This window comes from Bufo bufo, chromosome 8 (genome assembly GCF_905171765.1).
Source record: "Bufo bufo chromosome 8, aBufBuf1.1, whole genome shotgun sequence".
NCBI lineage: Eukaryota > Metazoa > Chordata > Amphibia > Anura > Bufonidae > Bufo > Bufo bufo.
The window spans coordinates 15,248,442-15,377,048 of NC_053396.1; the positions used below are offsets into that span (position 1 = coordinate 15,248,442).

General features: G+C 45.0%; 2 protein-coding genes across 5 annotated transcripts; one reads left to right on the forward strand and one right to left on the reverse strand.

Annotated features, from left to right (window-relative positions):
• Positions 1-5,037: 5,037 nt before the first annotated feature.
• Positions 5,038-7,486, forward strand: LOC120977609. The gene is made up of 2 exons (XM_040405615.1): positions 5,038-5,180; positions 6,070-7,486. Exons 1-2 carry the CDS (start codon positions 5,038-5,040, stop codon positions 7,262-7,264), a joined length of 1,338 nt encoding a protein of 445 aa, XP_040261549.1. The 3' UTR covers positions 7,265-7,486.
• A 12,006-nt stretch (positions 7,487-19,492) lies between these two features.
• LOC121009389 (beta-1,4-galactosyltransferase galt-1-like) lies at positions 19,493-114,885 on the reverse strand. 4 transcript variants are annotated; one of them, XM_040442479.1, is made up of 3 exons: positions 114,780-114,885; positions 28,866-28,979; positions 19,493-21,712 (listed from the first exon to the last, which is right to left on the reverse strand). In XM_040442479.1, the coding sequence occupies exons 2-3, from the start codon at positions 28,875-28,877 to the stop codon at positions 20,273-20,275; spliced, it is 1,452 nt and encodes a 483-aa protein (XP_040298413.1). In that variant the 5' UTR covers positions 28,878-28,979; positions 114,780-114,885; the 3' UTR covers positions 19,493-20,272. The 4 variants fall into 4 exon arrangements, with proteins under 4 accessions (XP_040298413.1, XP_040298412.1, XP_040298414.1 ...); XM_040442478.1 differs by having other exon boundaries at positions 114,698-114,852; XM_040442480.1 differs by lacking the exon at positions 114,780-114,885 and adding an exon at positions 31,056-31,104.
• Positions 114,886-128,607: the final 13,722 nt, after the last annotated feature.

The following is a 128,607-nucleotide window of genomic DNA, read 5'->3' on the forward strand; positions in this document are numbered from 1 at the left end:
CCCCGAAGTGAAGGAGAATGCACCTCTCATGCACAGAGTGCTCTCCATTCACTGCGCTCTGCTATTTTGTGAAGCACCATAGCTGTGAAAGAAGAGTGTCCATCGCATGCCCGGCCTCCTCTCCATTCACTGCTATGGGATTACTGGAAAAAGCAGAGCCAGCTGTTGGCTATTTTCAGAACTCCTATAGCGACACACAGAGAGTGGCCGCGCTTGCGCTGTGCTGTCCTTCACTTTTTGGAGGGGGGGGTCAGTACTGGAAATAGGAGCAGGTTCTAGAGGTGGGACTCGCACCTAACTGACATTGATGGCATATCCTAGCAATATGCCATCAGTGTCTGAGATGGGAATAAACTTTTAACAGCTTGATAGTTCCGTGGATTTGTAGTTGGCTCATGGATACATATCAGAGATTTGTGGTCAATGTGTCACGGCCTATGGTGTGCACTGTGACATTTTCCCTTCACTTGTGGCTGCCCGTGGCAATGTGTGGTGTTGTACATGTGGTGGCAGTGTCTCGGCCTTCTGGCTGATTCCCAGGACATGGTTGCCACGCATGCTGTTGCCGGCGGTAACAGGTGGAGTGTGATGTTTATGGGTGTTTTTCCCTTTAAGTGGTTTCCGTTCCTTGCCTGGTGTAGGAAGGGTTAACTCCCTTCTTTGGGTGTGAACACTGGGTGTGTCTGTGTGGGTGTGGCTACTTGGGCTATTTAGCCTCTGCTCGATGCCTGTAGCTGAGGGGTACTTCAGCCATGCCTTGCTGGAGTCATCCTCCTGCTCTTATATACCATCTGTCCAGTGAGGGCCACCCTTGTGGTCATAAACTATATGTCTGATGTTAGAAGATGTCTTTATGGTCTATCTGTTTATTGCAGCTATGGATGTCCTGGTTACCTGTGTGATATGTGTTGTGTGCTGTGTCCCTTAGTGTTGTGTGGACATCAGTAGTCATGCACGGGTTCCAGTCAGCATGTCTGTGGCAGGTAGGTTTGGAACTGCTTTAGTTCACCTGCCATATCCATATGTTGTATTTGTTCCCCTTTCCTTGCAGCTTGGCCAGTGAGACTCCTGTTCGTCCGCATCTAGGAGGAACAGGTCGTCTTACCCTGCTCCTAGTCCAGGGCTACCCTGAGGGCTAGTAGGGACCCTAGGTTCTGGAGTATGAGCCCTCCTACCATCAGGGTTGGCTCATACAGCTAGGAGTCAGGGTCAGAATTAGGGATGTGATAGGAGGTGACCAGCTTCCTGATTCCTGTCCTGGCCTAGCAGCGACCATTATCTTCTGTCATCGCATGGCTGAGGGTTTCCCCCATCCTCAGTCGTGACACAATGGTGCTCATTCTGGAGAGCTGATAGTTGCATGTGGTGTACCACAAGGGTCTGTTCTTTTTAATATGTGACATAGGAGAAGGTTTGGTACCAGGTAAGGTTTCTCTGTTTGCACACAAAAGTGTGTTGACATTACAGGAGGTACGCATACGTGCATGTCCCACCTTCAGGGGCGGACTGGGAACTAAAAGTGGCCCTGGAAAGAAACGCCATAGGCAATCTCAACAGGAAAGTGTATTAACACAATTAGAGAATCTCCGTTCGGAAATGAGAAACCTATTAAACGCCAGCACTGCGAAATTATTTCTCTCCACGAGATATAAATTTTATGCTCATGGAAATAAAGCCACCAAAGTGCTCCTATCCCAGATTAAGAAAAGGAAAATATCCTCATATATACCCAATATTAAGACACCTAACTCTGACATAGTACGCAAAACCAACTTAATTGCTCAGCAATTTTGTGACTTCTATAGCCAACTCTACAATCTAAGGGGTACACTTTCTCCTTCTAGGGAAGAAAATTTAAAGTTAGCAACCAAACGTTGGCTGGATAATCTAAACTTACCCGTATTAACTAGAGAACAGTCAGCATCTTTAGATGTCCCCTTTACATTAACAGAACTGCAACTTGCACTGAAAGGATCCCCTCTTCATAAAAGCCCAGGTCCAGATGGTTTCCCAGTTTCATATTACACCACCTTTAAAGAGATCTTACTCCCATTTTTCTTGAAAACATGTAATGAGGCGAGGGAGGGAGGAGCCTTCAATAGAGACATGCTGCAGGCACGAATATCCATTATCCCAAAACCAAAAAAAGACTACTCACTCTGTGCAAACTATAGGCCGATATCTCTGCTAAATAATGACCTTAAGCTATATGCAAAAATGTTAGCAAATCGATTAAAAAAATTCTTGCCAGACCTAATCTCCCCAGAACAAGTAGGGTTTGTACCGGGCAGAGAAGGTAAAAATAACATTATTAGAGTGATACAACTTATGCAACTGGCAAAACGCACATTTACACCTTTGATTTTGCTCAGTATGGATGCCGAAAAGGCTTTTGACAGAGTGGATTGGAGATTTATGTCCCAAACATTAGCCAGGTTCGGTGTCCCTCAGTCATTTATTGATGGGGTAATGGCAATGTACAGACACCCAACAGCAAAAGTCCTAGTGAATGGCACTCTCTCCCCTGCCTTTAAAATAACGAATGGTACCCGACAGGGGTGTCCCTTGTCCCCTCTATTGTTCATATTGACAATAGAAACCTTGCTACAAGCTTTCCGACAGAACAAAGAGATAAATGGGATGACTGTAGGGAAGACAATACACTCAACAGCTGCATTCGCAGACGATGTCCTACTTATAGTCACAAACCCAAAAGAGGCGTTCCCAGCGATTATGTCTATTCTAGGTCAATTTCATGAACTCTCTAACTTCTCAGTTAACTTCTCAAAATCAACAGTTTTAAATGTATCTTTGCCGGCGCATGAACAGACTGCTTTGCAAAATGAGACATCCTTCCAATGGACATCTAAAGCAATAACCTTTCTAGGAATAGAACTTACTCCTGCGTTTAATCAGCTGTATAATGAAAATTTCCTGCCTATTCCTCAACAATTAGAAGATTTGATAAGTAGCTGGGATATCCCCTTTGTCTCTTGGTTTGGCCGCAAATCCCTCATAAAAACAATACTCCTCCCTAAAGTGCTTTATTACTTGCAAGCATTACCGATTCCTATCCCCCTGGCCTTTTTTAAAAAAGTTCAGAAAATATTCCTTAGATTTTTATGGGGAGGAAAGAAAGCGAGAATGCCCTCATCATACGTAATTCGACATCCCACACGAGGAGGTATGGGAATACCAGATATTTATACTTATCATAAGGCAATTCTTTGTACTAGAAGTCTGTATTGGCTACATCCTACCCCAGATCGACTGGACATTAAAGTGGAAGAAGCAATGTCGAATCTTCCCTTAAGGTCCCTACTTTTCCTAGATTTGGCAAACGTAAATAAAATGCTTATAACACACAGCTCAATAACTAAACACACAATTACTCGATGGTGTGTGATGAATATGATTCAGAAACTGATACCTAACTATGCTCTACTTATGCAAGTAAGGGACGTCCTATGTCAGTCAAATATATGTTTCTGGAACACGGTCAAAGAAGGGGACAAGGGTAATGCGACGCCAATACTGTGCCAAGATGGTGATTTGCCAACATTATCAGAATTATAGTTACACCCTGCTTTGAAACAATGTACTACGTTCCAAATTACACATTGTTATCATATATTTAAAAAACTGACTAGAGCTCCAATATGGGGCACAGATCATACAAAATTCGAAAAAATGGTCTTGCAAAAACTAGAACCTAAAAAGAAGATATCCCATTTATATTCCTTGCTCATTTCCACAAATGATACAAATAGATGTGCGTTTATTGATAAATGGGAGGAGGAACTAGCCATAAAATTTGATCAATGGGAGATGCCGAAGGTGTTAATGGCTTCAGGGAAAGTCTCTAGATGTGTAAAATTGCAGGAGAATAGTTATAAAGTCCTCACACGCTGGTATTATACACCACAAAGGTTACACACCATGTTCCCAGAGGTCAGTCCCATTTGCTGGAGGTGTGAGATTAATATTGGGTCTCAAAGTCATGTCTGGTGGTCATGTCCTAAAATTCAAAACTATTGGCAGGAGGTATGTAAGGTCCTATCCCAGGTATGCAGAATAACAGTCCGAGCGTCACCTAAGTTATACCTTTTTGGCCTAACGGGAGAGTTAACCAGTACTGAATCAAGAGAGGTTCACACTTTGTGTAAGATACTATTGGCAGCAGCACGCCTTCTGGTGGCAGTATACTGGAGAAAAATAGACCCCCCATCATTGCAGTATTGGTTTATGAAATGTCACCAGATCTATAGATTGGAGCAAATAGCACATTGGGATACCAGAAAACCTCAACGTTTCTCGGTTATTTGGGGCCCATGGAAGAAGTTTAGAAGATTTACTGATTAAACTAGGATTTCATTTGGGAATTGTAGGACTATTGCATGGTATGTGGAATCATGAGTCTTTCTAGATACACATTATCCTATACCCCCCTCCCCTCTGACTCCCCCCCCCCCTCCTTCCTTTTCCACGTTTGGAAATGTTTCTCCAAATTTATGTTTTACCAAGAAAGGTGATATACCGATTATATCAATATCTGTACAACTTTTGTAACAGCTGTAACTCAAGCATGCCGATTTATATATGATGGTCAAAGTTAACCTTTTCACGCCTATCGGCGAGTATTCATTTTTAGATTTATAAAACAATAAAAATATTTTGAAGTAAAAGTGGCCCTGGAAAAAAATTGTAAAAGTGGCCCCATATTGCAGGTATGTTCAAATTGACAGAAGATGGGGCAGCATAATTAGCCAGGGACAACAGAAGTAGGCAGAGTAATATACCGCCCCAGCTGAACCAAATACCACAGTGCAGCACAACATACTGCCACCTGCACCACAGTATTCAACTGTATTGCTGTCCTGTGGATGTCGATACAGTTGAATTTAGGAGAGCACCTGCGGCTTCTGGACAGGTACGTAAGAGAGAATCGTATCATTATGTACCTGGCTGGCGGCCATGTGAAGGGCTTGGGTGGCCCTCCTAGGCATCGGCCCAATGGGAAATTTCCCTGTAGGGTCTATGGCCAATCCGCCCATGCCCACCTTTGAAACCTATATCCACAATGTGGTCCCTGAAAGAGAAGGAAAGCACAAGAGCAGCCCCCGTCCATTCACCTCTATGAGAGTTCTGAAAATAGGCAAGCACTGGCCCGACTATTTCTGGTAGACCAATAATGGTGAATGGAGGTGGCCGTGCATGCTAGGTGCTCCTTCCATTCATCGCTATGGAACTTCTGAAAATAACCAAGCGAGCTCAGTCAGCTATTTTCGGAACTCGCATATGAGTGAATGGAGAGCACGCTGGGCATGCTCACCTTCACTTCAAGGGCCTCATTTTGGGAAAAGGAGAGAGGTGGGACCTGCACCTGCTTGACATTGATGGCCTATCCTAGCGATAAGCCATCAATTTCTGAGACAGACCAACCCTGGAGAGACTATAGAAGAAAACAAGAAAGACTATAATAATTTAATTTATATAACCTTAAGGAAAGAAGGGAAAGGGCGACATAAAACAATGTCAGACAATATTATTTTACTAAAAGACCAGTATTTTCTTGGCACAAACTTCTAGCAGATTTGTTTGTAAAAACTGTATGGAATGGAAGTAATATAAGGACAGATTGAATGGACCACTTGGTTTTTGACTGCAGTCATGTTTCTATGATTCTATGTGTCAACAATTCTTTTTCTAACCCGACCAGGCCGAGGCCAAGCTACACTGTGATTAGGTGAACAACTTCTCCAGTTTTCTTTCCAATAGTTTTTCACACTCACCGCTCTCCCATATTAAAAGTGTACACTTTTGTTTGCAGATATCCACCGTTCTTATTATTTTTGGGCATTCGTCCACAGTCACTATGAAGCTGTGTTTTGCGATCTTGATGCTGAACATCATTTTCCTAATTTCTTATTTTCGCGCTTTAACTAATGAAAGAGCCAGACGAAAAAGCCCGGACATTTCCAGGTATACAATCATCCATGTAGAAAACAATAAAACAATGTAATTTCCAATTACTCCTTAAGATAACAATAAAACCTTTGTCATTTCCAGGGACACGATCACCCCTCTAGATAACAATAAAACCTTTGTCATTTCCAGGGACACGATCACCCCTCTAGAGAACAATAAAACCTTCATCATAGCAGCTTATTATGATGGCAGAGAGTCCAGCCAAGTGCGTGTGTTGACCATTATCAAGAAAGAAGATGTGAAGGAGCTATATTGTTGGTTTTACTGTATGAATGACCCTGGATATGTTTCCGTAAAAGCAGCCATAGAGATCTACTACCATTGGTTTGGGTTTTCTTATGGTCCAGCAGATGTGGTCTGCCCTGAACCTCTGAACTGCTCTTCTCAACATATCTCCATCCATTGGTCCAACATAAGAAACACAAATAATGTTCCTGTGTTTGAGATAAAGAACCGCAATCCCCAGCCTTTCTCTGCAAACTTCACAGTGTGTATCTCTACCATGTTCGGAAACCAGGACAATATATTGCAGTTTATCCAGGCCATAGAGATGTATCGTCTTCTAGGAGCCCAGAAGGTGGTCATCTACAAGAATGGCTGCAGTAAGGCCATGGGACGAGTGCTTGATTTCTATGTCTCAGAAGGATTTCTAGAGATTGTACCTTGGCCAATAGACACATTTTTAAGAACATCTGCTGACTGGCATCAAAGTATGAACCCTAAAAGCCAAATTGGTTATTACGGGCAGCTCTCAGCACTGAATGATTGTATGTACAGAAACATGTACAAAAGTCGATATGTCACCCTCAATGATGTGGACGAAATCATTCTGCCGAGACATAGCACAACATGGGATGAAATGATGGAAGCCCTAGAGAAAGCCTATCCAGATACGGCTGTATACCTGGTAAAAAACTACATATATCCAAAGAAAATCACTGCTCCTAATTTTCAGACGGCTTTCCCCAAAAATGTACCAGGAATCAACATTCTTCAGCTGATATACTATGAGCCAGGAATTCCAAATGGCTTCAACAACCGTAAGATGATAGTCAACCCACGAGAAGTCATTCAGATGTCAGTTCACGTTGTATTAAGAGCTTATAAGAAAAGTGTTTATGTTCCCGATAATATCGTAAGCCTTCACCACGGCCGGTCACCAATGCAGCCAGATCTCCCACAGACATCTCTCATAAGAGACACGACCATATGGAAATACAGTTCTTCTCTTATTACAAATGTTAACAAGGTTTTGAGACAACTGAACTATCACTGAAATCCAGGTTCTCCATACTGTATGTAGATACTCACCTGTCAGGAGATAAATATAGACAAAAATCAAGAATTCATACGATCGTTGTAAAGAGTTAAAGGAACACTAAGCACTTTCTGTGAGTTCCTGAAACAAGCAGTCGAATAGAAATCTTTGTGTAGAACAAAAGGGTTAATCTCCCGATGATCTCCTCCATCTTCAGCTGGAGACGGACCAAGCCGAATAGGATTGGCTTCGGCTATTTTCACACTTGATCCGGCGGGCAGTTCCACCGATCTGCATGAGACTGAAAGCATTTGTGAGATGCATCCGTATGCGGATCCGTCCCAAAAATGCATTGCAAGAACGGATCCGTCTCTGCGCTTGTCATGCGGACATTTTTACTGGTCTGCGCATGCGCAGGACGGATCCGGCATTCCGGTATTTTGAATGCTGGATCCGGCACTAATACATTCCTATGGGGGAAAATGCCAGATCAAGTCTTCAGTTTTTTTTCGCCGGAGATAAAACCGTAGTATGCTACGGTTTTATCTTTTGCCTGATCAGTCAAAACGACTGAACTGAAGACATCCTGAACGGATTACTCTCCATTCAGAATGCATGGGGATATGCCTGATCAGTTCTTTTCCGGTATAGAGCCCCTGTGACGGAACTCTATGCCGGAAAAGAAAAACGCTAGTGTGAAAGTACTATAAGGGCTCTTTCACACCTGCGTTCTTTTCTTCCGGCATAGAGTTCCGTCGTCGGGGCTCTATGCCGGAAGAATCCTGATCAGGATTATCCCAATGCATTCTGAATGGAGTGAAATCCGTTCAGGATGCATCAGGATGTCTTCAGTTCCGGAACGGAACGTTTTTGGCCGGAGAAAATACCGCAGCATGCTGCGCTTTTTGCTCCGGCCAAAAATCCGGAACACTTGCTGCAAGGCCGGATCCGGAATTAATGCCCATTGAAAGGCATTGATCCGGATCCGGCCTTAAGCTAAACGTCGTTTCGGCGCATTGCCGGAGCCGACATTTAGCTTTTTCTGAATGGTTACCATGGCTGCCGGGACGCTAAAGTCCTAGCAGTCATGGTAAAGTGTAGTGGGGAGCGGGGGAGCAGCATACTTACCGTCCGTGCGGCTCCCCGGGCGCTCCAGAGTGACGTCAGGGCGCCCCAAGCTCATGAATCATGTGATCACATTGGACACGTCATCCATGCGCATGGGGCGCTCTGACGTCATTCTGGAGCGCCCCGGGAGCCGCACGGACTGTAAGTATACCGCTCCCCGCTCCTACTATGGCAACCAGGACTTTAATAGCGTCCTGGGTGCCATAGTAACACTGAAAGCATTTTGAAGACGGTTCCGTCTTCAAAGGCTTTCAGTACACTTGCGTTTTTCCGGATCCGGAGTGTAATTCCGGCAAGTGGAGTGCACGCCGGATCCGGACAACGCTAGTGTGAAAGAGGCCTTAGTGATCTTCTTGTCCTACTGCAGATGGAGCCTCCCTGCTGTGCCCTTGCTCCAGCCAGCTTCTCACAGTCCTGTGAGGAGGAGGAGGAGGAACATGGCTGACCTCCCAGGACATGGAGAGAAATTTTCTTTATTTATTTCTTGGTTTTAACTATAATGTGAAACAATATAGAACCAAGGGAAGGTAAGAGATGAAGGGATATTTTTTGTGTGTGCATTTTCTGTGTTTTTTGTTCTTTTAAACGAGGAGGCGCTGTTAGCAATCCTCAGTCCTCTAGTAAGAACTGCTGATTTGGGCTCTTTGTAGGGAAAATATCCAAAATTAAGCAGCACTACCGTTAGGTCCAAATTGGACAGTTCATGAAGTGATGGTGCCAGCAGTGTTAGGCCTTTATAATGAAGGATTATGGAGGAATACTGCAGCACACAATGTTTTCAATGCAATTCCTAATTTCTTCACCAAGAATGCGACAATTTGATTGCAATGAGTCTTTTTGAAGCCACTCTGCTTGACAAATACTCATTGTGTAACACCCCAGAGTTGTGTTACGAAACTCTTTTACCCCGCTACAATCTGTTAAAAGCATTTACCTTGTCATCTCATGTAATTTTACATTATGTCTTCACAAATGTGCATGAAACCTTGTTAAATCTAATATTGCTGTAATTTCCATGTTCACCAGCAAGTGGCAGCAATGCGTTGGTAAGGACTTAGCTATAGTTTAGTACATCTAAGCTGGAATAGTTCATTCCAGTTTAGCTCCCCCCTCTGCGAGCAGAGTGGGCTGTGCCCATATCCTGCAGCATGGTGAGAGAAGGAAGTTAGAGTGAGTGTAGCCCGCCTCCTGCTAGGGGTAGGGTGTGCATGTTAGGAGCTCCCCGAGATAGAGAAGAAAACCGGGATCTTGTCTCGGCTGAGACATTGATCATCATCCCCAGCCTGAGCCCTGCCACCTCGGCTGGATGAAGCAAGCAGACAAACTCCAGAATTCCAGGAAGAAAGCATACCCTGTGAAGAGAACTGTGAGTAAAGTCCAGAGACCCAGGAGAAGCCATATTCCTCTTCAGCTAGTCAGTCCCCAGACAGCAGAAGATAGAGAGTGCAGAAGCCAAATTCCTGCCACAGTATAGAGCTAACAAGCAGACGTCCTTTTCTGCAAGCTCCAGGTACATGAGAGAGCAGAAGATAAATTCCTGCCAACCATTGCCAATACCTGCTGGGACCTAAGACTAATGCTGTATCTTGCTTGGATGAAAGCTCCAATCAGCAAAGACAAGTTTGAACTTTACCAAGGGTCTGGATCTCAATTACTGCTGCAAAATCCCTCTATTATTCCTACTAGCACTACACTCAATTTATTGCAAGTGAGCCAGGATCCAGGAGTCACCGTTGACACCATTATCACCACCATACAGAGACATTACACCACTCTGGCATTCCTAACCTGGGGCGTGAGTTACAACACCTTGGAGGGCCCTGTGACAGTACCCTGCGCACGCTGCAATTGGCGTCACAAACAAAACTATAGACTATCGCCTACACCTGACCCAGCCATTGCAGAATTTGGCATCAGAGTGCAAACCCCGGTCCAGCTCATTGCATTTTCAGTCCAAACGTCACATTCTTGGTGAAGAAATTAGGAATTGCATTGAAGACCTCGAGTGATGCAGTATTCTCCCGAATCCTGTCTGTAGAGATGCCAACTTGAAAGTGAAGCCTAGTGTGTCCTGAGAGTATTTCCACTGTTGATGTGTGAAGGTACACCTCCAGCGTCACCCTCCTCATCAGTCTGCTAGATGTTGTTCACTGATATAACCAACACACTGCACCCTCAGTTTTTTTCTAAATATGAGCTTTGGAAAGGGTATTCTAGTGCAAAATAAGATGTCGGCTGACCATCAAATAATAAAATAAAAAGTAAGCAAGCTTATACTCACCTCTCCAATCCCCCACTTCAACAGTGTCCAGGTCCCTGATGTGCTTTACTTTTTGCTGACATCTCGACACGGGAATACCACCAATCCCTGCAGAGGGGGGTCAACGCTACAACCACTGATTGGCTGAGCAGGCATTTTCTGCTGTGATGAGACAGGAGCAAGACGTGGCATATAAAGGGGACTTGGGCGCCGTCCGAACATCAGCAGGGATCGGCAACGTTAGCATAAGTTAGTTTATTTCTTTTTTAACCATTTGAAGGCTCATATCTTTTTTTGTTTTTGTTTACTAAAACAAAAATGAGTCCGGTATGGAAATTGATGATTTTTGAGTTGCACCTGCAAAAACCTGTAGTGGTGTTCTCATTAAAGTTAAATATATATATGAGCAATCTTCCGATACCAAATATACCATGAATTGGCAATCCATATTTAAAATTCAGAAACTTCCTTTAAACTGGTTCAGGTGCCGCTGATTTGAGAATATCCTGAAAAATATTTAATATTTATAGATTCTAGATTTTGTAATCTTCACCTTCTCAGCACAGGCAACAAACAGATGAAGAACATATATGAAAGGAAAGGCATTGCACACATACATGGGAAGTCAGCAAGGTGAGCAAGGGGAGTACAGAGCCGCCTCCAGCGGCGGGTGACGGCTTTGTAATACAGCCGACCGGCAAATACTGGCATCGGAGATAACTCTGATCCTGGTTATTTAACCCTTAACAACCCCAACATCTGAGAGGTTATTCAGATGGAGGGGGCTCTCCCTGAACTACAGTTGGACCCCCATAGGGAAATCACAGGATTCGGATCTGTTGCTCTGGCGGCCTGGTGCCTTTTTAAGGCTCCCTAATGGAGAATCCCCATAATAGACAGTACTGAAAATCCCCATACACTGCAATAGTAAACAATTACAGTCTATGTTATAAGTGATCGAATGATGTTCAAGCCCCCTTGGAGGACTAATAAAAAAATCAATAATAAAAAAAAAAGAAACAAGTTTTAAAATACAGTTGCAAGAAAAAGTATGTGAACCCTTTGGAATGATATGGATTTCTGCACAAATTGGTCATAAAATGTGATCTGATCTTCATCTAAGTTACAACAATAGACAATCACATGAAAGTAAGTTGCGGTTCCAGCTCATCTTATGCATGAATACTCGGCGTGCACGGAAGGACCAGGGAATCCAAGACGTAATGATGAAAAACAAATCCGGCACAATGGATACTTTGCAGTAAAATCTTCCGTTTATTTCAGCAACATAACTCCGCGGTATGCCAATTGACACGTTTCGGACAGAGTCCTTAGTCGTAACTTATGACTAAGGACTCTGTCCGAAATGCGTCAACTGGCATTCAGCTTGTGTCTGCACTGTCTGGACGTGGAGTTATGTTGCTGAAATAAACTGAAGATTTTACTGCAAAGCATCCATTGTGCCGGATTTGTTTTTCATCAATAGACAATCACAGTCTGCTTAAACTAATAACACACAAAGAATTAAATGTTACCATGTTTTTATTGAACACACCATGTAAACATTCACAGTGCAGGTGGAAAAAGTATGTGAACCCCTAGACTAATGACATCTCCAAGAGCTAATTGGAGTGAGGTGTCAGCCAACTGGAGTCCAATCAATGAGATGAGATTGGAGGTGTTGGTTACAGCACCCTGCCCTAAAAAAAACACACACCAGTTCTGGGTTTGTTTTTCACAAGAAGCATTGCCTGATGTGAATGATGCCTCGCACAAAAGAGCTCTCAGAAGACCTACAATTAAGAATTGTTGACTTGCATAAAGCTGGAAAGGGTTATAAAAGTATCTCCAAAAGCCTTGCTGTTCATCAGTCCACGGTAAGACAAATTGTCTATAAATGGAGAAAGTTCAGCACTGCTGCTACTCTCCCTAGGAGCGGCCGTCCTGTAAAGATGACTGCAAGAGCACAGCGCAGACTGCTCAATGAGGTGAAGAAGAATCCTAGAGTGTCAGCTAAAGACTTACAAAAGTCTCTGGCATATACTAACATCCCTGTTAGCGAATCTACGATACGTAAAACACTAAACAAGAATGGATTTCATGGGAGGATACCACAGAGGAAGCCACTGCTGTCCAAAATAACATTGCTGCACGTTTACAGTTTGCACAAGAGCACCTGGATGTTCCACAGCAGTACTGGCAAAATATTCTGTGGACAGATGAAACCAAAGTTAAGTTGTTTGGAAGAAACACACAACACTATGTGTGGAGAAAAAGAGGCACAGCACACCAACATCAAAACCTCATCCCAACTGTGAAGTATGGTGGTGGGGGCATCATGGTTTGGGGCTGCTTTGCTGCGTCAGGGCCTGGACAGATTGCTATCATCAAAGGAAAAATGAATTCCCAAGTTTATCAAGACATTTTGCAGGAGAACTTAAGGCCATCTGTCCACCAGCTGAAGCTCAACAGAAGATGGGTGTTGCAACAGGACAACGACCCAAAGCATAGAAGTAAATCAACAACAGAATGGCTTAAACAGAAGAAAATACGCCTTCTGGAGTGGCCCAGTCAGAGCCCTGACCTCAACCCGATTGAGATGCTGTGGCATGACCTCAAGAAAGCGATTCAAACCAGACATCCCAAGAATAGTGCTGAACTGAAACAGTTCTGTAAAGAGGAATGGTCAAGAATTACTCCTGACCGTTGTGCACGTCTGATCTGCAACTACAGGAAACGTTTGGTTGAAGTTATTTCTGCCAAAAGAGGTTCAACCAGTTATTAAATCCAAGGGTTCACATACTTTTTCCATCTGCACTGTGAATGTTTACATGGTGTGTTCAATAAAAACATGGTAACATTTAATTCTTTGTGAGTTATTAGTTTAAGCAGACGGTGATTGTCTATTGTTGTGACTTAGATGAAGATCAGATCACATTTTATGACCAATTTGTGCAGAAATCCATATCATTCCAAAGGGTTCACATACTTTTTCTTGCAACTGTATATATAATATAAATGTATAAACGTGTATATATATATATATATATATATATACAAAAAAGCAAAAATAGTCAGCAGCACTCTATAAGATGCCGGGTGCAAATCCACAAGCGCTCCTGGACAAGGAACAGTGTAATAGAGATGATGAAAAATGGGCAGCACTCCGGTCTTGTGAAAATTCAATGATGTTTATTCACACCCCAACGCAATGCAGCATTTCAGCCCTCTCAATGGAGCCTTTGTCAAGCTTGACAAAGGCTTCATTGAGAGGGCTGAAATGCTGCATTGCGTTGGGGTGTGAATAAACATCATTGAATTTTCACAAGACCGGAGTGCTGCCCATTTTTCATCATCTCTCTCTCTCTCTCTCTCTCTATATATATATATATATATATATATATATATATATATATATTTGTATACAGTTTGTGTGTGTATATATATATATATATATATATATATATATATACATATATACACAGTACAGACCAAAAGTTTGGACACACCTTCTCATTCAAAGAGTTTTCTTTATTTTCATGACTATGAAGGCATCCAAACTATGAATTAACACATGTGGAATTACATACATAACAAACAAGTGTGAAACAACTGAAAATATGTAATATTCTAGGTTCTTCAAAGTAGCCACCTTGTTCTTTGATTACTGCTTTGCACACTCTTGGCATTCTCTTGATGAGCTTCAAGAGGTAGTCCCCTGAAATGGTCTTCCAAAAGTCTTGAAGGAGTTCCCAGAGATGCTTAGCACTTGTTGGCGCTTTTGCCTTCACTCTGCGGTCCAGCTCACCCCAAACCATCTCGATTGGGTTCAGGTCCGGTGACTGTAGAGGCCAGGTCATCTGGCGCAGCACCCCATCACTCTCCTTTATGGTCAAATAGCCCTTACTGTCAAAGTTTTCCCAATTTTTCGGCTGACTGACTGACCTTCATTTCTTAAAGTAATGATGGCCACTCGTTTTTCTTTACTTAGCTGCTTTTTTCTTGCCATAATACAAATTCTAACAGTCTATTCAGTAGGACTATCAGCTGTGTATCCACCTGACTTCTCCTCAACGCAATTGATGGTCCCAACCCCATTTATAAGGCAAGAAATTCCACTTATTAAACCTGACAGGGCACACCTGTGAAGTGAAAACCATTTCAGGGGACTACCTCTTGAAGCTCATCAAGAGAATGCCAAGAGTGTGCAAAGCAGTAATCAAAGCAAAAGGTGGCTACTTTGAAGAACCTAGAATATGACATATTTTCAGTTGTTTCACACTTGTTTGTTATGTATATAATTCCACATGTGTTAATTCATAGTTTTGATGCCTTCATAGTCATGAAAATAAAGAAAACTCTTTGAATGAGAAGGTGTGTCCAAACTTTTGGTCTGTACTGTATATTTATGTTATTTTTATTTATTTTACTTACCAATTAGATTGCACCTTCCATTTTTAACAGGAGCTCTGAAAATGGTGGGATAAGATACTTTAAACCAGTTTACCTAACGCCTTAGGCTACTTTCACACTTGTGGCAGAGTGATCCGGCAATCTGCATGCAAACGGACAGCATTTGTAGACAGATCCGGATTCGTCTCACAAATGCATTGCAAGAACAGATCAATCTCTCCGTTTGTCATATGGACAAACGGATCCGTTTAAATATTTTTTTTCACATTTTTAATGGTCTGCGGAAGGACGGATCCGGCATTCCAGTATTTTGAATGCCGGATCCAGCACTAATACACTTCAATGAAAATGAATGCTGCGGTATTTCCTCCATCCAAAACGCCGTTCAGTGACTGAACTGAAGACGTCCTGAACGGATTTCTCTCCATTCAGAATGCATGGGGATGAAACTGATCAGTTCTTTTCCGGTATAGAGCCCCTGTGACGGAACTCAGTGCCGGAATAGAAAAGCGCTAGTGTGAAAGTACCCTTAATCCTTTAAACCAGTTTTGATCTATCCTGCACCACATTAGATGCAACCCTGCGCTGGAGGTGCATTAGGTGACCAGGGTGACGTACAAAGTGGGGGTCAACACACAAAGTGGACAGAGCACCCAGAAAAGGATCAGGGCTCTGTACATAGGAGAAATGTCCTCACCCATAATAGGTCACTTGTAAGGTTTTTAAAAGCAGAGTTTTTTAGGGTCTGTTCAGACTTTCCTTTATAATGTAAACTACGAGGGCAGTGACGGATCCATCACACAAGAGACACCCACTTGAAACAAGAATGCGACCCTTATTGGGGCCTTTTGGGCGTCCGTCGTTCAGACCGGGGAGGGGGGGTGTTGCATGCTGCACAATTCTTCCTGACGGTAGGTAATATGCGCCCAACTTAGGCAGCTTTAAACAAAAAAATGGATGCTGTATTTTAGGCATCCGTTAGGCTCAGTTATACACATTTTAGCCATTTCCGTCTGCGATTTGTTATTAAAGTCCTACAGTAAGTTTTTTAACGGATAACGGATCTCAGACAGAAATGGCTAAAACGGATGCAAAATGTGCACAACTGAGGATAACGGATGCTTAAAATACAGGATCCGATTTATTTTTTTATTTTTTCTGTTCTTCTGACACATCAGAAGAATGCAAGACTAAATAGGAATATGAACCTGGGCTTAAAAATAGAAGCAAAAATGTTACATTAAATGTCCACCAGAGGGGGCTATTAACAAGCAAATCTTCACCAGACGAGACCAGTAGTGCAACATAGAGTGAGTGGATCTGTGTGATGTGCCTCAGGCAAAGCATGGACCGCTGGAGAGCGGGGACTAGACAAGGACTATGGATCGGGGTATGCATGGTAATATAGACGTACTGCATATTGGCTCCTTTGCTGGCTGGATTCATATTTCCATTACATTATATGCTGCTCATTTCCAGAGGTTACGACCACCGCCGCAGCGCAGATACGAGGTGGCCGGAAAGGAAGCTGCTGCGCATGCGTGCCTAGGAGCGATTTTTCCTATCGTGTGCAAGCACGACCACTGCTGATGGATTGCAGGGTGGTCATAACCCCTGGAAATGAGCAGCATATAATGTGATGGAAAAGTGAATGAAGTCAACAAAGGAAGCAATATGGACAATCACAATACATTAGTAAGTGCCTTGTATTAACCTTCTCTACATGATAAATGCCATTTGCTGAAGCGAGACGACCCCTTTAATAGTTTCTTAAAGTCCCCAAGACTCAAAATGTACACAAAGGGTCAAGTACCAACTATACCACACAAACTCATCTTAAAAACTAGTTGTTGGTTCCCCTGGAACAGCTAAAGCAGCCCTTTATTTGGATGTACTGGGCAAACAGGGCCATAGATCTCAGCTTCCTGTACCTCTTCTGTCTAGTGCTGTGCTATAGGAGAAACATTAATGGTACTATAGCAGCAATGAATGATTTTCAAGTCCACGCTAGACCATATATGTGCAGGAAGTTGTCACGCAGATGCTTCCACCGTTTGAGGTTCTTTTGCTGTACAGTCCCTGAAAAAATGGGAACATGAACATTCAATATCATCAGTTTTATTATTCAATACTTTAAAACTGTGTCCAACCTGAGAGAAAAATGCATACACCTTCGTAAAATACATTGTGCAAGGGTGGACTGAAGGGTCGTGGCCACATAAAGATAGTGGACCATGAAGTGGACCTCAGGGTGGCATCACTGACAGCTTTTGATGGTCAGCTCCTTAATCAACTATGGGTCTCTCAGCAGTTTCGATCCTTCAAAACTGCTGACAGTGCTGTACAGATAATTGTTACGGACGTTCCCGCGACAGGTGGCAGCAGATCGGTGAGACTGGCAACACGTGGTTTGATCGGACATGTTTTCCCGTTTGGATCATATGACGTCTGTGTTGTTTCTGGTGCTTGCCGCACCTTCTTCCCCCAGGTGTGTGGATCTAGGCTGAGTTCCTGGTGCTGCCGTAGACACTTGAAGTTAAGTGTTTTCTTTCCCCTTTTGTATTTTGTTTGGGTTATTTTGTGTGTTGCATTTCCCTGTCATTTGTATTAAGGCCTGAGGGAGACTTCTGTTCGCCTTCCTTTTGGAGGAACAGGTTGTCTCAGTCCTGCCATTAGTACCAGGTTCTAGTAAAAAGCAGGGCGGCACTACCTTCTTTGAATTCGCGGTGCACGTGTCCGTGGAATGGCGTCCAAACGTTAGTACCAGGGTCCTATAGGGTGAGTTAGGACACTAGGTATTTCGGTGTATGAACTCACCTACCTCTGGGGTCTGTTCATACTGGTAGTTAGTCAGGACTTTGATTAGGGTTTTACTAGGAGGTGTCCATCTCCTTTCCCTAGTTTCCAGGCCTTATTCCCTCACCCCTTTCCCTCCTATGTTTGGTGTGGTGTTTCCCTCCTACACCCGAACGTAACAGTAATGGAGTAAGAAGCGTAAGAATACCTGGTTGCATGGCCAAAAAATCCAACCTTTATTCCCCCTACATTGTGATCACAAGGGCCAAGGAGGTGGACGCTTCATGCTCCTTGCTCTCAGCTCTCTGCACTAAACCCTTCCCCGACCCCTCTCCACAAAGGGACCACCTCGATGGCACCTTAGATCACAACACCCAGGTGATTCAAAGTTGGATTTTAGTCAAGCACCCTACATGACCTTCACCCCACGTATGCCGACACTGCTTCTCATCACCATCATCATCCTAAAACTGTCAGCACTTTTGGGCACTCAGAACTGCTGACAGATGCCCTTTAAGTGACCAAGCACTCAGGGACTTCCCCCTTGCCATTATGTATCTAGCTTAAAAAAAAATTCTGTATTATTTCCCACTTAGGTCAGTCTTGTAAAAATTCCAAATTTATATCAAGTGTACGGCTACATGGCGACAGCCAGTCAAAGAAAAGTCACGCGACACAAAAGGATATGACTACATGGCGACATTTATCTTGTGGCACATAATATAATTTATTTCAATGCTCCGACTGCAGCAGTTACAAATAAAATTAGACTTGGATGGATTTTTTTTATGACTGTCGCGTTGAAGCTGCAGCGTGTCCCATTGCAATATCATTGAAATACATAGTATTAACATGTTGCATGACCTTCTTGTGTTGTCACCATGTAGCCATACCCTAAATGAGTTAGGGGTCATGCACATGGCCACAGTTTCTCTACGCATCAGATCCGCATTTTTTGTGGATCGGATGCAGAACCGTTCATCTCAATGGAGCCACAAGAGATGCAGACAGCAAACCATGTGCTGTCCGCATCCATGTGTCCGTTCCGCGGCCCCGCAAAAAAAAAATAGAACATGTCCTATTAATAGGATAGGAAATTTTTACAGGAGTTTAAAAAAAAAAGACCGCATGCACTCGTCGGGGATCCGTGTTTTGCGGATCCGCAATTTGCCGTGTGCATGAGCCCTTAAAGGGGTTGTCTCATCTCAGACAATGGGGTCATGTCCTAGCGATATTATGCCCCCATTGTGTGAGATCAGACAACCCCCTTAAAGATATATATTAAAGATTCTACTCCTGTGTCAAGGCTGAGGTTGCAATGTGAGAAGACCTTCTCTGCCTGTGTGCCAATGACAACACTTCCTGTCTCTGTTCTCTGGCAGAGAAACACTGGGCCTCATAACAACCCGTGACGATGCAGAATGAAATTCTCTAGAAACCTAGATCTGGTTGGTTGTTTCGAAGCCTCGATGTCTGTACGATAGATCACAGAGCACACAGACAGGCAGTGTTGTCGTGGGGACCCAGGCAGAAAAACGTCATTCAACTTTTTTGCTTCCTCAGACATTCACGTAAATGTAGATACAGCTGAAAATTCCCCGGAGAAGTTCCCTTGAAATGATCTATTACGGCAGAGGCTGCGACGGGAATAAAATGATCCTTCTTTTATTAACTCTTTCCCTCCTGTCACACTTCTGGACTCTTTGGTACAAAATAATTTTTGGTTTGTTTCATATCACTTAAAAAAAAAAAAAGAAGAGATGTGAACATAAAGTCCCCGGTTCAGGATCAATAAATTCTCTTACAATATGGCTGGAAGTTATCTCGTGAATATTGTCTGTCTTGGCTTAGGCAGCACTTAGGAAATGCATTAAGATTGTTTTATTCCCTTGTGAAACAGTAATTATTAAATAATCAATATCCACAGTTCATCCTTGCTGTGCAGACAGCGTAGAATACAGTCCTATCGTTTCAGTGCAAAGGAGAAGAAAAGCCGCAATTCCTCCATTGTCCTGGCTTTCTAAGGGTACAGTATGGTCGGCCCGTTATAGTCACTGGCCAACCATGTGGCTTGTGAAGAAAGTTGAGCGGAGCCAACAGGAGGCAAATTGGCACTACGCCTACACAGCGACACTGACACTTCATTCTAGCGAGCAGAGGGGGTCTAGCCAATCAATTATTGGTGGCATGTACCAAAGAGATGTCCCCAACGTCTATCCCTAGACAACCCGTTTTCTCATTCTGAATGTGATGTCCATCATACCTCAGATTTCTTATTCTTTCTATCTCTTGAGCTAATGGTTACCCCCTGGAAGTAATATGCTTCCATGAAAAGTTGAGAAAACTCATTTCTGGATTAGAAAGATGGTCGTAACTAAAGTCCATTCAGCCACTTCCCTGACAAACTGTCAGCTGCTAAGTGATTGCACCTAAGGATCTGGCCTGACTGAAGGCTCCTTTTTTATGTAGTCAACCTCATTCAATACCCTGTTAACTTTTTCTATCAAACTGGCTTCATATTTTGCTAAAATGTTGTCTTCAATCAGGAAACTCTGGTCGAGCTCTTTTTGCTTGGGTTCTCGGTAATGGCAAAGTTTGGCAATGTCACTGGGAACTTTGTACTCACTACCTGTATACTCAAGTGGAACATGGACCGATACTTGCACAATGCTCCTGGGATTTACGATCATCTTCGTAGGATTGATCTCGTCAGGCCGGTTGGGTTCCCGGTATATATGGTGGAGGATGTTAACTCCTGGGACAGAGATCCAGTCTTCTGGTGTCTTCTGGTTAGTCTTATCTTGAGAAGTGGTCGGAAAGAGATGGTTTTCGAAGATAAACACGTTGAAGGTAGGGTCGATACTGAGAAGATAGTCCAACATTTCTGGCCAGTCTTTGTGGACTATTGGGATGATCAGCTCATCGATGTCATTAAGAGCTATATACTTACTCCTGTACATGTTGCGATAAATGCAGTCGTTCAAAGCTGCGGTCTGACCAAAGTAATGGAGATCTCCGGGATGATCTGGGTAGTGCCAACCCTTGGAGACATTTATGAAAGAGGTAATAGGCCAAGGAATAAGTTCTACAAAGTTCAAGTCTATGTAATAAGACAGAATTTTCTGCATATGTAGACTAGATTCAGTGTGGTAAATAATCACTTTTTGGGCACCCAACATGCGGTACATCTCCATTGACTGAATAAACTGAAGTTCATTGCTGTAGGCACCAAACATGGCTGAGATGCAAATAATAAAGTTATACTGGAAATCAGGCTCTAATACATTAAACTGTTCATCAATGTTTTGTATTTTAAGGAATACAGGTTCAGGGTTGTCCTTTGGGTACAGAGATACGTATTCAGGGGCTACGTTGCCCTGAACGTTGCATAGAAGATCTGTTGTACCATAAGGAAAATCAAAATGGTCAGTGTGGACTTGATGCTCTGCCAAAATGCAGATATTTGTGTAAATTTGACAAAAGTCACACAGCAAAGAATCGGGTTCATTTCGATAGGTTATGCCCAAAATCCGGACAATCCTGCTAGAACGAAAGTCCAAGTAGGCCGATACAAGGAAGGTTTTACTGTTTTTGACTTTGACAATGGTATCTTTCATTAAGTTGGGCTTACATACTGGATATTTTGACGTTGTTGATTTGAGGAGGGTGAAGGTGAAGGAACCATTAGGCAAACCAACTTTTACAAACACGATAATGTATATCAAGTAGACCAGGGAGAAAGTAGCAAAAATGACAGAAAAGACTTTACAGAGTTTCTTGAACGATGCACATAGCTTCATTCCGGATAGGCGATCAAGATCCAATGTTTTATCTTCTGTTCTTAATTTCTGCCATTGAAGAGTTACAGTCTATAAAAAAAATAAAAAAATGGGTAAGTTTCAAAATTCATATGTTATGATCTATCATTAAACCCCTAGTATCAATATTAGAACCGTTCTCTGCCCTACAGATCCCTTTTTGGTAGAAGGATCCTCAGATAAGTCATTTACAGAATGTACCAGTCCTGGGATCACCAATGATTGGTAAAGGACCCTAGCACCAAGTGTTCAAATTCCCTGCAGTGCCACCACTGGGGAAATGAGGCATTACACCATCCCTATTGACATCAATGGGTTCTCCATATCATGCACAGATGAGTTGGGTCCTCCAAAACAAGAGTTTCTCTTTGTACTCTCCATTCTGGATAATAAATGAAGGTGCTGAACAGGGGACTCCATTCTGGATATCTATTCTTCATTTTTAAATATATTATTTGAAAATGGGTGTTTTAGACCACACAACCACTGTCACTTGCACCTATGGGAAACAGGGTTATGGGTGACTCTTTTGTCTACTTAAATTGTAGTACCACCTTAAAGGGTTGGTCTCAGGACGACAACCCATGTTCATATGAGCGTCACAGAGGAAATGCCCCAATCTGAACTAGAGTGAATCAGTTCTAAAATGCAGGAATTTGATTAAAAAAATCCAAAAAGTTCAGATTCAACAGAATTTGAATTTTTGTGTGATTTGTTTAAAAAACAATAGGAAAGGGAGGAGAAGAATTTAAGTATACACAAAAGACAGAGAGAGGAGAGAAAGCGCGCGAGAGAGAGAGAGATGGATTTCCAGGCAATCAGGGCACTTGCTTTTCGGGTTAAATTTATTTGGACCCGAGTACAATTGGATCACCAATTTCGGCAATTTGGAGCTGAATTGAATTTTAAGAAATTCACTCATCACTGCTCAGAATCCATCGTTTGGCACCTGAAGATACAGCTGATTACTACACCACTTCATTTTACAAAGGGGTTGTCAATATTACGCAACCCCTTTAAAGAAATAGAATATTTTGGCATGCAAGATAGAGGGAGCCTCCATGATCAGATGCTATTTCTGTGGTTGGACACTATTATGTAAGAACACAACATAAAGCATTTCATTAAGGGACCCTCCTTGACAGCTCAACATGCCTCAAAGGGTTTGTCCAGCACCTAATTACTAATGATCTATCCTCAGTACAGCTCATCAATATCTAATTGCAAGAGTCCAACTCACGACGACCCCGCCGATCAGCTGTTGATATCACGTGCCTCGGTCACAAGGCCATTCTGCAGATCAGTCCCATGCAAGTGGATGGAACTGAGCTGCAATACCAAACACATCCACTATACATTGTATGGCGCTGTGCTTGGTACAGCTTTCAAATAGCTGTTCGACAGGTGGCTGCCAGGAGTCAAGTCCTCAGATATTGATGACACCCTGTGGATAGTACATGAGAAAACCCCTTTATTAGCATTTAGGAGACAGATCATTTTAATTGCATTGCATTCATTAAACATCAATCTAGTTGCCTAACAGTGGGCTGAATGAGGATGGACGTACAAGTTGATGATCAAGTCAAGTCCACTGCCTATTTATTTTATTTTTTAACAAAAAAGGGGTTTTGCAATCATGACTTTATGCGATGACATGTGATGTTGTCATTGTGACCCTGCTTCATTACACATTGCTGCTAAACTTCCCAAAAGTCTGAGGAACTTCGTTCCGTTCAACCCTGTGTCAAGGTTATGGTCTGATTTTCAGCTAACAGCAAGCTCAGACTATAACAGAACATTTTTATTACATGTGCTCCATATAGAGAAGCCTCTAGACACTATAAAACTGTAGGCAGACAACTGCCCACCCAAACAACTGGAGCCACTAGATGGACCAAGGATCTGACACAGAGAATGAAGCCTCTAAGGAGATTCATGGCAAATCCTATGGATATTATAGGCTACGGCCACCATTTGTATCATTGCATTTGACCTATTTTGGGCTAAAAATCATGTTTAAAATTAGTCTTTATTGTTCATAGCTTTTGTCAGTAGATCCCTCCATAATTGGTCAGATCTGGAGCAACAGGACAATCCACCTCAATGTTCAGTTCTCCTGAAAGTGACTAGAAGTGTCCTCCTACTGGGACCTTCAACAACCATCTGTAAATCTAAGTGTTCAGTTTCACTGCAGCGCCCCCGCAGGGGAAATTAAGCACTACACAATGCTTATTCAACTCAATAGGCTGCTTATGTAAAGCAGGACAGGACAGGTCCTCCAGAGAGACAGAGAGAGAGAGACGCTCTTTATAACTGCTTTATACTCTGTCCTAGAGATTAGGATCCTAAACACTGGAACGCCCACAATTATCTAATAGGGTATATCAAACAGCGTTTATAAAGTGAAGAACCCCTAGGTTCTGATAACAGAGCCTTAAAGGGGTTGTCTCATCTCAAACAATGGGGGCATATCACCGACCACCGATCCGCTTCACTTCTATGGGCCCGACAGAAATAGCCGAGCCAGCGATTGGCTATTTTCGGCAGCCCCATAGAAAATGAACGGAGGGCGGCTGCGCATGCGCAGTGTGCCCTCCACCACTTTCGGGGCTCTGTTCTCAAAATAAATGGCGTTCTATAGTCAGTTGGCTAAATGTAAATAATAATCCTCTTGGAATTACGCCATTGCTCTGCCAAGGGGTCTTATGTAAATTAGGAGTTTTTTATCCATAAACACAGGGGCGTAACTACCATAGCGGCTGCTATGGGGCCCAGGGCAAGAGGGGGCCCAGTCTTAGTCGGGATTATCTCCTCTTCTACTGGGGGTGAAAACTTGGTCAGGACTCTACCCAACAACTTTTAGCAAATGAGGCATTGGAATAAATGGCCCAGGGGTCATTGAAAAGGGTTTAGGCAGAAACCCTTCTGTCCAACGTGGGGGGCCTGGTTTGATCCTTGCTGCGGGGCCCTTACTTCTCTATGTACGCCACTGCATAAACCCAATGGGTTTATCAGGTATTACTGAGGCTCGTTTCTCGAGTGACCAGATCTTTTAATAAAAATCAAAATAAAGTCATAAAATGACTCACTGGTCAGCGGCCCATCTCCCCATATAAACAATAGATCTGCAGCAGACAACATGCAAACTGAATGGGGATGAATTCATAAAGAAGATACACGACGCGTTTCGGTCCGTGCTAGCCTTTTTCAACTGATCCATTCATTTCCACATGGTATTCATTTATATCGAGACAGGGGATTGGAATCACTTCTTTTTCAAAAGGGGTTGTCCCATCTGGCTTATCAATAGGATATGCCAAAAAAGTATCAGTTAAGTGCATGCCCGTCAATTTTCAGAAGGTTTACAGCAGTGAATGGAGAGGAAGCCGCACATGTGCGGTCAAACCCTCAAGGACTTCCAAATTTAGCCTTAGCAATTTTTAGAAGTCCCAGATCAGTGGATGGAGGGGTGGCCCGTGCATGTGCAGTGTCCTCCACCACTGCTATGGGACTTCTGAACAAGCACGCCATTCATTTTGGAGACCTGTTCTTCAGAGGTGGGACCTGCACCTACCAGACACTTATAGCATATCCTATCAGTAAGGCATAAATGTCCCAGATGAGAATATCCCTTTAAGCTATAAAAGCACTCTAAGTTTCATTGGTGGCACAATGCTACATCACTACATTGAAACCATTATTCGTTTAAAGTCTAGGAGAACCTCACGTGGACGATGGGCTATGCCAACGACCCTAAGGACATGTCTGTCACAGACCATCCTGCCTCTTAGCTTGTAGGAAATCCTTAATAACTTGCGAAACCAAATGGGATTCATTTACTACACGGCCTTTGGCCATAAAGAAATGTGCAGGGTGAATTTTGTTTTGTTTCCGTTGCGGGGGGACTTTCATTAAGCCAAGGGCCCACCCGCTATTGTTAACCAGATTTCCTGTTTCATTGGAAGATACGGCTGACAAGTCTTCAGAGAAAAATGAGCTAGAATGAATCTACGCTCAGTGGTGATCAACAATCACAGGCAACCAGCTCATACCGCTCCTCAAAAGTGATACCATTGTATAAACTAGCTAAAATTCTAACTCCGTTTTTGCTTCCTGCAGCAACATTTTTTGGCAGTAAAGTTCTTGAAACGTGGGAGCAACCTGGCCCCACGGGTAGGTCCTGGTATTTCAGTAATGGTTTTCAGACAACTGTTTCCACATGACACAATAGAAGAGAGCGGTCTTGTGTCTGAAGGAATGTATCCCGAGGGCGTAAATGCTTTGATAAAACTTAAAGAGTCAAAGCCCGTCAGACGTTTTTTTTTTTTTCTTCTTACGTTATTATTTTAAGCTCGAAACTCTCAATTTATGGAGTTCAGCTCTCTTCTTGTTATGATTGGGCTCAGTGCTCCCAACGCTAAAATAAATAGTAGTGATATAGAACATGAGCCATCCACCTCACCGGGCAAAGAAAGCAAATCTAGCTGAACCGTTTCAGAACGTCTGGATCTATAAAATAACACAAAGTATAAAATATAGGAAAATGTCCGTGTTGTGTTTCTCTCCCTCCTTTCACACATCCGTTTCTGTGATGACGTCCGTGACAATATAGTTAATGGAAGATGTCCTTAAAGGGGTATTCCCATCAGAGACAATGGGGGCATATCGCTAGGATATGCCCCCCATTGTCTGTGATGGCAAAACCCCTTTAAGGGCTCATGCACATAAACATCGTTCGGGTTCGCCTCCGAACTACATTTTTTGTGGCTCGGTTGCGGACCCGTTCACTTCAACGGGGCCGCAAAAGATGCGGACAGAACTCCGTGTCCTGTCTACATCCGTTGCTCCCTTTTCGTGGCCCAGCAAAAAAAGATAGAACGAGTCCTATTCTTGTCCGTTTTGCGGACAAGAATAGGCATTTCTATTACGGACGGCCCGTTGCATTCTAAAAAATTGCAATTTGCAGATCACAAAACACGGCGCGGTCGTGTGCATGAGCCCTTAACGGGGGTTTTCCATGAGTTTTATACCGATGATCTGATCCGGGGATCCCTACCGATCAGCTGTTTTTAGAAAACATTAGCACTTGCGCCGCGGTTTTCTCCGTGTGATGTCACGTCCATCAGTCACAGCTCGGTTGCATTCAAGTGATTGGGGCTGAGCTGCAATACCAAGCACAACCACTATTCAATGTACGGTGCGGTAAGCAGAGAGAAGGCCATGGCGCTACTCAAGCACCTGATCGGTGGAGGTCCCAGGTGTTGGACCTCCACCGATCACCTATGAGGAGGATAGGCCATCGGTAAAAAAAACACTTGGAAAACCCCTTTAAATGACCAGTGCGTATAGTGGTTTTTCCATTGACCCCCAGTCAGCGGAAAATGACTGATGTGTAAATAAACACATTAAAATTAATTAGAACGGAGAACACGGATAGCACACGTCAATATAATCATCAAATGTAAAAATCCTGCATTCTTGTAATATTTTGCTTTCGTTTTCATTTGTTTGCATGATGGAAACCGTCAGCAAACTGCCGCTGATAGATCTGACTCGTGCCTATTAACTGTCTCTTTAATAAGCTGTGCTGAAAGATACAGTTAAAAATCACAAAAAAAGCCGAGTTAAAATAAATAAAGGACATAAAGTAAAAGTCCGCTGTATCAGCAGCAGATTGATGACAGTTTCCTGGCAGCAACAGACTTTTTCTACAGAAACGAGATAATATAACTAAAAAAAAGTACCAGAAAATAGCAAACACTTTCAGGAGGGCATATAACAAAGATGCCATATTTATGTACGGTGCCCAGAAGAGGCCATAAACCCCATCATGAAAAGGGAATGTGCACTTTTGCAAGAATTTTTCTCAAAATTAAAAAAAATGCAACTACTTTTGTAAATAGTTTCAAATAATAACACAGTTGTGTATACATCTTCCCGTGCAGACTCCTGTGTCTCCGTGGCAACAGACTACAAATAAACCCTGTGGGTAGTCAGATTCTGCAACCATATTCTACTCCCATAGCCTCTATTCTCGCTCACCTACAGAAAAAAGGGTGGGCGGATGGAAGAGGGTAACGTATGACTTTGGGGTAACGTCAGACTGTTTGTAGGCGGACACCATGGAAATACATAGGTCTGCATAGGAGCTGTGTACACAAAACGGGAGAATTTAGCGCTAGATATAGATGAAAGGGGTTTTCCAGAATTTAAATATTGATGACCTATCCACAGGATATCTTTTGATAGGTGGGGGTGTCCGACTCCTGACTCCTCCACCAATCAGCTGTTGGAAGGGGGCCTCTTCCTCGACTTGTGACGTTAGATCTATGTCCTTTGTGCAGCTCAGTTCCATTCAAGTGAATGGGATTGAGCCGCAATACCAAGCACAACCACTACCTAATGTATGGCGCTATGTAGGGCTCATGCACACGAACGTATTTTTTGTCCAAGTCCGTTCCGTTTTTTGTTTTTTTTGCGGAACCATACATTTCAATGGGGCTGCAAAAAAAAAAAAAACTGAAATGTCTCCGTGCGCATTCCGCGTCCGTTTGTCCGTTCTGCAAAAAAAAATAGAACATGTCCTATTCTTGTGTGTTTTTTTTGCGAACAGGCAATGTTACATTAGATCCGCAAAAAAAAAAAACAGATGCAACATGGACGCCACATGGATGTAATCAGTTTATTTTTTTTGCAGAACGCATTTTCTTTCCGGTTTGCGGAAACGGAAGTTACGCCGTGTGCATTCCGTTTCCATATGTCCGTTCAAAAAAAATAGAACTTGTCCTGTTATTGTCCGCATTATGAACAAGGATAGGACTGTTCTATTAGGGGCCGGATGTTCCGTTCCGCAAAATACGGAATGCACACGGATGTCATCCGTTTTTATTGCGGATCCGTGTTTTGCGGACTGCAAAAATACATACGTTTGTGTGCATGAGCCTTTAGTCTGAGCGTTGAGACACCTCCCAACATCTTGATCATTGACGGTGCTGGGAGTCGAACCCCCACCGATCAGACTTGGAACACAAATCTCAAGGATATGTAAATCCTGTAAAACCCCTTTAAGCTCGAACTATATTGTATTGCAAGTCGTGTAAATGAATGAAGAATGACAATGGCACGCATAACAACATGTACAACATCCAGGCTGCACCAGCAAACCTACAGGAGATCAGAAAGGCAATGGCTTGGACCAGATTACCTGAAAAGGCATGTCACCCACTATCACAGAAGATTTGCTTTGTCCACAGTTGGAGCCCGCTTCCTCCAATTGAATGGACTGTATTGTTTTTCAGGAATGGTTTGCAGTCACTTCCTGAACACGGAAATAAATGGATTTAGTGCAAATCAACACTGATAGGATATTACTATTGCAGTATGAAGTCAGAGTAGACTATTACTAATTGTCCAAAAAATTCTATGCGAGTGAAAAATAAGCTTATGTTAGAGCATACCATCCCTACCGCATGTGATACACATAATGTAATCACTGGGCAATATGCTATTTATCCACTACGTTGACCAAGTATGGGATGAATGTATTGCCCTGTACAATGCAAAACTTATGTATCATTTAGGACAGTGAAAAATAAGCTTATGTTAGAGCAAGAATACCAATAATTTGTACCTAGGACACTGGCTGACCTGTTACATGTGCAGCTGAAGGCATCTGTGTTGGTACCATGTTCATATGTGTCCGCATTGCTTAGAAAAATAATGTTTTGATATATGCAAATGAGCCTCTAGGAGCAACGGGGGCGTTACCATTACACCTAGAGGCTCTGCTCTCTCTGCAACTGCTGTGTCCTCTGCACTATGATTGACAGGAAAGGGCAGTGTAAACGTGATCACGCCGGGTCCTGTCAAAGTGGAGGAGGCGCGTCAGTTACAGAGAGAGCCTCTAGGTGTAATGGTAACGCCCCCGTTGCTCCTAGAGGCTCATTTGCATATAATAAAACACAATTTTTCTCAGCAATGTGGGCACATATGAACATGGGGCCGACACAGACGTCTTCAGCTGCCAAGCGCACATGTAACAGGTCAGTCAGTGTCATAGGGACAAAACTGCTGACAGATGGACTGCCAAAGCATACCAGCTCTAGCAGATATGATACCTACTGATATTATATTGCAATATATTCATTACATGTAAAGCAATGCGGAATATGTTGGCGCTATATAACTAAAGATTATTATTATTATGATTATTATTATAAAAAATTGCAATTTGTTCAAAAATGGGTAAAGAAATTATTGTTTTTGTAAAATCTATTCTATCACTCAGGTCAGTAAAATATAAGCTTATGTCAGAGCATAATATTTCCAACAGATACGGCATGTATATCCAATAATATTTCTGGGTAATATCCTGCATTTGCCTAAACTGGGATTAATTTGCTGCTAAAGTCCAAAAACAGTATTTACTTAGGTCAGAGAAGGATAAGCTCACGTTAGAGCATAGCGGCTCTACCAGACACGGCACGTGTGATCCTGCTGTGCAATGTGTTCACCACAAACCACAAATAGATTGATTATATGCACATTACAAACAAGATACACTAATGTCAATCGATCATAAGCCTATGTTAGAGCATGCTAGGTCTACATTATGGAGACAGAATAATGCTTATGTCAATCAATCAAAAGCCTACATTAGAGCATACTAGGTCTACGTTATGGAGAGAGAGATTTACGTTTCTGTCAATCAATAAAAAGCCTATATTAGAGCATACTAGGTCTACATTATGGAGACAGAATAATGCTTATGTCAATCAATCATAAGCCTATGTTAGAGCATCCTAGGTCTACATTATGGAGAGAGAATTATGCTTATGTCAATCAATCATAAGCCTATGTTAGAGCATACTAGGTCTACATTATGGAGAGAGAGATTTATGCTTATGTCAATCAATCATAAGCCTATGTTAGAGCATGCTAGGTTTACGTTATGGAGAGAGAGATTTATGTTTCTGTCAATCAATCAAAAGCCTATGTTAGAGCATACTAGGTCTACATTATGGAGAGAGAATTATGCTTATGTCAATCAATCAAAAGCCTATATTAGAGCATACTAGATCTACATTATGGAGAGAGAATTATGCTTATGTCAATCAATCATAAGCCTATGTTAACTAGGTCTACATTATGGAGAGAGAGATTTATGCTTATGTCAATCAATCATAAGCCTATGTTAGAGCATGCTAGGTCTACATTATGGAGAGAGAGATTTATGCTTATGTCAATCAATCATAAGCCTATGTTAGAGCATGCTAGGTTTACGTTATGGAGAGAGAGAGAGAGATTTATGCTTATGTCAATAGATCATAAGCCTATGTTAGAGCATGCTAGGTTTACGTTATGGAGAGACCGTCTAGTGATGGAGGACACTAACCTACACTGAGAATCCGAGGCTGCAGAGACAGTTCTACTTAAAGCTATGGCCTTGGGTAGACTCTGGATCTGCCCCGTTCTGGGTTTGCAGGACATGTGCACTCTAATGCGACAGAAGTCAGATGTTTACTTCACAACTCCAATTACGATGCCTCTGCGGTGTTCATTGCATCCTCCAATTTTAGCCACAAAACTCAGGAAACAGGCCCTGCAGACACACAACGTTCACACTTCAAGAAGTGCAGAAAAAAATTCAGTTGCAATTTGACTTTCCAGCGCCCCTGTGTGTGTGAACAGGAAGGAAGTCAGCAAAGATGGCGGTAATTGCATCGCGAGTATTTTATCACTTTTTTGTGTCATTAACCTTGGGTGACTAGCATGTGCTATACTAAACCCAAAAGCCCCAGGCGTGTGTAAACACGTGCTCTACCACTAGGAGGCGCTATTATACCAAAGTGATCTAAAATTTTCTGTCCAGTTGAATACAGTCGATTGCTCTCAGTTATCAGCCACGTAAGGCTGGAAAATGGATGAGTGTGGGCAGAATACTGTCTGCATTACAGCCTCTGTGACTAATATTAGCCGCTGGACTTTAGGTTGACCACTTTTCTTACAGAGCTTCTCTCAGGGTTGCAGACAATTCTCTCTCAGACAATTATGGTATGATCCATTGAGTATGTGCCTTCTCCATCCATGTGCTACTAAAAAAAAGTTGCACAAGGATGTGGTCTACCACAAACCATCTCCAAATGGAGATAGGACCCCACAAACCATCTCCAACGCTCAGGAGACCCTGCAAAGCTCAGGGGAAAATGGCCTCCCTTTGTTTTTGGAGAGCATGTCTTGCTCTTGCCTTCTTCATGCTAAGGCTACCCACCCAAGCCTCCACCGTGAGCTGAAGCCGAGAAGGGAGAATTGGGTTTGCCGGTGGGTGAAAAATCTGGTGGCCACACAGATCCCACACCCATATAAATATAGAGGATTGCCAGCAGGATCCAACGTTTTCAGCAGGATCAGGTGCTAGCCTATTGTGTATGGGGAGCTCCCCAGCAGGGGACACAAAGATCGGGTGTGTAAGGGGTTTTCCGAGATTTTCATACTGATAACTTATCCTCTGATCGGTGGGGGTCCGACAACTGGGACCCTTGCCGATCAGCTGTTTGAGAAGGCTCCGACGCTTGCAGTAGCTTAGCTTAGCCTAGACCAGTGTTGGCTAACCTCCGGAACTCCAGCTGAGGAGAAACTACGGCTCCCAGCATGCTCCATTCATTTCTATGAAAGTGTGCATCCTGGGAGTTGTAGTTTCACCACAGCTGGAGTGCCGGAGGTTAGCCATCATTGGAGCATGTTGAATGAGGTTGAGCTGTGATACCAAGCATACCGACTGCACAATGTACTACAAGAAAATTTAGACTAGCACATTCAAGGTGCATATCCATAAAGCAAGCATACAGAGAACTAATAAAATTTCACATGCAAACAATAGAACTGAGAAATGGGGGATCATTCTAGTATTATACCTACTATAAATGAAAAAATAGAAGCTCTTTGCGCTCATTTTTGATCAAACGTGTGTCGGGCCCATCTACCTACGTCAAGGTGGGTCCCTAACACTAACAGAACTGCCTCTCTTGGACTTACCTAAGTCAATGTATACAATGTACGGCGCTTTGCTTAGTGAGCAGAGAGAAGGCCGCGCACGCTACTGCGAACGCCGGTGCCTTCTCAAACAGCTGATCGGCGGGGGTCCCGGGTGTCAGACCCACACCGACCAGGTACTCATCAGTATAAAAGACCCCTTTAATTCAGTGCACATGTTCTCCAGCAGCAGCTTAATCCTTTCTCTCGACTGACAACCGTACCCCTCAGCCGAACCGGTGTATGGGCAGCCATCAATGTGTAATCCCAGAAAACTCTGCAAAATTACAAATAAGATTCTCTGAACCTCTACGTTTTTGCAAAACTGCATAAATAGCAATTCCCCAAGACAGCACTGAGAATATTACTTTCCTATATGTACTTGCACACGTTACATTGTATTATTATGACAATACCTTTGTAGCATGGGAAGAGCAGCAGGAAGGGTTAAGGACTTTCCTTTTCTGAACCCAATACCGTTTACCATTAACATATTAAAGGGGTGAAGCCCCCGGCTGCCCCCCCCCCCCTCCCACATTACACGCTGAGCTGTGACTCTGCTTTACATTTACTTTCTTCATAGAGTGATGGCTTTCTGCCGAACCGAATTTCCACCCCTGTTTCCTCCCCATTTCCTTCTATTAGATCACAGAGGAGGCTTCACATCGGGCCCATTGTTATACCGCCAAATATCGGACATCTGGGCCGCGGATGTGATAATAATCTCGCTCTCTGATTGGATAGATGCTCCTGATGTTAAAGGGGCTCTCTAGATTTCAAAAAATAGCACTGATTAAAGAAAACCCTGACATTTTGAGGTCTCAGTGATTGAGGCCACCCCTCCTCCACGCTCCGAAGACTGGGGGGGGGGGAGCACAATGGGGGGTTTACATTTGGGAAATGAATGGCTTTCTCTGAGATAATTAGCCGGACCCCCTGATGAGCTTATGAATAGGACCCCATCCCATTAGAAAGGCTTAAAGGGCTTGTCCAGGATCAACTCAAGATTTTAGTTAGATCCCTACACAAGAACCATCCAGTTAAGCGCTCTGGCTGCAGTTGGCGATCTTCCGATCCTGGGCTGTGGACGGAATCACATGCGCCAGTTCAGCCAATGACCAGCCTCAACGATAAAGTGTCTCCAAACTGCATTTTTTATTGCGGGGTGACGTGCCGCTTGCTAGGGTGGCTAACTCGCTACCAAAGGGATCCTGGACAACCCCTGTAAGGCCTCCTGAACACGACCGTATCCGTTTTTTGGGCCTGCTAAATATTGATGCGGTCCGCGTTCATCCTGCAATTTTTTCGCAGGGCCTGCTGTAAAAAGGCCTATTCTTTTCGGCAAAACGGACAAGAATAGGACGGATTCTATAATTTGCAGCGATGTCATCCCGCGTGCTGTCCCTTTAAAAAAAAAAATTGAGTACCCATAGAAATGAATGGGTCCGTGTATGATCTGCAAAAAAATACGGTCATGTGCCTAAGGGCTCATGCATACGAACGCATGCAGCCCGTGCCCGTATTGTGGCCCGCAAACAGCGGGCACAGGCCATTTGAGTGGGTCTGCAATCCGCAAGATACAGAGAAGTGCGGCGCGGCGGCACGGAGCACTTCCGTGGGAATTCGTTCAGTGCCTCCGCACCGCAAAAAAAAATATAGAACATGTTTTTTTGCGTTGCGGGCAGAATCTTGCGGATCGCTCACCCGTTCAAGTGAATGGGTCTGCATCCGCAAACAACGGGCACACAGCCGCTGCCCGTGCATTGTGGACCGCAACATGGGCACATCTGAATGGCTGGCATGCAATACCTCATTTCTCCTGCAGTGGGCGTATGGAGAAAGGAGAGATCCCACCAGACTGAAGAAAGCTCCAGCTGTCCATACACCCACTGCAGGAGAAATGAGGTATTGCATGCCAGCCATTCAGAAGAATGGCCTACCATGTAAAGCATGGACAAGCCATGTCCTCCAGGGCACGGGAGGAGGTCCCACTTTCCACCCCTTTAAGCCGAGCGTTGAGCGCTCTACATGCTCACACTTTGAAAAATGTGTATTTCATTTCTGAAAAGCAGAACTAGAGGACCGGAAAGATACCATCTGATAAGAGAAGAAGGCGCTCAGAGCTCTCCGCAGGCTTCATCTGTCGGCCCATAGACCCATCGTCTTTGGATATTAAATACCCATTGGGTATAATAGGCCACGTCAAACCATGTCAGCCCATAGCAGCATGCTGGAATATATCTCGAGTAAAAGGGGGCACGCAAAAGGTTTAAAGACTGAAGACTGGAATGATAAAAATGTGTAACTTCACCGTGCAGAAATGTGCAAATAACCGTCGTTATAAATTTACCTTCTTGCAAAACTGCGAGCGCCGGGTGCAACCAGAAATCCGGGTGTCAGCAGGAAAACAGACACACATCTTGTGGTCATAACGTTAATAAATATAATTTGGCATTAATAGATTAAAGGGCTTCTCCTCACGGGATGCAAAGTGGTTACCAAAGTGGGGATCCGACCACTGGAACCATCCGTGTGGAGGGGAACGCAAGGGACCATCGCCCAGTTGGTTCATATACAATCATGTGGGGGGTTGAGTCAACACAACCCGTATGTAGGTGCATATCACTATGGCGAAATACATATACAAACGGAAAATGCAAATGTGATCGCACACTACATCCAGCACTCTGCCCTGCCTCCATGCTGGATGAGACATTGGTGTACATTTTGGCCAAAGCGTAATAAGCCACTCACCGCGTCAAGGTCGCCTCTATGGAGTGGTCCCTAACACTAGTTCCTACCTGTTTATGGGCCATGACAGCCACACAAAGTCCAGGGAATGCAGGTCAGCATGCAAGCCAAGCACCCATGGCCCATAAACAGGTAGGAACTAGTGTTAGGGACCACTCAATAGAGGCGACCTTGACGTGGTGAGTGGCTTATTACGCTTTGGCCAAAATGTACACCAATGTCTCATCCAGCATGGAGGCAGGGCAGAGTGCTGGATGTAGTGTGCGATCATATACAATCATGCCTGCACACATGGTCAGCCGTCGATGTATTCTGAATGGGGAGAGGAGCTTTTTATTTATTTATTTATTTTATTTATGTAAATAAATAGTATTTGTGTATCTATTACTTTTTGTTTTTTGCCATCCTTTTAATGTATATAAAAAACGTATACGTGAAACGGATGCCTCAGTCCGATGCCATACAGTGGCACCCGTTCCTTTGTAAAAAATAAAAAAAAGGATACTTTTTTTATTTTATGAAACTGCGCAGGATACAAAACTGTGGTGTGCTGCGTTTTCGTAGCCTTCTTTTTGTAATGTATATGTCGAATGGAGGCATAAAACGTGATGTGGGCACACCCTCCCAAAAAGGAAAAAATAATAATAATAATAATTGGGGAAAAATCCTTCCCCGTACCTCGGGCCCAGGAGAGTGAGGGGAATAAAACAAAAAGGAAAGGAAAAGAGGGAGAGAAAAAATAAATAAAAAATAAATAGGAAAAAAAATAAAATAAATAAGATGCGCTTTTAAGATCACCATCTTTCTGTATTTAAGTTGCCTTCCGGTCGTAGCTAGAGGGGTTAATGCTTCTGCCCACAGGTTGCTACTAGTCTCAATTACCTACACAGTATAGGTTTGATTTTTAAAGGGGGGTTCCACCTAAAACAGTGCTCTGAATCAAACATGTCACGAAAAACAGCATGGAACAGATTCAGCCTCCCCACATATGTGCAGACTGGTGAGGCTGTACCCGTTCCATGTCAGAACATAATTTGAGGCGGACTTCCCCTTTAAATTTCCCAGATAGCAGATTCTGATGGAATGACCTACGGGTATCGTGGGTATGACTGGGTGCAGTGGGGGTGAGCGAGACGACAGGTTGCACCTAGCAGAGCAACAGGAACGGGCCCTGGGGTTGGGCTGAGCGTGTATGTGTTGTCGGTGGGGGAGAGAGGAGAAAGATGCTTCCAGACACTTCTGGTGGTGACTTACCATGGTCCTTTATTACCACCAAGTCCCAAGACTGAGAGCCAGGCCTGCTGGGCTTTATGGAGGTCTACATCAGCAGTGAGCGTCCTGCATACGGTTTTACGATTCAGTTCATTATATAGTGCTGTATGCAGTAAGCTCCCCCTAGTGGTGGCTGCCGGTGGCCAGAACTGGATAATCTAACGAAATGTCTATGGAAGCTCTATAAGAAAGCAAGAAGCTCTGAACACTATAAAGGATATATATATTTATATTAGTATATATATATATAAATTAATATTTTATAATTTGATAGATATATATATATATATATATATATATATATTGTAGGGGTTTTACTTATCAGCAGGGACACCTGCCCGCATCCTCCACCAATTGTAGGGGTTTAGCTCTTCTCCGGGGGTGATTCACACAAATATCGTCGCCAGACACCAAGTTTCTGGTCCAAACATCACTTTATTTGGCTCCTCAGCAATCCAAACATAAATGGTACAAAATAAACACCTGCCCGGCTGGGCTCTAACTAAACATATAATATCCTGACTCACCTAAAGTCACAGTTCACACCCTGTGAACACATGCGGCTTTGTCAGCCAATGTCCCACAGCCTCCTGGCTGTACAGAGCACAGTACGCCCACTGTCTCCAGTTCAGTATTTTTTGTGGGGGATTGGGGCTCAGTAGTCTGCCTGACTATGGCCCTGCGACCCTCCCAGGCGTCGCTGCGTCCCCCAACTCCAGGCTATCTCCCAGCCTTGTGGTCCCTCAGCCTTGCCCAGCTGAGACCACACAGACAGAGCCTCCAGGCCTCTGTCCACAGGTAACACACTACCCCCTTTCTGACACTCTGGGAGGTGCCTTATGCCAGGCTGATTACCTCCAGCTTCTCTCACCTGTGGTGGAACAGGGGTGTGGACCACACTATCCACTCCTTCCTTGCCTCTAACCTGAGTGAGACCTGTCACTGTCTCACATATCCCCCCCTTTGTTCAAGCCTGTGAGGGTGAACACCTGCATAACCACGGGAGGCTGGTGAGAGGGTATCGACCTGGCCTGGACGTGGGGAACAGCCACCCACCCTGCTCTTTGGCTGCTCCCAATAAGAACCGGCCCAGATTGGCTTTACAGCCACACTAAGTAACCCAGTGTCAGCGAGCACTAGCTGCCGCTGACACAGAAAATTACCGGTTCTTATTTCACCGAGGCCAGGAACCTCGGTGACACGTACCTTCCCTTTGTTCTGCCAGACCCATGCCAGCAGAGCTTGGTTTATCACCAAAACCAACATCTTGCCTAACCGAAACTGCCTAAAGGCCTCATGTGCCCATCTCATGACCAGATACTCTTTTCCTATTCTTTCCCGAGTGATATTGATGCGCTGTCGTATATTTTGATCTCTCTCTCTTTTTAGATTCTCTGGCTCCTGTACATGCGCCTCACGTCCTTTCTTGGACTGCTGCAGCTCTTGCCTGAACTGTTCCCAGTCATGGTCATATCCCAACACTTTCTCCTTTGCTTTGCAGGGCTCCTTCAGCAGAGCATGCTTGCCCCTACTCGCTTTTACGTGCATCTGGGTCACTTCTTCCTTCTTTCCAACAGTAGTTACTCCAGCTACTATGGCAGTTTTAGAGACCTCTGCTTCTTTAGCGGCTTTTTCCACTTCGGCCGCGGCTCCCTTTGGCTTAACTTTGGTCTCTGTAGAACCTGGGGACTTCATGTCAACCAACATATCGGCCTTAACTTTTTCACTCTTTGTCTTCTTGAAGTCTCCAGTCTCTTTGACCGCCTTCTCATCCTTCTCGGACATGGCACCATACACTTGCCCTGTTAACCCCTCCCCCTCTTTCTCATTGAGGCAGGAGGCACCAGGGTCTTCAGCAGACTCCTCGTCTTCTGTCATTTTCTCCAGAGGCTCACCCAGGACCCTGTTCTCATTTTGTGGAGAAGTCAGGAGATATAGCCCATTGTAATAACCTGGATCCGAAAACTGATCGTTCACCTCCTCGTACTTCTTCCCCAGCAGGCTGCTGGCTATTTGGAAGGCCTTGTATGCAGAGGGGACGTCTTCCAGGCCTAGGCTACACGCTACCACGGGTCTGTGGTCTTCGGCATCCACATCAGCCCCATCATCTGGTTTAGCAGAAGCATCTTCCATCTTCTCTGCCACAGCCAGCACCACAGTGCCACCCTCTCCAGTCCCATTTTTAACAGGCTCTGGCTTCTTGACATCTTCCAGAGAACTCTCCTCTTCAGGTTTCTCACCTTCCACCTGCTGTTTGAGAGCACACTTAGATTTCTCCAACTCATCTTTTAAGCGCATGAGATTTTCAGTCTCTGCTCTGAGTTGCTTGTTCAGCCTCTCCAATTCAGCATGCTCCTCAAGCGCTTTTTCCAGGGCTTTAGCCAAGGAGAGGGCCCTGGTCTCCTTTTCCCAAGCATCAGTCTCTGTTTGGTCACATTTTTCACCATATCGAGCCGAGATGTATTTCTCTTCAGCTAGGAGCCAGTCACATTTCTCCTGTTTCTTCGCTGGATTAGACATAACTTGCTTCTGGTGGTCCAGGTCCACCATCAGATCATCCAATCCTCGCTGAAGTTTGTTCTTGGTTTTCTCCACCTTTTTGTATGTCACACCCTGTTTCTCCAGGCGCTGAACCACCAACTCCATGTTTTTCAGCAGTTTCTTTTCAGCTTTTTGCACAAGCTTGTGGGAAGTGCCCCGCTTTTTGGCCTCCGGTTCCAGCTGCTCCTTGCTCGGCTCTGCTGCAGCAGAAGTAGGAGTATCACCATTCTCTTTCTGGCTCTCCTTCTTTGCCCTTTCTGAAGCCTTCTTCAGTTGCTCTGTGAAGACAGCTAGTCCCGTCTCTAACGTTTCTAGGGAGCGTGAGGAGAGAGAGAGAGAGATCATCCTCCTGTTTGCAGCTGTACTGTCGTGTCAGGTCACCTACAACTGTCTGGATATGGGCTTCAGACCCTAGGCTGACGTCACCCGACTTAATTCTCATCTCGTCAGATATAACTGTCTGGTCGCTACTAGTGACCACCTTTGTTTCACAGGACCTTGACATGGTAGATTCACTCTCTGGGTTGCTATCGGTCACAGCACATTGTTGTGCATTTTCATAAGTGTACAATGTATCTGATGATACCATATTCAATATGGATGATCATTGCCTTTAACAACATGTGATCAGCATGAACCTGAAAAAAACCAAGATGGGTTCATAGCAAGTTCAATGTGTTAAAAGTGAATATATAGAGAAGACTATACTTTTATTATTGTTTAGAGACATGGATTTATCTACACAGGTCTCTCTAAACTTGTCTGTCTGAGGAACAATGGGTGTTTCATGGCTAAACCATGATCTGATAAGAGACGTCCATAAAACACATCTGGTGTGGAACAGATATCTATTCATATATTCATATATAGATATATTCCTGTGTGCATTTATTTAGCGTTTGAACTTATTAATGATTCATATATACTATGCAATATTGATGTATTATAACCAAATATTATTAATGTATCTTTATATGTCTATATCTCACTGAGAGGGTATATTCTAGGGGATATAAAATGTGTTTAAGTGGAAATTTCTTAAATAGGGTTTATTTTAGAGGAGCTGATGTTATTTCAAACATCATTACTCAATAGCTGAAGACAGTTAAGGTACACAAACCAGAAAAACCATCATTACTCCTATCTGCCCCATAAATTCAGGGATTAGGAAAACTTCTGATACCGCCAGTCAGTCTGAGCAAAGTGTCAGAAAGAGCCCCTCCTAATTGATTTAAGGTGTGAAAGGGCAAAGTTTAAGTAGTAATAAAACAATCTGTATATATGTTAATTCTTAAAATATTTAAAATTGTTATGTGATACAACAGTGCCATCAAGTGGTAGATGGCCAGAAGTTTCTGAAGAATGTCAGTTAAGTGACATCATCCCCATGTTTAACATACGTCACACCCACCTTATCTAATTGGTAATCCCTATTCCAAGAGGGGATGGGCATAGATAAGGATTGGGATATCTGATCCAGTTTTGGGAGAGCAAGAGGCTTCTTCTTCAAACACTTCACAAACTTCACAAAAGGAAAAACTTCACAAGGACTTCTTCACAACGGAACTCTTTACAAAGATTTATTCATCAGCATCACTTCACACGTCAGGAACATACCATAGGACGGGACATATCTGAACCTTGGAAAGCTGAGTCCATTCTAAAAGCTCTTTATCCCAAAGCCAGGGGTAATGTATAATTTATTTCATTTGCAGTAATTATAAATCGCTCTAATTGGCATATAGTTGAGACCCCATTATTAGTGGGTCAATAGTGTTAAAACAATAATTTTATGGGAAATTTTAATGAACGTGCATATCATTAGAATTCTTGTAATATTGCTATCAGAGTGGAATCTCTGGTCGGATTTTATTATCCGTAGTTAGGCCAACGGGCGTATTTATAAGATGTCTCTTACTGCCATATTCTTTGATTGAGCATAAGGAATTTTCCACAGATTCATTTCTATTGTTTTGTTGTTATTGTTACATTATAATATTTTAATAATCGGTAATAATTTGATAATAATTTGAATAACATTGTATTGTACTTGGTGTACTAAATTAAGTAAGCCCGGCATAAACGGCGGAGCATCATTTTGTGGTCAATTTTGATATTATCCTTGTATTCATTTGTATGCCATTTTTACTGCATGTATTTATTTGTAATAAATTATATTTTATATAATTAATTGCACCCTGTTTCATTATCTGCACAAATTAACTTTAGATCTCATCAATAAAAGAACTGGCGTTTATATGTCCGCCAATAAAAATTTAAATTTTTAATTTTTCATATTTCATAAAAATATGAAATCATAATTTTTATGATTTCATATCTTATATGAAATAAATACCCGACATATTTGGAGGTCCCACCGAGATTGATTGAGATATTTCTATAACCAATTTGTGCAATTAGTGAAAATATTACTTAATCCTTATTGGCAAGTCAAATTGTTGTTGTTATTGATTATTGATCAAAATCATGAGTGTAACAGGCAGCGACCCAGGTAATGGCCAGGTTTTAGCAGATAGTCCATCTGACCCAGATAAGATAATCTCTAAGGTTATCAAATATGTTTATTCCCGTTTGAAGTTAGATAAAAATATAGATGAATGGACTAATGAGCTGCAGGCAAGAGCCTATGAAGAACGTGGAGATATATGGAAGTTAGGTGGCATGGTTGATAGATACCTGACATATATGGATTTGGCAACTGATAATACCAAGAGAGACCAACACCTCTTATGTGCATTGCCGCCTGTTTTGTATGCATTGTTGGCAGTCAGTACTCTTTCAAAAGTTAGGTATGAGTCTATAATGGGTACAAAAATATATGTGTCCAAGATAGAATCAGAACTACAATCCGCAGAAGCGAAGATCAAAGACTTAGAGTACAACCTTAGTCACAGCCATGATGCATACCAAAAGGCAAAAAGTGATTTAGAGGATTTATATCTCCAGTATTCCAAAATTAAACAGACAGATGGATCAGCTCATAATATAGTCAATGCTGAAAGGGATCCATCTAACGCTGTGGGATATCCTGATCCTCCATGTCTTACTCCCCACTATCCAGACATGCCACCACATGTTCCCCTGAGAAGAGATGTTAGGGTTAAATCACCTGTGCCGTATAAGTCTCATGAATGTTGTGAAAGGGCATGTGAGTCTGACAGTGATGTGGGGAAGCATGTGACTTATTCCTTGCCACAGGATCACAGGCGACCAACATATGCTGAGGTGGTTTCTAGGAATAAAAATTCTCAATATTCAGATAAGGATCAGAGCTCCTCCAGCATAATTAAGTTTTTGAATACTACAGTATCCAAATTTTCCAAGAAAGGTTCTTCTCAGATAGCCAATCACTTGGAAATGTATGAATCCACTTTGGATTCTTTAAAATTATACTCTGATGCTGACAGGATCAGATTCCTTCCATGGGCATTTGATGATAAGTATCGTCATTACTTTACCTCATTTGGGGAGAGAGGCATTCAAGATTGGCCAAGTGTTTTGCATGAGGTTAAATTGGAATTCGGACCATACCGAACCACCACTGCTGCAAAACGGGACATATATAGCCTTACATGTAGACCCAATCAGAGTCCCCGCGAATTCCTCTCTGTCCTCAAAAATGCCTATGGGTTAGCATATAGATCCCCAAAATGGGAATCTGAAGAATTCAAACAATTATTCTATGATGCTATGCCAACCCAGATCAAATTTAACTTAGCCAGAGATCTGGATATTGATGCCCCCTTGGATTGGTTGGTGACTGCTGCCACCACGCTGTATAATATCAGTGAGTGCCATGCAACAGAGGAGAGAAGGTTTAAAAAATCCCCAGAGCAAAAGGTAGCTGAAACTAAGGTAAACCCTAGTTTGGGATTTGAAAGCCAGCCACGAAGGTTCCCTCAGTCTACAGGACCTGCTCAACAAGCCCAGCAACAACAGGTAGGCCCGCCCAAACAGACCAAACCCCAAAATACTAATGGATCAGAGGGGAATAATTCAGGTAATGGGAGGTCTAACTACCGTCCCTATTACAATAGAGGCCCCCAGGGGTACGGGCCCTATAACTATAGGAATTACCAGGGTTACAGGCGCTGGGATAATAGACCCAGACAACAGAGGGAAGATAGGCAGGAATCCTCAAATTCACCCAGGAGTAGGTCACCTACCGATAACCAGGGTGCTCAGCAAAACCAAAATGTGCCCAGACCAAACAGGTTTGATCAGCTGGCAGAACAAGTGGCCCAGTTGAGTGACATTGTGAGAAAATTGGTATCTCCAGGAAAACAGCCTGAGCCTTTTTTAGGGGCAACTCCAGGTCCCAGCTCAACATCATAAAGCAAATTGGGCCGGGTCAGAACCCAGGCCACTGTAAGGATCTTAAGTTGATTGTGGTAGAATCTGATATGATTCATAATTCAATATTTCCTTGCAGTACCTCTGACCCTGAAATTAGGGCCAGGGGGGAAATGTCTAATATGTCATTTGTCTTGCAGTCTAATGATGTCAATTCATATGACCAGATGTCTGTTCCAGTGTGTAATCCCATCGTTCCAGCATCTAGCCGTGAGCCAGCTGTGACTTGTGGTGTCACACAGCTTGTCCCAAAGGCGGGGGCTGATGCTGCTCCTTCAGCTTGTCCTGGGAGACTCAGGAATGCAGAGGTCACGGAGCTGCAAAGAGGTCAACCTCTCAGACAGCAGATGGGTAAACATCCTAACTTTCTCTGTGATTTGTTCCAGGTGGATGGCCGATACTTTGTGGAGATATATCTCCAAAATGAACTTATCGGACCAATCAAAGGATTAATAGACACTGGATCACAAGCCACCATTTTATCTATCAGTTATTTCCAAAAGACTTTGAATTTAACATCAAAGAAGCCACGATTAAGGTCATTTGATGGCTCTTTGATAAGTGTAGGTGGAGATGCCTTACAGGTAAAAGGAACATCCTGGTTGACATTTAAGATTGGCAAGAAAACAATTAGACATCCCACATTGATTGTGGATCTTCCATATGATCGGATGATCATAGGAATCGATTTATTAAAAAGATTGAGTCCCATAGTTGATTTCATTAATGAAGCAGTATGGACTCAGGTGAAGGCACCCATTGCCTATGAATACTCTTGCAACACACAAGCACAACACAGTTGTCATGTGATTGAAGAGAAACCTAGCTCTATTGAAGTGCATTTCAGGAACAATCAAATACCGGAGGTCACAATCCTGAAGAATGGTAAGCCCGAGGAAGATGTCAATGGTGCCGCTCACATCATTACCATCCAGAGGGATATAATCAAAAAGGTAACTCTGGATGATGATATATTAACCATTTCTCTTGAAAAGGGTAATCACGAAGTCGCAGACCTGACAAGGCACATTCAATCGATGGTACGGATTAAAAAGGTCAATGACAATTTATTGATTCCCGTACAGGTAAACAATATAGCCCGGGTGAAATTTGCCAAGTTGGATTTGAAATCCGAAGCAAGTTACATAAGCCTAGGACTCTTGAAACAGATCACCAATCCTAAAATGATTAAAAGTTTCTCTCCACAGGACCAATGGGTTCATGATCTGGATGGAGATTCCCAAAGTCATAATGTGGTTGCAAGATGCGTTTTGTCTATCTCCATAGGAAATAAAACTACGGAGCACGTTTTCATCGTGATAAATGAACCACGGTATCAAATGTATATAGGTAATGACCTTCTGCACCGATTTGCCGTACAGATTGACCTGGTGAATAACACCTTATGGTCCAGATTGCCGGGAAACCCAGAGGGATTCCAGGATATAGAACAAGCCTTACGATGGGGACAACAGATGCCCTATGCCGTAAGTATCATGGTTGCTGAGAAAGTTGAAATTCCTGAAGGATGCAAACCATTTCTTCTACCCATTAAAGTAAAGAAGGGACAGAAGCTGAAGAACACAGACGCGTTGATCTATTTATCCAACAGAATACAGCAACTTGGCCTAAAGGTAAAGCCTACTCCCCTGATCAATATCCATCAGGATCCGTTACATATGGTAATTCATAACATGGTTTCCCATAGCATATCCCTACAAAAGGACACTGTAATTGGTTTGGCTATGGATTCGGAATACTACACATTTGGATTCCAAAATGATGTTATTGGAATAATTCCTGATGAATACCTGACAGAGGAACAAACAGTGGAACAACATTTTTCCTCAACCCCTGAGGGGTTATTTAACATCCACTCTGTTTATCCCTTCAGCTCTGAAGAAGGTACATGCCACATCGAAGAATCATCATTGGTTTTCAACCATGAGGTCGATGAAAAAGAGTATGAATCGTACCAGCAAGGAAAGGATAAGGTATGCTACACCCAGAACGATTTAACTAGTGAGCTTGAAGAAGCTTACGAGTTAAGTCAGCCTGAGATTTTCCCAGAATTTCAGGAGCGGGTGGAAGAACAAATCTCCATGGCTGACGCATGCTCCGATGAGTCAAAGCGTCAACGGCTAAAGGAGCTCTTCGCAGAGTTCCAGGAGATGTTCGCAAAGGATTCTTATGACTGTGGGGAAACAGACCTACACGTTACAAGAATCCAGACAGATCCCGATGCACCCCCTGTTTTTGTCAAACAATACCGACTTCCGCTGGCGGCTTACGAGTCACTATCGGAAATCGTCAAAAACTTGGAGGAGAAAGGTATCATCCGTCCAGTACACAGTTCATTCAATCATCCGATACTTGGAGTCCTCAAACCTAATGGTCAATTTCGTCTCTGCTCGGACCTAAGACAGTTGAACAAACGTGTTTATATGTCCGGATGGCCCGTGCCATATATTGACCAGTGTTTGGCACAAATACAAGGATCCAAAATCTTCACTGCCCTTGACTGTGCACAAGGATATTGGACGATTAAGATAGATGAAAGGGATCAGTACAAACTGGCCTTTACATTTGGCAAACGACAGTATGCGTGGACCCGACTGCCCTTCGGGTACATAAATGCAGGCCATGAGTTTGCAGTGTTCATGCATAAGGCAATGCCTGATGCCACTGAACGAGGTACCTTATCCTATGTGGATGACATCCTGATAAAAAGTACAACTTTTGAGGAACATATTCAGGAGTTGAGGCATGTACTAACCCAGCTGAGGAAAGCAGGTGTAAAACTTTCTTTGCAAAAGGCTCAATGGTGCCGGAACAAGGTTAATTTCCTAGGTCATGAAGTCACTGCGGATGGAATTAACCCACAGGAAAAGAAGGTGGAAGCAGTGACCAATACAAAATCTCCTACAAATCTCAAAGAGTTGAGATCATTCCTGGGCATGATGAACTACTCACGTAAGTTCATAGATAATTATGCCGAAATTACAAAACCTCTTTTACAGTTGCTAAAGAAAGGAGTAAAATGGGAATGGAGTGAGCGTCATGAGCAAGCTGTAACCGAGCTCAAGGCCAAACTTATTCAGGCTCCATGCCTTGCTTATCCAGAAGGGGGAAAACCTTTCTTTGTGGAAACAGGTTTCACTGATAAAAGCATAAGTGCAGTTCTTTTCCAAAAACAGGAAAACCGAAACAAGATCATCGCCTATGCCAGCAAGTCCTTGTCACCGGTTGAGGTAAAATTCAATGATTGTGAGAAAGCATTGTTGTCAACTGTATGGGCTTTGCAATATTTTAGGAGTTTTATCCAAGGTGAAAGGATCATTGTGGAGACCGCACATCAGCCACTGCAATACTTGCAGAGTGATCGTATAAGAGATGGAAACTTGTCAAACAGCAGGATAACCGCCTGGACAATGTCCTTAATGGGATGGCCATTGGAAATCAGGTACAAACAAAATAATAAGAACCCAGTTGCTCAAGGATTAGCAGAACTCCATGACTGTACCCATACGGAACGTAAAGGTGAGTCAACGGAAAATGATTTCCTGGATGAACAATCATCATCACCATATAAATCTTATGAAGAGGAGTATTGCAAATTGTTACCATGTGTGTACGTAGACGGCTGCTCCTTCCATATCGATGAAGGATCCGAACGTACATTGGTTGCAGGTATTGGAGTCGTATGGAATAATACATTCCTGGATGTATCCGTTGGATACAAGATTGGTTCCAAAAGCAGCCAAGTTGCAGAACTTACTGCTGTGTACAAAGCCGTACAAATGGCTATCGAATATGATGTTAAGGAATTTGTAATCATCACAGATTCTGACTATATTCGTAACAGCTTTGTGGAGTACTTTCCCGGATGGAAAAGGTCAGACTGGATTAGAAGTAATAACAAGCCAGTAAAGCATGGTAAGATGTTTTGTAAAATTGATGAGATGGTTACCGCCCACAGTCTTACTATTTATTGGAAGAAGGTAAGAGGTCATTCAAAATATCCAGGCATGGATAAAGAGGGGAATGACCTAGCGGATTCCCTTGCCAAGCAAGCAACCATTGATGGAGAAGTCTTTGACGTTGATGACCTCATGGGAACTATCCAAGTGTATGCTATGACAAGGAGTCAGGCCCAAAAGGGAGCTGAAGCCAATGTGGCGCAGTGGAGCCAAAATTCCCCTAGTGAGGATCTCATTGCAAGCCAAAAGGGGGATCCAATTATTGGTCTCTTTTATAAGCACATTGAGGATCCACATAACTATCCCATAACCACGGAAGACTGTGTGGGTAAGGAGGAGTTACGAATTTTGATGAAAGGTAAGTCCCAATTCTCATTACAGGATGAACTGCTGATAAGAACCTCTAAGAATGGTATCACGCAATGGATAGTACCTGCAGCATACCGAGGTCTGATGTTACAACATGCACATGATGCCCCAACAGCTGGTCATCGAGGTGAGAAAATAACGTACGAGTTACTACGGGACTACGCTTACTGGCCACATATGCTGCAAGATGTGCGAACATATTGTCAGGGATGTCTAATCTGCCCTCAATTCCAGCCACAAGGACCCACTCATCGGGCACCGCTGATGAAAAGGGGGATGTCCATGCCATGGTCAGACATCCAAATTGACTTCATTGGACCAGTAACAACCTCATCAAGAGGCAACAAGTATATGTTAACCGTAACTTGTCTGTTCACCAAATGGGTGGAATGTTTGCCGTGCAAAACATGCAGTTCAAGCGCATGTGCATCTCTGCTTATTAACCATGTATTTTCTAGATTTGGTCTTCCCCAGCGCATCGAATCCGATCGTGGAAGTCACTTCACCAGTGAGGTGATGACAAAGATGTGGGAAATCCTGGGGGTAAAGAGGAAGCTACATATAGCTTATCGACCAGCCTCTAGTGGTGGAGTAGAACGTTACAACCAGTCCATTGTGAACATCCTGAAAAAGTTTGTCAATGAATCTGGTAAGGACTGGGATGTCAAGTTGCCTTTGGTGCTTATGGCCATCAGAGCCACCCCAAGCGCAGCAACTAAACTTTCTCCCTTCGAGATGATCACGGGAAGGAAGATGGTGTTACCCCAGCATTTACTTTACAGGACAACAGACCATAACTTGATCAATGCTACAACGTCGCATCAGTATGTGGAAAATTTACGCAAGCACCTTCAACATGCTTTTGCGTTCGCCCAGAAAAATATAGAGAAAGCCGCAGTGAGTGCTAAGACATACTATGATCTGAAGACTACACAGAAGGAGTATCAAATTTCCGATCGGGTATATCTCTATAACTTCGCTCGGGATCAAGTGAAGGAGAGAAAATTCCTACCTTCCTGGAAAGGTCCCTATGTCATCACTGACAAATTATCTCCAGTGGTCTACAAGATCAAAATCCCTAAGGGGGATGAATTTATTGAAAAATGGGTGCACATTAATCAGCTACGTGTTTGTCATCCCAGTGCACGACTTCGAGAGATTGAAGGAGTTGGATGAAAAGAGGTGAAAAGACTTTATGGTTCCAGCTAAAGACGGAAATAAGGATTGGTATCGTATGAACGGAAAAACGTTATCTGTTATTCTACATCTTTAACGCATACTAACCCATCCTGATGTATGTTTCCTCTGTAACAAAATGTCTCCTAACTCACCTCTGAAACCAGAACTTACTCTGTTCAAGAAAAGAACTTATGCCAATCAGAGGTATATGGTATTAGTAACTCTTTTCTTGCAGGATAAAGTAAAAAAAAATGTATATACTCATATGTGTCATATAATATTTTATAGGCGTAAGATGTCATCAAAGATGATTGCCATTATCTACGTCGTCCTGATCTTGGGGAAGGAGTTCCATGCTGAGCCGATTGCTGTGCCAGGTCCTTCATCGGGGATCATGCTACAAGATACAGCGGGGTTCATCTTGACGAACAAGAGGATATTATCCCAGAAGGTCTACATCAGCCTGGATCCACGCGTTTTCGTCGAAAGGCAATTCAACGTGTCCGAAATCCAGTCCCCGGAAATCCAAGCCTGGTACCAAATGCACATCGGATATTCCCAAGAACGGATTACGCAAATCCTGGAGCAAGCAAGGAAGACTTTGACCAGAGAACAGTTTTCTACAAACCAAAGTGATTCATGTTTTTGCAGTCGTAGCCGCCATAATCTTTGGCGTAGTGGGCACTGTTATTACTACCGGTATGACAGTTGCCGATTCCATCTCCATCAAGATATTGGAACTTGAAATTGGTTCATTGAAAAGGAACCTATTAAACATTCACGTGGAGATGGAGAATCAAAACAAACCTTTATCGAACTTATATCCTGTTTTGCAGGATCTATGGGATGGTTGAGTTTGTTGACCATCCAAGTCATGCGTTAGATAAGGTTCTCCAGAAGAACTTTGGTCAAGCTCTGGTTAGAACATTATAAGCCAAGTCTACGCATCGAAGAAGATATATGAAAAGCCCTTTTAAGCATTCCAAATACATTCACATTTTATGGAATATTTTGGAATGAAGGGGGATTTGTTGTGCATTTTCATAAGTGTACAATGTATCTGATGATACCATATTCAATATGGATGATCATTGCCTTTAACAACATGTGATCAGCATGAACCTGAAAAAAACCAAGATGGGTTCATAGCAAGTTCAATGTGTTAAAAGTGAATATATAGAGAAGACTATACTTTTATTATTGTTTAGAGACATGGATTTATCTACACAGGTCTCTCTAAACTTGTCTGTCTGAGGAACAATGGGTGTTTCATGGCTAAACCATGATCTGATAAGAGACGTCCATAAAACACATCTGGTGTGGAACAGATATCTATTCATATATTCATATATAGATATATTCCTGTGTGCATTTATTTAGCGTTTGAACTTATTAATGATTCATATATACTATGCAATATTGATGTATTATAACCAAATATTATTAATGTATCTTTATATGTCTATATCTCACTGAGAGGGTATATTCTAGGGGATATAAAATGTGTTTAAGTGGAAATTTCTTAAATAGGGTTTATTTTAGAGGAGCTGATGTTATTTCAAACATCATTACTCAATAGCTGAAGACAGTTAAGGTACACAAACCAGAAAAACCATCATTACTCCTATCTGCCCCATAAATTCAGGGATTAGGAAAACTTCTGATACCGCCAGTCAGTCTGAGCAAAGTGTCAGAAAGAGCCCCTCCTAATTGATTTAAGGTGTGAAAGGGCAAAGTTTAAGTAGTAATAAAACAATCTGTATATATGTTAATTCTTAAAATATTTAAAATTGTTATGTGATACAACAGTGCCATCAAGTGGTAGATGGCCAGAAGTTTCTGAAGAATGTCAGTTAAGTGACATCATCCCCATGTTTAACATACGTCACACCCACCTTATCTAATTGGTAATCCCTATTCCAAGAGGGGATGGGCATAGATAAGGATTGGGATATCTGATCCAGTTTTGGGAGAGCAAGAGGCTTCTTCTTCAAACACTTCACAAACTTCACAAAAGGAAAAACTTCACAAGGACTTCTTCACAACGGAACTCTTTACAAAGATTTATTCATCAGCATCACTTCACACGTCAGGAACATACCATAGGACGGGACATATCTGAACCTTGGAAAGCTGAGTCCATTCTAAAAGCTCTTTATCCCAAAGCCAGGGGTAATGTATAATTTATTTCATTTGCAGTAATTATAAATCGCTCCAATTGGCATATAGTTGAGACCCCATTATTAGTGGGTCAATAGTGTTAAAACAATAATTTTATGGGAAATTTTAATGAACGTGCACATCATTAGAATTCTTGTAATATTGCTATCAGAGTGGAATCTCTGGTCGGATTTTATTATCCGTAGTTAGGCCAACGGGCGTATTTATAAGATGTCTCTTACTGCCATATTCTTTGATTGAGCATAAGGAATTTTCCACAGATTCATTTCTATTGTTTTGTTGTTATTGTTACATTATAATATTTTAATAATCGGTAATAATTTGATAATAATTTGAATAACATTGTATTGTACTTGGTGTACTAAATTAAGTAAGCCCGGCATAAACGGCGGAGCATCATTTTGTGGTCAATTTTGATATTATCCTTGTATTCATTTGTATGCCATTTTTACTGCATGTATTTATTTGTAATAAATTATATTTTATATAATTAATTGCACCCTGTTTCATTATCTGCACAAATTAACTTTAGATCTCATCAATAAAAGAACTGGCGTTTATATGTCCGCCAATAAAAATTTAAATTTTTAATTTTTCATATTTCATAAAAATATGAAATCATAATTTTTATGATTTCATATCTTATATGAAATAAATACCCGACAACATACGTCACCTATACCGCTCGTGTCATTATAAATTCTGACCTCTAGGGGCACCGATGAGCTAATCCCCACCTGGGACACTTCCTTAGTAACCAACCATTCTGGTAAAGCAGTGACATTCTCTCCCGCAGACTCATCAAGGTTGTGGTTGCTCCCAGCAACAGCTTTACTGCATCTCCGCACTCTCTCTCTAGGACTCCGGACACAGTCGCAGGGAAGATATGCACTCCTGAGAACCGCGCCGCTCTCCACCTCTTTGTCTTCCCGACGGTTGCCGTTGGCAACGGCATATCTTTGCCTTTTATCAGGAACTCCGCTCCACAACTGCCCAAACAACGGAAAGTCCTTGCCCAGTACAAATTCAACTTCCAGTGTCTCACATTTTAACAGCTCCCATTGCACAGAGCCATAGTCCGTCACAAAGGTCAGTGACACCGTAGTTTTTGTCTCTGGCCCCCTTGTTACAAAGTCCAGAATATTAGGCAGGACCCGAGACACTTGCTGGCGGGAGTCCAGACTGACCCCCAGCGGGATTCCGCCGATCACTAACTCGCAGGATTTCTCCCACGGGCTATACCATTTTGCAGCCATTTCCACTGCTCAGTCTCTTGTACTGGGCTTCTGGCCCTTTAAATCCTGCACGGTTTGCACCACAGAAAAAAAAAAGTCCAGTTTAACACCAGCAGTCTCTGCTCTGCAAACTAGCAGGCTTCCAGCATTTTTACTTATCAGCAGGGACACCTGCCCGCATCCTCCACCAATTGTAGGGGTTTAGCTCTTCTCCGGGGGTGATTCACACAAATATCGTCGCCAGACACCAAGTTTCTGGTCCAAACATCACTTTATTTGGCTCCTCAGCAATCCAAACATAAATGGTACAAAATAAACACCTGCCCGGCTGGGCTCTGACTAAACATATAATATCCTGACTCACCTAAAGTCACAGTTCACACCCTGTGAACTCATGCGGCTTTGTCAGCCAATGTCCCACAGCCTCCTGGCTGTACAGAGCACAGTACGCCCACTGTCTCCAGGTCAGTATTTCTTGTGGGGGATTGGGGCTCAGTAGTCTGCCTGACTATGGCCCTGCGACCCTCCCAGGCGTCGCTGCGTCCCCCAACTCCAGGCTATCTCCCAGCCTTGTGGTCCCTCAGCCTTGCCCAGCTGAGACCACACAGACAGAGCCTCCAGGCCTCTGTCCACAGGTAACACACTACCCCCTTTCTGACACTCTGGGAGGTGCCTTATGCCAGGCTGATCACCTCCAGCTTCTCTCACCTGTGGTGGAACAGGGGTGTGGACCACACTATCCACTCCTTCCATGCCTCTAACCTGAGTGAGACCTGTCACTGTCTCACAATATATATATATTATTTATTTTTATATTTATTAAAAGCAAGGCTGCTGGGTGGATTGATGGTTATTCGGCCCATAAATTGAATCTCCCCTCAGAGCAGCAATCCGTGTACTTGTCCAGTTTCCAGCTATGTGCTGGCATTGTGCTGTACAATGCACACCTGGCATCAGCGAATACCTGCTCTTGATGCTGATGGTAATATCCTGTCCTAAATGTATTTAACATGCTGCTCCGCTCCTTGTGGTGTAATAAAGTGTTTGCCCTTGGACGCTGGGGCTGGATATTTCTGCCAAAGTAATATACGGTAATTTCAGAATGGGACGGACACAGAAAAACTCACTTACTGGTGGAAAAACAGCAGCTGAGCTAAAGGTCACTCTGTGTGTACACAGCCTGGATTTCAGAACTGGATCACAGGTTATTCGGACGCACCAGCATCGCACACTTTTTCCTATCCGTAGCATATACATGTATACTGCATATTAGATACGAGTACATGTCTGCAGAAGAGCATTTAAAGCCCCCCCCAGTCTAGAAAAAACCTAAAAGATGACCCGTCACCTCTCCTGACTTGTCTATTTTAGTAAATACTTGCATTGCTCATGTAATAACAATTCTATGAAATGCCATTCCTCTGTTCTTCCTGCTAGAAGTTATGGAAGAAGTAAATAGCAGTTTGCAGTGAAGGTCCAGGGGGGTGTCACCAGTTGGGAATGTGCCCCTGCACAGTGTGATATCCAATCAGTCAGATTGTGCAGGGACACAACTGGTAACACCCACCCGGACCTTAACTGCAAACTGCCAGCAACTCATTCATAACTTCTAGCAGGAGTAATAAAGGAACGGTACAACACAGAGTCATAAGAATAGATGCTCCAGAATTGTTATTACATGGGGAATCCAAGTAGTTACTAAAACAGACACGTCAGGAGCGGTGGCAGGTTCTCTTCAAAGTGGTCCTGCCTCTTGTTTTAGAAATCTATATTGTTCCGTTCCTCTGTTATTCAACGTAGAAATGTATGAATAAATAGAAAATTGGGTCTTAACAGTTCGGGGCTCCCTACACAGTCTGACAATGTCCAATCAGTGCTGGCAGAGTGAGACTGTGTAGAGACAACCCCCCCCTACCCTCCAACTGGTAACATCCAGATCTCAATTTATCAGAGGAATAATAGAGGAATAGAAAGATGCCATAGAATTGTTCTTTTAAAGGGGTTGTCTCATCATGGACAATGGGGGCAGATTGCTAGGATATGCCCCCATTGTCTTATAGGGACCCGCACCTATATCAAGAACGGAGCCCCGCAAGTGGAGGAGGGTGCACTGCGCATGCGCAGCCGCCCCCTATTCATTTTCTATGGGGCCGGCGAAAATAGCAGAGCGCTGGCTTGGTGGAGGCCGGACCGGAGTCCTCCAGCCACCACCTTGCGGTGCTCTGTTCTCGATATAGGTACAGGTCCCAGCGGTGGGACCCGCACCGATAAGACAATGGGGGCATATCCTAGCCATATGCCCCCCATTGTCCATGATGAGACAAGCCCTTTAAGGAGAATACAAGTATTTAGTAAAATAGACATGTCATGAGAGGTGACCGGTCCTCTAAGCTATATACACTGCTCAAAAAAATAAAGGGAACACAAAAATAACACATCCTAGATCTGAATTAATTAAATATTCTTCTGAAATACTTTGTTCTTTACATAGTTGAATGTGCTGACAACAAAATCACACAAAAAAAATAAATGGAAATCAAATTTTTTAACCCATGGAGGTCTGGATTTGGAGTCACCCTCAAAATTAAAGTGGAAAAACACACTACAGGCTGATCCAACTTTGATGTAATGTCCTTAAAACAAGTCAAAATGAGGCTCAGTAGTGTGTGTGGCCTCCATGTGCCTGTATGACCTCCCTACAATGCCTGTGAATGCTCCTGATGAGGTGGCGGACGGTCTCCTGAGGGATCTCCTCCCAGACCTGGACTAAAGCATCTGCCAACTCCTGGACAGTCTGTGGTGCAACCTGACGTTGGTGGATAGAGCGAGACATGATGTCCCAGATGTGCTCAATTGGATTCAGGTCTGGGGAACGGGCGGGCCAGTCCATAGCATCAATGCCTTCGTCTTGCAGGAACTGCTGACACACTCCAGTTACATGAGGTCTAGCATTGTCTTGCATTAGGAGGAACCCAGGGCCAACCGCACCAGCATATGGTCTCACAAGGGGTCTGAGGATCTCATCTCGGTACCTAATGGCAGTCAGGCTACCTCTGGCGAGCACATGGAGGGCTGTGCGGCCCTCCAAAGAAATGCCATCCCACACATTACTGACCTAATGCCAAACCGGTCATGCTGGAGGATGTTGCAGGCAGCAGAACGTTCTCCACGGCGTCTCCAGACTCTGGCACGTCTGTCACATGTGCTCAGTGTGAACCTGCTTTCATCTGTGAAGAGCACAGGGCGCCAGTGGCGAATTTGCCAATCTTGGTGTTCTCTGGCAAATGCCAAACGTCCTGCACGGTGTTGGGCTGTAAGCACAACCCCCACCTGTGGACGTCGGGCCCTCATATCACCCTCATGGAGTCTGTTTCTGACCGTTTGAGCAGACACATGCACATTTGTGGCCTGCTGGAGGTCATTTTGCAGGGCTCTGGCAGTGCTCCTCCTGTTCCTCCTTGCACAAAGGCGGAGGTAGCGGTCCTGCTGCTGGGTTGTTGCCCTCCTACGGCCTCCTCCACGTCTCCTGATGTACTGGCCTGTCTCCTGGTAGCGCCTCCATGCTCTGATTGTGCCATCCTGGATAAGCTGCACTACCTGAGCCACTTGTGTGGGTTGTAGACTCCGTCTCATGCTACCACTAGAGTGAAAGCACCGCCAGCATTCAAAAGTGACCAAAACATCAGCCAGGAAGCATAGGAACTGAGAAGTGGTCAGGTCCCCACCTGCAGAACCACTCCTTTATTGGGGGTGTCTTGCTAATTGCCTATAATTTCCACCGGTTGTCTATCCCATTTGCACAACAGCATGTGAAATTGATTGTCACTCAGTGTTGCTTCCTAAGTGGACAGTTTGATTTCACAGAAGTGTGATTGACTTGGAGTTACATTGTGTTGTTTAAGTGTTCCCTTTATTTTTTTGAGCAGTGTATATAAATCTGCGGCCCTCCAGCTGTTGCAAAACTACAACTCCCAGCATGCCCTAATAGCTGTAGGCTGTCCAGGCATGCTGGGAATTGTAGTCTTGCAACAGCTGGAGGGCCGCAGGTTGGGCATCCCTGTTCTAGATGCGGATCCAAAGCAATCCGCATCCATTAAGGGTGGCCAGTTCTAGTACTAGTAGTACCGGGTTTATTACTTCTCTCTTTCTCACTGATTTCCCTTTTGTCATATTTAGTTATAGCACTTTTTTTTTTTTTGCTATGGCACTATGTTCATGAACCAGGAAGCTCAGGCTGAACAACATTGATCATTCTTAAAATAAAACATGTGACTGCACTACTGAAATTTAAGACTGGATTTCCACATTCCGTTTTTTTTTAGGGCAGAGCCAGGAAGGGATCATACAGAGGGGACACATATAAGGCGAGGACTGAGGCCCGAATGTGAATCCACTTCTGGTTTTGGCTTCAAAAACTGCATTAATAACCTGAACGTGTGAACTCGGCCTAAGGACAGCATCAGCCCAGGAGTTCTGCCGCGGATTCCACCGTGTGGACTTTACCCTCGGAGGACGGTAAAGAGTGAGCATTTGGGGGTCCGTAAGGAAATTTTGCAAATCATTACTCACCTCGTGATGCACAGCAGAACAGCAGAAGCGTAGCAGAGCGAGGTCTATGTATCCCCCCCCCCCCTCCTAATAACAACCTGTCAGTGTGAAACTACTTCTCGGAGATAATTTCCTGAGACAAAATGTTTCAGAGTGAAAACAAAACCTGCCGACGACGAGAAGAGGATGTGAAACCCTATGGCCTGTAACACTCGGTTCGCATTACGTTTTTTGTCTCCATTTAAAGGGGTTTTACGGGTCCTCGATATTGATGGCCTATCCTCAAGATAGGTCATCAATATCTGATTGATGGAGGTCCAACTCCTGGTACACCCGCCGATCAGCTGATTGAAGAGTCCGTGGTGCTCCGGTGAGCGCTGCAGCCTCCTCACAGCTTACCAAGAACAGCGCCGCCCATTGTATAGTGGCTGTGCTTGGTATTGCAGCCCAGGACCATTCACTTGAATAGGACTAGACCATATGAGCGATGAACGTGATCTCACTGGCCTTGACCTCTTCGAACAGCTGAACGGCAGGGGTACCACCAATCACCTATTGATGACCTGTCCTGAGGATCAGGGACGGACTAAAAACTTAAAGTGGTCCTGGAAATAAATAAAAACTTAAAGTGGTCCCATGTTGTAGGCAGGGTCCACACAAGTAGATAGGGCCAGCATAAGTAGGCAGGGACAACAGATGTAGGCGGGGGCCGGCAAAACCACAGTGCAGCACAATATACTGCCCCAGCAGAACCAACTACCACAATGCAGAACGAAATTACTTCTTAAACTTCCAACAGGAATAATAGAAGAATAGGATAATACAGATATAAGTAATGCTACTCCAGAATTATTACTCAGGGAACACAAATAATTACTAAAACAGACATGTCAGGGGAGGTGACAGGTCCTCTTACTTATAATAGGTGGAGGTACAGAAACGGAGAGCTGAGGGTCCCAATTACCTGGTAAAGAGATGGCGATACATCAGTCTCTACTGAACTACAGGGCCATATACACAAGAATAGTGTTAGCAGATTTCGGCAGGACCAGTCTATCCGCTAATACAGGGATCAGCAACCTTCAGCACTCCGGCTGCTGTGAAACTACAACTCCCAGCAAGCAAACATGCTCTGCTGTTCTTCTAACTCCCATAGAAGTGAATGGGAGTTGTAGTTTCAGAACACATGGCGTGCCGGAGGTCGCTGATCCCTGAGCTCATGTCAGGAGTCAGAAGTATGGGACTGCTGGACTTCAACATGTCCAGTCCTTTTACCGCAGAAGAGGCTTATTCTCTTCTTCCCACAGAGAGAACCGAGCATGCATGTGTATGGGGAGGTTGGGAGAGACACTGTCAGTCAAACCTTCTATCCGCCGACAGCACTTTAGGTATGGCCAGCCTCAGGGTGTATTCACGCACCCTTGTCCGTTTTGTGGACCGCAAACCACGGACACCGGCCATGTGAATGCACCCTTGCAGAAAATGAAGCTCCGCTGATACTGGGAAAGGGAGGGAAGTCCCAGTTGCTGTATTTCCTCCAGTCGCACCTTCATGATGTCTGATTGGCATGTCATAACATTTCACAGCTTTTATCCAGCCATAAAAATTCCTAAGTAAACCTAACGCATCAGAAATCAAAAAGCTTTTATTTTTTTTGCATTTTTTTCTTTTGCATTTACACGATATTTTCTCATCATCCCATTAAACCAACGTAGGCAAAAATATTATCAGCAGATAATTAATCCTGAGAGATTTATTATTTAAAGGCTTGTGGATCAGGGAGCGGCTGCTGACACAGACACTGCTCTCACTGATCAGCGCTGATTTCTGGAAAGCTCAGGGCTTCTATTCAAACCACGGCAGATAGAACGGGATGACAATAGCGCAGGAGCCGCTCCTGGCCGCTTTCCCTCTGGCCTTTTTGCCTCTTCCCTGTTTATGAACCACTTCCAAACTAGGCACATTCCAGTCCTTGCCACCCTGGACCAGGGCACTGTGTATGATGCGGCGTTGGGGGGAGGGGGTCAAATTAAAGAAAAATCTTCATCTGTTGGGACGGACACTGTGCTATCATATCAAAGAAGAAAACCCTGGCAGATACTAACTTTGGGGTGAAATATACGGTACTTCTTTAAAAATCGCCGATCGTAGACATTAGCTCTAGGTGTCTGCTGTTTAAAACATTAGAAACCCAACGGCTATGACGCCCGCTGAATGATTTTTAAACCCAGGACTTCTGTCGAAGGGGTTAAAGGGTTTGGCTCACAAACAAAATTGTGTTATAAATTATAATGTCAAAGAAGCAAACCCTGGCAGATACTGACTTAGTATGAAATATACTTCTGTAAAAATCGCCGACTGTAGACATTATTTCCGTGTGTCTGCTGGTTAAAACATTAGAAACCCAGATGCTCACTGCACGATTTTTAAACCCAGAATTTCCACCAAAGAGGTTTAAGGGTTTGGCTCCCGAACCAAATTGTGTTATCATGTCAAAGAAGCAAACCCTGGCAGATACCGACTTGGGATGAAATATACTTCTGTAAAAATCGCCAATCGTAGACATTAGCTTTGTGTGTCTGCTGTTTATAACATTAGAAACCCAGCGACTATGACACCGCTGCGCAATTTTTAAACCCAGGATTTCCACCGAAGGGGTTAAAGGGTTTGAGATTTACAAAAAAAGGTGCACTACAATGGTAAATGCAATTGACAATATATGGCTAAACCCTCACACTGATATTAAAATGAGACTTTTGCAAATATATTCTTATATCAAGAAAATACCGGAGCCCGCGCACCCCGTCAAGGTATCTCAAAGTGGCACGGGACCTAAAGCTAACCTACCTGTGCCGTATGGGCAATTACAGGGGCCGTATGGGCAATTACAGGGGCATAAGGTCCGAAACACAGCGAACAACTCCCAGTTACCTCCATCGTGGAATCACACATACAATGGGAGTAGGGAGGAGGCTGTGAGTCGCACCTACCACTGACTCATGTGACGCCGGCCGCACAGGTGCACCTGAATGTTACCCATCGATCAAAATCAAGGCACATGCAAAACTGGAGTTGCCACACCTCCAGGCGTGCATGTACAAACAGAATAACAGAATAAAGTGGTCTTAAAAGGCAGAAAATGCTCAAAATCCCATATGCTGTTGCGCATTTCTAACCAGGGGAGCAAATCCTGCACATGTGGTCCATTGTTAACAGCAATTCCCAGCAAAAATGTATACAATGGAGGATGCCCGCAGCGGACCACATGTACCACAAAGACATCCTACACAGGATAGCCAAATGTGTGGATGTGATTGGCTATATAAAACAGATTTACAAAAGATGGTGCACTACAATGGTAAATGCAATTGACAATATATGGCTAAACTTTCACACAGATATTAAAATGAGAATTTCGCCAATATATTCTTATATCAAGAACATACTGGAGCCCGCGCAACCCCGTCAAGGTATCTCAAAGTGGCACGGGACCTAACGCTAACCTACCTGTGCCATATGGGCAATTACAGGGGCATAAGGTCCGACAGACAGCAAACAACTCCCAGTTACCTCCAGTGTAAAATGACACATACAATGGGAGTAGGGAGAAGGCTGTGAGTCGCACCTACCACTGACTCATATGACGCAGGCGGCACAGGTGCACCTGAATGTTACCCATAGTGTGGAGGTGGCGGCAGCAGCAGCATCAGGAGGAGGCCACAGGGTGGCACAATGACAGTGTGGAGGTGGCAGCAGCAGCATGAGGAGGCCACAGATTGGCACAATGACAGAGTGTGGAGGTGGCAGCAGCAGCAGCATCAGGAGGCCACAGAGTGGCAAGGTCAGGGCCGGCGCCACCAGTAAGGCGACTTAGGCAGTCGCCTAGGGCGCCATTTAGCAGGGGGCGCCCGTTGCGGTGTAAAAAATAAATAAAAATTGGTTATATAAGTTCGGCCGGCGGCGCCCCTCATGCTGCGCCTCCTGAATCTCCGGCGGGGCCCGAGATTCAAATTAGAGCGGCAAGCGCTCAGGACGGAGTCCTGAGCGCTTGCCGCTCTAATTTGAATCTCCGGCCGCCGGCTCATTGCTGCGCAGCCTGCGCCTGCTGTGTGTCAGCTCTGTGCTTTTGTTAATGTAGCGTGGCCGAGCTCTGTTCGGTCCGCGGTAGGAGCTTTTGTTTCCTGTACCCGGCCGGACTGACAGGAAGTGCTCACTTAGTGTGCACTTCCTGTCAGTCCGGCCGGGTACAGGAAACAAATGCTCCTGTACCGCGGACCGAAGAGAGCTCGGCCACGCTACATTAGAGATGTGTGTGTGGGGGGAATAATGACATTGACAAGGGAGGGGGGGGAATAATGACATTGACAAGAGAGGGGGGGGAATAATGACATTGACAAGGGAGGGAGGGAATAATGACATTGACAAGGGAGGGGGGGAATAATGACATTGACAAGAGAGGGGGGGGAATAATGACATTGACAAGGGAGGGAGGGAATAATGACATTGACAAGGGAGGGGGGGGGGGAATAATGACATTGACAAGGGAGGGGGGGGGAATAATGATATTGACAAGGGGGGGGGGGGAATAATGATATTGACAAGGGAGGGGGGGGAATAATGACATTGACAAGGGAGGGGGGGAATAATGACATTGACAAGGGAGGGGGGGGGGAATAATGAAAGTGACAAGGGAGGGGGGAGGGGGGAATAATGAGAGTGACAAGAGAGGGGGGAGGGGGGAATAATGAGAGTGACAAGGGAGGGGGGTGTCGGGGTGGAATAATGACAGTGACAAGGGAGGGGGGTGCCGGGGTGGAATAATGAGAGTGACAAGGGAGGGGGGAGGGGGGGAATAATGAGAGTGACAAGGGAGGGGGGAGGGGGGAATAATGAGAGTGACAAGGGAGGGGGGAGGGGGGGAATAATGAGAGTGACAAGGGAGAGGGGGTGGAGGGGGGGAATAATGAGAGTGACAAGGGAGAGGGGGTGCCGGGTGGAATAATGAGAGTGACAAGGGAGGGGGGTGCCGGGGTGGAATAATGAGAGTGACAAGGGAGGGGGGAGGGGGGGAATAATGAGAGTGACAAGGGAGAGGGGGTGCCGGGGTGGAATAATGAGAGTGACAAGGGAGGGGGGTGCCGGGGTGGAATAATGAGAGTGACAAGGGAGGGGGGTGCCGGGGTGGAATAATGAGAGTGACAAGGCAGGGGGGTGCCGGGGTGGAATAATGAGAGTGACAAGGGAGGGGGGTGCCGGGGTGGAATAATGAGAGTGACAAGGGAGGGGGGTGTCGGGGTGGAATAATGACAGTGACAAGGGAGGGGGGTGCCGGGGTGGAATAATGAGAGTGACAAGGGAGGGGGGTGCCGGGGTGGAATAATGAGAGTGACAAGGGAGGGAGTGGGGGAGAAGAGAGTGACAAGGGAGTCCCCAGAGCCAGACCAAGAGCCAGAGACCAGATCATCTTATTGTCCTGGTGGTAAGTAGACAATGCAATATGTTTATTATGTAATTGTTTAGTTATTAATACTACATTGGAAACTAATTTACCTCACATTTAGGGTCCATTCACACATCCATGTGTGTTTTGCGGATCCACGGATACGCAAAACACGGAGAGCAGCAATGTGCGTTCCGCATTTTGCGGACCGCACATTGCCGGCACTAACAGAATATGCCTATTCTTGTCCGCTATTGCAGACAAGAATAGGACATGTTCTATTTTTTCCGGATCGGAATTGCGGATCCGCAATTCCGGATCGGGGCCGCACGTCATGCGGCCCCATAGAAATGTATGGGTCCGCAATTCCGTTCCGCAACTAAAGACAGCTACAAGAAGCTGGATTAACCCTAAGGGAAACCTAGCAGTTCTTTTTATTTAAAAGCTGAGAAAGGGGTGGAACATATGTGATGTCATGATATGGGCAGATTATCTGATAAGGGGGGGGCGGCAATTTTTATCTTGCCTAGGGCGGCAAAAATCCTTGCACCGGCCCTGGGCAAGGTGACAGTGTTGAGGTAGCAGCAGTATCAGATGACCACAAAGTGGCAAGGTGACATAGTGTGGAGGTGGCAGCAGCATCAGGAGACCACAGAGTGGCAAGGTGACATAGTGTGGAGGTGGCAGCAGCATCAAGAGATCACAGAGTGGCAAGGTGACATAGTGTGGAGGTGGCTGCAGCATCAGGAGACCGTAGAGTGACCTGGTGACAGAGTGGGAGGTGGGTGGCAATACCAGTACCAGCTGAAGATGGTGGGTGAAAGAAGGAGAACTTGGCATCAGATGTGTGGCATCAGGCAGGTTGCAGCATCAGAATAGTAGCTGAGGCAGGTAGCCAGAAGAACTCAGTCTCTTTTGTCAAAGTGTTTGTGTGGCACCATGGATGATCTAGTGTGATGCATCAGTCATTGGTGGGTGGAAATCCTGGCTGATCCACGCCTGATTCATCTTGACAAAGGTCAATCTCTCCACATTTTGGGTGGACAGGCGAGTTCTTCTTGGGGTAACTATGGCCCCCCCGCCGCACTAAACACCCGCTCTGATGCCACACTACTGGCCGGGCAGGACAGCTTTTCCAAAGGCAAACTCTGCCAGTTGCGGCCACAAATCCAGTTTGGCTGCCCAGTAGTCCAGCGGATCTTCAATGTGGGGTAGCAGGGTACTGTCCAAGTATGCCACCACCTGCTGGTTCAGGTCCTGCTCCAGGTCTAGCTGCTGCTGGTGAGTAGTTTTTTCACTAGGTGGGTAAAGAAAGCTGCTCATCAGTGACTCTAGACTCAAGTTGCTGCTGATGGAGCTGGAACTGCTCCTACCCACCCACCCCCACCCTGCCACAGCAGTAATGGCAGAGAAACGTGAGCGCACAGGGCCCCCCGGTCAGACAGGAAGAGGATGGACGATGGCAGAGATAGGCAGCGGCCAACTGACTACATAGGATGTCTCTATAGTAGTTCAGTTTGTCCTCCCTCTCAGCGGGTACAAAAAAGGCCTCAATTTTGGACTGGTAGCAAGGATCCAACAAGGTGGAGAGCCAGAAGTCATCCCTCTGCCGAATGGTGACAATTCAGCTGTCACTACGCAAGCAAGTAAGCATGCATCGGGCTATTTGTGCAAGTGACTTGGAGGGACTCCCTGCCTCCATCTCCACTGCATACTGCCACGGTGTGTCTGGGTCCTCTTCCTCGTCTTCCTCATCGCCCTGTAGCTCCTCTGGCTGCTCCTGCTCTTCCTCTCCTGTCACCTGTGTAGAAAAACTAATGACCAAAAGTGCCATTACCACTCCGCACCCCGCTACTGTCTTCTATGGGCTTACACAGTGTCATCTTATGCATTTATTTCAGTCCACTACAATGTGCATTGCTATTTCTATGCAACTGTTATTGTTCATGTAATGTACCTGGTTCCCCAGAAGGTGGCAGCAAGCATGGCAGAGCTACATTTGCAGAGGATGGAACCTTCTTTCCATTCTCTTCTCTCCTTTTAAGGAGGAGTTTAGTTAGATGTCAGTGGAGAGTACCCCCTGTTTGGGGAAGGAAGCAGGTCCACGTCGGACGTGTCCTTCCCAGCATAAAAGTTTTCCGGTATTGAGTTCCGTCACAGGGGCTCAATACCGGGGAAAAAAACGCTTCCGTTTTATCCTAATGCATTCTGAATAGAAAACATTCCGTTCAGTATGCATCAGGAGGTCTTCAGTTTAGTCCCTCTTACGATATTTGGCAGGTATTTTCTCCGGCCTAAATTCCAGAACACTTGCCGAAATGCCGGATCCGGTATTAATTTCCATTGAAATGTATTAATGCCGGATCCGGTACCAAGTGTTCAGGAAAACCGGATTTGGTTTCCAGACCTTTAAAATGTGAAAAAAAAAAATACCAGATCCGTTTTTCTGGATGACACTGGAGAGCTGATCAAGTGTTTCAATGCATTTGTCAGACGGATCCGCATCCGGAAACAAATGCTATCCGTTTGCCTACGGATTTCCGGATCCGGCAAGCAGTTCCGGCAACAGAACTGCTTGCCGAAATCCTCTAACGCAAGTGTGAAAGTACCCTAAGCCAGCTAGAGCACCTTCAGCTCTGCTGGACACATAGGCCAAAGCCTAAAGCCTCTGAAGCCAGGAGGTATAGATTCCCTGGTATTAATCTAGAGACAGAGAGAAGTTGCAGTATAAAGAAAGAAGCACAGTTATACAGTAAGCTTGCAAGCACAGCAGAGCCAAAGAGCAACAGATGTAGCAGAGTTGAGTTTGTTTTCCTGCCAGAGTTAATGCTAACACCTGCTGGGAACCAAGACAAAGCCTGGAACTGTTGGAGAAACGTTTATTCAAGTAAAGCTTTTATTTAAGTTCATCACAAGGTCTGGACTCAATTTATTTCTTTAAATCCCTTGATTATTCCCCCTATTTTCTCTACTTCGGACGACAACACCTGTGTTCCAGCATATCCAGGTAGGAGCACCGTGACACGTGCACCAACATTAAGGGCCATTTAGGCCACCCTACACCACTCTGGCCTTCCTACACCTGGGTACCATCCACTACATCACTTAAAGGGGCCCTGTGCCCTTGTTGATTCACTGCAACTGGTGTCACGAAAAACATTTGCTTTAAGGGACCCATTTCGCTACACATTGCTTGTGCTCCAATGTCCTTCTCCTCCAGTTCAGCCTCCACAGGGATCATGTGGCCGTGAGATCTATGCGCCACGTCTCCAGTCCTCTGACCAGCCAGATTTACCAGCATCTGTTCCAGGACATGAAGCAGTGGAATGATGTTGTTCATCCCGTAGTCCTGGCGACTGACAAATAACGTCGCCTCCTCAAAGGGCCTGAGCAAACGGTAGGTGTCACGCATGAGCTGCCACGTGCTGACAGCGAAGTTACACAGGGGAGTACTCCTGTCCGCTTGGATCATCAAGAAATCGTTTATGGCCTTTCTCTGTTCTTAAAGTCGGTCCTACATATGAAGGCTGGAATTCCAACGGGTGGAAACGTCACATATCAGCCTATGTTGGGGGACGCTGTTCTGTCGCTGCAGCTCAAGGAGGGTGAGCTTTGTGGTGTACGAGTGGCTGAAGTGCATGCAAAGTTTCCTGGCCATTTTTAGGATGTCTTGCAGATGGGTGGAAGACTTCAGGAACCACTCTAAGAAAGTGTGAGAAATGCAAAGAAAGAAAAAGAAATGCAAGAAATAAAATACTTATATTTGTTGACTGAATTATTAGGTGTCCTGTTTTGAGTGTATCTTGTACCATGGGTCTGGTGGTCTTAACCTGGCATACCCTTCTGTATAAAGAAAAGGGCGGATAGTTTCCATTATTTCTGATTCAGTGAAGAAAGCCGTCAGGAATAACCTCAATTTTTTAAAGAAGGAGTTTGTCAATGTCGATCTGTGGTATTCTGTTTCAATGCGTTCTAACACCAGGCATTTTGACGTCTGCTGTATGATCTCCTTCAGTGGTGGCGTATTGGGTTTCAGCCAGTGTGTTAGGATATCCTAGACATCTTTTAGCTACTAGGTCAGTAACATGGAACGCTGCCACTAGTTTGGTTGAACCTTTCCCCGCATGGAATAGAAGAATTTCTGGATCCATTGGGAGTTGTATATGGCATTTTGTTTCTATCAGGGATAGGAAGGATTGCCAGAAGGTTTCTACCTTGGGATCTGAGATTTGTGTTAGGGTACTTTCACACTTGCTTTGTGAAGATCCGGATTCCGGAAATCCCTGTGCAAACAGATAGCATTTGTTTACTGATCCGGATGCTGATCCATCTAACAAATGCATTCAAACACTGGATCCGTCTATCCGGATAAAACGGATCCGGTATATATATATATTTTTTTTTTTGCATTTTTAAAGGTCTGCGCATGCGCAGACCGGAAGACCGGATCCGTTTTGCTGGATTCGGCATGAATACATTCGGCATGAATACATTTCAATGGAAAATAATGCCGAATCCAGCATTCCGGCAAGTGTTCTGGAATTTTGGAAGGAGAGAATACCGTAGGCATGCGGCCAAATACCGTACAGTGACTGAACTGAAGACGTCCTGATGCATACTGAACGGATTGCTCTCCATTCAGAATGCATTAGGATAAAACTGATCAGTTCTTTTCTAGTATTGAGCCCCTAGGACGGAACTCAATATCGGAAAACTTTAACGCAAGTGTGAAAGTGCCCTTAGGTATCTGGCATTTGGGGCAATGTGTTATTCTACCCTCAACTTTCACACTAGTGTTTTTCTTTTCTGGTATTGAGTTCAGTCACAGGAGCTCAATACCGGAAAAAAAAACTGATCAGTTTTATCCTAATGCATTCTGAATGGACAGAAATTTGTTCAGGATGCATCAGTTCAGTCCCGCTTACGTTTTTTGGCCGGAGAAAATACCGCAGCATGCTGCAGTTCTCTCTCCGGCCAAAAATTCTGAACACTTGCCAGAAAGCCGGATCCGGCATTAATTTCCATTTAAGTGTTCCGGCAAAACGGATCCGGTTTTCCAGTCTGTGCATGCACAGACCTTTAAAAATGCCAAAAAAAAAACATAAATACCGGATCCAGTATTTCAATGCATTTGTCAGACGGAAGCAATTGCTATACGGATTTCCGCATCCGGCAAGCAGTTCCGTCAACGGAACTGCCTGCCGAAATCCTCTAACGCAAGTGTGAAAGTACCCTAAGCCAGCTAGAGCACCTTCAGCTCTGCTGGACACATAGGCCAAAGCCTGAAGCCTCTGAAGCCAGGATCCGTTTGACAAATGCCATCCGTTTGCGTCCGGATTGCCGGATCCGGTGGGCAGTTCCGGCGACCAAACTGCCTGCCGGAATCCTCTGCCGCAAGTGTGAAAGTACCCTTATTGGGGACTCGTGTAGTATGAAAACCATATATAGCCCTATGAATTATTTTGAAATAGCTCTCCCTCCACACCTCACTGCTCACCATTTTTTTAAATTAAAGCCCATTCCTCCAATAGTTGGTCTGGGAGAACTAAGTCTGGGAAGTCTTTAAGCCATGCCTTGAATAAGGATGGGTCTCCTTTCCTGAAGTTAAGTTCCCTCAGGGAACCAAATATGGTCTCAGGGGAGCCCAGAAAAGGGTCAAAGGCATTAGTAGTGGACTCTGATGATAATTCCTTCACCCTGGGACGTAAGAATGCCATTAGTTGGTTATATGCTAGGAAATGATCTAAAGGCAGATGGTTTTGGCCCTGTAGTTCTCTGTCTGGTTCCATATGTGTCTAACTTCGCCTATACCCATCTCTGGCCATTTCTGGAACTGTTTATTTATAGAGGTTGCGCGGAACTCCGGGTGTTTCCAAATCTCCATTCTTTTAGATATTAAAAATGGGTGATTATATAGTTTTCTGACCGTCTTCCAGGTTGCTATTGTGTCTCGTAACAGTACACTATGTTTTACCTGGCTAGGTAAGTTTGCGTATTTAGTAAGTAAGATAGCATTTAAGCTCCAGGGTCTAGCCATTTCTTCTTCAATGGATAGTACAGAATAGTGTGAGGATTTATTTATCCAGTCCAGTCCGTGTCTCATGAAGTTTGCCAGATTATAGTTTCTGATATCAGGAAGCCCTAAGCCACCTCTACTTCTGTGCCTGGTCAATGTGGTCAGAGATATCCTTTAGGAGTAGTTGTATATCTGCATGCTTCAGTAGGATTGGTAAGGTTTGCATGGGGTATAAAAGTTTGCTAAATCCCATCATTTTTAGTAGGTGACATCTTTCCAGGAATGAAACAGTAGAAGAGAGGAAACGCTGAACTTTACGTCGAGCGTGTGGACCTTAGAGGGAGCACTAACACAACCGGTCATAAGCAATATTTAGGTTTCAGCAAATTTCCATTTTATTCATAGACACCGCGTTTCGGGGTAGTGGAGACCCCTTTATCAAGTCTAGGCCGGGTCAGCAGAGCGAATGCCGCGGCTGAATCCAAGTTGCAAGAGGAGGACGCTGACCGAACCCGGCCTAGACTTGATAAAGGGGTCTCCAGTACCCCGAAACGCGTTGTCTATGAATAAAACGGAAATTTGCTGAAACCTAAATATTGCTTATGACCGGTTGTGTTAGTGCGCCCTCTAAGGTCCACACGCTCAACGTAAAGTTCAGCGTTTCCTCTCTTCTACCGTTACCCGAGCGGCAGGGTGGCTCCTGCCCAAGGCCATCGGACGAATCTAGGCTGCACCAACCGTTGCAATTCTCTTCTTTTGGCCTTCATTGTGGTTGTGCCCAATTGGTGCAACCGCAATAGGTGAGCAAACCATCTCTTATAGTAGAATTTTAATTTACTGAACATACTTACCCTATGAGCGCCTTTCTCTATCCTATTCGCCACCATTTGCAGGAATGAAACAGGCAGGTTTGACCAGGATTTAAGTTCTGAAAGTATTTTTTTTAAATGGGGGGTAGTTTAAATGATAGAGGGATTCTGGGGTCTCCCAAGTATTTGATACAGTGGGTCGCTGTGGTGACTGGTATATCTTTTAAGTTTCTTTTATGAAAGGATTGAGATGACGATAGATCTAGTAGTTCGCACTTGTTTATGTTTACTTTAACCCTGATATTCAGCGAAACTGAGAGAGAAGTTCAAATAAATTTGGGAAGTCTCTATGGGGATGTTCCAGAAATAGTAGCAGATCATCAGCAAACAAAGCGTGTTTGAGTACCTTATTACCAAACTGCAATACCTTCGATGTGATTAGGGTTATTGCTTTTGAAAGTGGTTCCAGGGTTAGATTAAATAATAGTGGTGAGAGAGGACACGCTTGTCTAGTGCCCTTCTGCAGACTGAAAATCTGTGCAGGTGTCCAGGAGTGGAAATCCTGGCCAAAAGGGCCTTGTATAGGGATAGGTGGGGTTTCACTCTGGTAGATAGGATTAGTGGACGCAGTATAGAGGCAACAAAAGTTCTTTGGATTAAACAGTTCAGTGTTTTATTCACACTTTAGGCAAGTGACAAAACAAGCAGTCATAATCAAACAAAAAGTCACCTTGCGGCAATTCTGCCTTAAAGAGTCCTTGACAATAGTAGCACCAACCTGTTTTCATGCGAAACAGGTAACAAGCCTTCATCCAGACACAAGGCTCCTAGATCCCACCACAGAGACCTGGCTTCTTAGCCCAGCTGCCTATTTAAGGACAGCCAGGTGCTGCTAAAACAAGGTGTCACGATCAGTGTGGGGGGGAAACTTCACACTGAACACAGGAGGGAAGGGGACCAGTAACTGGGCCTGGAAACTAGAGAAGAAACAGGTCACCTCCTAGACAAATCTAATCCAGGCCCTGACTACCTATCAATATGAATAGACCTTGAAGGTAGGAATATTCATAAGCAGGATACCTAGGCCCTGATTTCCCTATAAGGCCCTGGAATAAAGTAAAGGGCCAGAGACAACCCATTCCTCCCCAGATGGACGAATGGAAGTCTCTGTCTCAGGCCCAGATACACCAACAGCGAATATAACAAATACAAACAAACGCGACACTTGACTTCTGTAGAGATGGAAGAACAGGAACACCAAAGAGGATCTCACACCAGCTCAGCCAAACCCAAATGAAGCAATCAACCGCATAGTCAGAAGGGTGGGGTGAGACTATAAAGGGTAGAAGTGATGACCACTGAGCAACAGCTGAGAAAAGGGAAGTGGTCATTAACCCTATCAACACTGAATCAAGAGAAATCAAGGAGGCGGTTAGATTCCTCCACGCTCAGCCAATCTCCTTGATTTCCTGACATCAGTCACCTGAGGGATCGTGACACCAGGACCGGCACTAACATCTGGTCCGGTATTTGACCTCACCTGGCTGTAAATCAGCCCAGCAGCACATGCTGGGAGGCAAATACCTGTTTTCCCAGACAAAAGCTCTCACTGTGTCACAGATGTGATATAGGTTCTAAATTGGCCATTGAAGCCCATGATGTCTAATACTTCGTTCAACCATCCCCAGCTCACGTTATCAAACGCTTTTTCTGCTCTATAGCCAGGAGAGCTGGGGATGAGTGAAGGAGGGGGAGCAGCTTGATCTCATCGGGTACCGCTAATACCTTGCGTATATTATAAACCGCCGCTCTGCCTTGTATAAAGCCCGCCTGATGAGGTGTTATAAGTTTAGGTAAGAAAGTCGATAATCTGTCTGCTAATATTTTTGAAAAGTATTTAACGTTGTCAATGAGGGAAATCGGGCAGTAAGATGATGCTAAGGTATTGTCTTTGCCCGGTTTTGGGAACACTTTGATATAAGCTGTATACATGTCTGGTGGTATTCGCTAACCCAGTAGTACTTGATTGTATAATGCCTCACTCACACGGCCGTTGCCCCTCCATTGCCATATTGCAGCCCGCATAAAGCGGGTCTGCAATACACGGGGCACTATGGAGTGCTTCCATGGGGTTCCGTGCCTCCTCACCGCAAAAAGATAGAACTTGCTCTATCTTTTTGCGGAACGGATGGATCGCTGACCCCATTCAAGCGAATGGGTCCGCGTTCCGCATGCGGTTGGCCCGCGGTCGGTGCCCGTGCATTGCGAACCGCAATTTGCGGTCCACAGCACGGGCACGGAGCCCTTACGTTCGTGTGAACAAGCCCTAAGGATGTAAGGACTGGAGAAATTTTTGGGGCTAGTATTTTGTAGAACTCGTTTGTATAGCCGTCTGGCCCAGGGGCTTTTCCGTTTCCAGATTGGCGAATCACCCTCTGTACCTCGTCCTCAGTAACAGGTTGATTTAGGGGCGCCAGATCCTCAGGTGTAACTCGGGGCATTGATAGACTTTCTAGCCAAGCTTTCCCTGCTCTAAAGCCCTCTTTTGGTATTGTATATAGGTTTTTATAATAGTCCCTTAGTATTTCAAGTATTTCTTTCAGTTGATGGCAAAGCATACCGTGTGTATTTTTTTATTAATGGGTTTCATTCCCTTCGCCAAAGATGCCAGGAGTTTGCCTGACTTGTTCCCAAATCTAAATAGGGGCGCTGACCTCCGTCTCCCATCTAATTCCTCTTTTTGTCTGTGCCATCTATCATACTCCGCTAAGTCTCGTTCCATTTCTTTTTTGACTGAGCGGATTGGCGCATTTGAACTTCTGTATAAGAATCTCTGAGAGTGTTAGTTAGTTCATTTAACTTTTGATGTGTTATTTTTTTCGACCCCTTGTGTAGGCCAGAATTTTTCCCCGTAACACTGCTTTGCCCACTCTCCATGCCAGTTGTGGTTCACAGGAGAGTGAATTGGTATCCCAGTTCCCCCCCCACCACCACCAATGTCTCAACATTTCTCATTGGAGGCCAAATCCGATGGGAATCTCCAAATGAAATCCGTCCATCTTGGGATACTATCTGCAATTTCCATAGTTACTGGGGAGTGATCAGAGATGACCAAGTCATCTACAGGGATCTCAAGTCTCCCGGAGGTTCAGGGAGTCTCCCACTATTAGATAGCGGCTCCCTGACATGTGAGACAATATATCCCGGAAAGGTTTACTGATAGCAGAGCAGAGAGATAAAAGAAGTGACAGGACACAGAGTTTAGATTACAGGTTGAATTAACCCTTTAGGGTTAAATTGGCTTCTCAAAGAGATATATATGTTAAAGGCATCCCTTCTTCTGTCTCATTCAGTAGCTATAGAACTATTGAGAGAGATGTATTTTTTTTAATACATTTACACATTTAACCCTCCATTTTAATTATATTATTTACCCCAGTGTTAAATTTACACCCCCTGGATGCTTGTTTTTTTCCTACAGTGGGGTAGATAATTACACACAGGGTTTTAAAGAATAAACTTCCTGACTCAGACCAAGAGCCGACTCAGCGAGTGAATCCAAGCATCCGCGCATGCGTATTGCGCAACCTAAGCTTCGGTTCACTTGCTTCTTGTCAGCTCAGCGAATGAACTGAATCAAATGAACCGATTCATGTGAAAGATCCGAACTTCCCATCTCTAGTTTACTCGCAGTAAACCTTTCCGGCAACCTGTAGCAGTGTCCCCTTCTCGGCGCGTGCGCACAGTGCAAGAAGGAGCCGATGCCAGCAGTCCGCAACGGCGCATCAGGCTGAGCCTGTGCGCACGCGCAGGATCTCAAAGCGGGAAGAAGAGGGAGAGGCAGCACTGAGGAGTAGAAGGCGGCGCTGGGCACGAACGGCGATGCGTGCGGCCGGGCACCATGCATCCACAGACCTCCCCTGCTTGGGCACCTTAATCCAGTGATTGAGAGGTTAGTAAAACCTGTTTTTCCGCAGAATAAAGCCACAAATGGCTTTTATAAGGCCACCTTAGAAATCAGAATGCTACCTGGACATGAGCAGATGTTTAGCTCACAGGGCTTATAGGTGGTGAAAGAATCCCTTTAATCATATACATAAATATGATAATTTGGGGCAGGGTAATGAGCCCCGTCCTCCATACCATAGAGCACAGTGTGCAGATACTGCATATGTTTGGAAAATGCAATAAAAAGTTTGTGAAAGAAAAAAAAAGAAAACCTCCCTGAAATGAGTTTTTGCAGGTTGGGATGTCTGCATCTATGTCAATAGAGAGCATTTTTTGAATGATGTTTTCAGTCGCTAAGAAGTAGTCTATGCGTGACCAAGAGTTATGTGTGCTACATCAGGAGAGCAAGTGCCATGGTTGTGTGTCATGAACTGTGCAGAAATCCTATCATCTCTTCCCCTATGCAGAATGAGGGCTGTAAGTGTGTCCGCCATCACCTGCGGAGACTCTGCCCGGAAACAACAGATTAACAGCTGCACTTAAGGGTGTTTACCTGTAAAGCCTTATAAGGGCGATGGAATGTGATGATGTCATGTGACCTGAGATGAGAAAGGGGGGATTCGAAACTGCTGTTATCCCTCACATCTTGGCGAGGGGGGTATGAAAACTGTTGTTTTACCTCAATAAATCAGTTTATGTTCTGAGTTCACATGAACCAGAGGTGTGTGGTGTCTTCTCTGAGGAAAAGGGGACATTAGGATCGCATGGCTCTGGAAGTCCGAATGGCGTGATCTTGGGACAGTACGGAGCCACTCATTTGGGATATAAGGGCCCCGTTACAATGTGTTGTTGAGAAATGGGTGGATTCTCTCCCCTCTGGGTGTAACAGTCGCCGTGCGTCAAGTAGAGCTGTTTCTGAGGTAGCTCTATCTCTATGCCTGGGTATTATTTGTATTTGACGATTCTCCTCATGGATCATCATCACCTTATTCATATCGCCTGCAACTATTTGGTGAGGTACAGGGTCTTTAAGTAGCCCATTTCTCAGATGCTTGAAAAATTCACAATTGGTGTCGTTTGGGCCAACATTGGCACCCTGGCCACGCTTCACCTTCTGCCCACAGATTCTACAAATGGCCATGTTCACCTCCTCCGGCGGCTTAACAAAAAACTGCCACACCGCCAAGTACGTGATTTTACCAACGCACTGACTGACTTCTACTGCCGCTGCTTCCGTGAACCCCTGCACCACTACTTCCCGGGCAGGTAGGCTCCAGCGAAGAGGGTGGTCTACCGAAGGAAGTGGCGGATCTCTCCTCTAGTAGCTCGTCCTCGCTGTATAGTGGAGCTGAGCCCACAGCATATAATACTTCTCTGGCTGAGGGAACAGAAAAGGACAGAGGCAGGTTGAGGACAGGGCCTGCTCCCGGGCCATGCCAACTAAGCGTCGTGTCAGAGGAACCCACCGACTCTTGGCTGAGGGTGTCTGATGTCACTTGGGACAAAGTGGAAGACAGAGTTAACCATTCAATAACCGGTGGGTTGCTGGCCAAGACACGACCGCTGGATGACACCGGGAGTTTAGGCCTCTCGCTGCGACTCCTGCTGCCACAGCCCCTTACTCTGCTGCGACCTCTGCCTGCGCCAGAAACATTTAGGCCTCTGCCACTCCCCTGTGCAGGGCCTGGCACTTCTCTGTCTGACGTACTGTTAGATCAAATAAATAAATAAAAAGGAAATTAAATCACTCCAAAAAAGGCAGTCATTTTCTCACTTCACCACACAACGGCTAATAAGCCCTTTTTTCACACTAATACAAGCCAAAAAATGCTTTAGAACATAGAACTGCACCGCACAAGGGAAAATAATGGCTGTATCACTCAGCACCTGCACCCCAATAACAAGACCGGTTTGCTGGAATTACAGAGCTGTATAATGGCAATTTGGATCCCCAGTCAGTGCAGCAAGGTGTAATAGGATTGTTCCCATTACCCAGGCTGTAACCTCCCCTACTGAACCCTGTTCTGCTTCAATATTGTGGAATGATGCCTCCCTATCATTTTCCTGAATTTCTATACAGCAAAATAAAAGTTTTCAAGTCTTTCCTAGCACTGTCCCTAGCGCCTGCTGATGTCTCTCCCTGCACTAAGTGCACTGGAAAATAGCAGAATCCACGATAGCTGAGGCTATTTATAGGGCTGTGACATCACAGGGGCTGATTGGCTGCACGCATGGCATTGTGGGTGATCCCTCGTTCCCAGAGTTCTTTGCTCCATGTCTTCACACGTGCAGCAGCCATAATGTGATTTATTACCACGAAGCGTGAGGAAATTCGGATTCGGTGCGAATCGACTTCGTCAATTTCGATTCGCTCATCTCTAGTGATAAATGTATAATCACTGAGGGGTCCGACTGAGTCCCCCATGTGAGTAAAGTCATAGTATGAATGCATGTCCACCGCTCCCTTCACTGTCTACGGGACCGCTGAGTACAGCAGTAACATCTCATTTCAGGAACCCTTGTAACAAATGGGGGATTGCCCAAAGCGGAAAACCCAAGAAGATTAAAGTCTGAAGAAGACTGAAAGCACTGCCATGTCTGCAGTTTAGCGCTAGCAGGATGCACTACATGTGCAAGCATGCATCCTGGATATAAACTGATAGAAGATTGACTCAGCCCATGATCGCTCTCCTTGCTGTCACGAGTAGAAAGAGGAACTCCGAGGTATAACCCAGAACCTGCTTACTGACAGTTTCCACTCCAGTCGTATGTTTTACAGCTCTGTACATTGGGCTAAAGATGTACAAAATGTGCACATACACCCATTTCCCCCCCCCCCCCCCCCCCCCTGGTACGAATGTTTACAGCTATCCCTTTCATACCAAAATTGAGTTTTCTTTATTTATTTTTTTAAAAAAATATTAAAATTTCGGTTCCAGAATGGTGTGGCTTGCACAGTCTTTTTCCTGGCAATACCACCGAAAAAACAAAACTTCAACAACACCGCCTCAGTCATAGGTTAGAGGAAAAAAAGATCTCACTTGAAGACGCAGGAACATAGCTACAGGCAAATAGCCCCCCCGACTACCCACGTCCCCACCCCTAAATCTCATACCTACCAGACAACGACTCCTCGCCATTCAGCCCCAGCCAGGGCTCAATAAACCCTTCCGGTATCAAGGAAAACCCATCAGTTTTAACCATTTTTATATCTTTGTTACTTGTTTTAGACCCTGGGTGTAATGTGCATGCATTGCTTCTTATAGCTTTCATGCTGCACTGTAAAGCATCATGGGCTTTGCCAGAATGCACCTAAGTGTAGACTCTTAAAGGGGTTATCAGAAATGATGATATCCTCAGGATGAGTCATCAATATCTGATCGGTTGGGGTCCGATTCCAGGCAAGAGACCGGTGACGTCACGTTCATCAGTCACATGGTCTAGCCCCAGCTCAGACCGAGCTGCAGTACTAAGCACAGCCACTATGCAATAGATGGCGCTGTGTTTGGTTAGCTGCGAGCAATTGATCGGCGAGGGTGTCAGGAGTCAGACCCCCGTCGATTTGATATTGATGACTAACGGTGCATTCACACGAACGACTGTATGTATTTTGCGGTCCGCAAAAAAAATTACGATGACATCTGTGTGATGGACGCGTTTCATCCGTTTTTTTTTTTTTGCAAATCCATTGTAACAATGCTTATACTTTTCTGCGGGACTACGGTACGGACCTACGGGTCCGCATGCCATCCGCAAAAAATGCGGACTAAACATATGGTCGTGTGAATGGGGTCTTAGGGTGCAAGTAACAAGTAAATATAAGGCTCTGATTGTGGAACTACAAATCCCAAGATGTACACTTGCTTGGCTGTTCTCAGAACTCCATAGAAATGAATGGAGCATGCTGGGAGTCGTAGTTTTTCCACAGCTGGAGGTTAGCCATCACATGGTGACATTCTCACGAACCTTCCAGGTTATTTCGGTTTTGAATCTCACACCCCTACCTTAGGCCTCATGCACATGAACGTTGTTTGCTTCCGTGTCCGTTTCGGGTTTTTTTTGCGGATAGGATGCGGACCCATTCATTTCAATGGGTCCGCAAAAAATGCGTGTGCTATCCACATCAGTATGTCCGTTCCGTAGCCCCGCAAAAAAAAATAGAACATGTCCTATTCTTGTCCGTTTTAGGCATTGTTACAATAGATCCGCAAAAAAAACAAAAAACGGATGGCATGCGGTCCGCAAAACACATACGGTCGTGTGCATGTAGCCTTATTAGGAGCTGTAATATTGGTTGTCATCCAGCTTTCCCAGAAGCGGATATACTGTAGTTTACGGGTAAAATGCACACAATCGGGGGGGGCGTGGCTTGCCGCGGAAAGAGGAAGACGTCTCTCAGTGCAGCTCTCCTGAGAGTTTCTCAATCAAAGCCCATCTACGATCTTTCTGGGCTTGAAAGACCCTATTTCAGTCACCCTGGGGCTGTACCCTCAGCCACTTTCATTTTGAGACCTTCCTCGACTCACTCACCCGTCTATAGCCGGAGTTGCTGCTGAGGCCTGGTGGTGAGGTGAGGCCGCCGCCTATATTCGGCCCGGCGCGGCCGTTTCCTGGGTCTGGTCGCCCGCGGGAGACACATCTGTGCCAGCTCTGTGAAGGGGCAAGAGTCGCGCTGCTGCCGTGAGTTCCACGCGGCTCCGGGGAGCTTTGCCGGCTGGCGTGACATCGCGCCTGAAGCGGCCATTACCGTGAGGGCACCATCTTACTTTTACTGTGGCCTAGCAGTGTGGCGCATCCGCGGCCTGGATTTGCTTCTGCACGGCCGCCTACTGTCCGCACCACCGCCAGCCCAGAGATTCCATCAATATAAGCGCAGAGATAGTACCAGCGCTGCACCCCCGATGAACACTGTAAGCGGCCCCAGAAAGCTTCTGAAGCCGGCGTGACATCGCGACAGAAACATCAAGCAGGCGCCTTTTTTGGGGACTCGAACATCGCATCGCTCGGTGGCAAGATACCACTAACTGTCACCGGACCGCTAGCATTAAGGTACCCACCTTGCCCTCTAAACCCTGACCCACAGTGCGGCCCTAACACCCACCAGTTGGACTCCCGCTGTAGCACGCCGGGCTCCAGCTATCTCATTGCTTTGAGTGCAGAACTGCACTGGACCCTCTGGCTTCTCCTATAAGAGAGAATCATCAGTGGCACAATACTATTTCTACCTCTGGGCCCACAGAACCAACTTGAGTGCCAGCACTGAAAACCGCCAATTTAAAGGGACAGTAACCCTTTTTTGTCTCAGCAAGAATATGTTTTAAAAAAAGCTGGCTTTGGAGATTAGGCTCTATCTCCATTCATGTTCTGTTAATACAATGGTTCTTTAACCCTGAGATGATGCGGTGAGCACAATTCGCTTTAAGGGCAAGATCAAACGCACCTATGGTAAAAGTGGGCAGATATAGGGGAGTGGAACAGGACTCTCAGAAACAGGCAAAAGCTCCATCTCTTTCCCAATCAGATTTAGATCGTTTCATGATGAAGAAAAACACTGCGAACCAAGGGATCCCATCCTCTACCTCCAAAAGCAATCCTCAGAAACAACTAGCCACACGGCTTGATAGAGAGAGTGAGGAAGATGAACCTTTGGAGACAACCTCAGATCTACCTATTTCCAGATCCTTCATTTCAGAAGCTTTAACCAAAGCTTTAAACCCCGTTTTAGAAGAATTATCCGAAATAAAAAGAGAAATGAGACAAGTGGGCCAGAGAGTTGAAGCTTTAGAATCCACTCAAACGGCTGTTGCAGACTACACTAATAAAAACTCTGCCGCCCTCTCAGCTTATCAAAGCCACATAAATTACCTCTACGATTACATTGAGGATCAGGACAATAGAGGAAGAAGAAACAACATCCGCATCAGGGGAGTCCCAGAAACGGTTGCTAATGAGGCCATACCCAATGCAGTGAAAGAAATCTGCAAAGCTCTACTGGGTGAAGAATATCCCGACCCAATCATACTTGAAAGAGCCCACCGTGCCCTCCGTCCCAAACCCAAAATCGGTGATCCTCCCAGAGACATTATCTGCAAGCTGCTGAACTTTGCCCAGAAGGATCTCATTATGAAGAAGGCCAGAGAGAGCGAGGGAATTACATATGAAGACGCCCAAATCCTCCTCTTTCAAGATCTTGCACCTGCTACTCTAAACAAGAGAAGAGCCCTGCGGCCATTCACAGATCACCTAAGACACAGACGCATTGCCTTTAGATGGCTCTTCCCATTCGGAATGCTCATCACATGGAAGGAAAAGAAATTCATCCTAAGATCACCAAAAGACCTCCCAGATATTATGGAAGCATTGGAGATACAAGATGTGGACATTCCAGATTGGTCCGCCACAAGTGATGTATTCATACCACAGGACATCTTGCCTCCCACCACTTGGGAATTAGTCGGAGGTGGCAAATCCACTAAGTCCAAAAAAAAGCAGGGGAAACTAACCCCCAGACGCATTATTCCTGAAGAAGACTGAATGGACATTTCAAGGTTCACAGTGGTCTTGTCCTATTTATCTTGACCTTTCACTTTATAGCTGGAGTGATGGCGGGATTGCTAGCCGCACAGACCCCTAACGGTTGGAGTCTTTCACTGGTTGTGTAAATTCCATACTAGTCTCAGTCCCGGTGTGGACTGGTCTGGGCGGCTGGCGATCTTGGCTCATTACACCCAGTTTCCCTCCATGGAGATTTTCATATTATTCCTTTTATGTTCTTATGGGCTGCTTAGCATAACTGCTTTTATTTTAGTAGTATTCACAGCACCTCTCACCTCACCATCTCACTTATATGTTTACTGTTTAATGCCTCATTTGCTGTCCCTGTACTGTTTTCGGGGTAAAGTACTTCTATGCTGGAATAGAAGTACGGACCTGAACTGGTCCTTCATTGGGAAAATGAATTCCCAAGTTTCCTCTTTCAGCAGAGGTTCGTTCATACTAAGTTTATTCTATGTTCTGACGTTGTCTCCTTTACCTTCTAGCTCCTTCCCATCCCCCCTCAAAGGCATTTCATCTGCATTATGGTCACCACCAACCTCCATACCAGACTACAGATATGGAGTCGAACCAGGCATCCGTTGGCATCTTCTCCCCACCCCCTTACAAAACTGCTTCCTTGGCGCCTTAACCTCCACCACCATCTCCACTGAGCATAGGAAACGGAGTTGTACCAGGCATCCGTCGATACGTAAGTTCCCCCCTTGCTCTCCCCAAATATCATCATGGCTGACATTCATATAGCATCATACAATGTTAAAGGGCTTAAAGACCCATGTAAGAGAGGTCAGATCCTACACTATTTACACAAGGAAAAATCCAAAATTATAATGCTACAGGAGACGCATTTTAAAAATAATAAGATCCCAAATCTCTCCAGGTCATATTACAACCAATGGTTTCATAGTTCCTCCCCACACTCGAACAGACTGGGTACTAGCATAGGCTTTCATAAACAACTAGATTTTAGCATGACCGACACACTAACGGACCCGAACGGCCGCTTTATCTTAGTAAAAGGTACCATTAACTCCCAATTATATACCTTTGCAAATTTTTATGCACCCAATGAGGCCCAGAAAAGCTGGTTTGAAGAGACGTGGCAAAAATTTGAAGACTTCAGGGAAGGCATAGTATTCCTAGCTGGGGATTTTAACGTCGCCCTCAATCCTCTGCTTGATACCTCATCAGGAAAATCCTCTGTACCTTATAAAACCCTCAACTGTATACAGAAACTTATACATGGAAGTAACCTTATAGATGTTTGGAGAGCGAACAACCCTAAAGAAAAAGATTACACCTTTTTCTCGGCCCCTCATAACTCCTACCACAGGATTGATTATATCCTAGTGCCTTTATCACAAATACACCTGTGTACCCAAACGCATATTGGCAACATAGTTCACTCTGATCATGCCCCAATCTTCATTACCTGGAAACTATCTGATACCCGTCCTAAAACTTTTGTTTGGAGGCTAAATGAGACCTTATTAGATGACACACGAGTCATTGAAAAGATAAAGGGAAAGTTGTCAGAGTACTTTAAGGTGAATGCGACAGATGAAGTATCCCCGCATGTAATCTGGGAAGCACATAAAGCCGTAATTAGGGGAGAATTTATCTCCACAGCTTCACATATTAATAGGCTAAGACGCGCCAAAATCGCTGAGCTCTATGATAAATTATCTGAGTTAGAAACTGCTCACAAACGGTCCCGCTCTGAACATCACCTAATAGAACTGGCAGCAACTAGAGACGAATTGAAAGGACTCCTGAACAAACAATCAGCTAAACTTTATTTGGCCCTAAAACAAAAGTTCTTCGCCCATGGTAATAAACCTACCAAATTTATGTTAGCCCTAATAAGACAACGTAAAAGGAAATCCAGGATAGCGTCTATCCGAAATGAGAGAAAGGAACTAGTGGAAGATGATTTGGAAATAGCAAACGCCTTCCATGATTTTTATTCGGCGCTTTATAACATAGATAATTCAGATTCCGAAGACACCCGCCTAGAGAAGGCAGCCCGAACCGCTACCTTTTTGGACAGCCTTTCACTTCCTTCTTTGTCCCCTACGCAGGCCTCTGAGCTATGCACTCCAACTTCTCCCTCGGAGATTTCAGCCACCTTAAAACAAATGGCAAAAGGTAAGGCCCCAGGTCCGGACGGCCTCCCTTTGTTATATTACACCTCCTTTAAGGACACGCTAATGCCACACTTACTCAACTCATTTAATACTGCCCTCTCAGGTAAGGCGTTTTTGCCGCAAGCGGTGAATGCCCATGTCACCCTAATCCCGAAGCCACAGAAGGACCCCAGCCTTTGCTCTAGCTATCGACCCATTTCTTTGTTGAATCTGGACATAAAGATTTACGCAAGAATCCTAGCTAACAGGATTAAACCATTACTACAAGATCTGGTGCATCCAGACCAAACTGGGTTTGTACCCAACCGAGAAAGTAAAGACAGTACTTACAAAGTACTCAACACCATAGCCTTGGCGAAGAGATCAGGGACCCCCTTAGTGGTTCTGGGAACAGACGCAGAGAAAGCTTTTGATCGGGTGGCATGGGCATTCATTAAAAACGTCCTGACCAAGTTTGGTTTTCCCGAATGTTTTATCTCCGCAATTTTCTCAATGTACGGCGCACCTAGTGCAAACTTAAAGATAAATGACACTCTTTCTCACCCGTTTCAAATAAATAATGGGACCAGACAGGGATGCCCTCTCTCTCCAATTCTATTTATTCTCACAATAGAACCACTTTTACAGTTCATCAGACAATCAAAAGAAATAAAGGGGTTAGTATGTGGAGACTTAGAGATTAAACAAGCGGCCTATGCCGATGACCTTTTGCTACTAGTATCTAATCCCATACGAGCATTTCCGGCTATCATTAACGTTTTCACAGAATTTGGCTTCATTGCAAACTTTAAGATAAACCTCCCGAAGTCCGAGGCTATGAACATAAACCTCCCGCACAATCTCTTAAAAAAGCTTAAAACAAATTCCCCCTTTGAATGGTCACAATCCCATGTAAAATTTCTGGGCATAAACATAACACCTGACCTAGCTAAATTATATGATGCCAACTTTCCGCCTTTGCTCAAAACAATTCCTGACACTTTAAATTCATGGTCTCCCTCTTTCATTTCCTGGCTAGGTAGGCGCAATATTTTTAACTCCCTTATAGTACCTAAAGTCACCTACTTACTGCAAGTTCTACCGATAAAACTACCCAGTAGTTTTTTCAATTCCTTTAGAAGAATCTGTTCTTCCTACATTTGGGGTAACAAGAAACCTAGAATTTCGAACAAGATTTTATTGCTACCTTTTGTTAAAGGAGGGATAGGTTTCCCTTCCATCACAAGATACCACAGAGCGGTTCATATAAATAGGATCATTGATCTACTGAGACAGCCTAAACACAAGCTCTGGATCCCACTAGAGGAGAAACTGATAGGTCTCCCGATCAGGCCTCTATTGATGTCTGATACTAGTAGAGTTATGTCCCGGAGCGTGAATAGCCCATTTATTTCAACCACTCTGTCAATCTGGAACGCCCCAGAGGTAAGAAGAAGTTGTATGTCCTTCCCTTCCCCCCTCATGACCATTAGGGATTGCCTCAGCCGAAATACGGATTGCTTTAAAATTCTGCCTACACAAATACGAGACTCAACACTCCCTATTGAGGAACTCTTAGACAGTGATGGCACCTTCCTAAATGTTACAAATGTAATAAAGAAATTCCAGTTACCCAATCTAAATCAGATACAATATGCTTGTCTGAAAAACTCTATGAGCCCCACCATTAAGAAAATAAGATCAGACGCATCACTATCATGGTTCGAAAAACTAGTCTCACAAACTCGCTATCCTACTAAAATAATTTCCACTGTCTCTAAGAACCTGCTATTACTAGAATCCCCCCCCTCCTTATATTTCCTAAAGGAATGGGAAAGGGACTTAAATGTAAAATTCTCAGCAGAAGATAACAAGATATTGTTGAACGCACCCAGACTGTCTTCAAGATGTGTCACAATACAAGAAAATGCATATAAAGTACTCACCAGGTGGTACTTAACCCCTGTAAGACTGAGCCTGATGTATAGCAGTTCTTCTGACAGGTGCTGGAGATGTTTGGTAGAGAAAGGATCCTTCCTACACATATGGTGGACATGCCCATATATTCAGACATATTGGGATAAAATCTTTAAGTTAATTAGAGTCATACTGGGACTAAGTATAGTCTCTCTCCCGACTTGCCCTAAGACTGCCCTTCTGTCCCTTTTAACGCATCCCTTAGATAACCCAAAAAAAGCACTTCTGAGCATCCTACTGGCCGCAGCCAGACTTCTAATCGCTCATAACTGGAAGTCAACTCATACACCGTCAATATCACAGTGGAAAAGTAAAGTAGAAGCTTTAGCTAGACTAGAGGAGTTGTCACACTGGGAAACACGCTCGCATCATAAATACCTGAAAATCTGGTCTCCCTGGAGAGATCATACTGATTACATCACCACTCAACAGATTACTGAACTTGATACTCCCTCTCTGTAGTCCCCGCTCATGAGGTTCCACCTCACAATTACCCTAAGCTCAGTGCGTTACCTTTGGTGGGATGCTTGACACCAACTTCTCACGCAATGTCGACGAGATGCCTGGTCACTCCAGATAGCTCACGGATTACTGGTTTTATACTATAACCCGCAGGTTTAGTCTTCCGCCTTCATATCGGTGGTAAATGAAGGCCAACCCGCCACGTCCCCCCCCCCCCTTCCCCCCCCCTTCCTACTTGATTGTTCAGTTTTTTCTTTTTCTCCCAATTTCATTTATAGTTTCCTTTTGATTATTCTCTTCCTTTCTGGTTTTTCTTCACTTGATATTATTATTCTTATTGTCAGAAGCCTACGTACTGTCCGCTCGGCTCCTTGCACCATCCGGGCAAGGGCTTTCTTTGAAATAAAAAGGGATCTTGGTCTCGCGCGTCCCAGTTCAGGAAAGACTGTTTGAAATAGCCTTGATTTATTGGACGAAGTGAGGCCAGCAGAGCAGGTTGTAATGGTTAACTTATCAATAATGAATGTTTTATGCAATTTAGTATGCTCTACCTGCCTTAGTCGGCCAGGCTGTGTTCTAATGTATCAAATTGTACCCTTGTCCAATTGCTGTAAACCTTCTGTGCGGACTTACTAGTATACCTTTGCAGAATTTGCCTGTCTGCAATATTGTTTGTTCACCCCCATTTCTGTGATAAAATCAATAAAAAGATTTTAAAAAGAAAGAAAATGCACACAATCAGGATTGCGTGCGGATTTTCTGCGCAGATTTGCGTAGGTCATGTGCATTGTATTCTATGAGAATTTGAAATTCTCACGCACACGATGCAGATTTTTTCCGCGCGGATTTTAAAATCTGCAGCTTGTCAATTTATTTTATTTTTCCTGACTGGATTTTCTTCATTTACTTCAATAGGGAGAAAAAAATCTGCATGCAGAAAATCCGCGGATTTCCCTGCGAACACCTGCGGATTCTCACATAATCCTGGACGTGTGCATGAGCCCTTAAGGTTTTATTTTCTAAAGGAGTTGTCCTATTACAAAGGCTTATCCCCCTATGCACAGAATAGAGAATAAGTGCCTGATGGGTGGGGGTCCGACCACTGATGTAGAAATCGGGGGTCCTGTGTTCCAGTCTTTGAATGGTGTGACAATCATACAAGCCCGCTGATGCTCCATGAAACTCTATTGAACTGCCACATGTTATGCCCAGAACACAAGCATGAGGGGTATGGTTGGCAAGGAAAGAGTTAACCACCCTGTTCCTCCCCTTTTGGTAGGAGTGGTCTGGTCCTACTTCCTGCTTGGAGGCGGAGTTACTGTTTAGACAGAGAAGATGGTGAAATGACTACTCCAGAACCAAAACTAATTTCATCACCCTGCTGCAGGTGAGGGGCTACAGCTCAGACACCCATCACCTAGACAACAGACTTACTCCAAGCCTGTATTACACAGTGGACACCTATACCCACATGAGAGAGGCATCGGCAAGACGCCACATCTGACGTGGCATTAAACTGCCACTTATCCAGCCACCACACCTCATCATCTGGTGACAGAAATTGCACTTTGTAGTAGTATCACGAGTAAAGAGAGACTTTTATACTTTTACTTCTGGCCTGAATTACCTTTCCAGTGCACTGTTCCCCAGGAAGCAATGGCCTGAGGGCGTACATCGTGACACAATATCTCATCAGGGCCACTACCACTCCCATCCTCTGCACAGGCTCACCAGGGGCTCGCTGCAAAAGCAGCATAGATCAGTATGATGCAGTGAGTTCGGTTCAGATAAGCCATGGTCAGTCTGGAAAGTGCGACCATCGCACGGACCATTTTTGCTGGACCACATAAGGCTGTGTGAAAGCAGCCTTAGGCCTTGTCCACATTTCCGTGTCAGTGTCACGTCCGTAAAACAAAGAGTTTGTGTATCATCCATGAAGATGTCCGTGTGTCCGTTAATTCCCTCCATGTGTCATCCTCAAGTCACGGATGTCGCTCAGCTGAAAATTAATTTCAAGAGCATTTTCTATCTGTCTTCCGTGAAAAACGGACGCACCGCGGATGCCATCCGTTATTCATGAACTCAGACTTCAATGGGCGTGCTTGGTCCGCATTACAGATCAAAGTAGTGCGTGTCTCCGTGATTTTTTTTAGTCAGTAAAAAAATACTGAACAGACATATTTAAAGCAATGGGTACGTGCGCTGCCCGTAAAAAAAAAAACGGAAGTCGAACAGGGGTCAGTCGAACTGGGTGTAAAAACGTGGCCGAAGACTGGGGCAGAGAGAACAATGTGGAAATTCGTTGGGGCCATAAACGTTATAGCAGTAGATTTCGTTAGAATGCTTTGCCTTGGGCCAGGTATGTGTGTTCGGTATGTAGTAATAATACCGTACACCCTGTAGTATTACCAGCGCGCACATAACATATTAATGTAACTGCACCGAGGTTAACGACGCGTGACCCAGATCTGGCTGCTGGATAAGTCACCAATCATTACAGACTGAAAAGGGGAACAAAGCTGTGAAGGTCGGCATCAATCAATGGATTAAAAAACCGCCACACAGTAAGCGGGGCCTCCAGCCATATAAGCAGAGACCTCCTATAGTACAAAGCCTGAGCTCTGCTGTGTATGGAGCAGTAATAGGTCACCCGTAGACATATATGGGGACTAGCGTTGAGCGAATCAATTGTGATCCGAATTTCAGGGAAAATTCTATTCGCCGCAAAGCCAATATGGGGAAGCAGCCGAATGGAATTTTTCAATACTTTGCTCCTCTCTGATGGGGACGTTACTGTACCTCTGTGTGTGTCCGACCTGTACAAATCTGAATCCATTATAGTTTTAGAGCTGCCACACAAACTGCCATACCTATGTGCCATGTGCATGAGGCAGCGGAGTCACAAATCCATTCGCAAAGCTTATGTGGCAGTTAAACTGACAGATAAATCAATAGTAAAATATATAATTCATGTACATATCAGGGGATCCCCAGGGAGGATATTAAAAGGGTTGTTTCAAATACAGCGTTCATGACCTCAATAGGACATCTGAAAGCAACGTAATTATTCGGTGTGCCTAGACAGCAGAGTGATCAGTGAAAAACTACAGCTTTACAGACCCTGCTGCAGGTGAGGGACTCCGACTCAGACACCCATCACCTAGACCTCTTTCAGGCCAGTCAAACACCAAGCCTGTATCACATGATGTTGTAAGTGCCATTTAATTGCCACTTCTGCTAGATCTTCCTCAGGCTAGCAGCTCAGGGGCGTGTCCTCTCAAGGAGTCTTGTCTTTCTGCTGCAGCTCTCTCCCTATAACAGTTCAAGGAGTATTCCCTTTCTGCTGTAACCCTCTCATTATCACAGCCCTGGAGGTGTCTTTTCTGCTGCAGCTCTCTCATTATGACAGCTCAGGAGGTGTGTCCTTTCTGCTGCAGCTCTCTCATTATGACAGCTCAGGATGCATTTCCTTTCTGCTGCAGCTCTCTCATTATGACAGCTCAGGAGGTGTGTCCTTTCTGCTGCAGCTATCATTATGACAGCTCAGGAGGTGTGTCCTTTCTGCTGCAGCTCTCTCATTATGACAGCTCAGGAGGCATTTCCTTTCTGATGCAGCTCTCTCATTATGACAGCTCAGGAGGTGTGTCCTTTCTGCTGCAGCTCTCTCATTATGACAGCTCAGGAGGCATTTCCTTTCTGATGCAGCTCTCTCATTATGACAGCTCAGGAGGTGTGTCCTTTCTGCTGCAGCTATCTCATTATGACAGCTCAGGAGGCGTTTCCTTTCTGCTGCAGCTCTCTCATTATGACAGCTCAGGAGGCGTGTCCTTTCTGCTACAGCTCTCTCATTATGACAGCTCAAGAGGCGTGTCCTTTCTGCTACAGCTCTCTCATTATGACAGCTCAGGAGGTGTGTCCTTTCTGCTGCAGCTCTCTCATTATGACAGCTCAGGAGGCATTTCCTTTCTGCTGCAGCTCTCTCATTATGACAGCTCAGGAGGTGTGTCCTTTCTGCTGCAGCTCTCTCATTATGACAGCTCAGGAGGTGTGTCCTTTCTGCTGCAGCTCTCATTATGACAGCTCAGGAGGCATTTCCTTTCTGCTGCAGCTCTCTCATTATGACAGCTCAGGAGGTGTGTCCTTTCTGCTGCAGCTATCTCATTATGACAGCTCAGGAGGCGTTTCCTTTCTGCTGCAGCTCTCTCATTATGACAGCTCAGGAGGCGTGTCCTTTCTGCTACAGCTCTCTCATTATGACAGCTCAGGAGGCGTGTCCTTTCTGCTACAGCTCTCTCATTATGACAGCTCAGGAGGTGTGTCCTTTCTGCTGCAGCTATCATTATGACAGCTCAGGAGGTGTGTCCTTTCTGCTGCAGCTCTCTCATTATGACAGCTCAGGAGGTGTGTCCTTTCTGCTGCAGCTATCTCATTATGACAGCTCAGGAGGCGTTTCCTTTCTGCTGCAGCTCTCTCATTATGACAGCTCAGGAGGCGTGTCCTTTCTGCTACAGCTCTCTCATTATGACAGCTCAGGAGGCGTGTCCTTTCTGCTACAGCTCTCTCATTATGACAGCTCAGGAGGTGTGTCCTTTCTGCTGCAGCTCTCTCCTTGTAACTTTCATGGCTTCTAACAGCAGTCGGGGGATGGAATTGAGCATAGGCGACCACCTCAGTAGGTAGATATGCAAATTACTATACAGATTAAACACCAGGGGGCGTCATTGCAAATTGAATATCTCACAACTGGAGCATTTTTGTAAAAGACAGTAAATTACAAAAGTAACTAGTTTTTCATGCCGAGTTATATTAATATAGCACTTAATGGTGGCACAATTCCAATAAGGGACAAAACCCAGACCTTGATCTCAGGCATTTTATACAGGAAATTCAGTTATTGTGGAACGCAAATGGATAGGCGCAGACTATTGAAAATTTGGGATTAATGGATGGTCATATAAATCAGCTCTCCTCTAGAAGGAAGAGAAACCTCCAAAAAATGTTGGGGTTCTTTCCCTTTGGTCAAGTATTGAACATGTACGGTGATGTCCTAACAGTCCCCTGGGGGAAAAAAGGCTCAGGCAGGTTGGATTTTAACATGCCCGATCTTTGTGTTCTGGTGGGAGATAAGCTGCTGTCAGAGCCATGTGGCGGTGGCTTAGTCCGCAGGGGTCTCAAAACCTCAGGGGGGCCCTCTGCCACACAGCAGTAATAGGTGGTTGAGGGGCCCATTGCAGGTTTTGCATTAGGGCAGAGATGCTCAACCTGCGGCCCCCCAGCTGTTGTAAAATTATAACTCCCACCATGCCCTGCTGTAGGCTGTCTGGGCATGCTGGGAGGACCGCAGGTTGGGCATCATCCCCGTATTAGGGCCCTGAAGCTTCAAATTGCACCTCTGAAAACAAGTGCAGGACTACAGTATAAGGCCCCATTTTTGATCCGCATTTTTTGTGATTTGGAGACGGACCCATTCACTTCCATGGGGCTGTAAAAGATGGAGACGGCCCACCGCGTGCTGCACGCCTCCGCATATGTCCGTTCCGCAGTCCCACACACAAGATAGAACATAATCAAAAGGAAATGAGTGGGCACTCCTATATCTGGACACACACAGATTCAATATAGCATCACTAAATTAATTTATTATGTAGATGCATGTATCAAAGGTAACCGGAGATATAGAAATATAAAATATATAATATGAATAGATATCCGTACAGATATCTTCAAATATAATAAAACAAATATCTCAAGGAGACAACGTCATATGTAAGATTAGCAGTACTGCGAATATTCAAAAGAAATATAATAAAATATCTATATCAGTTTAAAACGTATAAAGTAGCTGCTGGGATACAGGTTTTAAAATCCAAGTAGAGTTCATTCCAATCTCAGGCAGAAGTAAGTGAATGAATCATCCTATATTGCAATACACAGATTTGAAAATGTGTCTGAAAAAATATAAAATTCAAAACTGTGAACTGTAGGTAAAGAAATCCGAGTCTGTGTGGAGTCTATATAATAATGTGAATAAATATGCAAAAAGATGGTGGGCGTGCAACAAAAATAGAAGTTGTAAACTTTAAAGTGCAAACGTGCTCACAAAGAGAAAAAATTAATAAAAAATATATATATAAAGAAAAAATATTTGGTCAAAGTGATGAATCATATATTGCCCACAGTCTGAGGGAACTCTGCAATAGTAATAGACAGATCGCTAAGGCTACTTTCACACTTGCGGCAGGACGGATCCGACATGCTGTTCACCCTGTCGAATCCGTCCTGCCGCTACTTCGCCGTGCCGCCGCTCCGTCCCCATTGACTATAATGGGGACGGGGTGGAGCTCCGGCGCAGCACAGAGAAAGCTGCCCGACTAAAAAGTCGGACGTGCAGGACTTTTTAGTCCGGCGGCTTTCGCTGTGCTGCGCCGGAACTCCGCCCCGTCCCCATTATAGTCAATGAGGACGGAGCAGCGGTCCGGCAGCACGGCGAAGTAGCGGCAGGACGGATCCGACAGGGTGAACAGCATGTCGGATCCGTCCTGCCGCAAGTGTGAAAGTAGCCTAAGATATATATCTGGTAGTTCTCCACGGAATGTAGCTTGTTATTGTTACTTCATATTCATATACAATGTTGCAGTCTGGGACATTCAATACACAGTGTGATCGAAAAAAAGTTCCGTATTAAACAGTGCTGTTTGTCAGAAGATAGTCCAGTACTCACATATATGGAGATGGTAGCCAATTCGTGGCGTCCCACGTGGAGTGAGTGAGGGGTAAGCTTACCTCTGGCTTTTATCTGTTGTGAATAGAGGGTTTCAGTAATACCTCATTGATGCAGATGCAGTCTGTGGGTGTCCAGATATAAGAGCGCCCACTCATTTCCTTTTGATTATATTCTTGGTGAACAGAGTGCGACATCAGTTTGGAGGACCTTGCCATCCCCAACCAGAGGGAGAGCCGCCCTATATTTCTCTTTATAAGATAGAACATGTCCTATTCTTGTCCGTTTTGCTACAATGCAATACAAAGACGTCATCCGTATTTTTTGCGGTCGTGTGAATGTGACACCTTGAACATCTCATACATTTCTTCACCTGTTACTCCTCAGCTTTACAACACAACGCAAAGTGACAGCCCGACACTGGGAGCTGGGCCGCGTTACTGACTTGGCAGAATGCACACGCCCCCCTGAGCTGCAGCAGAATGCACACGCCCCCCTGAGCTGCAGCAGAATGCACACGCCCCCTGAGCTGCAGCAGAATGCACACGCCCCCTGAGCTACAGCAGAATGCACACGCCCCCCCTGAGCTGCAGCAGAATGCACACGCCCCCTGAGCTGCAGCAGAATGCACACGCCCCCTGAGCTGCAGCAGAATGCACACGCCCCCCTGAGCTGCAGCAGAATGCACACCCCCCACCTGAACTCCAGCAGAATGCACACGCCCCCTGAGCTGCAGCAGAATGCACACGCCCCCTTGCGCTGCAGCAGAATGCACACGTCCCCCCTGAGCTGCAGCAGAATGCACACGCCCCCCTGAGCTGCATCAGAATGCACACGCCCCCCTGAGCTGCAGCAGAATGCACACGCCCCCCCTGAACTGCAGCAGAATGCACACGCCCCCCCTGAACTGCAGCAGAATGCACATGCCCCCTGAGCTCCAGCAGAATGCACACGCCCCCCTGAGCTGCATCAGAATGCACATGCCCCCTGAGCTGCAGCAGAATGCACACGCCCCCCTGAGCTGCATCAGAATGCACACGCCCCCCTGAGCTGCAGCAGAATGCACACGCCCCCCCTGAACTGCAGCAGAATGCACACGCCCCCTGAGCTCCAGCAGAATGCACACGCCCCCCTGAGCTGCAGCAGAATGCACATGCCCCCTGAGCTGCAGCAGAATGCACATGCCCCCTGAGCTGCAGCAGAATGCACACGCCCCCTGAACTGCAGCAGAATGCACACGCCCCCCGAGCTGCAGCAGAATGCACACGCCCCCTGAGCTGCAGCAGAATGCACCCCCCCCCCCGAGCTGCAGCAGAAAAGACACGCCCCTTGATATAAATCTAGCAGAGCAATGAACGGGGAGATCTCTGGATCCATGTGAGGTACGGGGCTGGTTCTAGCTTTGTTAGAAAGAGGTTGTCGTGTCATGGGATAACCCCTTTAAGCTTTAAATAATGGTTCTATCTTGCAAGGCTATTCCTTAATTTAGTAATTAAAAGGGTTGCCTCACTCTGACAAACCTTTTTTCTTTTCTACGACCCCAGCCTTATTGCTGTCGGGTCAGGTTTCTGAACCCCCTGGCCACACAGGTTCCTTGCAGGGCAAATGAATGGGCGTACAGGGGTATTACAGGAGCTGCTGTTATTATTGGCTGCCCGCTCTGGTTAATAGAGGGGGTCCCCTTAATAGCTTCCATATTCATTATGAGGGGCTGTTCTTACGAGGAGACCCCTTTCTGGAGGGTCCACTTCACTTTAATGACTGCTCCGTTGTTCTAAATTAAGAAATGCCTGAACTGTATGTGAATTTGGCTCGGACATTGTCATTTTTCCAGTTATACAAGATTTGCCAAAAATGCTGTTTATAATATACGCAGCTTGCTATGAAAACTTTTTCCTTTTCCAAAATATTGTTTGCGAGCTACATATTTCGGAAGCTTAAGTTCGAGATAGAAGATAATACTAATATACTGAAGATAAAGCCCGCAATGGCCGATTATTTTCTGATCATATGTCAACGATTAAGGAAACTTCTCAGTTTATTTACTGACATTTTATGTAGATTTTTTTCCGATTTATGTACTTTTAGCTCTTTCTGAAACTTCATGTTTTCTTCACTGCTCATGTCTAAGGTTAAAGGGGTTGACTCATCATGGACAATGGGGGGCATATCGCTAGGATATGCCCCCATTGTCTTATAGGTGCGGGTCCCACCGCTGGGACCCGCACCTATATCGAGAACGGGGCCCCGCAAGTGAAGGAGGGCACACTGCACTTGCGCAGCCGCCCTCCATTCACTTTGTATGGGGCCGGCAAAAATAGCCGAGAGCTGGCTCGGCTATTTCCGTCGGCCCCATAGAAATGAATGGGAGCAGGGGCCGCGCATGTGCGGTACGCTCCCATTCACTTCTATGGGGAGCCGGCTTGGTGGTGCCCGGACCGGAGTCCTCCAGCCACCACCTTGCGGTGCTCTGTTCTCAATATAGGTGCAGGTCCCAGCGGTGGGACCCGCACCTATAAGACAATGGGGGCATATCGCTAGGATGTCCATGATGAGACAACCCCTTTAAAGGGAGTCTGTCACCACATTTGGGCATATTAGACCGATCAAATAGGGTTATATGATCCACCCTGAACTTAAAAACGTTACCTTTGTTGTAGAAAACGGACTTTTCTTTTAGCCGAAAATGAACTTATAAGGTTATGTTAATGAGCCCTCTCAAGTGCCCAGGGCGGTCTCTCAATCCTCGGAGCCCCAGGCAGCACCTCCTAAACGGCTCATAACCCCGCCCTCCGTGCGCCTCTGCCCGCCCGTTTACTCTCCTCCCCTGTCCTTTTCCACTGCGGCTGTGCGGTCCAAATCGTAGCGGGCGCATGCGCAATGCGATGCCCGCTCCTGGCAGGGCATCGCGATACCTACTGCGCATGCGCCCGCTACGATTTGGACCGCACAGCCGCAGTGGAAAAGGACAGGGGAGTAAACGGGCGGGCAGAGGCGCACGGAGGGCGGGGTTATGAGCCGTTTAGGAGGTGCTGCCTGGGGCTCCGAGGATTGAGAGACCGCCCTGGGCACTGGGTCTAATATGCCCAAATGTGGTGACAGACTCCCTTTAATGCCTCATGCACACGGCTGTTCTTGGCCGGCCACCGTAGGGCTGCCGTATGCGGACACAGTACCCATTCACTTTGGGGTCCGCAATCCGCATCCAACGGTCCGTTCTGCAAAAAAGTAGTGCATGCACTACTTTTTTGCGGAGCGGAGGCACAAACAGAAAACCTATGGAAGCGCGCCGCAGTTCTTCTGTGGAGTTTCGTGCCCTCGTTCTGCACCGCACCTTCCGGATTGTGGACCCATTCACTAGAATGATGTGGTGCACAAGCGGCCGGTGGCCGTATATTGCAGAATTTGTCGCCAGCGACTTCCATATCTAACTGTTTGCATAGACACATAGCTGTGTTTCATCTGATGATCCGAGGCTCTGTTCCCAAGTTATGATATTTTTTCTTAATATACAAGTTAGGCCTTAGGTGCAATGAGGGTGTCACTATTGCTCTTGTTGAACGCAAGCTCCGCTCCTTTCTGTGGCCAGCCCCTTCCTGGCTGCTTTTCCACTGCCTGGCCCTGTCAATCAACACAGCCAAAGAGGGACTGGCCACGGAGAAGAGAGGAGCCTGGTGCAAACGAGAGCAACGGTGACGCCTTCATTGCACCAAAGGCCTAATTTGGCTCAACAAAAGAAAAACTGCGTTTTATTCAGGTGGAGGTTAACGCATAGAGAGGTCGCTGGGGATAGATTCCCTTTAAATTTGGATTTAAAAAGTAATTACAGCTGCTTAGTCCCATTCACTTCAATGGGAAGATGCCCGAGGTGTGTCCATCCATTCGAGATGGATTTTTCTGCGACTGACGCGTCGCAGTCGCAGCATGTCGCATGTCACAGTGCGACACCATAGACTATCATTATAAAAACTGTTGCGCGACAAATGTTGCAGTGCAGTTGTGCCCTATCTGACAAATGCCGCCGTGTAGACCTAGCCTAAGACATTTTCTGCGGATTTCACGACATTTGCTGCATTCGATTTCTCCGCAGTTGTAGAGCGCAGTCGCTGATAGACTTAGCAAGTGATTTGTGGCAGACAGCAGATGTGCACCATGCGCCAGACCCATTAACAGACACCCGCCCAAGGTCACAGATCAAACCAGAGATCTGACAGTTGTTGGTAATGGACGGTTTCGACATAAGGCGTTGTTGTCCAGAATGACAACATTCATCGATTTGCAAGACGAGACATTCAGAAAGCAGCTGGCCACGTGCTGGAGATTTCATAGGTTACATGCACAGGAGACTGATCGGGGGGAACGATCCTTTCACGGTGGCTCAGCTTTTTTTATTAGTTTTTTTATACTCTTATATAGCGCTTCTATATCTCACAGACATTATCATCACACCGTCCCCAATGGGGCTCATAATCTAACTTTCCTTATCAGTAGATCTTTGGAGCACGGGAGGAAACTGGAGAACAAACACGGGGAGAACATACAAACTCCAGGCAGATGTTGTCCTTGGTCGGATTCGAACCCAGGACCCCAGCGCTGCAAGGCAACAGCGCTAACCACTGAATTCACATGCAGAAATGGGGATGAATGATCGCTACTACGATTGTTCATCCCCCTACAGATATATTTTTGTCGGCAGCACAGCCCTGTTTATTTAGGGTGATGTGCTACTCACAAAATTGGATTTTAGGTGCCGCATGAAAGATGCGATCGCCCCGAAGAATGAGCGGTTTGCTTTGCTTCTGGGTCTGGTCCTAATTTTTGCACAGAAATATGCACATGGGATACGGACCACAAATATGGCTGTGAACTCAGAAAGGAACTATGAACAGCGAGGTGCAGAAAATGAGTCATCTTTTCTAGAGTACATAGCTCATGTCGCCTCCTCCCTCTGCTTCCTGAGAAAATCTTGCAAAAATTAAAGATTTCTCAGTCATAATCCGTGACAAATATAGCTTATGTAGCATTGTACGGAAGATAACCTCCGACACTTCAGGAAGCAGAAATTATAAGTGCATGCAGTTACTGATAACGGTGAGACAGACCAGACTGGACCAGATGTGGATTTCTGTGCAAAACATCCCTGTAATCTTCATAATTACATAGCCTCCAGGCTCACTGCCTCCGGAGGACTGAATATATATACTGTGTGTGTGTATATATACCAAACATCTATAAGATTGGCTCCTGGTGGGATATATTAGGCTTTCTTGAAGTCAATGTGCTGGAAGAGTAAGGCCCCTTTCAGATGAGCAAGTTCCACGAATGGGACTTGCAGAGCGAGTATGCGGCAGTTCTGTTTTATCCATGTTAAGTTTTAGAAAGCGAAAAGGCGATGTCACGGATGGTGTACAGGAAACAAGATGATACAAATAACATACGATGACTCCCTGGATCCACAACTAAGGAACAAAAAGGGAGACCCCTGCAATCGACCTGCCGCTCTCCCTTATTGCTCAGCCTATGCGACCACTCTAAAGGTGAATGGGCGCATATCCACGTACCTCGGCTATCTGAACCTGAAGGCCCTACAATAGTGAGGGGACACGACCACCGGCTCCCTACACAGACACGGAGGGAGTCAGGGTCACCTGGATCCAGACCACAGAAAATCATAAATACTAAAACAACACTTATCTGCAGACGAACTGAGAACTGGTAGTTGGGAGCTGGGAGCTGGGAGCTGGGAGCTGAAGACAGCATGCACACTCATTCCAGGAAGTTGTATCAGCCGCACACTACTGCCTTATGGGGAGGGATTTAAAGGGAAGTAATCAGTCCGACTGCATGACAGCTGAGATAGACTAACGAGGTGAGGAACAGAAACCAAAACAAAGAAACTCAAGGAGGCGGATCTGGACGGCTCCTGTCAGAGCTTCTCAACTGTCTGGTTGTGACAGTACCCCTCCCTCTAGGAGTGGACTCCGGACACTCAGGGCCCACCTTCTCAGGATGGGACCTATGGAAAGCCCTGATGAGACGAGAGGCCTTAATGTCCGTCACTGGGACCCACATCCTCTCCTCAGGACCATAACCCTCCCAATGAACGAGGTACTGGAGGGAACCGCGGACAAGACGAGAATCCACAATCCTAGAGACCTGAAATTCAAGATTTCCATCAACAATAATCGGAGGAGGAGGCAAAGGCGAGGGTACAATAGGTTGAACATAAGGTTTCAATAAGGACTTATGGAAAACATTATGGATCTTCCAAGTCTGAGGAAGATCAAGACGGTAGGCAACAGGATTGATGACAGACAGGATCTTGTAAGGCCCAATAAACCTAGGACCCAACTTCCAGGAGGGAACCTTCAATTTGATATTCTTGGTAGACAGCCACACCAAATCACCAACATTCAGGTCCGGACCAGGCACACGTCTCCTATCCGCCACACGCTTATATCTCTCACTCATGTTCTTTAGATTATCCTGAATCTTTTGCCAAATAGATGACAAAGACGAGGAGAATCTGTCCTCATCAGGCAAACCAGAAGAGCCCTCTCCAGAGAAAGTCCCAAACTGCGGATGAAACCCATATGCACCAAAAAATGGTGACTTATCAGAGGACTCCTGACGACGGTTATTTAAAGCAAACTCAGCAAGGGACAAAAAAGAACACCAATCCTCCTGATTCTCCGCCACAAAACAGCGCAGATATGTCTCCAGATTCTGATTGACACGCTCTGTCTGGCCATTCGACTGCGGATGGAAAGCAGAAGAGAATGACAAGCGAACCCCCAAACGAGAACAGAAGGCCTTCCAGAATCTGGAAACAAACTGCGTGCCCCTATCAGAGACAATGTCTGAAGGAATCCCATGCAATTTGACAATGTGGTCAACAAATGCCTGCGCCAGCGTCTTAGCATTGGGCAAACCAGGAAAAGGGATAAAATGCACCATTTTGCTAAAACGGTCCACCACCACCAGAATCACAGACTTCCCCGAGGAACGAGGCAAGTCCGTTATGAAGTCCATGGACAGATGTGTCCAAGGACGGGAAGGAATGGGCAAAGGAAGGAGAGGACCTGATGGCCGTGAATGAGGGACCTTGGCACGAGCGCAAGTCTCGCAAGCTGCCACAAAACCCTCAACCGACTTACGAAGCGCAGGCCACCAGAATCTCCGAGCAATGAGATCCAGTGTGGCTCTTGTCCCCGGGTGCCCAGCAAGGACCGTATCGTGATGTTCTTTAAAAATCTTGTGTCTCAAAGCGAGAGGCACAAACAACCTCCCAGGAGGACAAAGATCAGGAGCTTCTGACTGGGCTGCCTGCACCTCTGCCTCCAATTCAGGAAAAAGAGCAGAGACCACCACACCTTCAGCCAAAATGGGACCCGGGTCTTCAAAATTCCCACCTCCCGGGAAACAACGTGATAGGGCATCTGCCTTCACATTCTTAACCCCAGGGCGGAACGTAACAACAAAATTAAACCTTGAAAAGAACAGAGACCATCTGGCCTGTCTCGGGTTCAGACGCTTGGCTGACTCCAAGTAGGCCAGATTTTTATGGTCAGTAAACACGGTAATAGGGTGTCTGGCTCCCTCTAGCCAATGGCGCCATTCCTCAAAAGCCAACTTGATGGCCAACAATTCCCTATCTCCCACATCATAATTTCTCTCTGCGGAGGAGAGCTTCTTTGAGAAAAAGGCACACGGTTGCCATTTGGCAGGAGAGGAACCCTGAGACAAGACCGCACCCACCCCAACCTCAGAAGCATCAACCTCAACTATGAAGGGTAACGAAACATCAGGTTGTACTAGGATGGGAGCGGAAGCAAAACTCTCCTTGATATTAGAAAAGGCCTTACGCGCCTCTACCGACCAGGAAGAAAAATCTACCCCCTTTCTGGTCATATCAGTGAGTGGTTTAACAACAGAGGAATAATTCAAAATAAATTTCCTGTAATAATTAGCAAAGCCCAAAAAACGCATCAGCGCCTTCTGATTCTCAGGAAGCTCCCACTCAAGCACAGCGCGAACCTTCTCGGGGTCCATGCGAAAACCAGAAGCGGAGACAAGAAACCCCAGAAATTGGATCTCTGGAACCGCAAACACACATTTTTCCAGTTTCGCGAATAATTTATTCTCCCGCAGGATGAGTAAGACCTGACATAAGTGTTCCTTATGAGTCTTGAAATCAGGAGAAAAAATCAAAATGTCATCCAAATACACCAATACAAATTTTCCCATCAAATGATAAAAAATGCTGTTGACGAAATGCTGAAAAACGGCTGGGGCATTCATCAAACCAAAAGGCATAACTAAATTCTCAAAATGGCCCTCAGGGGTATTGAAAGCCGTCTTCCATTCATCTCCTTCTCTGACCCTAACCAGGTTGTATGCCCCTCTTAGGTCTAATTTGGAAAAGACTTTCGCCCCAACAACCTGGTTAAACAAGTCCGGGATCAGAGGAAGCGGATAAGGATCACGAATAGTGATACTGTTCAGCTCCCTGAAATCCAGACAAGGTCTTAAAGAACCATCTTTCTTCTTAACAAAGAAAAAACCAGCGGCAACAGGTGACTTCGAGGGACGTATGTGTCCTTTTCTCAGACTCTCAGAGATATAAGCACGCATAGCGACCCTCTCAGGTTGGGAAAGATTGTATAAACGAGATTTAGGCAGCTTGGCGCCTGGGATGAGATCAATAGGGCAATCATACTCCCTGTGCGGAGGTAAACCCTGAACTCCACTCTCAGAGAAAACATCTAAAAATTCAGAGAGGAAAGGTGGTACAGTCTTAGTAGATACCTCAGAAACAGATGTTACGAGGCAATTCTCTCTGCAAAAGTTACTCCAACCATTTATTTGCCTCGCTTGCCAATCAATGGTGGGGTTATGTTTAGTGAGCCAGGGTAGCCCCAACACTAGAGGAGTAGGCAAACCGCTAAGGACGAAACATGACACATCCTCAACATGAGCATCATTCACAATTAAACGGATATTGTGAACTATGCCCTTTAATGATCTCTGAGAAAGTGGAGCTGAATCAATAGCAAAAACAGGAATATCTCTTCCCAAAGTGCATACCTGGAAACCATGAGTTATTGCAAATTGATTATCAATGAGGTTGACAGCTGCTCCACTATCCACAAAAATCTCACAAAAAATGCTCTTGCTCTCTAGCGGCACCCTAGCAGGCAGGACAAAACGGGAACTACAAGCAAAAGGAAAACCTTCAATTTCCGCCTCAACCCTGCCAATAGTAACAGACGGAACATTCTTAAAAGATTTCTTCCTTTTTGTCTCTTTATTACTCCCAGAAAACTGCCTGAATCTCCTAGAGGGACAAACATTTGCCAGATGATTTATACCTCCACAACAAAAGCAAACCCTCCCCTGCGGGCTGAATCTTCTATTGTCAGAGGCAATCAACCCCAGCTGCATGGGCTCCTGCTCAGAAGGGGCTGACAGCGACTGAGACCCCTGTGCACAGAATGAGACCGCTGCACTGTCCCGGGACTGAGTATGACAGGAAGGAGAGATCTCTCCTCTCTCTCTAAGACGCCTGTCAATACGAACAGCCTGAGACATAGCAGAATTCAAGGAGGTAGGTCTTTCATGAAAGGCAAATGCATCTCTCAATCCCTCTGAAAGACCATAGCAAAATTGACTTCGGAGTGCAGCATCATTCCAACCCGTATCTGCTGCCCATCTCCGAAATTCTGAGCAGTAAATCTCTGCGGATTGTTTACCCTGGCATAACAGACGTAGTTTAGACTCAGCCAGAGCAATATGATCCGGATCATCATATATCTGACCCAGGGCTAAAAAGAATTCATCCACTGAACGGAGGGGCCGTGCCCACCCCGGCAGCGAAAAGGCCCAGGACTGAGCGTTACCCCTGAGCAGCGATATAATGATACCCACTCTTCGTTCTTCATCACCAGAAGAATGGGGAAGAAGGCGAAAATGGAGTTTGCAAGCCTCTCTAAAACGTACAAAATTCTCACTACCCCCGGAGAACGTATCCGGGAGCGAAATCTTAGGCTCAGCACAAACTCCATGAACGCAAGCTGAACCGGTCACTTGAAACTGAGAAAAAGTCTTACGGAGGTCAGCTACCTCCAAAGAAAGACCCTGAAAGCGTTCAGCCAAAAGTGTAACCGGATCCATGCTTTAGACGGTTTAGGCGGCTGATAATGTCACGGATGGTGTACAGGAAACAAGATGATACAAATAACATACGATGACTCCCTGGATCCACAACTAAGGAACAAAAAGGGAGACCCCTGCAATCGACCTGCCGCTCTCCCTTATTGCTCAGCCTATGCGACCACTCTAAAGGTGAATGGGCGCATATCCACGTACCTCGGCTATCTGAACCTGAAGGCCCTACAATAGTGAGGGGACACGACCACCGGCTCCCTACACAGACACGGAGGGAGTCAGGGTCACCTGGATCCAGACCACAGAAAATCATAAATACTAAAACAACACTTATCTGCAGACGAACTGAGAACTGGTAGTTGGGAGCTGGGAGCTGGGAGCTGGAAGCTGGGAGCTGGGAGCTGGGAGCTGGGAGCTGGGAGCTGGGAGCTGAAGACAGCATGCACACTCATTCCAGGAAGTTGTATCAGCCGCACACTACTGCCTTATGGGGAGGGATTTAAAGGGAAGTAATCAGTCCGACTGCATGACAGCTGAGATAGACTAACGAGGTGAGGAACAGAAACCAAAACAAAGAAACTCAAGGAGGCGGATCTGGACGGCTCCTGTCAGAGCTTCTCAACTGTCTGGTTGTGACAGGCGATGAAGGATGATCTAGAAGATAGACATTGTGGGATTCTGGATAGTAGAGTGGTGATGTCTGGACCAGAGAGGTAGATTTGTGTGTCGTCAGCATAAAAGTGATACTGAAAGCCATGGGACTCCATGAGATGTCCCAGGCCGAAAGTGTAGATAGAGAAGAGCAGGGGTCCTAGGACAGAGCCTCGCGGGACACCAACAGAGAGGGAATGAGACGAGGAGGTGGTGCGAGAGTGGGAGACGCTGAATGTCCGCTCTGTGAGGTATGATGTGATCCAGGAGAGGGCCAGGTCAGTGATGCCAAGAGATGAGAGAGTTTGCAACAGAAGGGAGTGGTCAACAGTGTCGAAGGCAGAGGACAGGTCAAGGAGAAGGAGGACAGAGTATTGTTTCTTGGTTTTGGCTGTTAGTAGGTCATTGGTGACTTTGGTAAGGGCAGTCTCAGTCGAGTGGTGGGGTCGGAAGCCAGATTGTAGGCGGTCAAAGAGGGAGCAGGAGGAGAGGTGAGAGGACAGTTCAGAATGGACATGTTCAAGTAGCTTTGAGGCATATGGAAGAAGTGAGATGGGGGCGATAACTGGACGAAGAAGATGGGTCAAGTGAAGGCTTTTTGAGGATGGGTGTAATGGTAGCATGTTTAAAAGCAGAGGGGAAGACACCAGAGTTTAGTGATAGGTTGAAGAGATGAGTTAGGGTTGGGATAAACACTGTGGTGAGGTTAGGGATGAGGTGGGATGGGATTGGGTCAGGTGCACAGGTGGTGAGATGTGATCTGGAGAGTAGAGTGGAGGGTTTTTCTTCTGTAATGGTGGAGAAGCGGGTTTTGGGAGAAGAGGACCGAGCAGTTGTGTAGAGGGTCTGTGGGAACTGTGCACTGAAGCTTTCTCTGATGTTGACTATCTTTTGTTTGAAGTTTGTGGCAAAGTCCTCAGTTGGGATGAGAGGAGAGGGTGGGGCCGCTGGGGGATGGAGAAGGGAGTTAAAAGTTGTTTAGGGCTGTGGGACAGGGAAGATATGAGAGGTGAGAAGTCGCCTGTTTTGCATCAGAGAGTGAGGATTTGAATGTGAGGAGGGATTGCTTGTAAGCGGTGAAGTGATCCTTAGAATGGGATTTCTTCCATTGCCGCTCAGCAGCCCTGGAAGCTTGTCTGAGTTTTTTGGTCAGGTTGGTGTGCCAGGGTTGTCTGTTAATTTTTCGGGTTTTATTGTGTGTGAGGGGGGCAACAGTGTCCAGAGCTGTACTTATTGTGGTGTTCTATAGGGTGGTGGCAGCATCTGGGTCTTGGAGGAAACAGATGGTAGAAAGTGGGAGAAGAGAGTCAGAAAGCAAGCGAAAGTCGAGTTGTTTAAGGTTCCTGCGGGGGTGTGCTAGTGTGTGGACCGGGGGAGCAGCAGAAGAGACCAATGAAGAGAAGGTGAGTAGGTTGTGGTCGGATAGGGGGAGAGGCGAATTAGAAAGGTTAGATAGGGAGCAGAGGCAGGTAAAGATAAGATCCAGAGTGTGACCATCTCTGTGGGTGGGAGCAGAAGACCACTGTGATAGGCCGAAGGAGGAAAAGAGTGATAAGAGTTTAGAAGCGGCCGAGTGGCAGGTGACAATAGGGATGTTGAAGTCACCCATGATGATAGTAGGGATGTCGGAAGAAAGAAAGTGTAGTAGCCAGGTGTTAAAGTGGTCAAGAAAGATGGTGGCTGGGCCTGGGGGGCGGTAAATGACAGCTACTTAAAGGTTGCAGGGAGAGTAGATGCGAACAGAGTGTACTTCAAATGAGGTGAGCGTAATGGAGGGTGGCAGTGGAGCTGTAGGAGCAGGTGTCTGATAGGAGAAGACCGACTCCTCCACCATGTTTGCAGCCGGGAAGGGGGTGTGAGTGAATTGAAATCACTATAAGAGAGTGCAGCAGGGGAGGAGGTGTTAGAGGGTGTCAGCCATGTTTCTGTGAGACCCAGAAAGGAAAGGTTTTGAGAGATGAAAAGTTCATGAATGTAGGACAGTTTGTTACAGACAGAGCGTGCATTCCATAATGCTCCTGCAAGAGGAACCAAAGGAACAGGGGTCAAAGGAATGGTTATTAGGTTTAAGGGGTTGCAGAAATTTGTAGAAGGAGATTTGTAGTAGGAGGTAGAGGTGATAGTGGGAATTTGCTGAGGGGGGCCTGGATTTGGAGAGATATCACCAGCAATAAGGAGAAGCAGAGCAAGTGTTAATAGGTGAGAATAAGAGAGGGCATGATGTATCTGTGTGTGTTTGGGAAGGAAGTGTTTTATGTTGTCAAACAGGTTTGTGCAAGATGAGAAGGTAAGATGGAGGGAGAGATGAATAGTTCCTTGCTGGGTGAATGGATGTGAGGGTATTTCAGGAGGTGTTGGAAAAGTGGGAAGAGTCATGGATCTGCACAGACAGATCCGCACACATAATACAACCGTCTACCTCCGCATCGTCAGGCGGACACTAAAACGCTGCAAGCAGCATTTTGGTGTCCGCCTCCAGAGCGGAATGGAGATGGATCGGAGGCAAACTGATGCATTCTGAGCGGATCCTTTTCCATTCAGAATGCATTAGGGCAAAATTGATCCGTTTTGGACCGCTTGTGAGAGCCCTGAACGGATCTCACAAACGTAAAGCCAAAACGCCAGTGTCAAAGTAGCCTTATGGTGTATTTGTTATTTTATCACTTGAGAAGCTGAGAGAAAAATGAGAATCTGCAGAAACAGCATTTTATGAATTTCTCCGGAAGCTTAGTTTAGAAAGTAGTAAAAGTGATACAAAGCAGTCACAACAAGCACTGGAGCCGACACCCATACACTCAGACGCCAGGAATTTTTTGCAAGGTTACAGATGAGAAGCATAGTGGTCCCATGTCAAGGTCCATAAAAAATCCGAAGGAATGCCATATTAGTACATGAAGAGATAACAGAGCGGGTTCCCTTGACTGGTTCTTGGCCATATTCAGCCTGGCTCCTGGCTCTATAAAGCCTCATTCACACGTCAGTGTCTTGGTCAGTGATTTCCATCAGTGACTGTGAGCCAAAACCAGGATCGGAGCCTCCACAGACATAAGGTATAAGGGAAAGATCTGCACCTTTTCTGTGTTTAGAGCCACACCTGGTTTGGGCTCACAGTCACTGAGGGAAATCACTGACCGAACACTGACTGTGTGAATGAGGCATAAGACTGCAGGTCGCCAGGAAGACTGGGCGGCTCCGCAGATAATACCAGCTGAGGGGTTTCAATCAGCGAGACCCACCACCTTTAGGCCTCTTTCACACGGGCGTTGCGGAAAAAGGTGCGGGTATGTTGCGGGAACATGCGCGATTTTTCCGCGCGAGTGCAAAACATTGTAATGCATTTTGCACGCGCGTGAGAAAAATCGGCATGTTTGGTACCCAAACCCGAACTTCTACACAGAAGTTCGGGCTTGGGATCGGTGGTCTGTAGATTGTATTATTTTCCCTTATAACATGGTTATAATGGAAAATAATAATGATCGGGTCCCCATCCCGATCGTCTCCTAGCAACCGTGCGTGAAAATCGCACCGCATCCGCACTTGCTTGCGGATGCTTGCGATTTTCACGCAACCCCATTCACTTCTATGGGGCCGGCGTTGCGTGGAAAACGCAGAATATAGAGCATGCTGCGATTTTCACGCAACGCACAAGTGATGCGTGAAAATCACCGCTCGTGTGCACAGCCCCATAGAAATGAATGGGTCCGGATTCAGTGCGGGTGCAATGCGTTCACATCACGCATTGCACCCGCGCGGAATACTCGCCCATGTGAAAGGGGCCTTAGGGTGGGTTCACACGTAGGTTTTTAGTGTTTTTTGTACACTTTTTGCAATAAAAACATCAGCTCCAAATGTTAGCTGAAAATCTACGGAAAACAAGTGGTTTTCTTCCCCTGGAGTTTACCTCAGGCTAGGTCATCAATATCCGATCGGCAGGGGTTCAACACACAGATCAGCTGTTTGAGGAGTCTACGGCACTCTGGGGAGCACGATGGCCACCTCAGAGCATATCAAGCACAGCGCCGTCCATTGTATAGAGGCTCTGCTTGGTATTGCAGCTCAGGCCCATTCTGTAGAAAAAGGTTCTGTAGAAAAAAGTGGTCGGCATGGTCATTTAGAAAAAAAGCTGCAAAAAAGCATAAATAAAAACTGCATGCATTATAGAAAAAAATGCAAGTTTTTTTTTGAAGTGGTAAAAAAAAAGAACATAAAGAGACAAAAATCATGTGTGTAGGGATGTTAAAGAGAACCTGTCACCTGGATTTTGGAAATAGAGCTGAGGACATGTGCTACTAGATGGCCGCTAGCACATCTGCAATACCTAGTCCCCATAGCTCTGTGTGCTTTTAGGCTACGTCCACACGACGACATTTGTCTCGCGACAGATAGGGCACAACTACACTGCAACATTTGTAGCGCAACATTTTGTTGCACCAATGTTGCCGACAATTGTTATAATGGCAGTCACTGCAACATGCAACATACTGCGACGTAACAGTCGCAGAAAAATCCATCTCGAATGGATTTTCTGCGACTGTTGCGTCGCAGTCGCAGCATGTTGCAGTGCGACACCATATACTGCCATTCTAAAAATTGTCGCGCGACATTAGTGCAACATAATGTCGCGCGACAAATGTCGCCGTGTAGACGTAGCCTTATTGTCTAAAAAAAAATGATTTTTATAGATATACAAATGAACCTGAGATGAGTCCAGCGTGAAGGAGCCCAGCACCGCCCCGCATCCTCCGAATCTCCTCCCCAACGTCACAAAGCTAGAGCGCCGTAATCTCGCGATGCGTGAGCTAGCGCATGCGCAGTTCGTTCCCTGAGGCTGATGCCGACACTGCGCATGCGCTAGATCGCGCATCGGGAGATTACGGCGCTCCAGCTTTGTGACGTCGGGGAGCAAGGAGGAGATTCGGAGGATGCGGGGCGGTGCCGGGCTCATCTCAGGGACAGGACTCATCTCAAGTTAATTTGCATATCTATCAAATAGTTTTTTTTTTTACACAATAAAAGCACACAGAGCTATGGGGACTAGCATCTAGCAGCCCATGTCCTCAGCTCTATACACAAAATCCCGGTGACAGGTTTCCTATTAGATTCGGGGGACTGTCCCGGGCCTCTTCCCCTCAACCCTTCCTCACTGCACGAGCAGACGAGCCTGCGCAGTGCCATTCCATTAACAGTCTACAGGACTGATGATGATGATGGCCAAGCGCAGTTCTGAGTGGAGCACCTGGCAACCCTAACTGGTGGGGCCCCAGCGATCAGACATTTGTCACCTATCCAGTGGATAAGTGGAAAAGGTTGGCTGTAAGAAAAATCCCATTTCTTCAAGGTTGTCTAAACTGGGCGGCAGTCACTGTAATTACTATCACTATATGGAGATGATTTAGAATACAATTAAATAACAAAAATAAATAAATAAATAAGAAACAATGTAACACCGAGGGAGAGCCATAAATGTAGACACAGGCCTTGTGAGAACCTCGGACTCCTGATCACAATTGTTGAGGTTTGTGCTACTTTAGATTCAAGGTCAAGACATGTAAACTACGACGAGACACACAGCGCGGAAGACAGCGGTGCACGAGAGAGGTATAGTACTGATTACTCTTTATGCATCTGTCTGATCCTGCACTCATACCCTAAGTTCGCGCTTGCGCGTTTTACAGCGCGTTCGAACGCGCTGTAAAACGCATAACCGATGCAAACCAATGCTTCCCTATGGGACTGGTTCACATTTTCGCGTTTTACAGCGCGTTCGAACGCGCTGAAAAACGCCCGACGCATAAACAAGTTCTTGAGCTTCTTTGGGGCGTTTTGACGCGCGTTTGCGGCCATAGGACACTGCTGTCAATCACACAAACACGCGTCAAACGCGCGTTTACTATTGCACACAAACGGTTTTTTTTCCATGTACGTTCCGTTTTTTTGCATTCCGTATACGGACCGTATATGTAACCATTCATTTCAATGGATCCACAAAAAAATGTTCTGTTCAAAGATAGAACATGTCCTAATATTGTCCGCGTAACGGACAAGGCTAGGACTGTTCTATTAGGGGCCAGATGTTCCGTTCCACAAAAAAACAGAATCTACACGGATGTCATCCGTATTTTTTGCGGATCCGTTTTTTGAGGACCGCAAAATACAGCAAATTACATACGGTCGTGCACACAAACGTTTTTTTTTTTCCATGTACGTTCCGGTTTTTGCGTTCTCCGCATAACGGACAAGGATAGGACTGTCCTATTAGGGGCCAGATGTTCCGTTCCCCAAAAAACGGAATCCGTATTTTTTGCGGATCCGTTTTTTGAGGACCGCAAAAAGCAAATTACATACGGTCATGCACACAAACGTTTTTTTTTTTTCCATGTATGTTCTGTATACGGACCATATACGTAACCATTAATTTCAAAGGATCCGCCAAAAAAAAAAAGGAAGGTACTCCGTATGCATTCCGTTTCCGTATTTCCGTTCAAAGATGGAACATGTCCTATTATTGTCCGCATAACAGACAAGGATAGGACTGTCCTATTAGGGGCCAGATGTTCTGTTCCACAAAAAACGAAATCCGTATTTGCTGCCGATCCGTTTTTTCAGGACCGCAAAATACAGCAAATTACATACGGTCGCGTGCAAGAGGCCTTAGGGCACATTCACACGTTGGATTTTGACAGAGTCATAATCGGCCACGTACTACTGCTCACGGCATAGATCCACTGAATGGGGCTCAACCACAAGTGGACACCTGCTGCGACTTTAAGGGACGTCCATTGGAACACAATGCCAAGAAGGGACATGTCCTTTCTTGGCAGGGTCTTGGCTTTAAACCGCCATTGTAAACAATTGGAGGCAGACACTAAGCTGCCATAAACATCCTATAGTTCGGCCAGCAGCTATTTCTCACCACTCGCTCCCGGCTCCCCCATACATGTACGTGTTTATGCCAAATGTATGTGTATTCAAAAGGGATAGGTGAGAAAGCGGCTGCCAGACACATCTGCGGGCAGCTTATCTCCTGGGAAAACAAAAGGACCGGGGGAAATATTCACTTCTCCCGATCCTTCTCTCCCCTGACATCTTGCCAATAATACACTAATGTGTGTGGGGGCCTGTACTCCTTAAGGCTACATGCACATGACCGTATGTGTTTTGTGGTCCGCAAATTGCGGATCCGCAAAATAAATGGATGACGTTCCGTATGGCATCCGTTTTTTTTTTTGCGGATCCATTGTAATAATGCCTATCCTTGTCCGCAAACTAGAAAAAAATAGGACATGCACTATTTTTTTTGCGGAGCAACGGAACGGACATACTGATGCGGACAGCACACGGTGTGCTGTCCGCCTTTTTTGCGGACCCATTGAAATGAATGGGTCCGCATCCTATCCGCAAAAAAAAAAAGATCGGACACGGAAACAAAATACGGTCGTGTGCATGAAGCCTAAGGCACCATTTACACGACTGTAGGGCCAACGTACCTGTGTTGCACACCGCAAACTGCAGGTCTGTAAAACACAGTCACCAGCCGCGTGAACTCTGCATCAAGATACGGCAAAATATAGAAAAATTTCCTATCTTTTGCGGCATGGACCCAGAATCCCAAGGAAACACACGGAACCCTTCCGTGGGCTTCCGAGTCCATGCCTCCGCTCCGCTCAACACATGTCCTATCTTTTGCGGCACGGAGACACGGACCCAGAATCCCAAGGAAACGCACAGAACCCTTCCGTGGGCTTCCGAGTCCATGCCTCCGCACCGCAAAACACATGTCCTATCTTTAGCTGTATATTGCAGATCTGGCCCCTTTCAAGTCAATGGGTCCACACCGAGATGCGCCAATGCAAGTGTTTTATGGACCGCAGTTTGCGGTCCGCAATGCAGGCACGGTGGCCCTATGGTCGTGTGAACGGGGCCTTACATCTCTGTTCTACTCCTTCATAGGTTACCAAGACATAGGTGCCATATGGAAGACAATGCCACTACAGAGCACGCTCAGAGCTTGTTTGTAGTCTGATTAGTCTGCATAGATACTGTGGATGCAAAAATTGTATGGGGTTTATAGTGAAGACTCCCTGCAGAGTTGCTCTATTTTTCATTTTAGATGCACTGGAACAAAAAAATATAAAAAAATCATCAAGATGGACTTTCCCTTTAAGCCGGCCGTAGACAAGAGAGACGAGACACCGCCAGAACTCCATGGTCGTTGCTTATCTCTGAGCAAAGCATTTGGTAGGCTAAAATTCAACATAGAAAGCAAACAGAAAGCTCTACGGATTTTGTTACTGGATTTTTCGCAACGGAAAATCAGTTACATTCACTTGAATGGGGCTTGCAGAAATCCATGTGCTTGCCGCCCCGTTGAAACGAATGGAACGGATTTTCAGTTGCGGAAAATTCTGCAACACAATCCGCAGCGTGGGAAGGCGCCCTCGCCTACACTTGCTGGAGGGCAGTCCGTGCACCCAGGACCCTTTACACTGCACTATGTTTGGGCAGAATATCGCTTACGAGCTACCCGACGAACCAGCATACACATAAAGGTCCCAGTACGCCAGTGACAGGTTGGAGACCTTACAAGTGTCAGGCAGAGCATTTTACAGTAATCAGGAGGATTTAGCAAAATCTTTGCAAGCATTTGGTTTAAATGTAAATTTTCTAACATATTTACTGTATATTGTACATTTATATGAAAAGAAAAGAGGAAAAAAGAAAACAGGGAAATACCCAAAATACTTTCCACAAACTGAAGTCATGTCCTAGAATAAAACACCACAAAGTAATTCCACTGCCAATCACAACAGCATTGTCCCTTCTCAGGAAAACCACTGCTGCCACAAACAACTGTCTCCAGCTGGAGCACACATATATACTATAACTACAGGTCACACACAGATGACTGTACTATAACTACAGGTCACACACAGATGACTGTACTATAACTACAGGTCACACACAGATGACTGTACTATAACTACAGGTCACACACAGATGACTGTACTATAACTACAGGTCACACACAGATGACTGTACTATAACTACAGGTCACACAGATGGCTGCACTATAACTACAGGTCACACACAGATGACTGTACTATAACTACAGGTCACACACAGATGACTGTACTATAACTACAGGTCACACACAGATGACTGTACTATAACTACAGGTCACACAGATGACTGTACTATAACTACAGGTCACACACATATATACTATAACTACAGGTCACACACAGATGACTGTACTATAACTACAGGTCACACACAGATGACTGTACTATAACTACAGGTCACACACAGATGACTGTACTATAACTACAGGTCACACAGATGACTGTACTATAACTACAGGTCACACACAGATGACTGTACTATAACTACAGGTCACACACAGATGACTGTACTATAACTACAGGTTACACACAGATGACTGTACTATAACTACAGGTCACACACACATGACTGTACTATAACTACAGGTCACACACATGACTGTACTATAACTACAGGTCACACACATATATACTATAACTACAGGTCACACACATATATACTATAACTACAGGTCACACACAGATGACTGTACTATAACTACAGGTCACACACAGATGACTGTACTATAACTACAGGTCACACACAGATGACTGTACTATAACTACAGGTCACACACAGATGACTGCACTATAACTACAGGTCACACACAGATGACTGTACTATAACTACAGGTCACACACAGATGACTGCACTATAACTACAGGTCACACACAGATGACTGCACTATAACTACAGGTCACACACAGATGACTGTACTATAACTACAGGTCACACACAGATGACTGCACTATAACTACAGGTCACACACAGATGACTGTACTATAACTACAGGTCACACACAGATGACTGTACTATAACTACAGGTCACACACAGATGACTGTACTATAACTACAGGTCACACACATATATACTATAACTACAGGTCACACACATATATACTATAACTACAGGTCACACACAGATGACAGTACTATAACTACAGGTCACACAGATGACTGTACTATAACTACAGGTCACACACAGATGACTGTACTATAACTACAGGTCACACACAGATGACTGTACTATAACTACAGGTCACACACAGATGACTGTACTATAACTACAGGTCACACACATATATACTATAACTACAGGTCACACACAGATGACAGTACTATAACTACAGGTCTACACACAGATGACTGTACTATAACTACAGGTCACACACATATATACTATAACTACAGGTCACACACAGATGACTGTACTATAACTACAGGTCACACACAGATGACTGTACTATAACTACAGGTCACACACATATATACTATAACTACAGGTCACACACAGATGACTGCACTATAACTACAGGTCACACACAGATGACTGCACTATAACTACAGGTCACACACAGATGACTGTACTATAACTACAGGTCACACACAGATGACAGTACTATAACTACAGGTCACACACAGATGACTGCACTATAACTACAGGTTACACACAGATGACTGTACTATAACTACAGGTCACACACAGATGACTGTACTATAACTACAGGTCACACACAGATGACTGTACTATAACTACAGGTCACACACAGATGACTGTACTATAACTACAGGTCACACACAGATGACTGCACTATAACTACAGGTCACACACATATATACTATAACTACAGGTCACACACAGATGACTGTACTATAACTACAGGTCACACACAGATGACTGCACTATAACTACAGGTCACACACAGATGACTGTACTATAACTACAGGTCACACACAGATGACTGTACTATAACTACAGGTCACACAGATGGCTGCACTATAACTACAGGTCACACAGATGACTGTACTATAACTACAGGTCACACAGATGACTGTACTATAACTACAGGTCACACAGATGACTGTACTATAACTACAGGTCACACACAGATGACTGTACTATAACTACAGGTCACACAGATGGCTGCACTATAACTACAGGTCACACAGATGACTGTACTATAACTACAGGTCACACACAGATGACTGTACTATAACTACAGGTCACACACAGATGACTGCACTATAACTACAGGTCACACACAGATGACTGTACTATAACTACAGGTCACACACAGATGACTGCACTATAACTACAGGTCACACACAGATGACTGTACTATAACTACAGGTCACACAGATGGCTGCACTATAACTACAGGTCACACAGATGACTGTACTATAACTACAGGTCACACAGATGACTGTACTATAACTACAGGTCACACAGATGACTGTACTATAACTACAGGTCACACACAGATGACTGTACTATAACTACAGGTCACACAGATGACTGTACTATAACTACAGGTCACACAGATGGCTGCACTATAACTACAGGTCACACAGATGACTGTACTATAACTACAGGTCACACACAGATGACTGTACTATAACTACAGGTCACACAGATGACTGTACTATAACTACAGGTCACACAGATGGCTGCACTATAACTACAGGTCACACAGATGACTGTACTATAACTACAGGTCACACAGATGACTGTACTATAACTACAGGTCACACAGATGACTGTACTATAACTACAGGTCACACAGATGACTGTACTATAACTACAGGTCACACACAGATGACTGTACTATAACTACAGGTCACACAGATGACTGTACTATAACTACAGGTCACACAGATGGCTGCACTATAACTACAGGTCACACACAGATGACTGTACTATAACTACAGGTCACACAGATGACTGTACTATAACTACAGGTCACACACAGATGACTGTACTATAACTACAGGTCACACAGATGACTGTACTATAACTACAGGTCACACAGATGGCTGCACTATAACTACAGGTCACACAGATGACTGTACTATAACTACAGGTCACACAGATGACTGTACTATAACTACAGGTCACACAGATGACTGTACTATAACTACAGGTCACACAGATGACTGTACTATAACTACAGGTCACACACAGATGACTGTACTATAACTACAGGTCACACAGATGACTGTACTATAACTACAGGTCACACAGATGACTGTACTATAACTACAGGTCACACACAGATGACTGTACTATAACTACAGGTCACACAGATGACTGTACTATAACTACAGGTCACACAGATGACTGTACTATAACTACAGGTCACACACAGATGACTGTACTATAACTACAGGTCACACACAGATGACTGTACTATAACTACAGGTCACACACAGATGACTGTACTATAACTACAGGTCACACACAGATGACTGTACTATAACTACAGGTCACACACAGATGACTGTACTATAACTACAGGTCACACACAGATGACTGTACTATAACTACAGGTCACACAGATGACTGTACTATAACTACAGGTCACACACAGATGACTGTACTATAACTACAGGTCACACACAGATGACTGCACTATAAGTACACCACCAGGTCACACACACACATGACTGTACTATAAGTACACCACCAGGTCACTACAGGTACAGCACCATGTTTGCCACCAGGTCACCCCAAGTCTCCCCCCAGGTCTGGTCACTTCCCCCCATTGTTCACCCAGTACTCCCAGTGCAGCTCCCACCCCTCCATATCCAGGGAGGATCTGACCTGGGACTGGGGCTCTGCCCGGGACACAGACTGCAGCCCACAGAGAAGGGATCCGGGAGATCCAGCGATCGATCCGTTTTACCTCAGCGCTGATCGTCCAGTTGATCTCCTTCCCAGGACATAGTGATCCGCTCTGCTGGGACACGCTGCTGGGCTGGGGGAGGGAGAAGGAGGGAGACCCCGCCCGGGGAGGAGAGGCAGCGTGCAGGGAGCACACAGCTGCTGCAGAACGTCCTGGGATGGGAGGAGTGATTGACATGTGTGATGGACGACCCGAGAGTCAGCGAGAGGTGCCCGTTATGTATCGGGTGTGACTGACGAGGGTAGTAACATGATAAACAGCTGTGATGGATGGTATAGGAATGATGGACAGATGGATGGATGATATAGGAATGATGGACAGATGGATGTATGATATAGGAATGATGGACAGATGGACGGATGGTATAGGAATGATGGACAGATGGATGTATGATATAGGAATGATGGACAGATGGATGGATGGTATAGGAATGATGGACAGATGGATGTATGATATAGGAATGATGGACAGATGGACGGATGGTATAGGAATGATGGACAGATGGATGTATGATATAGGAATGATGGACAGATGGATGGATGGTATAGGAATGATGGACAGATGGATGTATGATATAGGAATGATGGACAGATGGATGTATGATATAGGAATGATGGACAGATGGATGTATGATATAGGAATGATGGACAGATGGATGTATGATATAGGAATGATGGACAGATGGATGTATGATATAGGAATGATGGACAGATGGACGGATGGTATAGGAATGATGGACAGATGGATGTATGATATAGGAATGATGGACAGATGGATGGATGGTATAGGAATGATGGACAGATGGATGTATGATATAGGAATGATGGACGGATGGTATAGGAATGATGGACAGATGGATGTATGATATAGGAATGATGGACAGATGGATGGATGGTATAGGAATGATGGACAGATGGACGGATGGTATAGGAATGATGGACAGATGGATGTATGATATAGGAATGATGGACAGATGGATGTATGATATAGGAATGATGGACAGATGGATGGATGATATAGGAATGATGGACAGATGGATGGATGATATAGGAATGATGGACAGATGGATGTATGGTATAGGAATGATGGACAGATGGATGGATGATATAGGAATGATGGACAGATGGATGGATGATATAGGAATGATGGACAGATGGAATGTATGGTATAGGAATGATGGACAGATGGATGGATGATATAGGAATGATGCACAGATGGGATGTATGGTATAGGAATGATGGACAGATGGATGTATGATATAGGAATGATGGACAGATGGATGGATGGTATAGGAATGATGGACAGATGGACGGATGGAATAGGAATGATGGACAGATGGATGTATGATATAGGAATGATGGACAGATGGATGGATGATATAGGAATGATGGACAGATGGATGCATGATATAGGAATGATGGACAGATGGATGTATGGTATAGGAATGATGGACAGATGGATGGATGATATAGGAATGATGGACAGATGGATGGATGATATAGGAATGATGGACCGATGGGATGTATGGTATAGGAATGATGGACAGATGGATGGATGATATAGGAATGATGGACAGATGGGATGTATGGTATAGGAATGATGGACAGATGGATGGATGATATAGGAATGATGGACAGATGGGATGTATGGTATAGGAATGATGGACAGATGGATGGATGATATAGGAATGATGGACAGATGGATGTATGATATAGGAATGATGGACAGATGGATGGATGATATAGGAATGATGGACAGATGGATGGATGATATAGGAATGATGGACAGATGGATGGATGATATAGGAATGATGGACAGATGGATGGATGGTATAGGAATGATGGACAGATGGATGGATGGTATAGGAATAATGGACAGATGGATGTATGATATAGGAATGATGGACAGATGGATGGATGATATAGGAATGATGGACAGATGGATGGATGATATAGGAATGATGGACAGATGGGATGTATGGTATAGGAATGATGGACAGATGGGATGTATGGTATAGGAATGATGGACAGATGGATGGATGATATAGGAATGATGGACAGATGGATGGATGATATAGGAATGATGGACAGATGGATGGATGATATAGGAATGATGGAAAGATGGATGTATGATATAGGAATGATGGACAGATGGATGGATGGTATAGGAATGATGGACAGATGGATGGATGATATAGGAATGATGGACAGATGGATGGATGGTATAGGAATGATGGACAGATGGATGGATGATATAGGAATGATGGACAGATGGATGGATGATATAGGAATGATGGACAGATGGCTGGATGATATAGGAATGATGGACAGATGTATGTATGATATAGGAATGATGGACAGATGGATGGATGATATAGGAATGATGGACAGATGGATGGATGATATAGGAATGATGGACAGATGGATGTAGGATATAGGAATGATGGACAGATGGATGTATGATATAGGAATGATGGACAGATGGATGTATGATATAGGAATGATGGACAGATGGATGGATGATATAGGAATGATGGACAGATGGGATGTATGATAAAGGAATGATGGACAGATGGATGGATGGTATAGGAATGATGGACAGATGGATGTATGATATAGGAATGATGGACAGATGGATGTATGATATAGGAATGATGGACAGATGGACGGATGGTATAGGAATGATGGACAGATGGATGTATGATATAGGAATGATGGACAGATGGATGGATGGTATAGGAATGATGGACAGATGGATGGATGATATAGGAATGATGGACAGATGAATGTATGATATAGGAATGATGGACAGATGGATGGATGATATAGGAATGATGGACAGATGAATGTATGATATAGGAATGATGGACAGATGGATGGATGGTATAGGAATGATGGACAGATGGATGAATGATATATGAATGATGGACAGATGGATGGATGATATAGGAATGATGGACAGATGGATGTATGATATAGGAATGATGGACAGATGGATGGATGATGGATGGACAGATGGATGGACAGATGGATGGATGATATAGGAATGATGGACAGGTGGATGTATGGTATAGGAATGATGGACAGATGGATGGATGATATAGGAATGATGGACAGATGGATGGATGATATAGGAATGATGGACAGATGGGATGTATGATAAAGGAATGATGGACAGATGGATGGATGGTATAGGAATGATGGACAGATGGATGTATGATATAGGAATGATGGACAGATGGATGGATGATATAGGAATGATGGACAGATGGACGGATGGTATAGGAATGATGGACAGATGGATGTATGATATAGGAATGATGGACAGATGGATGGATGGTATAGGAATGATGGACAGATGGATGGATGATATAGGAATGATGGACAGATGAATGTATGATATAGGAATGATGGACAGATGGATGGATGATATAGGAATGATGGACAGATGAATGTATGATATAGGAATGATGGACAGATGGATGGATGGTATAGGAATGATGGACAGATGGATGCATGATATATGAATGATGGACAGATGGATGGATGATATAGGAATGATGGACAGATGGATGTATGATATAGGAATGATGGACAGATGGATGGATGATGGATGGACAGATGGATGGACAGATGGATGGATGATATAGGAATGATGGACAGGTGGATGTATGGTATAGGAATGATGGACAGATGGATGGATGATATAGGAATGATGGACAGATGGATGGATGATATAGGAATGATGGACAGATGGATGTAGGATACAAAACCTACAAACGACGACCAGACGGCTTATAAATCAATGTCATTTTATTACATGATTACACATATTACACAGACATGATTGAAAAGAACGTGGGGGCAGGGAAAGAAATGACATCATCTGGAGGATAACCACAGCGGATACCACGTCCATAGATCAGTCCATCTGTATGGAGGAGGCACCGCATGGGTAACCGTTCAATGTCCTTTTGATTGTGAATGAACCTGTTCTTGCACTTTATCCTGTATCATACAGATGGACTGATCTATGGACGTGGTATCCGCTGTGGTTATCCTCCAGATGATGTCATTTCTTTCCCTGCCCCCACGTTCTTTTCAATCATGTCTGTGTAATATGTGTAATCATGTAATAAAATGACATTGATTTATAAGCGGTCTGGTCGTCGTTTGTAGGTTTTGTGTCCTGGTGTTCTGCCATAGGCCTATGCTGGGTATTTACTCTTTGAGTAGCAATAGATTCCCTGGTTGGGGCGTATATTGGGTTTTGGGATGTAGGATATAAGAATGACACAGGGATGGAGCATTATAATGCAGAGCTCTTATGGACCCTTTACACGGGCTGAGAATCTTAAAGATAACCGCTAACGAGCGCTCATGGGAACACTCATTAGTGATTATCTGCGGTGTAAGGGCTCGTTCACACGAAGCCCGTGCTGTGGACCGCAAATTACGGTCCGCAATGCACGGGCACCATCCATGGGGCAGGCGCGTGGGGATCGTGGACCCATTCACTTGAATGGGTCCGCGATTCCTCCGTTCTAGAAAAATATTATGCATGTTTTATCTTTTCGCGGTGCGGATGCACGGAACGGAACCCCAGGAAGCACTCCCGTAGTATTCCGTTCCGTGCTTCCTTTCCGCATCTCCGGATTTGCGGACCCATTGAAGTGAATGCACACAGAACGGTGCCCGTGTATTGCGGATCCGCAATACGGCAACGGGCAGCACACGTTCGGGTGAACGAGCCCTGAATGTACCGCCGATTACCCGATGAACAATCATTTGTGCACTGCCACTGGCATTATTGTCACTGGCGGTGTGGCTCCCCCTGGTGGTGAGTTTGAACCGTGCACCGCCGCCCATTTACCATGTGCTTTTAATTAGATAGAGTGTACAGCTGTATTCTACTCAGCCCATATTGCAGGGACAGTTTAGGGAAAATCTCACAGCGGAGTTCAGCTGCGCACCGGACACTGCGCATGCGCCAGAGAGCCTCAGTAGGGAAATATTACGGCCCAGCGGCTAACTCCAGAAGATCCATCCGATCTCCGCGCCTGCGCAGTGTGGGTTGTAGGGAGATCTCATAACCATATTTTCTGTTCAATAAATATTCATTTAACAGTAAATATGGCCATGAGATCTCCCTAGGCAAAGTGTGGATAAATTTATAGATAAATAATTATGGATTTATAAATATATATATATATATTTAACAGAAAATATGGCCATGAGATCTCCCTACCCCCACACTGCGCAGGCGCGGAGATCGGATGGATCTTCTGGGCGCACTGGGCATTTCCCTACTGAGGCTCTCCAGCGCATGCGCAGTGTCCCGGTGTGCAGCTGAACTCCGCTGTGAGATTTTTCCCTAAACTGTCCGTTTGCGCATGCGCAGATCGTCAAAACTCAGGAACGCCTCCTCACGTCATTAGCGGTGCGACCGGAAGTTAGGAGGTAGGGAAATCTCACGAAGTAGGGTAATGTAACGTTACACCGGCACCAGATCATGCTGTGTAAACGCCATGTGCTGCCGGCAAGCAATGAGTCAGTGACGGCATTAGCGATCACTGCTCCCCTTACTGTGGAGGAGATCGCTGTGTGTAAGTGCTTGGTCTCCTCTACCAGAGATCAGGAAATGGTCGGGGAGGAACGCTTCCTTCCAGATAATCCGCTGCTCTGTCAGTGTCTACAGACAATTCAGTTAAGCAAGACTTGAGATTCTGTGTCCTTGTAGTATGAAAGTCATGCGCTTTTTACATATGTTTTTTTTTTTTGAGGGGGGGGTTGTGAATAGGATTTGGGAGCTATAACTGTTGGCCGACAGCTATTGATCGTTTATAGGCACCTTGAGCGTGGATTAGCATATTTTTTAATGGCATTTATTTTATTTTTTTTATTATTATACACCAACTCCACATATAAGCTTTTTTTTTTTTTACATGAATTTTTTTTTTTTTGGGGGGGGGTGCATTTTTATTATATAAATCACTGAAAAAAGGTGCACCACAATAATATGCGACTGACTATACTGGCTAAGGCTACTTTCACATTAGCAGCAGGGGAGTCCGGCAGGCGAATAGCCTGTCGGATCCGTCCTGCCGCTAGTTCACGTGTGCCCCCGGACTGCCGCTCCGTCCCTATTGACTAAAATGTGGGGGGGGGGGGGAGTTCCGACAGCAGCATACCGGAGAAGCAGCCAGACCAAAAGTACGACATACTGTACTGTTAGTCCGGCTGCCTCTCACCGTGCTGCCGCCAAAACTCTGCCCCCGCCCCCATTAAAGTCAATGGGGATGGAGCGGCAGTCCGGGGGCACACGTGAACTAGCGGCAGGACGGATCCGACAGGCTGTTCACCCGCCGCTAGTGTGAAACGAGCCTAACCCTCACGCTGATGTTAAAAGCTGAGACCTTAGCCAATATATTCCAGACAGGAACATATCCGAGCCCTGCGCGCCCCGTCAAGGTATCTCAGTGTGGCGTGGGTCCTACCGCTAAACTGCCTATCATGTGTGAACACGGTCTGATAGGTGCTAAGGACAGACTCACAGCCAAGCTCCTACATACCTCCATAGTAAGATCCCGCTACAGTGTTTGGGGTTCAGCATTTCCTCCCATTTAGGGTCCATTCACACGTCCGTTGTTTCTTTCCTGATCTGTTCCGTTTTTTGCGGAACAGATCTGGACCAGATCTGTACCCATTCATTTTCAATGGGTCCTGAAAAAAAATCAGGCATTGAGCTGTCCGATTTTTTTCAGGACCCATTGAAAATGAATGGGTACAGATCTGGTCCAGATCTGTTCCGCAAAAAACGGAACAGATCAGGAAAGAGACAACGGACGTGTGAATGGACCCTTATTAGGCCACTTTATTCAGTGATTTTGCATTTTTATTATACACCACCTCAAGATATAAGCTTTAAGTGTACGGGAATTGAAAGGCAGTACAAACATGCATTTTTTTTCTCATTTTTGTGTCCATGCCATTTTTTTTCTTAATCACAGCATTCACCGGCGATGGCATTTCTCCCATACACTTCTCTATAAGGAAAAAACACATGAAAAAATGGTAGAATAAAAAAAAAGGCACAAAAAAGCCCTGGACAAAACTAATATGAAAAAAAAAAATGTTTTTCATGGCGTCCAACCAAGTTTATGTGTGAAGGAGGCCTAAGGCCCCTTTCCCACGGGCGAGTATTCCGCGCGGATGCGATGCGTGAGGTGAACGCATTGCACCCGCACTGAATCCCGACCCATTCATTTCTATGGGGCTGTTCACATGAGCGGTGATTTTCACGCATCACTTGTGCGTTGCGTGAAAATCGCAGCATGCTCTATATTCTGCGTTTTTCACGTAACGCAGGCCCCATAGAAATTAATGGGGTTGCGTGAAAATCGCAAGCAAGTGCGGATGCGGTGCGATTTTCACGCACGGTTGCTAGGAGACGATCGGGATGGGGACCCAATCATTATTATTTTCCCTTATAACATGGTTATAAGGGAAAATAATAGCATTCTGAATACAGAATGCATAGTAAAATAGCGCTGGAGGGGTTAAAAAAATAATAATAATTTACCTCACCTTAATCCACTTGATCGTGCAGCCGGCATCTCCTTCTGTCTCCTTTCTTTGCTGTGTGCAGGAAAAGGACCTGTGGTGACTTCACTCCGGTCATCACATGATCCATCACATGATCTTTTACCATGGTAATGGATCATGTGATGGACCATGTGATGACCGGAGTGACGTCACCACAGGTCCTGTTGCTGCACAGATATCAGATGAAGACAGAAGGAGAAGCCGGGCTGCGCGATCAAGTGGATGAGGTGAGTTAAATTATTATTTTATTTTTTTAACCCCTCCAGCGCTATTGTACTCTGCATTCTGTATTCAGAATGCTATTATTTTCCCTTATAACCATGTTATAAGGGGAAATAATACAATCTAAGGAACACTGATCCCAAGCCCGAACTTCTGTGAAGAAGTTCGGGTTTGGGTACCAAACATGCACGATTTTTCTCACGCGAGTGCAAAACGCATTACAATGTTTTGCACTCGCGCGGAAAAATTGCGCATGTTCACGCAACGCACCCGCACATTTTCCTGCAACGCCCGTGTGAAACCAGCCTAAGAGAGGTCGTGGGTGTCCGGTGAAGGAGAAGGCACAGGAGCTTTCTTGGAGTCTATCTGACTGGCTGAGAAGTGGCGGTGTACGCAGAACGAGGGGGCCCATAGCAGAGATTAAAATAGGACCCCCCTCTGGTGTGGGCCCACTTATATAGGTCCCCTCCACCTATAGCTAAAGGGAGAGCACCCAAATTGGTTCCGGGACATGTCCTGCCTCAGGCACCCCAGGGCAACTGCATGGTCTGCCATAGTCACGTCCTTACTAAGAGGGTCCAGAGACACTAGTTCTAATACTACGCAACCTCTGGCACTCCAGCTGTTTTGAAACTACAACACCCAGCATGCTCCATACACTTCTATGGGAACAGCTGTTGTGCCGGAGGTTGATGATATAGTGCCTGCACCTACACTCACCTAAAGAATTATTAGGAACACCTGTTCTATTTCTCATTAATGCAATTATCTAGTCAACCAATCACATGGCAGTTGCTTCAATGCATTTAGGGGGGTGCTCCTGGTCAAGACAATCTCCTGAACTCCAAACTGAATGTCAGAATGGGAAAGAAAGGTGATTTAAGCAATTTTGAGCGTGGCATGGTTGTTGGTGCCAGACGGGCCGGTCTGGGTATTTCACAATCTGCTCAGTTACTGGGATTTTCACGCACAACCATTTCTAGGGTTTACAAAGAATGGTGTGAAAAGGAAAAAACATCCAGTATGCGGCCGTCCTGTGGGTGAAAATGCCTTGTGGATGCTGGAGGTCAGGGGAGAATGGGCCGACTGATTCAAGCTGATAGAAGAGCAACGTTGACTGAAATAACCACTCGTTACAACCGAGGTATGCAGCAAAGCATTTGTGAAGCCACAACACGCACAACCTTGAGGCGGATGGGCTACAACAGCAGAAGACCCCACCGGGTACCACTCATCTCCACTACAAATAGGAAAAAGAGGCTACAATTGGCACGAGCTCACCAAAATTGGACTGTTGAAGACTGGAAAAATGTTGCCTGGTCTGATGAGTCTCGATTTCTGTTGAGACATTCAAATGGCAGAGTCCGAATTTGGCGTAAACAGAATGAGAACATGTATCCATCCTCTGATGGCTACTTCCAGCAGGATAATGCACCATGTCACAAAGCTCCAATCATTTCACATTGGTTTCTTGAACATGACAATGAGTTCACTGTACTAAAATGGCCCCACAGTCACCAGATCTCAACCCAATAGGGCATCTTTGGGATGTGGTGGAACGGGAGCTTCGTGCCCTGGATGTGCATCCCTCAAATCTCCATCAACTGCAAGATGCTATCCTATCAATATGGGCCAACATTTCTAAAGAATGCTATCAGCACCTTGTGGAATCAAATCCTTCCCACTGCAAAAAAGTAGTGCATGCATGGGGGGGGGGGGGGTCCCATGGAAGCATCTGTAGCTCTTACATGGGGTTCCGTGCTTCCGTTCCGCACTGGACCTCCCGTATTGCGGACCCATTCAATCCCCGATCCGTGATAAGGGGTGTACATGGCTGGTGCCAGTATATTGCGGACCCGCTGTTTGCCGGCCACAATACAGGCACAGCCGACAACGGCCATGTGCATGAGGCCTAAGGGTACGATCACACGGTCAGGTTTCCTGATGCAGTTTTGGAGGCCAAAATCAGGAGCGAATCATAAAAGGAGAGAAAGTATAAAAAAAAATGATTCACTCCTGCATGGAGAAACATGGGCGTGTGCATGGTACCCTAAAACAGCAGGGTCTGTCTGGATGCAAATCATCCCCTAAGGGGTTAAACACCCTGTTTACATACGCCCTATTAGGTGCAGACTCCTTCCCACCAGTGATAACGACAAATTCGGAAACAAGTTCCCTGAACTAAAGAAGTCTTTAACCACTTCAGCCCCCAGTGCTTAAACACCCTGAAAGACCAGGCCACTTTTTACACTTCTGACCTACACTACTTTCACCGTTTATTGCTCGGTCATGCAACTTACCACCCAAATGAATTTTACCTCCTTTTCTTCTCACTAATAGAGCTTTCATTTGGTGGTATTTCATTGCTGCTGACATTTTTACTTTTTTTGTTATTAATCGAAATTTAACGATTTTTTACAAAAAAATGACATTTTTCACTTTCAGTTGTAAAATTTTGCAAAAAAAAACGACATCCATATATAAATTTTTCTCTAAATTTATTGTTCTACATGTCTTTGATAAAAAAAAAATGTTTGGGTAAAAAAAAAAAATGGTTTGGGTAAAAGTTATAGCGTTTAGAAACTGTGGTACAAAAATGTGAATTTCCGCTTTTTGAAGCAGCTCTGACTTTCTGAGCACCTGTCATGTTTCCTGAGGTTCTACAATGGCCAGACAGTACAAACACCTCACAAATGACCCCATTTCGGAAAGTAGACACCCTAAGGTATTCGCTGATGGGCATAGTGAGTTCATAGAACTTTTTATTTTTTGTCACAAGTTAGCGGAAAATGATGATTATTTTTTTTTTCTTACAAAGTCTCATATTCCACTAACTTGTGACAAAAAATTAAAACTTCCATGAACTCACTATGCCCATCACAAAATACCTTGGGGTGTCTTCTTTCCAAAATGGGGTCACTTGTGGGGTAGTTATACTGCCCTGGCATTCTAGGGGCCCTAATGTGTGGTAAGTAGTTTGAAATCAAAATCTGTAAAAAATGGCCAGTGAAATCCTAAAGGTGCTCTTTGGAATGTGGGCCCCTTTGCCCACCTAGGCTGCAAAAAAGTGCCACACATGTGGTATCTCCGTAATCAGGAGAAGTTGGGGAATGTGTTTTGGGGTGTCATTTTACATATACCCATGCTGGGTGAGAGAAATATCTCGGCAAAAGACAACTTTTCCCATTTTTTTTATACAAAGTTGGCATTTGACCAAGATATTTATCTCACCCAGCATGGGTATATGTAAAATGACACCCCAAAACACATTGCCCAACTTCTCCTGAGTACGGCGATACCAGATGTGTGACACTTTTTTGCAGCCTAGATGCGCAAAGGGGCCCAAATTCCTTTTATGAGGGCATTTTTAGACATTTGGATCCCAGACTTCTTCTCATGCTTTAGGGCCCCTAAAATGCCAGAGCAGTATAAATACCCCACATGTGACCCCATTTTGGAAAGAAGACACCCCAAGGTATTCAATGAGGGGCATGGCGAGTTCATAGAAATTTTATTTTTTTAGCACAAGTTAGCGGAAATTTATTTATTTTTTGTTCCCTTTCCGCTAACTTGGGACAAAAATTTCAATCTTTCATGGACTCAATATGCCCCTCACGGAATACCTTGGGGTGTCTTCTTTCCGAAATGGGGTCACATGTGGGGTATTTATACTGCCCTGGCATTTTAGGGGCCCTAAAGCATGAGAAGAAGTCTGGAATATAAATGTCTAAAAAATTTTACGCATTTGGATTCTGTGAGGGGTATGGTGAGTTCATGTGAGATTTTATTTTTTGACACAAGTTAGTGGAATATGAGACTTTTTAAGAAAAAAAAAAGAAAAAAAACAATTTCCGCTAACTTGGGCCAAACAAATGTCTGAATGGAGCCTTACAGGGGGGTGATCAATGACAGGGGGGTGATCAGGGAGTCTATATGGGGTGATCACCCCCTGTCATTGATCACCCCCCTGTAAGGCTCCATTCAGACGTCCATATGTGTTTTGCGGATCCGATCCATGTATCCGTGGATCCGTAAAAAAACATACGGACCTCTGAATGGAGCCTTACAGGGGGGTGATCACTGACAGGGGGGTGATCAGGGAGTCTATATGGGGTGATCACCCCCCTGTAAGGCTCCATTCAGACGTCTGTATGTGTTTTGCGGATCCGATCCATTTATCCGTGGATACGTAAAAAACATTTGGCCGTCTGAATGGAGCCTTACAGGGGGGTGATCAATGACAGGGGGGTGATCAGGGAGTCTATATGGGGTGATCACCCTCCTGTCATTGATCACCCCCCTGTAAGGCTCCATTCAGACGTCCGTATGTGTTTTGCGGATCCGATCCATGTATCCGTGGATCCGTAAAAAACATACGGACGTCTGAATGGAGCTTTACAAGGGGGTGATCAATGACAGGGGGGTGATCAATGAGAGGGGGGTGATCAGGGAGTCTATATGGGGTTAATAAGGGGTTAATAAGTGACGGGGGGGTGTAGTGTAGTGGTGTTTGGTGCTACTTATTACTGAGCTGCCTGTGTCCTCTGGTGGTCGATCCAAGCAAAGGGGACCACCAGAGGACCAGGTAGCAGGTATATTAGACGCTGTTATCAAAACAGCGTCTAATATACCTGTTAGGGGTTTAAAAAAATCGCATCTCCAGCCTGCCAGCGAACGATTGCCGCTGGCAAGCTGGAGATCCACTCGCTTGCCTTCCGATCCTGTGAACGCACGCGCCTGTGTGCGCGCGTTCACAGGAAATCTCGCGTCTCGCGAGAGGACTCGTAGATGCGTGACTCTGCGCAGGGCTGCCGCCTCCGGAACGCGATCCTGCGTTAGGCGGTCCGGAGGCGGTTAATTGGTCAGAACTCTATAGTCAGAGAGTAACGCATGACTCCACCGCACCGGATGAAACCTTCCACTTCCGCTTTTTTTCTCTCAATTCCACATTTTCTATACAAAAGAGCAGCCATGCTCAACCCAATGCCCTGCTGTAGGATGTCTGGGCATGCTGAGAGTCGTAGTTTTGCAACAGCTGGAGGGCCGCAGTTTGGGCATCCCTGCAAAAGAGGAACTTGTCAATAGGACGAAACACTGGATCAAGATAAAGCTTGCGGCATATGTGGTCAGATTGTAGCAGAGCCGAGTTTGTCATTTCAAACGTTTCATCATCTGTAGGTTTGCAGTTATCAAAAAGCAAAAAGGATGGTGGCTCACTCACTGTTCCACTTTTGGAAAGGTGCACTGCCCTGCAGCACTCCCTATTGCTGATAAAGTGAAAGGATAGAGAAATAGATTGGGCGTCACTCAAATATCAGGCAAACATATAGCCAGGTTGGTTATATCACAGAAAACTTTATATACAGTACAGACCAAAAGTTTGGACACACCTTCTCATTCAAAGAGTTTTCTTTATTTTCATGACTATGAAGGCATCAAAACTATGAATTAACACATGTGGAATTATATACATAACAAACAAGTGTGAAACAACTGAAAATATGTCATATTCTAGGTTCTTCAAAATAGCCACCTTTTGCTTTGATTACTGCTTTGCACACTCTTGGCATTCTCTTGATGAGCTTCAAGAGGTAGTCCCCTGAAATGGTCTTCCAACAGTCTTGAAGGAGTTCCCAGAGATGCTTAGCACTTGTTGGCCCTTTTGCCTTCACTCTGCGGTCCAGCTCACCCCAAACCATCTCGATTGGGTTCAGGTCCGGTGACTGTGGAGGCCAGGTCATCTGGCGCAGCACCCCATCACTCTCCTTCATGGTCAAATAGCCCTTACTTTCAAAGTTTTCCCAATTTTTCGGCTGACTGACTGACCTTCATTTCTTACAGTAATGACGGCCACTCGTTTTTCTTTACTTAGCTGCTTTTTTCTTGCCATAATACAAATTCTAACAGTCTATTCAGTAGGACTATCAGCTGTGTATCCACCTGACTTCTCCTCAACGCCACTGATGGTCCCAACCCCATTTATAAGGCAAGAAATCCCACTT

Bases quoted from the DNA above. Each gene is read 5' to 3' on its own strand.
- LOC120977609 (XM_040405615.1), top strand. From the start codon at position 5,038: ATGGCCAATCCGCCCATGCCCACCTTTGAAACCTATATCCACAATGTG. The intron at 5,181-6,069 runs GTAGACCAATAA...TGTCATTTCCAG, and splicing joins CACTGGCCCGACTATTTCTG to GGACACGATCACCCCTCTAG.